Source organism: Saccopteryx leptura, chromosome 1, assembly GCF_036850995.1.
Source record: "Saccopteryx leptura isolate mSacLep1 chromosome 1, mSacLep1_pri_phased_curated, whole genome shotgun sequence".
NCBI lineage: Eukaryota > Metazoa > Chordata > Mammalia > Chiroptera > Emballonuridae > Saccopteryx > Saccopteryx leptura.
In genome coordinates, this window is record NC_089503.1 from 371,069,444 (window position 1) to 371,206,768 (window position 137,325).

Here is a 137,325-nt window from a genome sequence, read left to right on the forward strand (position 1 = left end):
TTCTTAGTCTGTCTAAATGTACCAGGGTAATATCAGATGATAACATCATAGGACACAGAAACTAGATACAAAGCATATGGAAATTCTCTGTACTATCTTAGCAACATTCTGTAAATCTAAGGACTACAAAATAAAAAATGCATTAAAAAAAAAACAAGAAAATCTATTTTTTGGGGTAGTGGGTGGGTCCATGACTCTTATACTTGTTCTTTAGATTATCCGGTTATTCTTTCTCAGACTGTCCTGCTTCTCCAGTGTGAATTCCTCTATTCTACTGCTAAATGGTTGATTTTGTCTTTTTCAGGAGCTTTCATATGACACCAATGTTTGTATTATCAAATAAAACTCACATGCTTAGCCGGTGTCAAGTGTCACTAAGCATTTCAAGGAGATGAGTCATGAGGCCAAAGCAAAGCAGGGACAGGTCCAAGTCTACCAATGCAGCTCCGAAATGTTATTTTTGCAGCATCTTTCTTAATCTCTAAAGTGAAAGATTTCCTAATTAGTCTATTTTCAAAACTTTTCCATAGACCTCTCAAGTCTGACGATAAAATTACACTCAAATTGATAGGGAAACTAAATCATCTTTTCTATAATTTCTTATCTGATCTCACTTCATTGCACTCTCCCTTATTTCTTATCCTTTTAATTCAATGATCTTATCACATTCTCTCACAAGTTTCTCGAGATTTTTTTTTTCTACATTTTTTTTTATTTTTTTTATTTTTTATTTTTTATTTATTTTTAATGGGGTGACATCAGTAAATCAAGATACATATATTCAAAGACAACATGTCCAGGTTATCTTAAAGTTCAATTATGTTGCATACTCATCACCCAAAGTCAGATTGACCTGTCACCCTCTATCTAGTTCTCTCTGTGCCCCTCCCCCTCCCCCTTCCCTCTCCCTCTCCTCCCTCCCCCCCGTAACCACCACACTCTTATCAATGTCTCTTGGTTTCACTTTTATGTCCCATCTATGTATGGAAAAATGCAGTTCCTGTTTTTTTCTGATTTACTTATTTCACTCCGTATAATGTTGTCAAGGTCCCACCATTTTGCTATAAATGATCCGATGTCATCATTTCTTATGGCTGAGTAGTATTCCATGGTGTATATGTGCCACATCTTCTTTATCCAGTCATCAATTGATGGGCTTTTTGGTTGTTTCCATGTCCTGGCCACTGTGAACAATGCTGCAATGAACATGGGGCTGCATGTGTCTTTACAAGTCAATGTTTCTGAGTTTTTGGGGTATATACCCAGTAGAGGGATTGCTGGGTCATAAGGTAGTTCTATTTTCAGTTTTTTGAGGAACCACCATACTTTCTTCCATAATGGTTGTACTACTTTACATTAACTCAAAATGGATCAAAGATCTAAACATAAGACCTGAAACAATAAAGTACATAGAAGAAGACATAGGTACCAAACTCATGGACCTGGGCTTTAAAGAGCATTTTATGAATTTGACTCCACAGGCAAGAGAAGTGAAAGCAAAAATTAATGAATGGGACTACATCAGACTAAGAAGTTTTTGTTCAGCAAGAGAAATTGATAACAAGATAAACAGACAGCCAACTAATTGGGAAATGATATTTTTAAGCACCTGCTCAGATAAGGGCCTAATATCCAAAATATACAAAGAACTCATAAAACTCAATGACAAACAAACAAACAATCCAATAAAAAAATGGGAAGAGGATATGAACAGACACTTCTCCCAGGAAGAAATACAAATGGCCAACAGATATATGAAAAGATGCTCATCTTCTTTAGTTATTAGAGAAATGCAAATCAAAACTGCAATGAGATACCACCTCACACCTGTTAGATTAGCTATTATTAACAAGACAGGTAATAGCAAATGTTGGAGAGGTTGTGGAGAAAAAGAGATTTTTCTTAACTCAGGGCATTTGTGTTTGCATTTGTGTTTGCTATTAGTTCTGTCTGGAAGAGTCGTCACTTAATTTTTTGCTACATTAGCTCCTTCACATTAAATGTCATTTTGTCCAAGATATTACTTTGTCTAAATAATCTGAAGAACGTCTCCTCACCATTCTCTCTTACAGCTCCGTATACGTCTTTTCATAATAATCATCACAATGTGTAATAATTCACCCCTTCATTCAACATGTTTATTTGAAACAATTATGGCTCAGGTATTTAATTAGGTCCTTTGAAAATAGTGACAAAAATAGTGAAAATAGTGATTAACAACTGCCCAAGTTCTAAACTTCATGAAGTTTATACTCCATTAGGTCAGAGAGAAAGAAAACTATATATTTGCAAATAAATCATAATATAGAAAATGATAAGTTCTGTAAACAAAAATGAGCAAGAGAATGGAGGATGAGAATGGTCTGGTTGGGGGAAAAGTTAGTATAAATAAGCTAGGTAAGTGCTCTCTGAGGTTATGACATTAAATTAGAGACACAATAGAAGTGAGAAAACAACTAATAACAATGAATAATCAAGAAAATTTTAGGCAAAGAGAATAGTTAATACAAAACTGTTTAGGTAAGAATAAACTTGGTATATTTAAGGAAAGGTGAGAAGTGCCTGACTGGTGGTGGCATAGTGGATAGAACATCAACCTGAACACTGAGGTTCCTGGTTCGAAACCCTGAGGTCTCTGGCTCGATTGAGCACGGGATCATCAACCTGAGCCCAAAAGTCACTGGCTTAAAGCCTAAGGTCACTGGCTTGAGCAAAAATTCACTGTTCAGCTTGAGCCCTCCCCGTCAAGACACATATGAGAGTAATCAATGAACAACTAAAGTGAAGCAGCTACGAGGTAATGCTTCTCATCTCTCTCCCTTCCTGTCTGTCTGTCTCTCTCTAAAGAAAGAAAGAAAAGAAAAGAAAAGAAAAGAAAAGAAAAGAAAAGAAAAGAAAAGAAAAGAAAAGAAAAGAAAAGAAAAGAAAAAGAAAGACAAGAAGCCCAGAATGGCTGGGGTACACTAAGCAAGGCAAAGATTATTTAAGCCTGACCAGGCAGTGGCGCAGTGGATAGAGTATCGAACTGGGACACGGAGAAACCAGGTTCGAAATCCCAAGGTCGCCGGCTTGAGCATGGGCTCATCTGGTTTGAGCAAGGCTCACCAGTTTGAGGCCAAGGTTGCCAAGATTGCTGGCTTGAGTAAGGGGTCACTTGGTCTGTTGTAGTCCCCTGGTCAAGGCACATGTGAGAAAGCAATCAATGAACAACTAAGGTGCTGCAACGAAGAACTGATGCTTCTCATCTCTCTCCCTTCCTATCTGTCTGTCCCTATCTATCGTTCTCTCTGTCTCTGTCACACACAAAAAAAAATTATTTAAAAAAATGGTCACAGACTTAGGCAGAAAACTAGTCACATGGTGTCCTCTAGGGCAAGTAAAAAATTGTGACATTATTATAAATAAGAAACAAGATATAATTTATAAGTGGTCAAAACAAAGCAAAAAAGTTAGTTAAGAGACTCTTGACTAAAAGAGAGATTAAGTTAAGCTACGCTACATTACAAATGTGTGTATATACATATAGATATATATAAAGTATAGCCTATAATTAATTTCAAGATCCTTTTCTTTATATCATGACAAAAAAGAAAATAACTATTTCCCAACTCAGGCTAGTATTACCTTATGTCAAAACCAAAGACGTCACAAAAAAGAAAACTACAGGCTATTATTCCTCATGAATATAGATGCAACATATAAAAAATATTATACACCATGACAAAATAATGTTTCTTTCTGAAATAAAAGGTTGTTTCAACATTCAAATTTAATTTATGTGATATACCATATTAATAAAATAAAGACATAATAATAAAAAAATATGCAAAAAACCTGACCAAGCGGTGGCGCAATGGATAGAGAATCAGACTGGGATGTGGAGGACCCAGGTTTGAGACCCCGAGGTTGCCAGCTTGAGCATGGTCTCAACTGGAGTGAGCAAAGCTCACCAGCTTGGACCCAAGATCGCTGGCTTGAGCAAGAGGTTACTAGGTCTGTTGTAGCCCTACGGTCAAGGCACAGATGAGAAAAAATATGCAATAAATTCACTTGACAAAAATGTAGCACCTTTCATGAAAACAATTTTCAGAACTAGAAATAGAAGGTAACTTCCTCATAACAATAAGGAACATCTAACAAAATCCCCCAGCTAACATTACAGTTAGTGGTTGATTGAATGCTCTCTTTATAATACTTATCAGTGACTATATCAATGTAGTATTTTTTCAATCTAGATGACACTATCAAGAATACAGAGAGGATGTCAATTTGTAGTACTTTGTTCACAATTTAAGTTTACAGCAATAAAATAAAGAAAAATAAATTAAAGGCATATAGATTAACAAGACAGAAACTGTCTTTACTTGCAGATTAAAATCACCTGCCTTTTTAATATTATTATTATTAAGTGAGAGACAGGGAGGCAGAGACAGACTCCTGCATGCACCCCCACCAGGATCCACTCAGAAAACCCCCTACCAGGTGATGCTATGCCCCTCTGGGCCACTGCTCCACTGTTCAGCAACCAAACTATTTTAGCACCTGAGGCAAGGCCATGGAGCCATTCTCAGTGCCCAGAACCACTTGAGCCATGGCTGTGGGAGGAGCAGGAGAAGGGAGAACGGAGGGTGGATAAGCAGATGATCACTTCTTCTGTGTGCCCTGACCAGGAATCGAACCTAGGACTCCCACACACCAGGTGGCCGCTCTATCACTGAGCCAACCAGCCAGGGCCAAAATCACCTGTCTTGTAGAAAATAGAAATGAATCTATAAAAAATGTACTAGAACTAATATGCAAGTTTAACAGGGTCATAAGATTACATGGCAGAATGTGGAGCATCTTACAAATATAGCAAAAGGACAAGAACTACAGTGGACTTCTCATCAGAATCCACACAAGAACCCAGTTCTTCCAACTCTCAAGCATCAAGAACACTGCTCTTTTAAGCTCAGCACACTGCCAACCTCAGATTTTGCATGTGTATTTAGAGGTACCGGCACCATTCCCACCAATAATGAAGATATGCTTTCCATGTGCTTTCCAACACGTGTAAACGCTAAAACTACGAGCTTTCCTTTATTCTGGTTTAGCCTTTCATACCGAATTAATCAACACTGCTTCTTCTTTTGGTTTTGTTTTTTAATCTATTCACATCCCTTCCTTTTGTCCATTTTCTACTACTCTTAAGATTAATATAAGAAATTGTCAACACAGTCTTATTTTTCTTGTCACCAATTTCTCAGCTTGGCAAATCACCCTGCACAGTGCTATCAGGTACCTGTTCTGTGATTTCCCTAAACATTAGTGAAATTACTTCCCCATGTCATACAAGGAAGCAAATTTCCTTAGGCTTCTATGCCATGTTTCTCCCATATTTTCTATAGCCTGTCATTCTGACTTAACTACCTTTTAATGGATACACTGATTTGTTTGTTCCAGCTCTTCCAACCAAGTATACAAAATGTTTCTTTCCCTTTCTGATCAAATCATATACATTTTTAAAAAGAGATTCAAATATCATCTTACCATTGCACTTTTATCCAGATAACAACTCACAGAACTTCCCACGTCTATAAATATCTGTGTATATTTCCTGTTTCAACTATTTAGCACTAAACTGCACTACCTGGTAATGTTCATATGTATATATTTATCTTTCCCACTGGACTATTCATTTTATAAGAAAGAGATTATATGTTCTTTTCTCTGCATGCCCTAAGAATTTAAGCCAGACCAATATTTATTCACTGAACTAATATTTACAAACTGCTACCTATAAAACTAGTACTGTGCTAAACTTTGGAACTATAACAATAGTCTCAAATAAGGAGGGTGAGCAAAAGTATACTTACATTTGTGAGTATGCAAAAACAGTTTATTTTTGTGTAATTATTTATTAATCATTGTATTATTTTCCATACAAAGAACTGTAGGGTTACTTTTGTCCACTCCTGTGCATGTTCATTGATAATATCTATCACTAAAATACGCAAGTTACTCTCACTCTGACATTGTCCATTGGAATAAGTAATAATCTTGGAGGTATGGTGCCTCCAAGAATGAAAGATAGGATATCCACAGTCAACTATAGAAAATTAAAGGATAACAACCAATTGTTTTGTTCTAGGAAGAGAACAAATGTACCATACAATTTTATGCCTGAAAGGTGAGCAACTTTGTGAATATAAGTATTTGAAATGTTAAAATAATAATCTAAGCAAGACACGGCGAAAACAGAAATACAGAAGTGAGAAAGAGATCTGGAGATGCAGTTTATTTTTGTGTTATCTTGTGTTATAAACATTTAGAAAAGCCAACTGTCAGGAGTGAACTTCGATTTAACGTAACCAAAAGAGTAAAGCAATATAAGATGACTTCTAAATTCCAAGGTCGTCCCTGGCCAGTTGGCTCAGCGGTAGAGCATTAGCCAGGCATGTGGAAGTCATGAGTTTGATTTCCAGACCCGGCACACAGGAAAAGTGACCATCTGCTTCTTCACGTTTCCCCCTCCTCTTTCTTTACGTCTCCCCCTCCTCTTTCTTTCCCCCTTTCTGCAGCTATGCCTGAAATGGTTTCAGCAAGTTGGCCCCAGCACCGAAGATGGCTCCCTGGACTCACCTCAAGTGCTAAAATAGCTTGGTTGCTGGGCAATGTAGCAGTGGCCCAGGTGGGAAGAGCATCAGCCCCAGACGGCGTTGCCAGGTAAATCCTCTCACCCCTGGGGCATGCGGGAGTCTGTTTCTCTGCCTCCTTGCCTCTCATTTTTAAAATAAACGAATAAACTAATAAACCCAAGGTCTTTTTTGGTCAGTTGTAACTGAATTGAAATAGTAGAGGCTAAGTAAAATGTCTGTGCATCTGTCACTTGGAATTTTAACCTTGCAAAGGGAAAATGGCCATAACACAGCGGAAACAAGGCAGTGATGGTTACAGTTGTGCCTTTGTTCGTTTCAAAGGGTTGAAAAGAAATGTCAAGCCTCTTTTCACTGGGTACAGAGAACTAGAGTGTGACACATGTTAATCGTTGCTTTAACATCTTTGGACTCAACCCTATGCACTAAGTAATAAATGAACTCATTCCTTTAGATCTTGACAAGAACTGAGCAGAGAATAAAATGCATCCATTATTCATCTTCTTTCCGTGAAGAGAGGTAACGCGCCTTCAACTAACACCGGATACATGTGCTGAACTTGAAGCCAGCAGCCATGGATCAGGAATTCTGGGCTTTTTTCCTAAGAAAATGGTTCCTGTTATTCTCCTAGAATTTCCGGACCACAAAACGGTTGTGGAAAAAAACAAAGCGAGGCAAGGGTACAAAGTGCTTAAGAGCAAACCTGCGAAATGCCAACTTTATGTGGGAAACCCTGAGCTCACTGTTTGCACTACGCTGGTATTGCGCTGAAAATTTCAGTTTCTCTATACCTTTCCAATGTGCTCTTTAAATTCTGACCCGCGTTTACTAGGAGATATTGTCTGTGAAGGGACACCACCATTTCAGCCACCTGCTGGGCATTTCACAGGCTGATATAGCTCCATCCTCCTCGTACTGGTCAGGAGTGTGAGCAGACATCTACTGTCCTCAAAAAGTGATGGTAAGGAGAGAAAAGCAGCTCTTATTCTCACGAAGGACAAGGCTAGGATTTACTCCCATGCGGCCCTAGAGGGGGCTGGGGAACCTGAGGGGAGAAGGTTAGCTGTTGACGTTGCTGACGTCACAAAGGGCCATGACATCACGTGCACGTGGCTGGCTAGGGGTTTCTGAGTGTTGTAGGAGGGGCCAGCTTCAGTTGGTCTCTGGCTCCAGCCCCGAAGCAGGAAGACGGGGCTCGGGAAGCAGGGTAAGAAGTAGAGCAGGCTGGGCAACTGGAAATGACCAGGGCCGGGGAGGCGGGGTTAAGAGGGGAGAGAAAGAGCGGTGAGGTGAGGGGTCTTCTGACCCTACGTGTTCCTGGTGGTGCGCTGGTGTGCAACATTCATTGTCCGCGCTGGGTAGACTGTTACCCTGTGTTGCTAACTGCTCACCTACCAACGACTCCCAGCATGCCTCTGTTTACCCTACTGAAACTTTTCACTTATCTTAAAAGAGAAATCGTTCTGTTCATACGAAAAGCTCTGAGTCGTAGCAGAACCCTGAAGTCGTTTCTACATCTGACCTTTCATGAGGTCAAATTGAGAACGTTAGCTTCTTATATTTTGAATGCGGTTGTTTGAAACTGTCTATTATTGCAAACAATTAGAGTTGTGGCTGTTGAATCTTCTGGACTTTATGTCATCTACTGGCTTTCAGGAAATGTTAAAAAGAGAAATTCAGGTGCAACCCAAGTCTATGTTGTTAATGCTTACTCTGTAGGTGACTACTTACAGAATTTATTTTCTAAAGACCAAATAGGTTAGAGGCCTACTTAAAGAGTTAGGAGTCTTTAAAACATGTGATATTCCAAGGAAGTCAACTAACCCAATTCTTTGATGGTATTTGAATGAAATGGTGAGACTAGATTAATAAAATATTAGAGAAAAATACTAAACAGTTGTGTCAAGTTTTGAGTTTGTGACAGAGATTACTGATTCTACCTATCTATTCTTCACATCTTTATTTTAAATATCTTCTTTTTCCCTGTTCCAGCATTATGGAACCACACACCAGGCTCTTCCTGTAGACACCCCAGCAAAACCATGCCATCCTGGTTTTAAAACATTTGCAACCAAAGGGACAGTACTTTTCAATTAGTAAGTAATGAGGGGAAAAATATGGCAGCCAACATTTCAACTATGTATGAGTGTGGGTTTAAAGAAATTAAATACAACTCTTTTTTTTTTTTTTTTTTTTTGGTAAATGCCCTTTCACTGAAAATGTTATTGCTTTCACTGATGCAACAAAGATGATTATAAGTAGGGTGACTTGAGTGCGGGAGAGTGTCAGGAGGGGTATGTGGCATTCTGATCTATTGAATTATGACATCAAGGGCTTCTAATGCAAACCTGTTGAATGATTAAGTTAAAAAAAATCTTCAGGCTCATGTGTATGTCAGTCAATGAGCTGATGAGGACAAGGCAGCCAGGTGTATGATCATTTCCCCAAAGTTAGGCAGTTAACTAAGAGGGCTCCACTACAACTTAGCCTTATACATTAGAACCTTTGATTATATTGATTTTTTTCTACGACACCTGAAGTTATAAATAGAGCTCTTATAGACACTTCTAAAATTAACATTTTAGTCAAACAACACATATTTATAGATCTTATAAGCTCAAAAACTACCGCACATAAGCTGAAAAAACTATAACACATTGTAAGTAATTTCCATTGACTGAGTATTCTATGCCAGGCACTGTATTAGGTGTTTTATGTATAGTATTCCTTTCAGTCTCCAGGGCAAACCTAAGATAAGATAATCTACATTTTACAGAAGAGGAAACTGAGTCTCCAAGAAGGTTTCCCAGCACTGATGTTCTTAAAAACTATGTTTTTAGCCAATAAGCTATAGAAAGTTGTTAACTAAGAAGTAAATGTTACAGAAAGCTGAGCCATAGAAATTCAGCTTTAAGGTAGAATCCTGGTTACTTTTGCAATGATTAAAATGTCCAGAATTATTATTATAAAAATACTGGGCCAAAAAGACAGTGTCTGAATTTTAGTGTGTCTAAGAAAAGACTGTTAGGGTGTGCTTTACTCAGATTAAAAGCTATGTGGTAACCAATGTCAGAAAACTGGCAATAAAATTTGAAGCTATTGGTGTAAAAAAATTTTTTTTTCAAAAATTTATTGACTTAGATTCAGTTGCACAATCAGAATTTACTACAGTAGAAACAGATGTAATATTTGTTGTGCTGTAACCTTCTTTATCTGGCAGATAAAGCAGATACTTTATCCTGCTGTGAGAACCAACAGTAAGTGATCACTCATTTATTTTAATGTGAACATTTTTAAATCACTTTTATTTTGCCCATGGTAAAATGATATATTTAATTCATCCGTGATCTTCAAAACTTTATGGTTAAATGTTTATTGAAAGATTGATATCCAATAAATTTTACCCACTATATCAAACTGAAACTTGAATGGATTCTTTATATTTCATTCTAAATGTGTTCTAAATAAATAATTTCCATGCTTAGGACTTTGAAGCAATGGAACTAGAACTATATTTCATAGAAAAATGTGAAAGTATGGGAATTTATACGCATTATATCTACTTCAAGGGCATCAGCCAGGCTCTGTAGTTTTTATATTTTATTGTCCCTATCAGAGACAAAGTTGGTTCCACTCTGATTCTGCTGGCACTGTATGACAGTCTTGTCGTCTTACATTATGGGTTTGGGAGTCACACTTGCTTTGGGATGACTGTGGTCATTACAGTGGTTTTCTCCTCCTACCCCACGTACCACATGTTTCAATGCAGACCTTTGCTTTCTTTGGCTTCCTCCCCAGCGATGGCTTTACTCCCAGTGGTGCTGTTTCTGGCTGCTGTGCTGTTGCCACCTTTACCTGCAGAAGGAAAGGTAATGGTAGACGGGAAGATCCTTCCAGAGCTAGCCAGGCAACTATGTGGCAGTGGAAAGGTCAAGGGTGTCTGGTACATCGCAGAGTACTAACTGGTCCCTCAGGGCACCTGACGCAATTATCTAGATGACAGTCTAAGGCTGTGCCATCCAGTATAGTAGCCACTAGTCACATGTGGCCACTAAATACTTGAAATATGGCTGGTCCAAAATAAGATGAATTTTAAGTATAAAATACATACCAGCTTTCAAAGACTGAGTACAATAAAATAAAGGGAAATGTTGCATTAATGGTTTTTTATATTGAATATGTAATGAAATATGTATAATATTTTAGATCATTGTAAATTTAGGCCATTAAATTGTGTAGATTTATGAAACAATTCACACACCTTATACTACAATCGGACTTAGACCCTAACACTCCCACACACAAAGATAAACCAAAAATATCGGCATCTGCTTTGCTACCTTGATTATATTTCTGTTATTAAAGAAAAAAGTTGAGTGCCTGACCTGTGGTGGCGCAGTGGAAAAGCATCGACCTGGAAATGCTGAGGTCGCTGGTTCGAAACCCTGGGCTTTCCTGGTCAAGGCACATATGGGAGTTGATGCTTCCAGCTCCTCCCCCCTTCTCTCTCTCTGTCTCTCTCTCCTCTCTCTCCCTCTCTGTCTCTCTCCTCTCTAAAAACAAAAAAAAAAAATGAATAAATAAAATTTAAAAAATATATTAAAGAAAAAAGTTGACAATAGTTCATTGATTGGATGGCTTTGCTCCTTCCAAACTACCTTGGACATTTGTTTAATACTGCAAATAAATTGTCTTTTGAGTGACTTCATAACCACAATAGGTAGAATGAATTTTCTAGAATTTTGAATGTCCTTTGACTAAGCCTAAACGCCTTTTCCCTGTTATGTTCTAAATACATTCTGTCTGTAAACACAGACATTGTACCATGACTGGTCACAGTTTTCTCAAAGTCTAGGATGAACCCTGAACCCCCCACCCTTATTCCCCCTGCTGCAGCATGATCAAACGTGAATGATTATGTCTTAATGTTCCTATTGTGCACCTTTGTGGTTAGAAGATAGTATCATTCACATGCCAGATTAAGAGTTGCCTGGAAGCTAGAAATAAGCATTTGTGGCCTTAAGTGATTTTTAAATTTGTCATCCCATGTACTACGTTTTCATTCTCAAAGCTTCAAATGACTTCTTTCCAGTTTGTCATAGCTTTGGCTGAGTTTCCTCGGTGATGCTTAACAACTAATATTGGCTTGAACTAAACACTCTTTAAAGTTATCTTTCCTTCCTTGAATAAACTTAGTCACTTTTATATGTTAAAAAAGAAATTCAAAAATGTTAAAAGAAAAAAAACAAAACAAAATTTCTAATTCTGTTTCTCTTTAGGATCCAGCCTTTACTGCTTTGTTAACCTCTCAAACAAAAGTCCAAAACGATATTGTAAATAAACACAATGAACTAAGGAAATCAGTCTCTCCACCTGCCAGTAACATGCTAAAGATGGTAAGAGGAAGTAATATAAGGAAAGTGGTGGGACCAAGCAGTGGGGAGAGCAGGCAGTCAGTAACTGGAATCCATTAAGAACTTTATGGCTTATAACGTTCTGCCTCCATTTTGTTGTTTCATTTGAGCTGTGTTATGGGCAAAAAAGAAATTCTGGATTTTACTTTATAATGGTTAAATAGCTTGTCAAGATTATAGAGCTACCGCCCTGGCTGGTTGGCTCAGTGGTAGAGCGTCAGCCTGGTGTGCAGGAGTCCGGGTTCGATTCCCAGCCAGGACACACAGGAGAAGCACCCATCTGCTTCTCCACACCTTCCCCTCTCCTTCCTCTCTGTCTCTCTCTTCCCCTTCCGCAGCCAAGGCTCTATTGGAGCAAAGTTGGCCTGGGCGCTGAGGATGGCTCCATGGCCTCTGCCTCAGGCACTAGAATGGCTCTGGTCTCAACAGAGCAATGCCCCAGATGGGCAGAGCATCACCCCCCTGGTGGACATGACGGGTGGATCCTGGTCAGGCGTATGCAGGAGTCTGTCTGACTGCCTCCCTGTTTCCAGCTTCAAAAAAATACAAAAAAAAAAAAAAATGATTATAGGGCTATAAAGTTGGGAAGGCAGAATCAGAGTTCAAATCTTCAGACATCACATGTAAAGTTGTTACATTTTTTTCTTCACTAACTCTCCTAGTCTAAAATAAATTTCTTTTCTTTCAGGTTGAGTGCCATTTTGGGTAAATAGCTCACTGTCCAGGGCATAGTTCCTGAAAGCTAGATATCTCCGCATGAACACAATGGGCTAATAAAATAGAATTGGGAATAATCTAGGCTAGCTTTTTACTATTGAAATATAGTTAAGATATGTCACATGTTGATCAGTATTTAGAATAGCACTAAATTACTGAAAATCTCAGGTGTAGCTGCTGTGTGATCATAACTAGTCAGATATTGTTGTATTAGACATTTTTCTCCGTAGACACATCACATGTGAACTGTTTTTGTGGAAAACCAGCACTGTAGTAGGTAATGACATATCAAACAAAAGATAGAAGACTTTTTTTAAAAAAAATTATGTATTGATTTTAGAAAGAGAGGAAGGGAGAAAGTGAAAGAGAGAGAAAGAAAAACATTAACCTAAATTTTCACTTACCCATGCCTTCACTGGTTGACTCCTGTATGTGTCCTAACTGGGGACTGAGCCTACAACCTTGGTGTTTTGGAACGATGCTCCAACAACTGATCTACCCAGCAGTTTCAAAAGATTTTTATAAGACCAGTGACAAATAGATAATATATCCACAGAAGTTTTGAGGTAGTGCAAATTAATCTATCAATCAGATTATAATGCATATGCCTTGTTGGAGTTGAACTTTTAAGAGTATTTTTTCTTTTATGACATTTAGGAATGGAGCAAAGAGGCCATGGAAAACGCCCAAAAATGGGCAGACAAGTGCACTCTAGAACATAGTAATGCAGAGGACCGAAAGACCAGTATGTAAATTAGTAAATATTTGTTGAGTAAATAAAGAAATAAAGTAAAAGTAGACAAATCAAATAGAATGGACCATTCTAGGCTGTTGTATCAAGATTGTGACTTAATGTTGCTTACACTTGTCTTTTTGAAATCAATTATACAGAGATAAGTATGACAAGTACCATTTTGTGCTTGTTGATTGTATATGTTATGCAAATTATTTCTCAAGCAGTATTTCATTTATTTCTCTCAATCAGCTCATGAGTAAAGGTCAGGTATCACCGTTTTCTAAATTTTAAAGATTTGGAAACTAGGATGTGGAAGGAATGACTTACCCAAGAACACACCTAAAGTACTGTCGTATATTGAAATATATGTATATAATCAGGCTTTCTGGTTTCTAATCCACTGCCTTTTTGTGATATTGTGTTGTATTGCTGTTTTGAAATCTATTTTGTGTTCATAAAATATATTTAAATATGTGGAATTGTTTCTGATTTTTTTCTTTAAAAATACTAAACTATTTTTAGTCAGGATGAATATTTTGGGTATGTAGAATCATTTAAAGAATGCTTGATAACAGTCAAGTATATTATATGTACTGTGTGCCCTATAATCCATAGAATAATATTAAATTAAAAAAACATACGGGACATATTTTATCAAGGATCAAAAAAACTATGAAAAGAAAAACACTTGTATGCATAAACTTTAAATACAATATTTATATACATTATCAAGCATGATATACACATAGGCAAGACCAGTTTGAACCTAATGAATAATTTACCTGTCATTTCAGTAGGACTATTATTGTTTATACTGTTGATACTAATATTATAATGCAATTATGAAGAGAGATGACCACTCAGTAGAAGATTGAAACAAATAATTTTAAAGTTCCAAGTCTACTATTATAGTCTTAGTTTCTCTCCTTTCTTATTAAAGGGGATATCCTAAATACTTTATACTCTAAGCCACCAAAATGTAAATATTAAGTGAGAGCTTAAAAAAGTAGGGTTAATTTTATGGGTTACAAGGTAATTTTGTTTAAATTATTTGTATTATTTAAGAACAATTAATGTGTGATCCACCGCTTAAAAAGTTCTAAGTAGTACACTGTTATTGACTACAGGTACGATATTGTACAGAAGACCTCTAGAACTTGCTCATCATGCCTTTCAAACTTTATGCCCTTTACTTAGAACTCCCCATTTTCCCTTCCTACCAGTCCTGGAAACCACCTTTTCACTCTTTGAGTCTGTAAATTTGAGTATTTTAAACACTTCATTTAAGTGGAGACATTCAGTAGCCATCTTTCTGCGACTGGCTTATTTAACTTGGCAAAATGTCCTCAAGCTTCATCCATGTTGTCACATGTTGTCAAATGTCTTCTTTTTTAAAGGATGAATAGTAGTCCATTGTGTATGAGTGTATACATAAAAACCACATTTTCTTTTCCATTCATCTATCCATAGACATTTAGTTGCTTCCACATCTTGACTGTTGTAAATAGTATTGTAATAAACATCAGAATGCTAATGTCTCTTTAAGATCTTTCTTTCAATTCCTTTGGATAACTATTCAGAAGCAAAATTACTGGATCATTTAGTAGCTCTACTTTTAATATTTTGAGGAGCCTCAATACTATTTTCCATGATAGCTACACCATTTTGCATTCTAATAGTGGAAAAGAATTTCACTTTCTCTACATCCTCACGGTTATTTTTTTATTTCAATAACACATTCTGATAGATGTAAGGCAATATCTCATTGTGGTTTGATTTGCATTTCTCTGATGATTAGTGGTGCTGAGCACCTTTCCATATCCCTGTTTGGCCATTTTTATATCATCTTTGAGGAAATGTCTATTCTAGTCCATTATAGTCAGAAAAGACCCTTAGTTTCTTAAGCAGCACCCAGAAATATTGAAATCTTTGGACTATTTTTTCCCTCCCCAGGGAGAGGCTAAGAACTAAGATTTTTTTTTTGGCTCACTTTGTCCTGGACCAAAAAGGGAAACAGTGGCAACTGCCAGTCGAAATCCTTGTCTCTGTTTTCATTAGCACCAGGTCTAGTGATAAGTCTTGTTAGCTTCTCAAACGGGCAAATCAGAAGCCAGTCTTTGGGCAGCCCCTGGAAATTTGAGGCATTGGATGCCCAGAACACCTTTCTTCCTCCCCAGAAAGAAGCAAGCAGCTGTGATTTTTGTCTGCTTGATCTCTGCTAAACTAGGAAGCAGATCTATGGAATCTACCAAACCAAATTGTCTTCTCTCTTCTTTGCCAGAGGGCAAGACTATGCCAAACTTATCACAGCTCCAAGACTGACAAGAAAGAGGCCAGTTCTTTGGGTAACCCTGGCAAAAGTGGAACAGTAAATGCATTGATCAGCTGAACCAAGGGGACACAGTAGCAGTTTCTACTGCCCAATCCCTCATATCCATTCCCATTCAGGTAGCTGGCCTGACACTCAGAGCTGCTAGACCAGAAAAACAGAAATCAGCCCTCTGGAGAGCCCCTTTGGAAAACTTGGGATGCTGGACACCCAAACCAAATCATTGCCTCCCATGGGAGAAACTGGAGGGTGGGAGGGCCTCTTGCTGATCACATGGCACTATGCCAAGAGTAAGGCTCCCAGCAAGTGTTTCAGTCTCCCCACAGGCTCCAGTGAGCCTGGTTTCATATTCTGCCAGGATATAAGAGCCTTTCAGTTAGCTTTCAGACTTCTGACAGGGGCGATCTGTTCAAGAACTATTGTTGGATCAGTGGGTTTGTTGAGGGCAGAAAAGTCCAGGCTTCCTACTCCACCATCTTGCTGTTGTCACTCCCTTCTAGGTCCTTCTTGCCTTAGTCTCTGGGGAGGACGTGGTCTAGTGACAACCTGATTTATTAAAGGAAGATCGAAGTTTTGAAAATTGTCATTCTTCTTGTTTCTTGTTTGGAGCTCTTAAGACTACCTATAGTGCTTTCTTTTTTTCTTTCTCAAAAATTTACATAAAATCACATTCATAAACACTTCACATAAATCCTACATTTGAAATATATCTGGTAAGGTGGGCAAGAATAGGAGAGACATGAATAAAAGTTGATCAACGCCCCTTGCAACCTTACAGTACAAAGTTGAGAGAACACGAGACATTACACACCAGAAGAATTTAGCATGAAAAAGAATCCATCTTTGTCAATGTAGAAGGAGGAAGAATTTTAAAGAATAAGGTCTTCTCAGCTTATTCAAGCTTTACCTGGTGAGGCCAGCCTCACTGTGCTAGGCAGACCTCTCTTCTCTATAGCTTTCAAGTTGATAAGGAATGGAACCACCTTCTTTATGTGCTAATCAACAGTTAGCAAGTATAGGCACCGTGAAAGGCAAGAGCCTGGTGTTTGTCTAGTTGATTCCTTTTGCCATTGCAGTTTTTTAGCTTTCTTCATGCTCCAATCTTTCATAGGTACAAGATGTGGTGAGAATCTCTACATGTCAAGTGACCCTACTGCATGGTCAGATGCAATCGAAAGCTGGTATAATGAGAGACATAATTTTATCTATGGTGTAGGACCAAAGACTTCCAGTGCAATGGTTGGACATTATACCCAGGTAAAGGGAACAAGTGAAAATACTTCTTCACATAACTTTATTATAGAAAGCATCTCCAAATTGTGAGCAACTCCAGTGTTTAATTTAGGGGAGAGAGCCTGACTAGGTACAATACAGTCCTAGCATGGGCTAGTACTTCACCTAGAGGTGTCATTTTTATTTGATGGGCTGTAAAATTCTTGGTTAGGAAGTGCATTTGGTCTCTTTTCCAACATTATAAATGAATAAAATAGTGAATGTATGTAAAAATTTAATATGTTTATAGTTTGTGACTTTGTTTCAATAATTTAAGTGTTTTCATAAAATATTGATATATGTCTACAAACTATAGTAGTAACATTTTTTTCAAGACTTCCTTTGATATTTGTTCTTCAATATTTCCCCTTTTCTTTCCGTACTCTTTATGTATTACCTTATGGCTTTGTAGGCTGTTTGGTACTCATCACACCTCGTTGGGTGTGGGATCGCCTACTGTCCCCATCAGGAGAGTCTGAAGTACTTCTACGTCTGCCACTACTGCCCTGTGTGAGTGTGCACTTCAGAGTGTAATGCCAGTAATCCCATCAGCAATTTAACGTTTTTAAATGATCATATAGGAAATGAATCCGCATATAAATATATGTGGCCCTGGCCGGTTGGCTCAGCGGTAGAGCGTCGGCCTGGCGTGCGGGGGACCCGGGTTCGATTCCCAGCCAGGGCACACAGGAGAAGCGCCCATTTGCTTCTCCACCCCTCCCCCTCTCCTTCCTCTCTGTCTCTCTCTTCCCCTCCCGCAGCCGAGGCTCCATTGGAGCAAAGATGGCCCGGGCGCTGGGGATGGCTCCTTGGCTTCTGCCCCAGGCGCTAGAGTGGCTCTGGTCGCGGCAGAGCGACGCCCCGGAGGGGCAGAGCATCACCCCCTGGTGGGCAGAGTGTCGCCCCTGGTGGGCGTGCCGGGCGGATCCCGGTCAGGCGCATGCGGGAGTCTGTCTGACTATCTCTCCCCATTTCCAGCTTCAGAAAAATACAAAAATAAATAAATAAATATATGTCAGTAAAGGAGAGGAATAAATCTTTGGAATTGATTTTTAAAGTGAGATACATTTAACTGATCAGAGAAGAGACCAAGTTCTCAGGTCCAAGTATAAAATCTGAAGCTCTCTTTCTTCAATTATATTATAAAATGATGTCTTTGCTCTCAGTTGCCTTTCCTTAAAGTGCAAGGTTATTCCATGAGCATGTGAAGTGTGCATGTCTCTGGACTTGTTATCATCAATTCCCACTAATTTCACACTCTGGGAGGGTGGAAGTTTGATGATTAAGCAAAAGGTGGTAGTGCAGTGGCAAATTGGGGATCCAAAATTGTGATGTCTGCCTTTTCTGCAAAAAAATTTCATACCTGTTTATCAAAAAGACACATTGTTACCTTTAAAAATGATTTGTTCTCTTGAATTTCAAAGGCTTTTTAAGAGATCTTGAATATAATTCAGAGTTCAGAAAAAGTTAACATCTTTGTTTCTTAGCAGTTTTCACCAAACAAACAAAAAATATAAAACAAAACAAAATGAAGAAACTCGGTAATGAACCATCCCATGCTGTCTTGATTTATAGCAGGAAACATACTATTTCATCAAGCAATTTGTTTGAAGTCATCTCAAATCAATCCTATGAATATATTAAAGATCTAATTTCATCATATGTGTTAGCTTTAATTTCTTTTTTTTTTTTTTTTTTTTTTTAATTTTTCTGAAGCTGGAAACAGGGAGAGACAGTGCTTTAATTTCTTTTAATACTTGAAATTCCCTATGACTAGAGGCAGGGGGGACCCTTGAAAACCAACTCTCCCACAGGATTTATGTCGAGATTGTAGAAAACCTGGAGATATTGATCTTCCATTTGAGAAATGTGGCCTCCAAAGTCCTGTGACCACAAGCACCTATTAAGGCTTACTAGAAAGAAATGAAAAGTTTTAGGAGAATTGATTCAAGCCCACTGCCTGCCTGGAGCGGGGAGGTTTCAGGAGCTAGGCATCTGAGGTGAGGGGTGAAGTGAGTAATAAGGGAAAGCAGAGGGGAGAGAACTTCCAGATCACTTTTATGTCTGTTGAATAATTTTTCCAAAGGCTCACACATGAATAGCTCTATTCTGTGTGGGCAGGCTGAGATTTACATGCCTTACCTTGGAACCTTAGCCCAGTTGGACTCCCATGTATTTTCAAATGAAATAAATGGCCAATAGGATAATAATCATCAGTGAGTTGCAAGTTAACCCCTGTAAGGTAATTACACCCTGGATATTGATGTTTATCAAAACTTTTTAAAACAAATGTTTCTTGTTTTGGTAAACAGAAAAATCTCTCACATACCTCTAGAAATTCACAAATTTTCCACAACTCTTCCTGCTCCACAAACACACACACCACTAACTACTTCAATGTTATTACCCCTGTCTAGAAGTAAAAAAGTTATACATACTAGAGCTTTACTCTCCCTTTTACATACCAGAGAAATTACGGTATTTTATCATCTTCTAAATGTAAATGATACTGTAACATCAAGTATTGTTTTTCATACTGCAACTGCTGCCCCCATAAGAGTTTCTCCTCTCTGTCTAGGCAATAATGTTCTACCCCTAGCCAGCACATTGGAGTGCACGGCCTTACCAACTGGACCAAGTGTACTGCGAGATAGAGTGTTGACATATACTCTGAAACTTTAAATTGTAGTTAACCCAGTTTAGTTGTTCAACCTGCAAAATTACTATTATTATTTTTTAATTCAGTGAGAGGAGGGGAGGCAGAGAAATAGACTCCTGCATGCACTCTAACTAGGATCCAACAGATAAGCCCACTGGGGGGGGGCGATACTTTGTCCATCTGGGGCATTGCTCCATTGCTCAGCAAACTCTTCTTAGCACCTGAGCTGGAGGCCATGGAGCCATCCTTAATGCCTGGGGTGAATTTGCTCCAATCAAGCTATGGCTCCAGGATGGGGGTAGAAAGAGAGAAAGAGAGAGAGAGAGAGAGAGAGAAATAAGAGGGGAGGGGTGGAGAAGCAAATGGACACTTCTCCTGTGTGCCCTGACTGGAATTGAATCCAGGACATCCACATTCTGGGCCAATGTTCTACCACTGAGCCAACTGACCAGGGCCTCAACCTGCCAAATTATAGTCAAGGAGATGGGTCAATGTGTGAAGTATTTTCTTAATTTGGAAGCTATCTTAATTACACATTGGGAATTACATTTTTTTTTCATTTTTGTTAACATATAATAACAATGTATATTTGATGACTGGTGATACCCTTGCAGTGTAAGCTAAAGAGCAGAGTGAAAAATATTTGACATTATGTATTTTAAATTTCAGTGGGAATAATCTAAGTAAAAAGAATACACCTTACCAAGAAGGAACACCCTGTGCCAGTTGCCCTGGTAACTGTGATAATGGACTATGCAGTAAGTTTGAAGTGATTATTTTGCTATTATAATAAAGAGTTGATATTTTACTATTTTTATAAATTAATCTCCTAAAGTTACCAATTTAAATAATGTCTTGATGAGAAAAAAACAGAAGTATTCCTCAACAGAATGTGTTTAAGTAAACACTTTTTACCTTTAGTAGCCTACATAATTTTTGTAATGAAAAGAATGTTACCATACCTAACATAATGAAACATCAATGGCTTTGTGACTATGCAGAGCTCATTAATATTACCGACGCATACTTCATTTCATCAAACATCACTACACAAAAGATAGTACCTTCATTTTGAAAGAATGAAAATGTGTAAATCTGTGATGTGAGATGACATAATGGCTCAGTCTAGACAGGTAAACCAAACATTAAATTTCTTTTGAGCTAATGTACTCATCATGCTGATCACCATACTTTTAGAGTATAATTGTAGTTATAGTGTTTGACTTAAGAAATGATCACCTACCTTATAATTTGATAGTAGTGTTGGGCACTTTTTAAAGACAATCCAGTCTGTATACAATTTTGAATCAGATCTCACAAACATATTGTTGCAAAAAGAGAGACTAAAATCAATGCCATATACATCATTTCTAAAGCTGTTATAGAGAGGAGTAAACATAGCTGGTGGCCTTTTATAATTGGGATACTTTTATTAAAATTATGAACAATGGTGTTGATCCATTCATTGAGATTTTTACCTTTCAAATACATTCACCTTTAGTTAGCATTCTCTCTGACTGAATTATAAAGCTATAATTCAGAATATTGATGATACCATAGCTATAAATCAACTAAAGAAGAAAAACAGTTAAAGATTTATACCTCTGCTGAACGCTCTTTGTTAAGGAGCTTGGAATTATCCTATTAGTTATAAACACTCACCTGAAAGATTTTAAACAAAAGAGTGACACGATCAGAATACTGTTTCATAAAAAACTTTCTAGCAATAGTATGGAGAAACAATTAGATGGAAGCCAGCTCGAAAAAAGTTGAAAAACGTAAGATGTAAAAAATGGGTGTCTTTACAGCATTACTGGCAAAATGAATGAAGGCAAATAGAGTTGAGAGGCAAGGAATAGAATAGCCAGTGTTTGTTACCTGTGCTGGTTGAATGTTGGTCAGAAGTAGAGGGGAGTTCAGACTGATTCAGTCCCTGGCCTAAATTACTGAGTAGTCAGAGAACCATTTCACTGAGCTTATGGAAGGGATGTAGGAAGACAAACCCCAAGAATTGTCAATGATGAGTTTAGTTTGAGGTTTGTTGACCTCTGAGGCGCATCCAAGAAGAAATATCAGAAGGAAAGGGGGCATATTATCATTGTTTTTACCTCTTAATCTTTCCATAGAAATCACTTTCTCCAGAAAGAAAAACTGTAGTCAAAGCAGTGCTGTCCAAGAGTATAAAACAATGGCAATGTTTCTTATTAGCATATGTCTTAAGTTCTCTAGTCACAAATAGCTAGTGTCTCCCACATTAGACTCTGTGGGTGTGTACAGAGATTTATTTATATTGATTTTACTCTCTTGTTAAGGGAGGAAAATAGGTCCGTTCACTTTAGAAATGTCACCAAGTTAAAAAGGCAGAGACAGACTTTCGCATGAGCCCCAATTGAGATCTACCCTACACACCCACTAAGGGGTGATGCTCTGCCCATCTGGGGCTCTTGCTCCATTGCAACTGGAGCAATCTTTTTATTATTTTTATTTTATTTTATTTTATTTTATTTTATTTTATTTTAGCGCCTGAGGCAGAGGCCATGGAGCCATCCTCAGAGCCCAGGGTCAACTTGCTCCAATTGAGCAATGGCTGCAGGAAGGAAGGAGAAGAGAGAGAGCCATGGCTGCAAGAGGGGAGAGGAAGAGAGAGAGAAGAGAGATGGGGAAGAATAGGGAAGCAGATGGGTGCTTCTCCTGTGTGCCCTGGCCGATAATCGAACCCAAGACGTCCACATGCCAGGCCAATGTTCTACCACTGAGTCAACCAGCCAAGGTCAAGTTCAAAATTTAAAAAGTGATGGTTTAGCCTGATGGCTGAGTGGTAGAGTATCGACCCAGTGTGTGGAAGTCTCAGGTTCAATTCCCAGCCAGAGCACACAGTAGAAACACCCATCTGCTTCTCCATCCCTCCCCCTCTCTTTTCTCTCTGTCTCTCTCTTCCCCTCTTGCAGCTAAGGCTCCATTGGAGCAAAGCTGGCCCAGGCACTGAGGATGGCTCCATGGACTCTGCCTCAGGCAATAGAATGGCTCAGGTGGCAATGGAGCCACGCCCCAGATGGGCAGAGCATTGCCCCCTAGTAGGCATTACAGGTGGATCCTGGTCAGGCGCATGTGGTAGTCTGTCTTCCGCTCCCTGCTTCTCATTTCAGAAAAATACAAAAAAAAAAAAATGATAGTTTAAACAATGAGCTCAACAAAGGCAACTTACATGTCCTTCAAGAAATGAAAGGCCCATCATAATGTAAGAGAGCTGACTAGTTTGTCTAATGCTACTACCCTATGCATTTTGATAAATTGTTTTGCAGCTAAGGAAAATAATAATAATGTAATTAATCTGTTTTTGCTCCAGCCAATAGTTGCCAGTATGAAGATCTCCTTAGTAACTGTGATTCCTTGAAGAAAAAAGCTGGCTGTGAACATGAATTGCTCAAGGAAAAATGCAAGGCTACTTGCCTATGTGAAAACAAAATTTACTGAAATACTCAGCATGCAATGCACAAGACTAAGTGGAGAAGGACTGTACCATTTAATCGACACATCTCAAAGGGGAAACTGTCAGCATGTTAGTTAAAGTCAAGCTAGGAATTTTTAAAGATGTATCGCCACAGGGTTTAGGTCACTAGGCTTTCAGATTGAAATGAAGAATTACATGTTCCCTGAAACAAACTTGAAAAAAAAAATGTAACATCATTGTCATTCTGACTCCATTACTTTTAACATATATAAACAATGAATTCAAAAATGAACATCGACCTTTATCTTATGGTCTTCTTTATAAACAGAAGTAATTGGCTTTTAGAATAAAGACCTTATCTAAGCAACCATATAGATGTGATTCTTATGCAGTATTTTGTAGAATTCATAACTACTCCTGTTAGAGTCAGTGTAAATAAATTAAATGATTACGTAGAACAAAATTTCTAAAATATTTGCCTAAAAAATGTGGTTATGTCTTTGGAATTAGATATAGTTTAGAAAACAATAAGAACAGAAATAGACATAGTATCTGAAAAATTTAAAAGCAAACCTACACATCATACACTTAAAGAAGCAAAACTACATTAATGAATCCACAAAGTATTCAGGAAATGTTGCTGAAAATGCATCATGTGAAGCCCCCAGTGATGTAAACAGAATCAGAAACAGGCAGATTTAGAGCCCTGGCTGGGTAGTTCAACTAGTTAGAGCATTGTCCTAATACACCAAGGTTGCGAGTTCCATGGGACATATAAGAAGCAATGTAGCCTGGCTGGTTGGCTCAGTGGTAGAGCGTCAGCCTGGCATGCAGGAGTCCCGGGTTCAATTCCCGGCCAGGGCACAGAGGAGAAGCGCCCATCTGCTTCTCCATCCCTGTTTCCGACTTCAGAAAAATACAAAAAAAATAATAATAATAATCAACCAATGTGGTCCTGACCAGTTAGCTCAGTCTGTTAAAAGCATTGTTTGGAAACAACAGGGTTGAAGGTTTGATCCCCAGTCAGTGGAACAGATGGATGCTTCCCTTTCCCCTCCCTTCTCTCTCCCTTTCTCTCTTAGTCTCTGTAAAAACCAAAAGAAATAAGCCCTGGCCAGATAGCCCAGTTGGTTGTAGTGTCGTCCTGGAGCACGAAGGTTTCCAGTTCTATTCCCGGGGCAGGACACATACAGGAGCAGCTTGTCTATCTCTCTCCCTGCCTTTCTCAAAAAGAAAAAAAAAAAAAAGAATAAACTAATGTATGCATAAATAAGTGAAACAACAAATTGATATTTCTATCTCTCTTTCTAAAATCAATAAATAAAATTTAAAAAAGAAAGATTACATCACCTCTGTCAGAATACAACAGAAGAAAAAAATAGTAGCATCACAATGGTTCATGGTTTTTCAATGTTTTATTGCACATGAGCTATTCATTACATTGATTTAACATATTCAATATTTTATGCATTATATTTTTATTAAATATTAATATAAAGTAAAAGTTTTAGATTTATAGTCAGTCTAGACAGTTGTATTTATAAATGAAATCAACGTCTTGATATTTTAATTTTGAAAATGGAGAGATGTTGGCAAAATGAAATGATTTCTTATGAAATTAGATACAGAATGGAGAAAGAGAAAAGTAGAATGAGCTGTCCTGGCCAGTTAGTTCCATCAATTAAGGGTATTATCCTGAAATAACAAGGTTGCATGTTCAATGCCCAGTCAGGGCACACATGGGAAGCAGCCAATGAATTCATGACTGAATGGAAGAGCAAATGAATGCTTCCCTTACCCCTCCCTTCTTTCTCCCTTCCTTTCTTTGTCTCTCTGAAAATAAAAAAGAAAGTAAGCCCTGGCTGGATAGCTTGGTGGGATGAGAGTCCTCCTGGAGCCAAAGGTTGCCTGTTGGGTTCCCTAGTCAGGGAACATAGAGGAGCAGCTCAACATTCCTGTCCCTCCTCCCCTGTCCTCCTCCCAAAAAGTAGAATAAACTCATTTATTGTAGTATAGTCAGTAAGTGAGAACTCAAGAATTCTTTATTTTTTTAAATGTTTATTTTATTGGTTTTAGAGACAGAAAGAGAGAGAGACAGAGAGACAGAGAGACAGGAACATCAATCTGTTTCTATATGTGCCTTGACTGGGGATTGAACAGCAATCTCTGTGCTTCGGGATGATGCTCTAACCAATCAAGGTATCTGAACAGGGCAAAAGAGTTTAAAGATTTTATTAAAAGCTGATAAATCCCCTAGAGAAACAGCAAATAATACAGAATTAAAGACACTATAAAAACTTAAGTACAAAAGTAACTTAAAATAAAAAGTAAAAACCTTCATATGCCATAACGTTATTTTAAAGAGCAAAGAAAATGCGTTATGAAAATGAAGCAAATATGTAATGCACATAATAATTTTAATGTAAAATAATATAATATGATATGGTTGAAAAAACATATCAGTTGCTGTGAACTAGCACAACTTGTAATTGTCAGGTCCTGAGTGAGAATGGTGCGGAATGAAGAAATAAACTCAGAGAGAAAAAGGATGGGATCATCTCTGCAAGCTGATATTAAGCCAGAGCAAAAGCAAAGCCCCTAGTCTGCTTTATTATATAGTGCAGAACCATATGCAAATAAGGAAGTCTCTGATACAAAGTCACACATCTGAGACATAAACGGGAATCCTCCTAAGAGTGCACCACTCCCCACCATGCAACGGTCAAAGGTGTGGGAAAATCTTAGTATTAGAAAGGTGTAGGGAAGATCTTAGTCTTAAAAGAGTGTGGGGAAGAGCTTAGTCTTAAACTAACTAAGCCTTAGCCTATAAAAGCTTTGTCAGTTTACAGCCTGTCTCCCACAATCAGTCATATCAATAGATATGAATGGGCTTAAATCAATTACTTTAAAATTTTCAATTTGGCACAAAATAAAACCAAGCTATATATCTTATGAAAGAGTCATTTAAAAAGACTAAAAGTAAAAGAATTAGCAAAGGTATGTCATGGAAATATAAAACATAAGAAAACAGGGACAATGACTGTGATATCAAACTAGAAAGAATTCAAGCCAAAATACATAAAGTATGAAACTCTTTGTAGTGCCTGAAGATGCAACTCACCATATGAAAGTTATAAACACCTGTGCACAAAATAACATTAAAGCTATCTTATGAAAACTGTAGGTGATGCACAGAGACATAAACAGAACAATAATATAGGAGACTAACATGCAACTCTCAAGAAAGATCAAGTGGATAAAAAGTCAGAATATAGAAGACATAAAAATTTGCTTACACAGTGTAAAGCCAGTAGCCACGGCCACCATCATAGCCGCTTGGCCCGTGCAGGTTCGCATTTGATTCAGACAGACAGTAATGAAACAATGGAGCCAAGAACTAGAGGGCCATTAGCTTTAATCCGAGCTTGCACCTGGCGGGCAAGAAATATACACAGGGGGAAAACACTTCCCTTTCCATTGAGGGCTCCCAAAGCCACTGACTTATCTGAGTTTCCTGGAATCAAAGGTTTCTGCCACACCAGCCTTATTTACCTCTGTTCCCCATCTCCTTCTCTCTGCACAAACTGTCTTCTCCTTCAGCAGTTCACCATCTTGGTTGCTTCTCCTCTCCTGCAGGTGGCCTTTCTCTGCTCTCCTCCAGCATGGGTTCCTCTGACCCATTTTATAGTGTAGAAATCAAAACCTTTAATCCAATATACAAATAAGGAAGCCTCTGATACAAAGTCACTTATCTGAGGGATAAATGGGATTTCTCATGAGAGTGCACCACCCCACATCATGCAACAGTCAAGAGTGTGGGGAAAAGCTTAGTCTTAAAACTGTAAGCCTTAGGTTATAAAGATCTTGCCTGTTTACAGGCACACCCTACACCCAATGCAAACTATAAGTGAGCAAACATATACATCATATTTGCAAACTTATTTGACCAACAGACAGTAATAATCTTACACTTTCTTCTCAAGTACATAAAACGTTTTTTAAAATTGATCAATTATTAGATCACAGATATGTTTCATAAAATAGAAATATAAAATATATTTATCATTTATTGAAACCATACATTATAAACAAAATTAAAACTGAAAAAAGCCTTTCTACCTGGAAATTTAAAAATTCTTTATTAAACAAGTCTTGGATAACAGAAGAAATACAAATACAAGACAAGATTGCTATAAAAAAATGACAAAATATCTACTTAATGTGTAGAACACTCTTAGGTAGTGATAAAAAATCATTGGCTTAAAAATTTTTATCAAAATATTAAAATAAGTTAATTAAATCTTCAATTCAAAAATATGGAAAAAGGACAGTAGAATAGCTCTAAAGAAGAAAAAAATAGTCATAAACAAATTAATGAGGTAGAGATAAGAATATCAATAGATATAATAAATAAATAAAAATTCTGTTTTATAATTAACAAAATAGACAAATGACTAGATAGCTTAATAAAGGGAAAAAATAATAAAACCAAAAATTTTACATAATAAGATGACAAGGAAGAAACAGCTATTAAAATAGAAGAAATAAGAAGAAAGAGAGAGAGGTGGTAGGAACTATTAAAACCTCCATGCAAATATATTTGGACACCTAAATTAAAAAATATCTTTTTAGGAAAATAGAAATGCAAAATTGACTCTATTGGAGAGAGATTAAACTGTCCATTGTCTATATAGAAAAAACTATAAAAGAACAATCACCTCTCCAGAAAAGAAAAAAAAAATGTGTGTGTGTATGTTTATGTAATACTGTATAATAAATAGGCTAAGAACATGAATAAATAATTCACAAAAATATATTAAAATGGTCACTAAACATATTTTTTACTTTACTCATAATAAAATTGTTCAGTTTACAGCATATTAAAAGTGGAGGTATGGAGTGGTAGTTGAATTTCTAAAATAAAAATTTGGGAATCATTATTGCATAGAATGGATGATACTTAAAGTCATGATACTATGTCAAATTCTTAGAGGGTGAGTAAAGTAATATGTTAAATCCCAGAACATGTTGAAGCTTGTGAATATAAGATGCAAAAAGCCACCAAAAATGTCAAAAGTTACTCTTAATTTAATTTTATATATTTATTTTTTTATATTTTTCAGAAGTGAGAAGCGAGGAAGTGGAGAGACAGACTCCAGCATGCGCCTGAGCAGGATCCACCTGGCATGCCCACCAGGGGGTGATGCTCTGCCCATCTGGGGTGTTGCTCCATTGCAACTGAAGCCACTGCCCAGGCCAACTTTGCACCAATGGAGCCTTGGCTGCGGGAGGTGAAGAGAAAGATAGAAAGGAGAGGGGGGAGGGGAGATAAGCAGATGGGTGCTTCTCCTGTGTGCCTGGCCGGGAATCGAATCTGGGACCTCCACACGCCAGGCCGATGCTCTACCACTGAGTCAATCAGCCAGGGCAAAAGTTACTCTTACTTTTAATTTTTTTTCTAACAAAGAGATGAATGTCTCTGCAGCTTAGCAGTATTATCGCAAAGAAGAAAATAATTTAATCTGTGACAAAATAGTTACAAATCATCTACATGCCTGGAAAATATTGAAAAATGTTTCAAGTCATCATGGAATAACTGTCAATTAACTTGAAAAATAATGTAGGAGAGCAATGTATAGTGACTAACATGTAACAAATGGAAGAGTCAAAGATGTCTTTAAAGTTTGATATTAATCTGTAGGAAATATCTATAATTTAAAATATTTTATTTATTAGCATTCTTGAACCATAGCTTCATATGTAAAACAGAGTAATACATACCCACACTTCAAAAAGGAGTAATAAACTAAAAGTGTTTCTCTTTTTGATTGTATATTTATATAAATAAAGATTGATACCATTTTACAAAACAACATATGTGTGTGCCCATAATTCATCTAGACATTCAGCAGAATTTTACTAAATTCTTACTAAAACATGGGAGCTATTGGCAAATATAACACATACTTGAAACAGGTTGAAAAAATCTGACTAGAGGGAAAATGGCAATCTATAGTTCTCTGTGCTATGATAAATTTGCTCAGCACAAGATTCGGATCTGTTTTTTTGTTTTGTTTTGTTTTGTTTTTTACAAAGACAGAGAGTCAGAGAGAGGGAAAGATAGGGACAGACAGAGAGAGATGCGAAGCATCAATCATTAGTTTTTCGTTGCGACACCTTAGTTGTTCATTGATTGCTATCTCATATATGCCTTGACCGCGGGCCTTCAGCAGACCAAGTAACCCCTTGCTCAAGCCAGTGATCTTGGGTCCAAGCTGGTGAGCTTTCCTCAAACCAGATGAGCCCACGCTCAAGCTGGAGACCTTTGGGTCTTGAACCTGTGTCCTCCGCATCCCAGTCTGATGCTCTATCCACTGCACCACTGCCTGGTTAGGCAAGATTCTGATCTTGACTGGATGCTATTAATACAACCAATAATTTCTATATTAGCAAGCAATTAGGCTGTGCATTGGGTCAGCAGTGAGCAACCTCTCAGAAACTTGTAAATAAACTTTAATTTCTTAGTTAAACCAAGTGATGGTATCTACTTTTTTATTGACTTTATTGGGGTGATATCAGTTCATAAAACCATAGAGGTTTCAAGCACACAACTCAACAAAACATCAGCTTCACATCACATCATGTGCTCATTGCCCAAAGTCTTTTTCCATCCCTATTTACCCCCCTATCCCCACCGCCACCCCCCCATCCCCCTCTTTCTCTGGCTGTCACCATACTGTTGTCTGTATCTATGTGTTATATATATAAAATCCATATATATATATATATATATATATATGAATTCTTTTTGCTTAATCTCCTACCTTCTTTTATTCAGTTCCCCAAAACTCATCCCCTCTGACAGCTGTTTTTTTTACGTTTATTTTGTTCATTACATTCCACTTATAAGTGAGAGAATATGTTGTCTTTCTCTGACTGATTTATTTCACTTAGCATAATAATCTCCAGGTTCATCTATGGTGTCACAAATGGTAAGATTTTCTTCCTTTTTTACAGTCTAGTAATATTCCATTGTAAAAATAAACTACAGATTGTTTATCCACTCACCTACTGGTGGGCACTTGGTGGTTTCCTAATCTTGGCTATTGTAATTAAGCTGCAATGGACATAAGGCTGCATATACTCTTTTGAAGTAGTGTTTCAGGTTTATTAGGATATATTTCCAGAAGTGAGATCACTGGGTCAAAAGGTAGTTCCATTTTTAAGTTTTTAAAGAAACTTCATACAGTTTTTCACAGTGGCTATAGCAGCCTGAATTTCCAGAAATAGTGCACAATGTTTTTCTTTTCTCCACATCCTTGCCAGAAGTTGTTGTTTGTTGGTTATTAATGATAGCTCTAGATTCAGGTTAGATGCAAGAGCCAGCTCAGCAGGGCAGAGCCACTGGGGTCAGGACAGATCAAAAGAGTCTCCCATTGAGGGTGTTGCCAGTTGAGCCTGCAAGAGGGGAGGCAAGCACTTTCTCTTGGTCTCACACAATAGCTTCTGAGGGAGATGCACTCTGAATGTCCCAGCTCTGAGCAGCACTAGCCCTCCCCAACAAAGCTGAACTCAGCAGGGAAGGACCACAGGGGTTAGGGAGGACAGATAAAAATAGTCTTCCTTTGGGGTTGGAACCAATAAGCCTGTATGAGACAGCAGTCACTTCTGACCCTTCCTGGACAAGAGCTTCTGAGGGTGATGTGCCCCAAAGGTCCCAGCTCTGAGCGGCTCTCTGATAACCCCATGGAGCTGAGCACAGCAGAGTAAGGCCTCAAGATGCCCAAAAGGCAGGTTAAATGAGTCTCCCATTGGGGGTATAGCTTTGGCTGAGCTCATAAAGGTGAACCCCCTCCCCCCATGGTGTAGCCACACAACCCAGCATCCACCCATCAGATTCCTGAACAAAACCATCTCTGGGAGACACACTCCAAAAGTCCCAGCTCCAGGCAGCACTCTGATCCCCCTGTTGGACTGAACTCAGCTGGGCAGGGCCACAAGGAGTGGAAAGGCAGGCCAAGTGATTTAATAAGTGTGTGTGGGAGGGTGTTGGTTGTACATGAAAGGTCCCTGCTGGCTGCAGCCAACAGACCCCTCTGCAGGACCCAAGCACAGCAGAATGGTATCACCAGTAGTTGAAGGACTGGGCAGTGCACTCTTCAGGCTGGTGCCATAACAATAGGACTGGTTGACCTTGGGAGGATGGCATCTGGTTCTCTAGCAAACTCCCTTCTCTCCCAGGCATCCTGAATCCCCACTGATTTTCACCCCCAGATGCTATGCAGTCTCCTCTTCCTGTCTCTGCTGTTCTGGGGCAGGAGGAATCCCTGCATGGGGTTGAGAGCTGACGCTTCTGGGGCAGGGAGTCTTGCAGCTGAGATATCCCTCTGGCTTTTCAGCCATGCCTGTGGGTGTGGCAGCCCTTTCTGTGTCTCTGCCCTTCTTAATCGGTCCCTATGTGGCTTCTTCTGTAAATCCTTGGTTATCATATTTCAATTGAGATAGCCTTCCGTTTGTTATTCAGGTTTATTGCTCTATAATTTAGATGCAAATCTGGTTTGATGCTGGGAACAGATAAATGTTGCTTATACCTACTCTCCAGCCATCTTGGAATCATTATAAACTTCCAATGAAATATTTAGAAAGCCCAAAATTCCCGGCAAGCTAACCTAGATTTACTCTGCTAGAGATAAGATTGGAATGTGATTGCAATTTATTGAACAAAAACTTAATATGAAAATACTATTAGACAGGGCAGGTCACTATAAGGCAGTGGCCCTTAAAGAGTCATTCCTCATCCAGTAGCATCAACATCACCTGGCAACTTGTTAAAATACACTGAATCAGAAACTGGGGTGAGACCCAGAAATCTGCGTTTTAACATGTCCCCCGCTCAAGTGCTCCAAAGTTCCCAACCAACTGTCCAATGGGGTGGACAGGGAAGGCAGAAAATACGTCTGGCAGACTTCAGTGTAGTCATTAGGGGACAGGGTTTCACATGAGGCCAGTCTCTTTTATTAGCCCCATCACGACTTGAATGAAATGCTTCCCCAAATTCTTTCCCTTTGCTCTCATTTTATGTGCCAAAGCAACATTTTTATTGCATGTTTTGCCTTCTAATTACCCTGTCACTGCAAGGAAGGAAACTTTAAAGGGGAACATAACCATGCTAAACTTGGACAAATAGTTAATACTGTACTCTAAGTGACAAAATGTGTAATATAGCAGTAACTAAGGTAGAATTTAGGTTCAAAAATCAACTATGGAAGAACAAGTTGAACAATACTTGGCACATGAGTATCTTGTTTGAAAACGATGTAAACTCCCCTACTGTCTGTCTGTCTGTCTCTCTTGTGAAAAAGAAAAAAAGAAAAAGAAAAAGACGTCAAGCTTTTCATTAATTACAAATGTGACGTGAAAATAGTATGACAGCACTACTAATATGTTGACACAGCCCTAGAGTGCATGTGTAAGAAAATGTTCACTCAAGACAAACAAAGGGCCTATTTACTGTGCACTGTGGAGAATACAATCAAAATATTAGAACATTATATTCATTTCTGATGTCAACTTTTAACAGCATATTTGAATTGGTGTCCAAAGGACAGTGAAAAGGAGGTGAGGAGTACTAAAAGCATATCATCCTTCAGGACACCCCCCAGAGCATTGGAACACCAATCCCACAGCATCCCACATCCAGGAGTTAAAGAGTTAGGTTGAACTGCAGCTGACACGAATAACAAACTCAATGTCAAAGAGAAAGTGATTAATGGGGAAAAGCCAACCCATCTAGGGGAAAAAAACAAACAAATGAAAAACGAAGAATAAAGAAAGAAAGAAAAAGCAGACCAAAGGGCTTTGATTCTGGTGTACATTTTGGTCACTGAGTCAAGGTGATAAAAAGGTAGCTTGGAAATTTAATTAATTCAGTCTCCCTCTGTGGAAAATGGTAGGTGTTAGCCCTGTCTGCCTGTTTTCAAGCCATGTGGAGAACTGAAAAGCCAAGAATCTCCAGAGAATGATGATCTTCACCTGCTCTCATTTTCAATTCACACATGATACAATTACTTAACCGTCCGAGCTGTTCTTTTTCTAAGCTTCAAAATAAAAATTCTTGCCCCATGATTTCATCTTGTGTTATTTCAGCATGACATTGCTGAACATTTCATTACAGGAAAGCATTATACATACATAGATATTGTTATTATTATTCTCAGACTACATGAGTATTATTTTCTAATGTATGGTTCTATATAGGAAAGTTCAGTAAGGGATGATTAAAGGGAAAGTACCCGAAAACTTTAGCTTATTATAAATTCTTGAAGCAACAAAGAAAAAAAAACTGTCAAGCTACAATAGGGTAGAATTAAACTCCATTCCTGAACTATTAATTACTAGTGTCCTAATTTATCAAATCCAATCCATTATGTCCACTGCCACCAAACTATACCTCCTAGAACACACTATGTGTTTCCTTTCTGCTTCAAAACCTAACAGCAAATTCTTTCTTTCTATAAATAAAAGAATTTTATTTGAAATGTTATTATTCTTTGTAAATTGGCTATAAACTCTTAGCCTAACCTTTTTCTTTTCCCAAGTAGGAAAATGCAACTATCAAGGAGAGGAGTCCCTAGAAGATAGCATAATAAGAGTAAGTATAACTTTCTCAACTGTTCTCCATCTTTGAAAGGATGTGATGTATTAGTTTCTTCTTTATGGCACCAATGTCATCAGCATGTAAAAAATAATTTGCACTTAATACAAAGGCAAGATATGTAGTAAAAATCCCAGAGTTGAGTAAACAATGCGGAAAATAGTGGAAAATGGATCAGAGAATGAAAAGGTGGGAGGAAAATCATGTAGGTTCTTGTGGAGCATTGCAAGGGCTTTGGTTTATTTTCAGTGAGATAGAAACTGTTGAAGGAACTATTGGAGAAGCCATTGGAGAGTTTAGCAGAGGAATGACATCATTTGATTGATGTTTTAACAAGGTTATTCTAGTGTTGTGAGATTGTACTAAATATGGGCAAGTGCTGAAATATAGAAGTTAGGAAGCTGTTGCAAATATTACAGACAAGAGATGAAGATAGCTAAGACAAGGTGGTTGCTGTGCATTAATGAGAACGTATAAGATTCTGGATAAATCTTGAAGGGAAGGCTTATGAAATTTGCTGATGGATCTCATGTGGGATGTAAGAGAAAGTGGAATTAAGTAAGAGTGAGTGTAAATAAAAGAGAAAAGGTCTAAACATGGCCATGGAGTGCTACAGCATAAACAGTTTGGGAAGAAAACCAAAGAGCTTCTTTGAAGTATGAGTTAATTTTACTTGACTGGAAACCATGTGGGAAAACAAAATGTTTTAAGGATGAAGGGTAAGCTGTCAATACATAAAAAAAAGAAGAGGAGAACTAAGAACTGTGGTCACTGATATCCTTGAGTAAGTTAGTTATTATGGAGTCATGGGGGCAAAGTTTTCATTAATGACAGTTCAAAGAACAATTGAAGAGTGTGAATATAACAATGTCAACTATGACCATAAATATTCCAGCTACACATCCAGATTACACAACATCCAAGGAGAGAAAAGTGGTATCTATTGATATATACTAGCATGTAAACATATATTTTAAAATTCATTTGAACTGCACTTGCTTACATCACATACTTGTATCACTCATCATGGAATGAGATGGCTTGAATAGTGGCCTGATTACCTTAAGTCATGTGTTCTTCCCGCCCTTGTCAGGATTTAGGTGTGGCATCATCTTCCCGGAACCCCAGATAGAAATGCAGAATGTTGAAAAGAAGGAAGGCTAACATGATGTTGACAGATAATCAAAAATTGTTCACAAAAATGGTGTTTCATAAATCTTAGTAATAATAATATGAGTATAACACAAAACTGGACCAGAATATCTACAACAAAAATGTTTGCTGATTATTGATTTAAACATCTGCAAAAGAATTTGTTCCTTTTGTTCAGTCAAATGAAATTCATGAACACAATTACATTTTCTGCATGAACTATCTTATAGATAAATATATACAGAGGGTTATAATTACACTAAATTATTGAATTGCTTCTGGATATAAATATTAGAAGTATAGAATAACAGAGCATTCATCTCTAATTAAAATCTAGAGTATTAAATAATTCATATCCTAAAATATAAAAAGATAACTTATATTTCCATCACCCATATCTTATTAATATGTAATTGTGCTATCTAATATATAATGTGTAATGTGCTATCTACTAATGCTTTTTTCTTTAAAATATCTCATGAGTAGATTGAGTCTAAATCATAGTAAGCAAGTAATCTGATTAAGTGTATTGATTTAATTTGATAAGGTGTCATTAGAACGTAAGTCTTATAACTTTTAAATAAAAAAAATCATGAATACAAACCAGTTTCTAAATTTATTTTCTTCTTTCCTTTTTCCAACACAAACACAAATTTTCTCCAAGTCACTAAGAAAATGTGAGTACTGTATACCTGTTGGTTTATTTTGCAGAAAAGTTAAAACCTCATTGCCTTTCTCTTTCCCATGCATGTGATCCAGGACATGCCTGACCATGAATAAAGAGGTGGAAAACAAATGATGGCAATAGAGGAGGAAGAGAAGAAAAAGAAAAAGCAGCCACTGTTGTCATATACTGGAACCTGGACATTTACATTAAAGAAACAACAGAAACTCTGAAATTGCAGCTGCAGTATTTTCCTTATCAAATGGGAAAATATTCCCAAAGTGACACTCGGGGCTTAAACCTGAGCAAGGACCAGTAGCTAGTGGCTTTATTTTTTTATTTTTTTGTATTTTTCTGAAGCTGGAAACAGGGAGAGACAGTCAGACAGATCCCGCGTGCGCCCGACCGGGATCCACCAGGCACGCCACCAGGGGCAACGCTCTGCCCACCAGGGGGCAATGCTCTGCCCCTCCAGGGCATTGCTCTGCCGCGACCAGAGCCACTCTAGCGCCTGGGGCAGAAGCCAAGGAGCCATCCCCAGCGCCCGGGCCATCCTTGCTCCAGTGGAGCCTTGGCTGCGGGAGGGGAAGAGAGACAGAGAGGAAGGAGGGGGTGGGGGTGGAGAAGCAAATAGGCGCTTCTCCTATGTGCCCTGGCCCTGAATCGAACCCGGGTCCCCCGCACGCCAGGCCGACGCTCTACCGCTGAACCAACCGGCCAGGGCTGGTGGCTTTATTTTTTAATAATAGTCTTGCTAAGAGATTGCATGTATTTGTTTGTACAAGTTAAAAGACTAAACCAGTGTATAGTTCTTTTATTATTGAATTTACACTTTGAAATATTTATTTTAAAAAAGGAAATAGGATTCATAAACCAGTGAATAAAAACAAGTTAGGTGTTAATAGCTAATTATTCTTCTCCTGGTGAAAAGTTCACTATTCCAGATTTTGCACTTCCATATGGATCTTCAAATTTTCTCCAATTAAAAAAAAAGATAAGACTTCATCCAGCAAGTATTGTTTGATCTGCTCCAAATTCACCACAATTAATTCATTATACTTGTGCTCTAGCACAGCATTTTGGGTTACCATTATTTAAACATTTGTCACATTATATGTTTAAGGTAAAGCATATTTGATATTTTATCTACGAAAGGTTTTTTTAAAGACATAGGGATTTTAAAATATATATTTGAAAGAATAAAATGCTCAAAAACTAAAACCCTTCTATGGGGACACAGAACATCCTTAGGAATGAAGTTATGAGATGACTAGCAGGTTTCCAGTATGATTGTTCTATCAATGTTGATATTACTTGGGAGAAGTCCATAAAGTTGGAGGTTAGTGGTGATCTCTTACAGCTCTTGGTTGAAACTCTAAGGGTAAAGAAAAATTCTTGGGTTCAGAAAATGTTCTTACCAAGAGTGCCTAACGTGTAATTAAAAATTTTAAGAAAGTCCATGGAAAGAAAAGGGTGTAGAAGTAGGCTGAATGGTGAAAAGGGTCAAGTTCAAAACCCAACTGATTTCTGAAGCCCCAAGGCATCAACTACCTTATGTGATTAATTGTTAAATCAACTGCATATTTTCTCTATAGAAATACAGTACAGATTAACCTATATGGCTATTCCGTGAGTACATGCCTTCCTCACATTGTGCACTGCAAATTGTACAGTGACAATGCCCATACACTGTTTTTATTGAACTTAGCAAAATAATACGCATGATGAGCTTTACTACATGTTTTATTGAATAAATGAGATATCAAAAGCATGAGTAAAAACCTGACCAGAGGCATCAAAAAGGAAGCAAACCAGTTGAAAACTACTCTGTATCAGGTAGTTTCATGTAAATTATCTTATTTTAGCTTCCCCAGCAAATTGGTAGATAGGTCATCTTTTAGCATATCAGAAAATTGAAAGTTAGAAAATTTTATTACCAGGATTGGTTTCATGTACCTTTTATGATGGATCTGACATTTGATCCAAAATTTTTTGATTGTTTTATTTACTTTGATTATTTTATAGGTGTGCTGTTTCTCAAATCAGGAGGAAACTATATTAGGAGTAGTAATTGCTAAGGTGTTTTTTTTCCTGTATCCCATGTCTGATTATAACAGTATGTTGCTAAAATAAACAATGCAGAATGCCTTGTGTTTATTTCTAAAAGTTCCATTTATTATTATTACAAATATGTTTCATTTACTGATCATATCATCCGATAAAGGTTAGTTTCCTAATTCCTACATTGTTTTGTCTAATGAAGCAACTGAGTATATGAATTCTAAAGCAGCTTGTTTTTATTCTCTCTTAGCTGATAATTCATATGTTCAGTAGTAATATTACTAATAAATTAGATACCAAATAAAATTGCTTAAGTTTTAATTGCAAGTTCTTAAGGAGATTTTTAAAAATTGTCAAATGTTTCTCTCTCTCTCTCTCTCTCTCTCTCTCTCTCTTTTCAGAATAAGTTCTAGCACTAAAGGAGACTATGGTTTAGTAAAAACCATCAGACAGTTAATGTTAACGAACAGGGAGAAAACAAGTGCCTTGGGTCAAGTTTCCTGGAAGGGAAGCCCAAGAAGGGAATTCTGAATCAGAAGCATTCGGATTAGTGAGGGGTGCTCTCCAAAGTCAAGTAAAGAAAACAGGATGCAGGAGGGTTAAGCAAGAACTTGTCTCTACCGGAGACTAGTTTCATTGTGATCCTATGAGAGCATGAATTGTACAGCAAAATCAATCCCACCTTGAAATAAGGCAACTGGTCTTTTTATGGTGGTATCATTGTCCCCTGAGTGCCCCTAAATGTTGAAGGGTGCCTAACATCCTTGGGCAAAGAAGGCGAGGGCCTTTGGGTGGAGAAAAGGTCAGCTGAGCAATTACCCAAATACACACATAAGCCAACATTCACGGCAGAAGGGGGAAGGGTGCACCAGTGGGTGAAGAGGATCTGGACACCAACAGTATCCATTCTTCAAATAAGACCTCCACAAAAGAGGCTCTTTTCAATCATTTCCTGTACAAAAGGACATATGGGAAGATTCTATTACTTCAGCACCAGTTCGTTAATGATGGCAACTGAGGAAACAGCAACAATGACACTTTTATTTTTTAATGAGGTCAGGGGAAATTTACACCACAAGGAATTAAACACAGAGTTCACTGAGGAAGAATAAGATGAGACTGTCAACCAATAGTTAAAAGACCATCTTCACTTGAAGGAGAAAAAACACACTGTTTCTAACATAATAAAGACTCTGATAGCAACAAGAGTCACTGAGATTTATCTTTTTTTTAAAAGATGTCTTCTTGTGATATCTGTGTGTAGGTAATTTACATCTATAAATAAACCTTTTTTTAATTACTGTGGCTGAAACTGAACAACATGCATTGTCATAGCTTCTTTGTCATAAATCATCACAGTATTACAAAGTGTTACTATAAAACTTCTGGGCTCTACATTTCCTTTCATTTACAAATTAAACACAAGAAGGAAAATAATGTTCATTACTTTTTCATGTAGTTATTTTCACTCTTCTTTTTAACTTTGGCACTTATCTACCAAACACAAAAAAATATTTTTCCCATATTGATATGTGCCCACTATATCATCATTCCTTTATTAGCCTGTACCCAGGAGCCTGTCTTGTAATTATGATTACTAGGTCATCTCCCCGTTTCACTGTGTAAATATTTACAGACTTGTTCAAAAGTTCTGACTAATATGCAGTCTCTCTGAAATATGAGAGCTGAAAGTTATTTAATACATTTATATTTATATATTCTATAAAACTTAAATTGTGGGTTACATCATCAAACCAGTAAGTGAGAACAATACAAACATCTTCAGTATTTTCCAAAAAGTTGGGTAAGGACACCGTCTTTCAAAGGAGGTATTAAGCAACCTTGCCCTGAATAGTTAACAATGTTAAGGTGATTGTGGATCAAATAAGTGTGCAAATATGATATATATGTTTGCTCGTTTATAGTTTGCACTGGGTGTGGGGGACAGGCTGTAAGCAGGCAGGGTCCTTATAGCCTAAGGCTTAGTTTTAAGACTAAGCCTTTCCCACCCTTTTGAGAAATCCCATTATGCCTCAGATAAGTGACTTTGTATCAGAGACTTCTTTGTTTTTATATTGGATTAAAGGTTTTGATTTCTACACTATAAAATGGGGCAGAGGAGCCCATGCTAGAGGAGAGCAGAGAAAGACCATGTAGAGGAGAGGAGAAGCAGCCAAGATGGTGGAGTGCTGAAGGAGAAGCCAGATTGTGCAGAGTTTGTGTAGAGAGAAGGAGTTGGGGAACAGAGGTAAATAAGGCTGCTGAGGTAGCAACCTTTGATTCTAGGAAACTCAGTTAAGTCAGTGGCTTTGGGAGCCCTGAATGTAAAGGGAAGTGTTTTCCCACTGTGTGTGTTTCTTGCCCACCAGGTGCAAGCTAGGATTAAAGATGATGGCCCACCAGTTCTTGGCTCCATTGTTTCGTTACTGTCTGTCCTAATGAAACCTGAACCTACACAGGCCAGGCGGCTGTGATTATGGCCATGGCTACTGGCTTTACAATGATGCATTTTAATTGCCTTGTTTGTGGGACTCATCAATCAAGAATTTGATAAAACTGCTTCTATTGTAGTGATTCTATCATTCCATCTCAATAGTCTAACATAGGGTGAGATGCACTTATGTGTTTGCCTGTTTCTTGGTAACATCCATTTAAGTTATTAAATATGTATGGTTTGTAAAGCCAGTAGCCATGGCCACCATCACAGCAGCCTGGCTCATGTAGGTTCGCATTGTATTCAGACAGACGGTAATGAAACAACAGAGCCACAAACTGGTGGGACATTATCTTTAATCCTAGCTTGTAGCCAGCAGGCAAGTAAAAACACACACTGGGCTCCAAACCCACTCATTCAGTGCTCACAAAGCTACTGACTTATCCAAGTTTTCTAGAATCAAAGGTTTCTAGCTCACCAGACTTATTCACCTCTGTTCTCCATCTTCTCTCTGCACAATCTGGCTTCTCCTTTAGCAATCCACCATCTTGGCTTCCTCTCCTTGCCTCCACGTGGCCTTTATCTGCTCTCCTCTCTAATGCTAATCTTAGGAACAGAGAGAGAGCAAGCACCTGGTCTGCCCCACTGTATAGTGTAGAAATCAAAACCTTTAATCCAATATACAAACAAGAAAGTCTCTGATACAGTCACTTATCAGATGGAATAATGGAATTACTCATGAGAGTGCACCACCCCACATCAAAAAGTGTGGGAAAAGCTTAGTCTTAAAACCAAGCCCCAGGCAACAAGGATCCTGTCTGCCCACAGTCCACGCCCAACACACTTAATATAATCATGCCCATCCCAAGCAAGAAGGGCAATTAATATTATCACCTGGGCGACAGGCTTCCACGTGGGCAGCACCATCTTTAACAAAGTGAGCATAATATATTTTATCTGCCCAACACACGGCCACCATCACAGCCGCCTGGCCCATGCAGATTCAGGTTTGATTCGGACAGACAGTAATGAAACAATGGAGCCAAGAACTGGTGGGCCATTAGCTTTAATTCTAGCTTGCACCCAGCAAGCAAGAAACACACACAGTGGGGAAACACTTCCCTTTCCATTCAGGGCTCCCAAAGCCTCTGACTTATCTGAGTTTCCTAGAATCAAAAGTTTCTACCTCACCAGCCTTATTCACCTCTGTTCCCCATCTCCTTCTCTCTCCACAAACACTGAACAAATTGGCTTCTCCTTCAGCACTCCACCATCTTGGCTGTTTCTCCTCTCCTCCACGTGGCCTTTCTCTGCTCTCCTCTCTAATGCTAATCTCCGGAACCGAGAGAGAGCAAGCTCCCAGTCTGCCCCATTTTATAGTGTAGAAATCAAAACCTTTAATCCAATATACAAACAAGGAAGTCTCTGATACAAAGTCACTTAGGACCATGAGAAAGGCTTAGTCTTATAGCCTTAAGCCAGGGGTACCCAAACTACGGCCCGTGGGCTGCATGCGGCCCCCTCTAGCCATTTATCCGGCCCCTGCCGCACTTCCGGAAAAGGCATCTCTTTCATTGGTGGTCAGTGAGAGGAGCATAGTTCCCATTGAAATACTGGTCAGTTTATTGATTGAAATTTACTTGTTCTTTATTTTAAATATTGTATTTGTTCCCGTTTTGGTTTTTTACTTTAAAATAAGATATGTGCAGTGTGCATAGGGATTTGTTCATAGTTTTTTTTATAGTCCGGCCCTCCAACGGTCTGAGGGACAGTGAACTGGCCCCTTGTGTAAAAAGTTTGGGGACCCCTGCCTTAAGCTATAATGACCCTGCCTGCTTACAGCCTGTACCCCACCCCCAATGCAAACTATAAGTGAGCAAACATATATATCATATTTACAAACTTACTTGACCAACATGGTTCTAGAGGTTTATATTTATGTTCAATAACATAAACATTTTATTATAAAATACTTGTTCAAAATTAGTCAAGCTATTTTAAAAAGAATCAAAGACATCTATCTCCCTTGTTCTTTACCCTATCTCTAGGTTTCCTTTCTTCAAAGGAAACTTAGTTATCATCCTAGCTCTTGTCTCATTAGTCATGATTTGTTCTTAGCCTGCAGGTGCCTTTTCCAGAACTGTTTGCTGAGTTATCTTTGAAATATTTCCCCGTATGACTAACACTTCCTGTTATTTCTCTTGGTGAAACACAATATTTTTCATCTAATAAATTCCTTCCCAAATTTAAAAGGCCATGCCTCTTTCATATGTGTGTATGTTTTGGAGCAAGTAGAAGAAGAATGCTCTCATTGCCTATTCATTTATATCACGGAGCTACTTGTTTCATATTTCATTCTTCATTGTTTTTGTTACTCAAGTCTTAGCTCTCGAACTAAATTGTAAGTAATAGTTTTGGAAGGAAGAGACTTATTGTTAATTTTCTACATCAGGTAACTTACCTGCTGATCTTCACACTTAGCCCTGAAGGGACAAATTCTGTCCCCCTCTAAGAAATGCAATCTGAGTTGACTGGTGGTCTAGGCAGTTTATTGTGCTCTATGTCTCTTGACATTTGTTGTCACATCTGCAAATATAGCCAAAGAATAATGACAACAATACAATAACAGCAAAACCATAAATTATATAAAAACTATAGGTATCTCCTCATGAACTTGTAATATAGTACTTCAAACTTTTAAGTCTTTCCTTGTATGAGAAGTTTTTAATCTCAGAGCCTGAAGCAGTGTTAACCATAAAGCAGCTACTGAGGATTTAAATGTTTCTCAAAGAAGGTCACCTCTATGTGAATTATTTCCTCCTAAGAACGAAGTCTTCCCTTTTATACGGAGAGAAAGATCACTCAACTACAAATCATTATTTGTATGAGACATGAAATTCTTAGTCTTTTCATTTAAGCAAAGCTGTTTTATTTTTATTTTATCTCTATTACTTTATGCCAATCTATAAAGTATAAAATGTAACATTATTTCAATTTACTCTTGTGTATTCATATAGTGAAAATAATATTAGACAGGATCATTAGAGATCCCATGTCAAGAAATAGTTCCATATTATTGAACCAAGTAATTTTATTTTTCTATATTCACTTTCTAAGTTCTCAAATAATCTTGGGGAGAGAGGTAAAACTGAACATCTCAATGGTCTCCTCTATGATTATTAAGACATATAGAAAAAAATATCTAATTGGAATCTCTTTAGAACTCAGGGACAAGCTGTATTTCCCTGCATGTAACAGTAATGACAATAGATGGAGGAGATAAAGGAGGAGGAAGACTATAATGGCAGATACTATTGAGTCCTTACTTTGTGCTCTATCCTAAGTGTTTTATATAGTTTACATCATTTCATTTTAGCAATCTCCCCTCATAGGCAAATATCATGATTATCCTGCTTAAAAATGAGAGAAACATAGTACAGAATGTTTCTCAAATCAGCTGCTAAGTAATGCAGTGTCCCCATTGATAATAAGTTACATAATCAGTAAAGGGCTCAAATGACACAGTATATTTCTGTGTGAGATGGCTCCACCAACTATTTTTATGGCTATGTTAACTTGAAATTCTGTATGGGAGATGGAATTATACAATTGTAGAGTGACAAATTCTTTTTTGGCACTTAGGTTGAATTAGGTTACCATGTTTCTCAACTATTTCTCTTATACTTACACAGACAGGTGATTAGAATGAAAATAAGTTTCTTTTAACAGTATTTTGAAGTATTTAACATAAATACCTTTATATTTGTATACACACTTTAGCCTCAAATCATCTCATGGTTTAACTATGTCAGACAGGTTTGGTAAGAACTAGTAACTGCATGCAAACATCTTGAAATATTAAAGATCTAAGAAAAGATATCTAGGCAAAATATATCATATTTTCAGGTAGATATATACAATATAATTTGATTCAATAAGCTTTACTGATATAGAATATAGGAAAAATAAAAATGGACTAAGATTTCTGTTTATCTAAAACTATCACACTTAAGGCATATAAGTACATAATTTGTCTTCTTAATAAAGTATAATTTTATTATATGTACCAATTCACATATTCTTTTTAAGAACATTCTTCCTTTAAAAATTACATTTTTTTTCTTAATTAACTCCTTTTTTAAAAGTATTTTCCATTGATTTGAGAGAGAGAAAGAAAGAGAGAGAGAGAGGGAGGAAGAAAGAGAAATACAGAAGCATTAACTCATTTCACTTAGTTGTTTGTTGTGCACTCATTGATTTCTTCTATGTACCTTCACCGGGGTTGATACCACAATCTCTGGCATGCCAGGTGAATACTTTATCAGGTGAGCCACCTAGCTAGGGGCAATTAGTTTTTCTTAATTGAGATATAAATGTCATAGAGTATTGAGTAAGTTTAAGGTGTACAACAAAATTATTTGATACATTTATATTGCAATATGATCATCATTATAGTTAGCTAACACCTCTGTTGAGTCACATAATTACTTCTTACAGTAAACAATTATGATCCTGTCTCATTAGCTTAGTAATGTTTATAATATAGTTTTGTTGTCTGCAGTTACTGCATTGTGCATTAGCTTATTTATCTACTATTTGGAAGTAGGTACCCTTAAACAACATCTCTCCCATTTCCCTGTCCTCAGCCCCTGATAACCACCATCCCACTCTTTGTTTTTTCAGGATCACTTTTTTTAGATTTCATATATATCAAACATTATTTGTCTTTCTCTGTCTGACTTATCTCACTTAGCATAATGCCTTCAAGCTCCATCCATGTTGTTACAATTGCAGGATTTTCTCTCTTTTTTTTTTCCTTTTTTTTTTTAAGTGAGAGGAGGGGAGAAAGAGATAGACTCCCACCTGTGCCCCAACTGGGAACCACCTGGCAACCCCTGTCTGGGGCTAATGCTTAGACTAACTGAGCTATCCTCAGTGCCTGGTGCTGACACTTGAACCAGTTGAGCCACTGGGTGCAGGAGGGAAAAAGGGAGGGAAGGGGGAGAGGGAGAAGGAGAGAAGCAGACGGTCACTTCTCCTGTGTGCTCTGACCTGGGATCTAACCTGGGACGTCCATATGTCAGACCTATGCCCTATCCACTGAGCAAATCAGCCAGGGCCCAAGATTTTCTTTTTACTTATAACTGAGTAGTACTCTACTGGATATATATACTGTGTCTTTTTTACCCACTCATCCATTTATGAACATATCCTGGCTGTTGTGAATAATGCTGCGATAAACATGGGAGTGCATATATCTCTTCTATGCTCTGTTTTCATTTCCTTTGGATATATACTCAGAAGTGGGCTTGCTGGTTTGTGTGGTAATTCTATTTTTGATTATTTGAGTAACTGCCTTACTGGTCTCAATAGTGGCTGAACCAGTTTGCAATGCCACTAACAGTGCATAAGCATTCCCTTTTCTCCACATCTTCACCAACACTTTTTATTTGTTATCTTCTTGTTATATTCTAACAGGTGTGAGGTGAGATATCTCACTGTGGTTTTGATCTTATTTTCCTGGCAATTGTGAAATTGAGCCCCTTTTTATGTACCTGTTGACCATTTGAATATCTTCTTTGGAAAATTGTTGATCTTTCTTCCTCAGCTCATTTTTAATTGGATTATTTGGGGGTTTTTGTTGTTATTGGATTGTATGAGTTCTTTATCGATTTTAGTTATTAACCTCTTCTGAAATATATGGTCTGCAAATATTTTCTTCAATTCCATAGGTTGCATTTTCATTTTGTTGACTGCTTCTTTTGCAAGGCAAAAGCTTTCTAGTTTAATGTAGTCATGCCTGACCAGGCAATGGTACAGTAGATAGAGTTTTGGGCTGGAACACAGAGGTTCCAGGTTCGAAACCCTGAGGTCACCAGCTTGAGCGTGGGCTCACCAGCTTGAGTGTGGGGTCGCTAGCTTGAGTATATAATCATGGACATGACCCCATGGTCACACGCTTGAAGTCTAAAGTCACTGGCTCAAGCCTAAGGTTGCTGGCTTGAGCAAGAGGTCACTTGCTCTGCTGTAGCCCTCTGGTCAAGGCACATATGAGAAAGCAAATAGTGAACAAATAAGGTGCCGCAATGAAGAACTCATGTTTCTTTTCTTTCCCTTTTTGTCTGTTTGTCCCTCTCTCTGACTCTCTGTCTGTCAAAAAAAAAAAAAAGAAGTTTAATGTAAACACACTTGTTGAATTTCTCTTTTGTTGTTTGTGCTTTTGATTTTATATTCAAAAATGTTTCCCAACACCAATGATGAGAAGCTTTTTCCTGTTATGTCCTAGGAGTTTTATGATTTCAAGTCTTATATTTAAGTCTTTGATCCATTTTGAGTTAATTTGTGTGAGTGGTGGAAGATAGGGTTTCAATTTTATTTTTCTGCATGTCCTTATCCACTTTCCCCAACACCATTTGTTGCAGAAACTATGCTTTCTATGTTGGTTCCCTTGCTCCCTTATTGAATATTAGTTGAGTGTATATTAATTTTGGGCTCTCTATTCTGTTCCATTGGTCTGACCATCTGTTTTTAAGCCAGTACCATGCTGTTTTAATTACAATAGCTTTTTAGTATAATTTGAAATTGGAAGTGTGATGTCTCTGGTTGTGTTTGTCTATCTCATGATTGCTTTAGCTATTCAAGGTCTTTGTGGTTCCACACAAATTTTAGAATTGTTTTTTTTTTCTATTTCTGTGAAAAAAAGTCATTAGGATTTTGATAGGAATTGCATTGAACCTATAGATGGCTTTGGGTAGCATAAACATTTATTTGTGTCTTCAATTTCTTTCAGAAAAATCTTGTAATTTTTTAAAAATTTTAAATTAATGTTTAGAGAGAGAGAAAGAGAGCATGCGTGATAGAGAAACAGAAAGAAAGAAAGAAAGAAAGAAAGAAAGAAAGAAAGAAAGAAAGAAAGAAAGAAAGAAAGAAAGAAGAAAGAAACATTGAATTGTTGTTTCTCTCATTTATGTATTTATTGGTTGATTCTTGTATGTACCATGACTAGGGATTGAACCCAAAACCTTGGCATGATGGGACAACACTCTAACCAACTAAGCTACCAGACCAGGGGTAAGTCTTGTAGTTTTTAATGTACAGATCTTCTGCATACTTGGTTTAATTTATTTCTAGGTATTTTATTGCATTTGATGTTATTTTAAGTGGGATAGTTACTTTTTATGTTTCTCAGATGTTGCATGTTAGTGCATAGAAATGCAACTGATTTTTTGCAGGATATTGATTTTATATCCTGCAACTTTACTGAATTTCATTAATTAGATCCAACAATTTTTTTGTGTTTTTTTTTTTACTTGAATCTTTGGGATTTTCACCCACAGATGAGTCTATATGCATCAGTAACTCTGAAGGGCATTGCTTAGAGAAGTATACATTGAGTTTTCTTTCTTATTCATCTAGTCATATATATCTTTTGATTTGCAAATTCAATCCATTTACAGTTAGAATAATTATTTATATCTAGTCTATGGGCTTACTAATGCCAACTTATTAATTGCTTTCTGATTGTTTTTTGTTTCTTTGTGATTTGGTTATTTTCTAGGATGATATGCTTTTTCTTTTCTTTGTCTTTCTTGGATCTATTCTTTTTGTGTGTGTGGTAACCTTGAGATTTGCATAAAATGTCTAAAAAATAAAGTTTCTTTCAGACTGATAACTTTTCTTTGATTGCCTATAAAGGTGTCAGCCTTTTATTCCTTCCTTTTGTAATAGTGAGGTCACAATTGACCTATTTTTATGTTGTGTATTTGTTAACAATTTAGAGTAACTATAGTTTTTTATACTATTTTTTAACTTTTATTCTATGAGTGCTTAAAAAACTATCCTAATATACAGTTACATTTTGTAGTGTGAGTGTATATATATATTTTTATTTTAATAGTGAATGTATGCATATTTTATATGCTTTCATGTCACTGATTAGCATCTTTTTATTTCAGCTTGAAAAACTATTTTTAGCATTTTTTGTAGGCAGGTCTAGTGATGGCGAATGCTTTCAGCTTTTCATTGTCTGGGAGAGCTTTCATTTCTCTTTCAAAACTGAAGAATAACTTTTCCAGAGAAAGTACTTTTTCTAGCTGACAATTTTTATTTTTCAACATTTTGAATATTTCATTCCACTCTCTTCTGGCCTGTAGAATTTCTGCTGAGAAATCTACTCATAATCTAATGGGGGATCCTTTGTAATTTAGTGTTTATTTACCCTGACTGCCTTTAAGATTCTTTATCATTAATTTTTGACAGTTTCATTATAATGTATCCTGGAGAAAGAACATTTGCATTGAAATAATAGGTTGTTCTATTAGTTTCATGGGCTTGTATGTCCGAGTATTCCCCCAGGTTTTAGATGTTCTCAACTATTATTTCTTTAAATATACTCTCTACACCCTTCTCTCTCACTTCTTCTAAAATCCCAAATATTCTAAAATGTAACTTTCTGATTAACTTTCAATAGCTCTGGTGAGCTTTCTTCCCTCTTTTTTATCTTAGTTTTCTTTTCTCTTCTGTGTTATTTCAAAATTCCTATCTATTTTTTTTTTTAATTTTACTAGGGTGACATCAATAAATCAGGGTACATATGTTCAAAGAAAACATGTCCAGGTTATCTTGTCAATCAATTATGTTGCATACCCATCACCCAAAGTCAGATTGTCCTCCGTCACCTTCTATCTAGTTTTCTTTGTGCCCCTCCCCTTCCCCCTTTTCCTCTCCCTCCCTCCCCTCCACCCCGCTCACCCCTAACAATCACACTCTTATCAATGTCTTAGTTTTTATGTTCCACCTATGTATGGAATAATGCAGTTCTTGTTTTTTTCTGATTTACTTATTTCACTTCCAATAATGTTATCAAGATCCCACCATTTTGTTGTAAATGATTCCATGTCATCATTTCTAATGGCTGAGTAGTATTCCATAGTGTATATGTGTCACATCTTCTTTATCCAGTCTTCTATTGAAGGGCTTTTTGGTTGTTTCCATGTCTTGGCCACTGTGAATAATGCTGCAATGAACATGGGGCTGAATGTGTCTTTACGTATCAATGTTTCTGAGTTTTGGGGGTATATACCCAGTAGAGGGATTGCTGGGTCATAAGGTAGTTCTATTTTCAGTTTTTTCAGGAACCACCATACTTTCTTCCATAATGGTTGTACTACTTTACATTCCCATCAACAGTGAATGAGGGTTCCTTTTTCTCCACAGCCTCTCCAACATTTGCTATTACCTGTCTTGTTTATAATAGCTAATCTAACAGGTATGAGGTGGTATCTCATTGCAGTTTTGATTTGCATTTCTCTAATAACTAATGAAGATGAGCATCTTTTCATATATCTGTTGGCCATTTGTATTTCTTCCTGAGAGAATTGTCTGTTCATGTCCTCTTCTCATTTTTTTATTGGATTGTTTTTTTGTTTGTTGTTGAGTTTTATGAGTTCTTTGTGTATTTTGGATATTAGGCCCTTATCTGAGCTGTTGTTTGAAAATATCATTTCCCATTTAGTTGGTTGTCTGTTTATTTTGTTGTCAGTTTCTCTTGTTGAGCAAAACTTCTTAGTCTGATGTAGTCCCATTCATTAATTTTTGCCTTCACTTCCCTTGCCTTTGGAGTCAAATTCATAAAATGCTCTTTAAGACCAAGGGCCATGAGTTTAGAACCTATGTCTTCTTCTATGTACTTTATTGTTTCAGGTCTTATATTTAGGTCTTTGATCCATTTTGAATTAATTTTTGTACAAGGGGACAAACTGTGGTTGAGTTTCATTCTTTTGCATGTGGCTTTCCAGTTTTCCCAGCACCATTTGTTGAAGAGGCTTTCTTTTGTCTATTGTGTGTTGTTGGCCCTTTTATCAAAAATTATTTGACCATATATATGTGGTTTTATTTCTGGATTTTCTATTCTGTTCCATTGCTCTGAGTGTCTATTTTTCTGCCAATACCATGTTGTTTTGATTGTCGTGGCTCTATAATACAGTTTGAAGTCAGGTATTGTAATGCCCCCAGCTTCGTTCTTTTTCTTTAGGATTGCTTTGGCTATTCGGGGTTTTTTATAGTTCCATATAAATCTGATGATTTTTTTGTTCCATTTCTTTAAAAAATATCACTGGAATTTTGATGGGAATTGCATTAAATTTGTATATTGCTTTGGGTAATATGGCCATCTTGATTATATTTATTCTTCCTATCCAAGAGCAAGGAATATTCTTTTATCTCATTGCATCTTCTTCGATTTCCCTTAACAATGGTTTATAGTTTTTATTATATAAGCCCTTTACATTCTTTGTTATGTTTATTCCTAGGTATTTTTTGTTGTTGTTGCAATCATAAAGGGGATTATTTTTTTGAGTTCGTTCTCAAATGTTTCATTGTTGACATATAGAAAGGCTATGGACTTTTGTATATTAATTTTGTATCTTGCGACCTTACTGTATTGGCTTATTGTTTCTAGTAATCTTTCTGTGGAGTCTTTGGTATTCTCGATGTATAGAATCATATCATCTGCAAAAAGTGATACCTTTACTTCTTTTTCGATGTGGATGCCTTTCATTTCTTTGTCTTGTCTGATTGCTCTGGCTAGAACCTCTAGCACCACATTAAATAAGAGTGGAGAGAGTGGACAACCCTGTCTTGTTCCTGATTTAAGGGGGAAAGCCTTCAGTTTTGTGCCATTTTATATGATGTTAGCTGATGGTTTATCATATATGGCCTTTATCATGTTGAGATATTTTCCTTCTATACGCATTTTGTTGAGTGTCTTAAACATAAAATTGTGTTGTATTTTATCAAATGCCTTTTCTGCGTCTATTGATAAGATCATGTGGTTTTTGTTCTTTGCTTTGTTGATATGGTGTATTATGTTAACTGTTTTACATATGTTGAACCATCCTTGAGATTCTGGATGAATCCCACTTGATCGTAATGTATTATTTTTTTAATATGTTGTTGTATTCAATTTGCTAGTATTTTGTTTAGTATTTTAGCATCTGTATTATCTGTATTCATTAGAGATATTGGTCTGTAGTTTTCTTTTTTTGTGCTATCCTTGCCCAGTTTTGGTATGAGGGTTATGTTGACCTCATAAAATGTGTTTGGAAGTATTGCTTCTTCTTCAATTTTTTGGAAGACTTTGAGTAGAATAGGAACCAAGTCTTCTTTGAATGTTTGATAAAATTCGCTAGTATAACTATCTGGGCCTGGACTTTTATTTTTGGGGAGGTTTTTAATAGTTTTTTCTATTTCTTCCCTACTAATTGGTCTGTTTAGGCTTTCTGCTTCTTTTTGACTCAGTCTAGGAAGGTTGTATTGTTCTAGGAATTTATCCATTTCTTCTAGATTGTTGAATTTAGTGGCATAAAGTTTTTCATAGTATTCTACAATAATTCTTTGTATATCTATGATGTCCATGGTAATCAATTCTCCTTTCATTTTGGATTTTGTTTATATGAGTTCTTTCTCTTTTTTCCTTGGTAAGTCTTGCCAAGGGTTTGTCAATTTTGTTGATCTTTTCAAAGAACCAGCTCCTTGTTCTATTAATTTTTTCTATAGTTTTTCTGTCCTTTATTTTATCTATTTCTGCTCTGATTTTTATTATTTCCTTTCTTTGGCTGGTTTTGGGTTGTCTTTGTTCTTCTTTTTCCAATTCCTTAAGGTGTGAAGTTAAGTGGTTCACTAGGGATCTTTCTTGTTTTTTCATATAGGCCTGAAGTGATATGAATTTCCCTCTTATCACTGCTTTTGCTGCATCCCATAGATTCTGATATGTCATATTGTTATTTTCATTTGTCTGTATATATCTTTTGATCTCTGCGCTTATTTCTTCTTTGACCCATTCATTTTTTAAAAGTATGTTGTTTAGCTTCCACATTTTTAAAAATATTTTATTTATTGATTTTTTAGAGAGAGAGGAGTGAGAGAGAGAGACAGAGAGAGGGAGAAGGGGGAGAAGCAGGAAGCATCAACTCCCATATGTGCCTTGACCAGGCAAGCCCAAGGTTTCGAACTGGCGACCTCAGTGTTCCAGGTCCACGCTTTATCCCACTGCACCACCACAGGTCAGGCCAGCTTCCACATTTTTGTGGGGGTTTTTTCCTCTTTTTTACAGTTGAATTCTAGTTTCAAGGTTTTGTGATCAGAAAATATGCTTGGTACAAATTTGATTTTTCTGAATTTGCTGATGTTGTTTTTGTGGCCCAACATATGGTCAATTCTTGAGAATGATCCATGTACACTGGAGAAAAATGTATACTCTGTCACTTTGGGATTAAATGTCCTATAGATGTCTATCATATCCAGGTGCTCTAGTGTTTTGTTTAAGGCCAATATATCTTTATTGATTCTCTGTTTGGATGACCGATCTAGAGTCATCAGCGGTGTATTGAGGTCTCCAAGTATGGTTGTATTTTTGTCAGAATTCCTATCTTCTAAGTCATTATTCTTTTTTCCATGTGGCCTGCCCTGCTGCAGATGCTCCCTATTGCTCCTTTATTTCATTCACAGATTTTTTTCACCTTTAAAATTTGTTTGGTTCTTTTTTATATTTAATTTTTTCTTTTTTGGGTAAAGAGCTCATTTTATTTATATAATTTATGCCTAATTTCATTGTCTTTTTGAGTTTTGTGGTGAGTCTTAAAGTTTTTTTTATAATGACTATTTTGAATTTTTAATCAGATCATAATGTCTCAAAATGTTTGCTTTCCTCTTAGCTTTGCAAATAGTTATTTGCAGTACAATGCTCCTTTAATCTAATCCAAAAGTGACTTTTCCCTGTTTTAATATTCTGAAAGTTTGAGTCATGAGATTGGCAAGGCAGTTGACCTGGGATGACAGCTCTGACTCCATTTTCAAGTGGCTTTATTTATATTATTTTTATAGCTCATACCAAGGTTTGTCTGTATCTTACCAGCTGTACTACTGGGTGAAATTTCTCACAAGGCTTTTAGAGTAAGATACTAGACCCCAAAACACCCACAAAGATTTTTTTTCATGTATGGATGTCTAACCCACTGAATTAAAAGGGAATAAAAAGCAGGAATGTCTCCTGCTTCCTTGTTGCTATCACGCCTTTCACATTCACTTCTCTATCTTCCCCAAAGTATCTTGCTTTGTCCATTGTTACTAACAAATTAATTAATTAAAATTAGGAAAATATAATAACAAGCATTAATTGCTTATATTAAAATCACAGATATATTAAATGGATTAAATTACTTAATAATAATTCCAACATTTCATTGTTATTAATATTACCCTTTTAAAAAATGAGGAAATTGAGGCATAAATAAGATGTATCACTTGCCTGAGTTTTCTCAGTTAGTGAGTGGTAAAATGAGGTTATGAACAAGGGTGACTAGCTCCAAAGCCCACCCTCTGAAACACTGTGTGGATGTGGCTACTTTCTCAATCTACACTAAGTGCAATCATTGAAAAAAATTAGTTTTTAATGAAAAAATGAGACAGTAACAGTAACAATCATGGATATGACCCCATGGTCACATGCTTGAAGACTAAGATCACTGGCTCAAGCCTAAGGTTGCTGGCTTGAGCAAGAGGTCACTTGCTCTGCTGTAGCCCCCTGGTCAAGGCACATATGAGAAAGCAATTAGTGAACAACTAAGGTGCCGCAATGAAGAACTCATGTTTCTTTTCTTTCCCTTTTTGTCTGTGTGTCCCTCTCTCTGACTCTCTGTCTGTCTAAAAAAAAATGTTTCATGTAAACACACTTGTTGAATTTCTCTTTTGTTGTTTGTGCTTTTGATTTTATATTCAAAAATGTTTCCCAACACCAATGTTGAAGAGTTTTTTCCTGTTATGTCCTAGGAGTGTTATGATTTCAAGTCTTATATTTAAGTCTTTGATCCATTTTGAGTTAATTTGTGTGAGTGGTGGAAGTGGTGAGTGGCTTTATTATAACAAATTTATTACATATGTAAAGCTCATTTTTTCCCATTTTAAAAATATGAATGTTATTTTGGGAGGTTTTTTTTTCATTGAGTTATGATATTATTTTTCTAAAGACTTATTTAAACATTTCATTTTGATATTGTGGCATTTGATAATGAAAATAAGGTAATAATTAATTATCTATATTTATTAAATCTCCTATTAGATTGTATAATTACTTTTAATAATGAAACAGAATTTTAAATTTTGTCATATGTCTTACATAATTCTTAGACTGCATAAAGGCAATTTACCAAAAGCTAATTAGTGATTCCATGGAAGGCTATTAAGAAAAAAAATACATAAATCACAACCTAAGTAGCATTACACTCTCTAGACCTTGGTAGTAAAGCTTAGGACTTACCTAACCCATCATTACTAAATTACTAAACCTAATTATAGGAGAAGAACAATTATTAACTAACTTCCTCATTAGAATTAAATTAATGGCTTATTTAATACTAAAGCAGGTGATAAAATCTTTTAGGACTTTTTCACCATAGCATATTGCTACCAGTTTACATAATTCAGGGTAACCAAACAGGAAAGAGAAGTGGTTTGCATACATATATATATACTGCTCTTCTGAAGATCATAATATATTCTTTTCCCTTTGGACATGGGAGCATCTTATCTTTCCCACCTGCTTATTTCAGGTAAAACATTTCCTGTATTATTTAGTGATAAAAGGTATCCATGGAGGGAGAAAACTTTACAGCTTTTAACTTTATTCTCAATTTTACTACTAGTAAATGGGAGTGTATTAATTTATTTCAATTACTTTTCTAGCTTTGCCTTAGTCTAGCATTTCAAGTAAACCAAAAGATAGATCATGCATGAAATATTATGTTTATGGTTGTCATAATCCTTTTTAATGAGGTTATGGATAAATGGAATACATTCAAGAAAAGCCACTAGGTTACTCAGGATACTCAAATGCACATCGTACATAGATTGAAGGGAGACAGACTGTCCAATTTTTCAGACGGGAACCCTAATGGAACAGTGATAGACAACTTTAGTACTTACTGGTCATAAAGAAGAATTAGATCAAAATTTAGTAGAAACAAAAGATAGTTCAAAAAAGTTTTAAAATAAAAGAGGAAATTACACTAAAAATAACATAACAATTATTTAATAATAATAACAGTAGAGAAGTATAAAACTAAAAGTAAAATTGTAATGGAATTAAAAATTCATCATTTTTAGAAGTATCCACTTGGTGTCTAACCTTACACATCTGTGACTTAATTTTCTCAGTTGTAGGTGAAAGATTATCATGACTCAGAGGGAAACTTTTAAAAACAGGGTTGCTCATTGGTGATGTGAATTATTACAAACAAAATATTTGCTTTTCTTCTTTGATTAGGTCTCAAATTCTTGTCTTTATAAAGTATTAAGAAAGTTTGTTGTTATATTCCTGGGTTCTAATCTAGGATTGAATAACACAATAATAAAGCCTATAGGTAGGTAAAGAATGAGACTGACTTTTACTAAGAATAACTGTCCATCTGACCAAGAAAAGTTATTTTTATAGAAAGTTCAACCCACAAAAAATCTATATGGATACATTTCTTAAAATTATAATCATTTTTTATAAAGCTATTTTATATACTCATAAATCTCATAAATGCTTCATTTTTTTTCAGAGACAATGATGTTGGTGGGCATGTGCTTCATGGTACTCTTGCAACAAGCTGCAGGCATGGTAAGCATTTCACTTAAGATAGATTTTAAGCTCTACTAAAAGGGCTAACTTACCCATAGCCCATGATGAATGTGACATCGACAAAGATGATGGTTGCAAATATCCTGGGATGGGGAGAAAATGAACTGTTCTCTCATCACATAATGTATGTTCGTTCTCACTAATGTATATTATTACAATAATCAGGAACTATTTTACTCATTTACACTACTGATCAATAAGATAGTGGGTTAGAATTGAGCATCATATGAAAAGCATAGCATGAATCTGAATGTAAAATTAACTCACTACTTGCCTTATAGGAATTCATTTTTATCACAAGTAGCTTGTTCAGTTGAAGGATTTAACATATGGTTGGCTATCTAGTTTCTAGACTCATGAAAGTATATATGTAATATTACAAAGTCCTCAACAATCACGGTTCAAAAATAAAACTATAAGTTTGGCTTCCAAGGTGTAGCTCAACATATTTCAATGTCATTCAATTCAACAACCACTTATTCAGTGTCTACTATCCCAGACATAGTGCTAGATGCTAAGGATAGTGCAATCAATAAGATTAACATAGTACTTGCCCACATAACACTTCAGAATAGGAGAGGACTTACGAATCAACAGGTAACTTAAAAAGGAAAAGTATGATACATTCATTGTGAAGATAAGTATGGTGTTCTAAGAAATGTTATTCCTGAACCTTTGCTATTTAAAAAAAAATCTAAGCATTTTGCCACTTTATCTCATTTTGTTCTCATGATAATATAATTAGTAAAATTTAGACTAGTAAAGAAAGAAGGTAGAGGTGGAGAAGGGAAAATTTTTGAGGAAAAGGTTACATCATGTTTGAAGTGTAACAGATAAGAGACCAGGGGAGTTTGAGCATAAGCCAGTTTAGACTAGGAAGAGGTAAGGAACAGTCATGTTTGGTGGGGTCAGAAGAACTGCACTACGGGATGAGGCTGGAGGAGTAAGAGCAGGACCTGGTCCCATGGGCCTCATAAACAATGGTAAGTTCAATCATGGAGCATCTGATTTAGAGGGTAATAGTGAGATCTGCATTTCAGAAAGATCATTCTATCATACCGCAGGGGGCAAGTATGGGGCCTGGAGGACTAGTTGGAAACTTTTTCACTAATGTGAGTGATGCACTATGATAGTGGCCTCTACCTGTTTTGGGGAATGAACATCTAATTCCAAAGTAGAAGCTACAGAAATTAGAGATCAGTTAGAGGTGGGTTGTGAGGAGACAGTGGCAACATCAAGTTTGTATCGCTGGATGATGGCATTCACTGGAATGGGGAGCACCTGATGATGATCAGACTCTGAGAGGACCCAAGGATGACATTATCTGGGGCAGGTGAGTTTCAGGTGAGGCATGCCTAGGATCTGAGCTAGAGACAGAGGTTTGGGGATCATTGGCGTAAAAGTGGCATTGAAACTACGAAAGTGGAAAATGTGTAATGTGAAAAGGGAAAAGGCCTAGGAAAGAATTGTGAATACCCAGATGTAATGGTGAGCCCCAGAAAGGGAATCTGAAAAAGAAGGAGACTAAGAAAAAAGAGAAGAAGAAACACCATGAACACCACAAAGCCAGGGGAGAAAGCTATTCAAGAAGGGTGTATACAACAAGTCCCTAGACAAGTAAGATAAGGAATGAGAGGCCTCCATTATATTTACCACCAATGAGGTTGTGATGGTCTTGCGATCGCCCTTTCAGTGGGAGTGTGGGGACAGAAGACAGTGCAACAGGCTGAGCAGCAAGTGAAAAGGGAGCAAGAGAAAGACATGAACTTTGAAAGTAGAAAGGAAGACATTTTCCTCTCCTTGGGAAGAGGGGAAAGGTAATCAAGAAGTGCAAGATGCAGCTTATAAGTTGTTACTTTGGCCCTGGCCGGTTGGCTCAGTGGTAGAGCGTCAGCCTGGTGTGCAGGAGTCCGGTTTCGATTCCCAGCCAGGGCACACAGAAGCGCCCATCTGCTTCTCCACCCCTCCCCCTCTCCTTCCTCTCTGTCTCTCTCTTCCCCTCCCACAGCCAAGGCTCCATTGGAGCAAAGTTGGCCCAGGTGCTGAGGATGGATCCGTGGCCTCTGCCTCAGGCGCTAGAGTGGCTCTGGTTGCAACAGAGCAATGCCCCAGATGGGCAGAGCATCGCCCCCTGGTGGGCATGCCGGGTGGATCCTGGTCGGGCGGATCCTGGTCGGGCGCATGCAGGAGTCTGTCTGAGTGCCTCCCCGTTTCCAACTTCAGAAAATACAAAAAAAAAAAAAAGTTGTTACTTTGGTCTTTGGGAAAAAAGCCTTGGAATCTTGACTGTAAGATCGAATAGGAAAAATGAAGGTAGTTTTATACCTTTGAAGCTGAGTGATTATTATTTGACTTCTATATTTATTTAAAGGGATAGTGTTTTACTTCAAAAAAAACTTAATTTTTTTTTTACAAACTAGAAAGTTATTTGAGGAAACCAAAAAGAATAATGCAACTTTCATATTTCTCCAAAGAAGAAAAGTAAAAAGTTTTCTTGAGTTAGACATGACAAAGCTTTCTTAGTATCTTTGCTAACAGTGTGGTAGATTAGGATCTACCCATGGGAAAAAGTTTAAAGTTTCAAAGTGCTATTTCCCTAGTGCTAGTATTGCATTCCAGGTGCCAGTATACTGACTTAGAAAGAACTTAAGATTTATTTACTGTCAATGCATTCAAGTTCTGGCATTTTTTCTGTACTAATTTTATCATTTTAGGTAGAAAATTTTGAACATGTTTAATTTCCACGGTCCTATTTTGTAAAATGGATATCAAGTTTCAGTCAATGTAGCCATTTATTCAGAACAATGCGTGGTAAGAAGTGATTCATCTGGTCTGGAACATCTCTGAACCTTGTTTTTTCTTCAATTTCCAGGGGGGAATAATAATTCTTACCACAATGTGTTGCTTTGAGAACTAAATTATATAATAGTACTCTCATAAAATGTCAAACTTAAAATTATTTTACAAATTAAAATATATAGAAAAAGAAAATGTAACAATATTATGAGCATCACCCAGGTTGATTGTAATGGATCAGCCTGGGCTTCCAGGAAACCCACTGCACCCTCCAAGATTGTCAGTTGTTATTTACTTTGGCTTCTTTTCTTAATGACAGGAGCTCTATATTTAAACATATTTTTAACAGTCAACTCTTGTTATCTACACAGCGCTTGATGACATAAATCACTGGGTTTTTTTGCAGCTGCATATTTCAGAATGGTGTAATTGGAGAGGCAATGCTAGTGTACATGAGAAGGTGAATGAGAAGTGATGTCTAAGTTAAAGGTTGCAGTAGGCAAAGAAATTAGATACCAGTTCGGTTATTTAAACAACTTTGCTCAACTATAATGAAGAACTTAATATACACAAATGCTGATGAATCCTCTGAACTTATATATTTTAAAGTCTTTAATTTATTTTCTTTCAGTTTAAATGCTTAAATGGTTTTGACCAGTGAATCAAAAAAGATAAATCAATCCAAAGAATAAGAAAGACACGTGATTGTACTAATACCAAAATGCTTAAAGTGCTAAGCTATTTCCTAAAGAAACAATGGTAGCTTCCATATGTTGCCCTCATTAAAATAGAGTCTATAATCACAAGGGATATGTTATCTGTTTATCAATTTGTACTTCCAAATTTAAAGTAATTAGTTTTTGGGTATAATGGAAAAAAAGTTCCTTACAAAACTCAGTTGACCTTTCTGAATTTATTATTTATTTTAATGAATAAAAATAAAGGAGTTTTTTCACTCACAGTCTAGACAAAAAATTCAACAAAGATGTTTTGTTTTGTTCCAGCTTTATTGAGATATTATTGACAATAGCATTAAGTTTAGAGTGTACAAGTATTGATTTGATACACTTACATATTACAAAATGATGAGCACCATAGCTTTAGCTAATGCCTCCATCATATCACATAATTACCATTTCTTTCTTCAACACAGATGTTTTGAATGAATGAGTTATAATGAAGCAATGTTTACAGAGGAAGGATCAGGGTTAAAGGAACAAAACAGTGCTTGCAGCCATAGAAAGCCTTTCAACTGCTAGACCTATGGGATTAAAAGAAGAAATAACAGTGGGATCAGAATGGAGCTATCTCCTTCCAGAGATGGAGTGTGGAAGTAGGGACGAAGTGGTCCAGAAATGCCATGACCTCTACTCTCTCCTACCCTCCATTTTACCAGTGCCTTCTTTTGGCTCAGTGAAACCAGAAAGACAGGGGAGCCCAGGTGGTGGAGCCCAGAACATTAGGCAGGGGCAGGAAGACAAGAGTGAACAGTGCATAGGTCCATTGGTTTAGCAAACAAAGAAGAAACAGCATAGCATTTATAAAATGACTTCTGGGGCTTTTTTCAGCCTATTTTTTTTTTATGAATCATTTTCACCTAAAAGATATATACTGCCTTCTAATTATGCTGTTATTAAGACAAAAGGTAATTTTTGAGGTTGGCATAAATATAAGTATGCACACAATTCATAACCTTTATAAAATAGTAAATAAATTTGGCCAGACACACTGCATATTTTTAATCTAAATAATATCTGAAAATTCTGTAGTCACATATATAGATATATATAGATGTAGATATAGATATAGACATGTCACCTGAAATTTTCTATAGTTTAAGTAAATATTTTTGCTAGACATCATATAACTCAAATTTTGTTTTTGCAGAATTCCAGGTACTATTTTTTTGTTCTATTGGAACTTTCTTATACTAATTAGGCTTCTGATGAGAGTTTAAATTCTTTCATGTTATCAGATAAGGCTTTATAGATCAAATTAATCTATTGTATTAAAGGCAAAAAAAAAAAACAAAAAAAAAACGATGTTGATATTCAAAAGGGCACACCCAAGATCCTCTACAACAATTCTACAACTTAGACTACTGATTCACAAAGCAGGGTTCCTGAGAACTTGTTGGAAATATAAATTCTCTTGGCCCACATCATCTTCCTGAATCAAAAACTAGGGGGTGGAGCCCAGCAATCCATATGTTAACAAGCCCTCTGGATGAGTTCCATGCTAAAGTTGAAGAACATCAAACTAAACGTTTTATATCAGCTTCAATATTGAAATAAATCAGTTGTTTTGCTACTTTGACTTTCAATATTTTAATATTGTTCTTATTTTTTGCTTCATTTTAAAGTCAAATATCTCACTTTCCACTCTATTGACCCGACATCCATTAGCCCAAATGGAGATTCTTAATAAGCACAATGAACTTAGAAGGATGGCAAGTCCCAGTGCCAGTAACATGCTTAAAATGGTAAGTTGTGTCTTACTGATAGATCATTATCAATTAACATCTAACCATTTAACAAATAGACATTAAACTAGAATCTGTATATATAAAATACTCTAATCTTTATTTCACTAAAAAAGTTGCCATATTGGCTGGCAGTTTAAGATAATACATTTGAATTGGAAAACATATTGACTCTCTCAATGGGATGAAGGTATAATTAAGGGCAGTGGAAAAAACCTTGTAAATTATATTCCTTGAAAAATTATATGCTAAACAACAAATGAAAACTTAAACTATATAATATAATATGGTATATAGGTCTAAAAAATTAGAGTCCCACTCTTTAGTTATAGTCAGATCATATGTTACAGAATGTGCATGGGTTCGGACAATACATTAGTAAAAGAGTATCAGAAGATGTTGATTGGCATAGTGGGTTGTCTGGAAACCAAAAAACAATGAAATAGGAGATAGTTAGACTAAATACCATCCCAGAGAATAGAATATGGCCTTTAAGTCCCGGCTAATTACTTAATCTGGAAGAACTTCAGTTTTCTTGACTATTAGTGAAAATGATAATCAAACTTTGTTACATCTTTGGGGGGATTAGTAAAAAAATACTAATATAAATAAAATAAAAGAAACATGAGATGTTCACTAAAAATTGGTTACTGTCTCTCTTCCCAATTCAAGTATTTAAAGTGTTATCATATGTCAAATGAATTAAATTTGTCCTGAATTTTTGCAAAGAGCTGAGCTAGAACCAATAAATCATAGGTATTTAGAAGTTATACTGCACCTCAAGAAATAAAAGAAAAAATCTATTTAGCAATTAGCTGTCTTAAAATCCATTGAACTTATACTTTAATTACAGGCAAAATGTCTATTTTTTGGAGGAGATTCCTATAATAAATGAGAAATAGAATCTGTTGTATTACTGACTCGTTCCATTTCCGAGACTCTGAACTTGTTGCTTTAATCTCGGTTATAGGGAAGCATCTCTCTACTGATGCCTATGTTTATCTTCATTTCTGAGGAAGTGTTTTGTGCCAGATGTTGTTGCTTTAATCTCGGTTATAGGGAAGCATCTCTCTACTGATCCCTATGTTTATCTTCATTTCTGAGGAAGTGTTTTGTGCCAGATGTACCAGACAAATAACTCATGACCACAATAAGTAATTGTCATGGACTTCTCAAAGATGCAAGCTGTCTAATCTACTCTGAACTTCTCTTCCCATGTTAGATCAGAACTTGTTTTTTCTTTCTGGCAAGTAACATCTAGCATCTTGATTTAATTTGTCTGAATTATGATAATACTAAATTCCTATTTGCATTGATTTTCTTGTATCTTTCTTGCTTTTGCCTATGATATAAGGGTGGCATTTATTTTTCCATATGTTTTGTCCTTCACTTTATTACATTTTATTTGGTCTAAGACTAACTTACCAATGCTGGCTATCTCAACTGGCAGTATATTTATTTATGAAGACTGCTGCAAATACAATAGACGTTTTGAGAGAAAACAGCACATAGTTAGTTCTTATTTGTGACTAAATAGCTGTATCCCCAAGCTGTGATTATCCATTTAAAAAAGCATGGCTTACCTGACCAGGCGGTGGTACAGTGGATAGAGCGTCGGACTGGGATGAGGAGGACCCAGGTTCAAAACCCTGAGGTCACTGGTTTGAGCGGGGGCTAATCTGGTTTGAGCACAGCTCACCAGCTTGAGCACAGGGTCACTGGCTTGATCGTGGGATCATAGACATGACTCCATAGTCGCTGGCTGGAGCCCAAAGGTAACTGGCTTGAAACCCAAGGTCGCTGGCTTGAGCAAGGCATCACTTGCTCTGCTGTAGCGCCCCCCCCCCCAACCTCCTATCAAGGCACATATGAGAAAGCAACCAATGAACAATTAAGGAGCTGCAACAAAGACTTGATGCTTCTCCCTTCCTGAATGTCTGTCTGTCCCTATCTGACTCTCTCTCTCTGTCTCTCACAAAATAAAATGAAATGAAATGAAACAAACAAATAAAAAAGCATGGCTTAGTTTTGAAATGTTTGTTTCACAGCTGAGGAGTTAAATGGCTATTTTTATCCCCTAAAACATTTAATCAGTTAGCCCATATAGGAAGATACTTCCTGGTAATTAACTCACTTAGGAAATCAAGAAATGTGGCTAGAAATTGGTAGAACAATGGAAAAATAAAAAATACTAAAAAACAATGTATCAAATAAGAATTTGTTTTCAATGTAATCACGTACATCATGATTATCTCATGAAAGCATCACAATTCTCATTTCCAAATGTTTGTCATTTATTCCAAGACGTGGAATGACCAAGTCGCAAAGAATGCTGAAAACTGGGCCAACGAGTGTACCCTGCATCACAGTCCTCCAACTAAACGGAAAATTAGCTGTAAGTCAGTCTTCCCCAATGAATAGTGCAGAATTGCCTAAAAACCAAAAATTAAGTAAAAAATCACTGACATGGCGAGCGAGATATGGCAGCTTGGGAACGGGGCCTAGATTCTGTCGGTTGGTGTGGACTTTCGGACCTCTCCCCACAGGCACATCCCATGCATCCTTTCTCGTATTCCTTTGTTTTCCTTTTTTAAAAACTCTTACCCTAAAATCTCATTACTCCTGCTACTCCAAGCAAAAAAGTGTCAGATGAGTCTGAGTTTGTGGTCCAAGGCAAAAGCTATGAGGGAGCAAAATAACAACAAAAAATTGTTTGAAATATTTTTTCTGACCTTCAGTTCATTTAGCTACTCATCATCCTTATTTAAACACATGCCGAGTTTATTCTTGAAATCTAATTAAAAAAAAAATCCTACCTATTACATTATAGATCAAGTTACCAGCCCCCAAGTTCCAGGTGAAAATAACTACTTATTTTAATGTTAAGCATCTATTTTAACTTATGCAATCTGCATGTGAGTATGAAAGTTACCCTACCTAACAGGTATGCAATTACCTGTTTATATACATCAGCATCAACCCATTATGTCTTGGATACCTGCAAACACTCATCTGATTATCATGATCTTGATTCACCGTAATGGATTTTTCAAATGACAGTTCTGGCAATAAATTGATAGAATGATCTTAATGCTAAAGTGAAGAATAATAAAAAATATTAACTCCCCAGGACTATGTGTATCTTCTGCTGATGAAGAATTAGGTCTACCTTGTTCTCAAGGGTAGCAGGTTGCTTTATGCTGCACATCCACTGTGCTCCAACCCATCTGACACTTTTTTGCTAAAATGTGGTCGACCTATTTATTACTGCTCTTGGGTCTGTGACTTTGATTTCATTTTCCATTGCACGCTTCACCCGATGTCTGATCTGTTTGCTGCCTCCTTCCCATGTGCTCCTCTTATTTCACTGGCTGAAGAACTCAAGGTCAAAATCACGTCTGTAACTTTTTTTAAAAAATATCCGCTATATGCATGCACACTATGAAGACATAGCAGATAATGAATACTTTCTTATTGATAGTTAATCAGTTGACTAGTGTTGCCAAAATGATGACTCTGACCATGTTAAGCCACAAAATTAGTTTGAAAATGAATTATGGTTACATTTTAAAAAGAGCTATTCATATGTAGGGGGTGAGAGTGATTCCAATTCACAGAGCAGAGCTTTGGAAATTGAAGTTAGATTTCTCCAACAGTCAGTCAGTGAAAGATTTGGGAGGTGATATTGATCACAAACACTAAAATACAATATTCTAATAGTTTTTTGTAAGAATTCTTTGCAACTGCTAATGTAACTATTGGTTCATTGTCTTTTCTCATTTTTAGTCACTGACTGTGGAGAGAATTTGTTCATGTCCAGTAATCCCAGATCATGGTCAGATGCAATCCAAAACCTTTATGATGAAGTTAAAGATTTCAAATATGGATTTGGAAGTACTCGAGCAAATGCTAAAATTGGCCATTACACCCAGGTAAAAATGAAATGACAAAAGTTTAATGTTTTTTGCCCACGACCATCCCAGAATTAATTTTTTGCCTCAGTTTATCCTGGAGAGTTAAGCATACATTTTAACTTATGCAATCTGCATGTGAGTATGAAAATTACCCTACCTAACAGGTATGCAACTACCTGTTTATATACATCAGCATCAACCCATTATGTCTTGGATACCTGCAAACACTCATCTGATTATTGTGATCTTGATTCACCGCAATGGATTTCTCAAATGACAGTTCTGGCAATAAATTGATAGAATGATCTTAATGCTAGAGTGAAGAATAATAAAAAATATTAACTCCTATGTGCAAATTACTTTTTTAATTATTGAATAAGCATTTTTATATCATATAGAAACTAAAGAAAAGTTATATTGGAACCTCTAAGATTATCAGCACACAACACACACACCAAGAATGTTTCTTCTTTTTCCCTCCAGAAAAACAAATAGCCTTTAGGTGACTATCCCCTTATTGCCCAATACCCCATCAACCACATATTTATTAATTTTCAGAGGATGCACTGTTATAAGAAAAAGTGTCATGAATATATAAAGGTTGTTTGCTGTTAAATAAAACCCCATAGCTGGAAGAGATATTAAAAAAGAATAATTATCAAATTTAGAAATTCAAAAAATCTGGTTAATATTTTCCAGTTTTTAAGATTTCCTCCATTGATAATTTCTAATAAGTAAAAGTCAAGGAACCAATAAGCTATACAGTATAAACATCATAAATTTAATTTAAATGATTTTATTTTAAACTTCTCATTTACAGCTTGTTTGGGCCACCTCCCACCAACTTGGCTGTGCATTAGCGCACTGTCCTAATGCGAAATTACAGTATTACTATGTTTGCCAGTATTGCCCCAGGTAAGTATAGTCCAAGGCATAGGTTTTGGTATATGGTAGGCCAAGTGGCCTGCAGCTTGAGCTATGATCAAACCCCTTTCATCAATCTGAGCTTATAAGTTAGCTTCATGGAGAGCTTTGAGGGGGGTTTTAAAGAAAGGAGAAAATTGCAAAAGAGTGGAAAAGACAAGCGGTACATTCTAAAGGACGATAAAGCCGCGAGGATATTGATAGCACGGTGTATAGAAAACGGGCTCTGTGGTCCACCAGGTTCAAGTACACACATTGGCTCTATCACTTACTAATTGTGTGGCCTTCAGTTCACTAGGAACTTAACAACTTGGAGTTCCCTTTTCCTTACCTATAAAGAGGTAATAGCAATACATTCCCTGCAGGGTTTTTCAGAGGATTAAACATAATAAGCTATCTTAAGTGTCTAGCACAGTTCACGGCACAAAATAGATTTTCAATGAAAACAAATTCATCCAATAAAGAGGTAAGAAATACTCTGTGAGATGCCAATCCCCCATAGTTTTAAAAACCTTGCTACAAACCTGTTTTCTGGCTGCATGCCCTTGGTCTACTATCAAGACAGTGGAACCCTATCTCCGCTTTATCTGCATATATTTAAATCCCACCAATTCATTTTGGAATTGTCTCTGTCAATCCAACCGTCAGGAATCTCTCCTTTCTCTGATCTGGGACCCTTGCAGTGTATTCGCCTCCTACGGCACAATCCCATATTTCTGAGTGTTGCCACTAACTGCCCTTCCAATATCCCATTGCCAGTGGAAACTTGAACACCTTGATGAAGACCCCATACAAAACTGGGAAACCTTGTCAAGACTGCCCTCACAGCTGTGACAATGGGCTTTGCAGTAAGTAAGATTCATTCGGCATCTTCATGTGGTGGTGTCTCCATGGGCAGTGGCCTTGCCGAGTGTGTGACTATCTCCGATTCTGTGCTGGTATACATGTGACATTCTGCTTTTTGGGCCCTCTCTTTTCTGGAGAGTGGTGATGGCTAAAATAAGATAGACACTGAGGTCGTTGTGCAGAGCAAAGGTAAATCAAGCCAAAGTGGGGATGACATTGCCCTTTAAGTCCTCTGGACAGTTCACTCCTACTTTTTCTCACTGAGGGAGGGGAAGGAAAGGATAGTAACTGACTATATAATTTGGATAGACTCAGGTTTGATTTGCTTTTAGCCCTAAATAAAGCCAAGTAATAAAATAAATGGAAACTTGATGTTTTTCTCCTCAGCATGGCTACCCCTACACACATACTCATAGACACATACACACACACACACTCACACACACACACACACACTCACCCACTCTGCCAAATATATCCCTTGTTTCCTTCCTAACAGCTGCATTAATGGGAATCGGGCACCTGATAAAGAACTTTGGGCTATTTTAAGCTCACATGCTGAATGTTCCTGCCGGTCTCCTATTAATCCCCAAACACTTCATACATTCATGATTACATGCACCAGAGCCGCTGCGAGTACAGGATGCTGTTTCTCTGAGTGGCTTGTTATGGTGTGAGAGGGATCCGTGCTTCATCTGCTGCCCCTGCCCCTTTGCACCATCTACTCATGGCAAGGGCAGATCAGGCAGCATTCTTACACACTGCGCTAAATAAGTGCACCTGGAATACTTTGGGAATTAAGTTCATTTCTGTTACTGTGCACCTTGTTGGAACACAGTAGGGAAATTTATTTGATTTCATGAAGTTCTGGGTTGTGTGAACTCTGCAGCTGCTGCGTCAGGTATGTTTATCAAGCAGTTTATGACTATTACATTTTATGTGTGTGGTGAGCTTTGAGTAACAGAATATATAAAGAAAAATAGATTTCCCCTGAGATAATATAGTTTTGTATCACTAATGTTTTAATCCAACAAGCAGCATTTTATTTGCCTTTTATTTCATTTTAGCCAATTCTTGCATGCACGTGGATAAGATATCGAATTGTGCCAGTTTGGTCGGCAAACGAACGTGTGACGACAAAGTCATGAGAAAACTATGCCGGGCTACCTGCAAGTGTACTACTAAAATCAAATAAAATGTGCTTGCACGACGAGGCTTCTTCTCAAGGGCAAAGTGACTCATTCCGCTTAGAGACAAAACTGCAGAAACGTCATCGTCTAAACGGTTAAGAGAGATTTGAAAGAGTCTTCTATTGAGTACATTTTCTTTCATTAATTAAAGTTGATACTATTTGAATGAAGAAAACCAGGTAACAAAAAAAAGTAAATTCAAAGCTCATAGACGCAGCAGCACAGTGATTACAAGAAGGAAAGGGGGTGAGGGAAGTAGAAGGGAGTGAATCAGGACAAATGGGGACAGAGGGAGACTGATGGGGGCATGAACCCATGGTGCAATGTAGAGATGATGGATCATGGAATGGTGCACCTGACACTATGCCACTTTATTAACCAATTTCATCCATATACATTCAATTAAAAAAATAGTAAATAAAAAAATAAGAAAACAATGAATTTAATCACTGTAAACTCTAGATAAAAAAGTGTAGTGCTGAATCTAATAAATCCTTTAGTCATCATCATTGGTACCATATGCTGAAAGTTTTTGTGTAACTTATGAATAGATGTATTCAAAGCTTGGAAAACAGAGTGCTTATCAATTCTTTCCTTCACTGAATTGTTAAAAAGAAATCCATTCATCAGCGTACGCACTTGCATCCTTGAAGAGCTCTGGTTTGGCTGGTTTCTATAAGCCAAAGATGACAGGAGAAGATGTGGATCCCAGTGATAATTAAAACTATGAACACATCTAAGTTTGTTGGCAGAAACATGAAAATGTTGCTATAGTGATAATTCGTAAACACCCAGTTACTAGACCTAAATTAACTCAGATATGGGGCCTCTCCAGTTGAGAAGGAGGTCATGTCCCTAGGTAAAGGACCCAGCAATGCCATCATAATGTATAGTATGAACCTTTTGTCAACATTACCTTCAAGGGAACCCAAGCCATTTATAAAGGTAACTGACACGGGTAAAAAAAAAAAAACTTAATTGTGGTTTAGTAAATACTGACTTAAAACTAATGCTAGATAAAAGTTAAGTGGTTGTGGGGGAGAGAGCAGAATGAGGTGAGGAGAAGGGTGTAAAGAGGGACAAATACAAGGTGACAAAAATTGATTTGAATTTGGGTGATGGGTACACAACGTAATCAACAGTTCAAATGCTATAGAAATGTTTACCTGAAACCTATGTACTCTTATTGATCAATGTCACCTTGTTCAAGTTAATTTTCTAAATAAAAACAACAACAACTATTGCTGATCTCCAGAGACCTGAAATACCTCCATAGCACATGGGTCAGAATACGACTTAAAAAGGTCAAGACACTAAAGTCCTTACTCAAGTGCCTCTCAAATCAGCTTCAAGTGGGACAGCAGACTGATTGTATGGGTGATTCTCCAGTTCCAAATGATAGAGTAAAAAATCGGTTCACTGGAAACTCTCAAAATCCCTGCATTGGTTCTCTGACCCAAAGATGAAGAGCTATAAGGGTAGCAGGGGCCAAGTGGAAGCCCCTGAAACTACCCATGCACAATTAGCAAGATGCTAAACCAAAAATAAGTTTAAGTGATTTGAGTACGACCGAACTTTGTGTTACAATAAAGACAGAATTCAAGGGTAGTAATTGTGACCCTATCCTTATTTAACTTGCCTATTCACCTGGTAAAAAGACAAGATGTCTTATGGATAATAACTGTAGATCAGTGATTTTCAATCTTTTTTTTTTTATCTCATGGCACACGTAAACTAATAACTAAAATTTTGCAACACACCAAAAAATTTATTTTTTGCTAATCTGAAAAAAAAATGGGTATACTTTTGACTTATTCACACTGGATGACTATTGTTGTATTGTCTGTTGTCATTTTTTAACTTGACAATCTAAGGGAAAAGAGGTCACTGCCCTCGACTCAATAGTCAGGTATTACATACTTTAAAAATTCTTGTGGCACATTCATTGAAAGTCACTGCTATAGACTATCTCAAACTTATCACGTGGTGGCACCACTCAAAACTGTGATTCTACACAAAAGATCTTTATTAAATAAAATAAAATAAATATTTTTTTAAATCAACAGATTCCTTGGCACCAAGAATATATTTATAGTCTTACATCTGCTCCTATTCTATTAAAACCAGCAAAGATAACCACATCCAGTTTCCCGTTATATGACAAGGCATACAGTCCACATACCTTTGCTATCCAGTCTACTCTCCCTATAGTGCTTCTGTTAGCTCCATTTGTCACAAATTCACACAATAGCTCTTTTATTGGCATTGGCAAACAACTATGCTGTTGTTTTAATATCTGTGGCAAAAGATTAGGTTTTGTGAATGTGGGTTTTATGAAATATTTCAGACATGGTACAGAGATTGATATAATAAACACCCACATATTCACCTGCCAGTTTATGAAATAAAATACCGTCGAGTTGAAACTCCCTTGCTACATCTATTGCTATATCTGTCTAGAATTTCATGCTTATCATGCCCATGAACTGATCACTACATAGTTCTTCTGTATGTGTATTCCTAGATGTATTTAGGATAGTTTTTCATATTTTCAAATTTTATGTAAATACTAGCACACTGCATATACCATCTACAGCTAGTATTTTTATTTCAAAAGTATCTTGTGGAGGTTTATTTTTTCTGATGCTATTAAGCTTTTCACATTTATTTTCACTTTTGTCTAAATATTTCATTGTATTCTTCAACACTATATATTCATCTTCCTATTTATGGACATTTAGATTGTCTCCAGTTTTTTTTTACCTTACAAACAGGGTTATAGCAAACATTTTATACATGTTCTCATAAACATGTTCCAGCAGTTTCTGGGACTGAAATTACTGGGTCAAAGATAATTTGCATTTTCCTCTTTACTGGACCTTGCCTGATTATTTTCCAAATTATCAGGAACCAGTTTAATCTCTCAACAGCCAAAAGTAAGATTTCTACTTTCTCTATATTCTTAAAACACTTGGTTTAACTGTGCTTTTTAAATTTTCAAATATGATACCCTATAATGGTTTAAATGTTTATTTCTTTAACTTGTTAATAAGATTACAACTATTTTTATGTAACCCAGCCTGTTCTCATAGTACTAATATTTTAGTCCCCACAGAGCTGAGATTAAGAAATAGTCATATAAGGCTATTTCACCTGAGTAATGTTGAGAAGTTGGGTGTGAAGTGGGTCAGAAGGAAACAGTCTTATAGACTGATGGTATTGCATCGGACAGAAGCCGTTGTAAAAAGATAGACTGCTCTATGCTGAATAATCTAATGTCCAATTAATAGGGAGTTTCCATGTAAACTCATACAGAAATTGCCAAGTTATTACACCAGATAAAACCTGTTGATATGGTTTTTCCACAAAGTGGCTTTATTAGATTTTCAGATGCCAGCCAGTCTAGATTCAAGGTCTGATAAACTAAGTACCAGTCTACACTACATGCCTCCAAACGATTCCCAAAATCTCCTTTCCCATCTTGTCATAATGCCAAAAATTTCAGAACACAGGGTTTATCTTTTGGATTGTAATCCTCTAATAAGAATCTTTAGTGATCCTTTATTAAAACAGAAAAACCTATAATTCATCTATAGTATAAAACATTTTACCATCTTAAAAAATCAGGAGGTAAAACTGAGATAGCCCAAGACATATGGTTAAATAGTAATTGAAAAATAAAAATTATTTCAAGTCAAATAAATGAGTAAATATAACATGTGGTTAAGTTTTTAATAAAAGGGTACTATGATATAATGTTATTGATATAAAAATACTAAAGGATATATATATCTATAAGGACATATTTATATATAAATATATTAGGGAGACCAGAAAGATGAACAATAAACTGATACAGGAATGGGAGTGAATGGATAGAAAATTCTATATCATGTGGGTCATTTAAAAAGAACAAATCTGTGCCTTGGGCAGTGACTCAGTGGAGAGAGCATTGGCCCAACATATGCATGTCATGGGTTTGATTCCTGGTTAGGGCATACAGTAGAAGCAACCATCTGCTTCTCCACCTTCTCCCTCTTCCCCTTCTTTCCCTCTTCTCCTCCCACAGCTAGTGGCTTGATTGGTCTAAGTGTTGGCTTCCAGAAGATAACTTCACTGGGCCAAGCACTTAGATCTCAGGCACTAAAAATAGCTCATTATTTGAGCATCAGCCTCAGACAGGGTTGCCAGGTAGATCCCTGTCACAGTGCATGTTGGAGTCTGCCTCACTATCTCACCTTTCACCTAAAATAAATAAATAAATAAATAAATAAATAAATAAATAAATAAATAAATAAATAAATGGACAAATTTGTTTATAGCTATACATACATATGTACATATTGTTGCTATTCCTATGCAGGGCAGTACTGTTTCTAGAATGGGGTAGTACCTGAACAACTTAGTAGAAAAGCATCAAAACCAGTAAGTCAAATAAAAAGAACAACAGATCAAGAGTCAGACAGACCTGCATTTTACTTTGGGTCCTGCAATTTTCTTTTTCTTTTTTTTTCTTTTTGTATTCTTCTGAAGCTGGAAACGGGGAGGCAGTTAGACAGACTCCGGCATGCACCCAACCAGGATCCACCCAGCACGCCCACCAGGGGGCGATGCTCTGCCCATCTGGGGCATCGCTCTGTCGTGACCAGAGCCAGTCTAGCGCCTGAGGCAGAGGGCATGGAGCCATTCCCAGTGCCCGGGCCATCTTTGCTCCAATGGAGCTTTGGCTGCGGGAGGAGAAGAGAGAGATAGAGAGGAAAGAGAGGGGGAGGGGTGGAGAAGCAGATGGGCGCTTCTACTGTGTGCCTTGGCCGGGAATCAAACCCAGGACTTCTGCACACCAGGCCGACACTCTACCACTGAGCCAACCAGTCAGGGCCTCCTGCAGTTTTCTAAATGGTATTAAAGTTTGGAAGTTATTCAGTTTCCTGGTTTTCTCATTTGTAAAATGACAGTAAAAAATGAAACTCCCTTGTGGACTGTTTTGAGGATTATAATTAGCATGTGTAAAAAGCCTGGGAGACATCAGGTGCCAGGGGATGTTCAGAAGGCCACCCGAGGCTTACTCCAAAGACACACTGGTGCCCGAGGCTCAGCCAGCTGAGGCACACTGATAAAACACGGGGGGGAAGGAGACCAAGTTCTGGAAAGAAAAAAAAACCATGAAAGTCTGTCATATTCTCTGGGAGGCCCTAGGTGCCAAGCTTATCTCTGAAAAGCAGCTTGCTCAAGACTATGCCTGGCTGATGGGACTTCCCTTTCACTTATACTCTAGACTCCGTTGGGTGCAACGGTCCTGGGACTTCCCTTTCGCTTATACTCTAGACTCCGTTGGGTGCAACGGTCCTGGCCACAGCTCTGATCGGGCGGGCGGGATCTCTCTGGACCTGAGATGCAAATTTCTGTGCCCTGTCCTCCTCCTCTGCCATCCGCTCATTCTCTTTTGTTCTTTATTTTAATTACGGGCAGTGGGATAGCAGCTACTGCATATATGTTTATTACTTGTGAATCAAGGGAAATGTATTTGGGACATAGCCTTTCCTGGAAAGACTACATAGAGTGATTTTTTTTCTTTGAGTTACAGTTTACATTCATTTTTCTATTAGTTTCAGGTGTACAGCTTAATGATTAGGTAACTATATAATTTACAAAATGATACCCCAGTAAGTCTAGTACCCACTTGGCTCCATACATAATAATTACAATATAATTGACTATATTGCCTATGCTCTACTTTATATCCCCATGACTATTTTGTAACTACCAGTCTATACTTCTTAATCTCTTTGACTTTTCTACCCAGCACCCCAATCCCTTCCCATCAGTTGGTTCCCTATAACAATCAGTCTGTTTTGTTTATTCTTTTATTCTATTCTGTGTGTGTGTGTGTGTGTGTGTGTGTGTGTGTGTGTGTGTGTGTGTGTTACAGATACAGAAAGACAGAGAGAGGGACAGTCAGACAGGAAGAGAGAGAGATGAGAAACATTAATTCTTCATTGTGGTTCCTTAGTTGTTCATTGATTGCTTTTCTCATATGTGCCTTGACCGGAGCTACAGCAGAGCGAGGTACCCCTTGCTCAAGCCAACGATCTTGGGCTCAAGGTAGTGAGCCTTCCTCAAACCAGATCAGCCCATGTTTAAGCTGGCGACCCCGGGGTTTCAAATCTGGGTCTCCACATCCCAGTCTGATGTTCTATCCACTGCGCCACCGCATGGTAAGGCCATTTATTCTGTTCTTTACATTCCACATATAAGTGAAATCATATTGTATTTGTCTCTCTCTCTGTCTGACTTATTTCACTTAGCATAATATAGTCTGGGTCCGTTGTAAATGCTAAGGTTTCATCCTTTTTTTTTATGGCTGAGTAACTTTCCATTGTATATATTTACCACTTCTTCTTTCATTCAATCGTCTATTGATGGACATTTAGACATTTAGACATTGTTTCCATATCTAAGCTATTGTAAATAATGCTGCAATGAACATAAGGGTGTATATATTCCTTTGAATTAGTGTTTTGGATTTTTTCAGGTATGTACCCAGAAATGGAATCATTGGGTCATAAAGCAGTTCTGTTTTTAATTTTTTGAGAGACCTAAATACTGTGTTCCACAGTGGCTGCTGTAACTGGCATTTCTACCACAGTGCACGAGGGTTCCCTTAGAGAGAGAGAGACGCACAGTGGCTGCTGTAACTGGCATTCCCACCACAGTGCACGAGGGTTCCCTTAGAGAGAGAGAGATGATTTAAAAGCAGTAGTGGTCTTATTTTGATTTTGATCAATCATGGCTCATGAAATAAGCAACTCCAATAAAACTGCCTAAGAATAACTGTTCTCCAATTTTGCATATATTCAGATATTAAAATTAAAATAAATTATGACACTTTCCTAAAGCCACAGAGCAAGTAAAGGATCAAAGTAAGATGAGAAGATGGCTTACCCATTCATGGTAATTTTAGATTTACGTCGACAACTGGAAGTCTAGAAAGGCATGAGAAGACAGATGTCTCTAACCATTGATGTCTTAGAATTCCCCTGCCTTCCAGCCTATTCCTTGTGTGATTAAGAACTGTCAGGAGAGAGGTTTCTTAAAAGACTCTTAGAACTTTCAAGATCACACTAATGTTTGCCACAAGCTATGGTTCTTCCAAGCTTCATAATTTGAGCAAGATCCTCAGTTTTTCTCAAGCCACAGAGATTCTGATGATAAGCCTTCACTGACTGAAACAACGAGACTGTGAAACGTAACATTTAAGTCCCTGTTGGGATTCTTCTATGTTTTTGTATAATTCAAATGCAGTTTATTAGAGTCAGGCTGTCTGTATTTCCCTTCATCACACCATTGGAACTTTTTCTGAGTTTTCATTTCTCTTAAAATTTCCCTTAATTTCAATTGACTCAAATAGTATTTATCAATTGTCCACTCTGTGCTAGGCACAGCACAGACGCCAGATGACAAATGACATGTGAGTGAAAAAGGTGAAGGGATTGAGAAGTATGAATTGGTCGTTAGAAAATAGTCAGGGAGATGTGAAACACAGCATAAGGGACATAGTCAATAATATTGGAATAACTGTGTATGGTGCATGGTGGGTGCAAAATTTACTAGGGGGACCCCTTTATAAGTTATATAAATGTCTACCCACTCTGATGCACAACCGAAATTAATACAATATTGAATGTCAACTGTAATTGGGGGAAAAATGAATTATGTTCAAAAGAGAAACAGCTCTGACGCCAGAGAGCAACAGACTACTGAGAAAAACAAAATGTCATATAACAAACATCATATCAACACACACACAAACAACTATGGGAAGTACAATGGATGGAAAGGTCATTTTTTATTCAATGAGAGGGAATGGTGAGAGGCTGGGTTAAAATGGGAGACCAAGGGAAGGCTTTGCTGAGTGAGAAACCTTTTACCTGAGAAATGAAGGATGATGTGTGTGGGAGTATGGGGAAAGAATGTAGGAAGAGTGCTTTACTTAAAGAGAGCAGCTGTTCCTGGCTGGTTTGCTCAGTGGTAGAGTGTTGACCTGGCATGTGGAAGTCCCAGGTTTGATTCCCAGTGAGGGCACACAGGAGAGGCAACCATCTTCTTCTCTCCACCCCCTCCTTCTGTCTTCCCCTCCCTCAGCCATGGCTTGATTTATTCAAACATGTCAGCCCCAGGCATTGAGGATGGCTCTGTGGAGACTCTGCCTCAGGTGCTAAAAATAACTCTGTTGTGAGCATGGCCCCAGATGAGCAGAACATCGACCCCAGTAGGTTGCCAGGTATATCCTGGTTGGGGTGCATATAGGAGTCTATCTCCCCTCCTCTCACTTAAAAAAAAAGAAAGGAAAAAAATAAAGAGCTTGACTGGGCAGTGGTGCAGTGAATAGCGCATTGGACTGGAACGCGAAGGACCCAGTTTCAAAACCTCAAGGTCGTCAGCTTGAGCATGGGCTCATCCAGCTTGACCATGAGCTCACCAGCTTGAGTGAGTGGTCACTGGCTTGAGCATGGGATCATAGACATAACCCCATGGTTGCTAGCTTGTACCCAAAGGTTGCTAGCTTGAAGCGTAAGGTCAATACCTTGAGCCCAAGGTTGCTGGCTTGAGCAAAGGGTCACTCGCTCTACTGTAGCCCCCTAGTCAAGGCACATATGAGAAAGTAATCACTGAAAACTAAGGAGCTGCAACAAAGAATTGATGTTTCTCATCTCCCTTCCTGTCTGTCTGTCCCTATCTGTCCCTCTCTCTGACTGTCTCTGTAAAAAAAAAAAGAAAAGAAAGAAAGAAAGAAAAAAAAGAAATAAAGAAAGCAGATTGAAAAAAGAGCTAAAAGAGAGAAATAATTATTTTCCCAGATTGTACGTCTCAGTTTGTTTCAATAGGGTCTATGCTCAGAAGAAGGGCAACAAATCTGAACTACTCAACAAGTCTCATACTGCAATACATAAAATATACTTTATCATGTTATTAAATAGTTTAAACTACATTTATTTCTGATATTGTTTAGAACTCCTTGCAATGTATAATTTGTTACTTGTAATTTTTACAACCTTGGTGTATAGTTTTTAACATAAATACTTGATGTTTATGACTTGTTGGAGTTCTCAAGAGCACTAAGACCAGATAGCGAAGTGTTAACATACATGTGTATTCCCAAAATTAAGCCTGGAAACCCACCCCTGTTGGACCATCCTGTAAGGAACAATGGAATAGCCATTCCCAATATATGTGAATTGTAAATTTATAAAATGTTAGAAATCATTTAGTCCTAATGTCTATGTTCCCTTGTGGAAAAATATAACGGAAAGACAAAACAAACTCTGCTTTCTCTTATAAACATTTGTTATGACATAGAATTCAGGCAAGCAGTCATTGCACTTTCTCCCTCCTTATATCCTCAGTGGAATCTTTTGAAAATGGAGTTTAGACGTAAGAATGTTACAACTGCTAGCCACAGTTTCTCAAACATAGGTCTACTCTGCTATGAGAACAACTCCAGGGTGGAGGCAAAAATTGTCATGGTGGTTTTGAATCACTTAGCATCTTATTTACACATGATTATTTGTCAAGAAAGCATTAGCTATGTTCATATTCAAATTCATTCTCTTGGTCTGAGGAGTGGTGGCACAGTGAACGGAGCATCCACCTGGGCTACAGAGGACCCAGGTTTGAAATCCTGAGTTCATTGGCTTGAGTATAAGCTCACCAGCTTGAGTGCAGGGTCCCTGGTTTGAGCATGGAATTATAGACATGACTCCATGGTCCCTGGATTGAGCTCAAAAGTCACTGGCTTGAAGCCCAAGGTCACTGGCTTGAAGCCCAAGGTCACTGGCTTGAAGCCTATGGTTGCTGGCTCCAGCAAGGGGTTGCTGTCTTGGCTGGTGCCCCTCAGTCAAAGCATATATGAGAATCAATCAATGAACAACTAAAAGTGACATGACTACGAATTGATGCTTCTCATCTCTCTTCCTTCTTGTCTGTTTTTCTGTCCCTGTCCCTTTCAAATAAATAAATAAATAAATAAATAAATAAATAAATAAATAAATAAATAAATTCACTCTCTTGATTTTTAAGACTAATATATATATATCTATATATATATATACACACACACACACACACACACTCCTATATTTTCATTTGTATAAAGCAGTGTAAGATTCAAGAAAAAAAAAGCATTACCTTAAATGAACAAACTCATTTCTTATAATGCTTTAAACTCTCTCATTGCTCATAAGCAAATATGTGTGACACCAGCATTCTTAATATTGAATGAAAAGCCCTTGACAAACCAGCCCAATCATGATTATAGCTTTCTTCCCCATCTCTCTTGTAATACAACTCTATTTAACTCATTTACTATTCCTCAAACATGCCATGTCCTACTAAGCCTTATGCTGTCCCCTCTCTGTGAATTAGTGGTAAAGCCTGTTTTCTAATGCCTCATCGCTTATCATTTTATATGTTAGTGTCCTTGGCCCTAGGCAAAATAAACTGCTCTTTTATTTATGTTCTTTAATACTTATAGGACTACTATTATATTACTTACCTGTTTTGTACAATCATTTGTTATATTTTTGTCTTCCCATCTAGATTAACTTCCACAAGAAAGTCAATTATAGACATGTTCTATTTTTTCATTAGTTTTGTGTTTCCTGTAGAGCCTAACTCAGTGCTGGTCATGCAAGAAGTACCCAAGAAGTGTCTGTTAAATAACTAACGGACATATGAAAAGATGTTTATTGTCACAAATTGTCTGAGAAAGACAAATGAGAGCCACAATGAGATGGGACCTCACCCACATCAGAATAGCTGTGATCAATAAATTCACAAATGACAAGTGTTGACAAAGACGTGGAGAAAATGGAACCCTTGCTCACATTGGTGGGACGGCAGATGGAAGTAGCTACTATGGAAAACAAATGGAGGCTCCTTAAAATACTAAGAATAGAATTGCCTTATGACCCAGTGATTTTACTTCTGGGTATTTATCTAAAGAAACACAAAACAATAATTTGAAAGAATTTATGAATGCCTGTGGTTCATTGCAGTATTATTTACAATAGCCACGCTATGGAAGTGATCCAAGTGTCCATTAGTAGGTGAGTGGATTAAAAAATTGTGGTACATTTATATAACAGAATAATACTCAGCCATAAAAAACAATGAAATATTACCATTTGTGACAGTATAGACAGACCCAAATGGTATTATGCTCAGTGAAATAAGTCAGTCAGAGAAAGACAAATGCCATATGATTTCACTTATATGTGGAATTTAAAGAATCTATTCTGTCATTTATTCTAATAAGTGAACAAACAAAATTGAAACAGCCTCATAGACACACAGAGAGAACGGCAGCTGCCAGAATGGGGGGTGGTTGGGACCTGGATGGAAGAGGTGATAGAATTAAGAAGCACAAATAGGTAATTACAAAATAGTCATAGGAAATGTAAAGTAGAGCACAGGGGAAATACCCAATAATATTGTAATATCAATGTATGGTGCCAAGTGGATACAAGAAATATTAGGGGAAATGTTTTATAAAGTATATGATTGTCTAAACACTGTGCTGTACAACTGAAACTAATATAAAATTATATCAAAAATAAACTATAATTGAAAAATTAAAATAAAAAAAGTGTCCAATTAAATTGAGTTTCATAGAATTCTGGGTACTTTTGTGCAGTAGATCATTTCTATGACCTGACTTCTTCCTCTCTAACCTCCTTTCAAACAGGTCTTTAGAATGATTTGATTACAAAGCATAATTCTCCCCAAAGGGTGGAACATTTTAACCAGTTCTGCCCATTCTTCCTCCTGCAATGTCATTGGAGTGCCTTTCACACGCAGTCTCACTACACACCTAGCAGTCCCTCTGCCTTTCACACGCAGTCTAACTACACACCGAGCAGGCCCGCTGCCTTTCACACGCAGTCTAACTACACACCGAGCAGGCCCTCTGCCTTTCACACGCAGTCTAACTACAGACCTAGCAGTCCCTCTGCCTTTCACACGCAGTCTAACTACACACCGAGCAGGCCCTCTGCCTTTCACACGCAGTCTAACTACACACCGAGCAGGCCCTCTGCCTTTCACACGCAGTCTAACTACACACCGAGCAGGCCCTCTGCCTTTCACACGCAGTCTAACTACACACCGAGCAGGCCCTCTGCCTTTCACACGCAGTCTAACTACACACCGAGCAGGCCCTCTGCCGTTATCTGCCTCCCACAGCCTGTGAAGCCCTCAGTGTGCCTCTGTCCTTTGCCACAAACATGAGGTTCACATTCCCTCTCATGGCTCTTAGCCTGGAGATTTCCATGATTGTTTTATTTGGATTATTTGTTCGGTATGAAGAGGATCAGAGCCATCAACAGCAGCCCAACAGCACCAAGTCAAAGGATACGGACAGATTCCTTGCATTATACCCTTGTGAGTAGGCAATTTGCTTTCTGTACATTGTAGGTTCTTCAGGTTCTCAGAATGGAAAATCTTTGGTTACTGTAACCACTTGAGCTCCACACTGGAGCTTCTTATAGAATTATGTGATGGTTATGAGTACTAAGAATATTATAAGTTTATGCTGTGGCATCTGGTCCCTGTAATTACTGTATTTGAATAGAATATGTATATATTAAAATTTCAGAAGAAGCCAAAAATTAAAATAATTGATCAATTTTTGTATTGCATACCTGCTGCTAAATGACCTTACTTTTCCCTTGAATTATCCATTAGTTCTGCAAGGTTAAAAAATATCACTTCCTACAAAAAAAAAAGAAAGGAAGGAAGGAAGAAAGAAAGAAAGGAAGGAAGAAAGGAAGGAAGGAAGGAAGGAAGGAAGGAAGGAAGGAAGGAAGGAAGGAAGGAAGGAAAGAAGGAAGGAAAAAAGGGAGAAAGGGAGGGAGGGAGGGAGGAAAGGAGGGAGGGAGGGAGAAAGGAAGGAAGGAAGGAAGGAAGGAAGGAAGGAAGGAAGGAAGGAAGGAAGGAAGGAAGGAAGGAAGGAAGGAAGGAAGGAGAAAGAAAGAAAGAAAGAAAGAAAGAAAGAAAGAAAGAAAGAAAGAAAGAAAGAAAGAAAGAAAGAAAGAGAGAGAAAGAAAAAAAGAAAGAAAAAGAGAGAGAAAGAAAGAGAGAGAGAAAGAAAGAAGAAAGAAAGAAAGAAAGAAAGAAGAAAGAAAGAAAGAAAGAAAGAAAGAAAGAAAGAAAGAAAGAAAGAAAGAAAGAAAGAAAGAAAGAAAAAGGAAGAAAGAGAGAAAGAAAGAACAGAATCAAAAGTAACTTTGGTGGATACAGAGTAAAAACAAATGGAGTATTTAGAAGAGGAGCCAGGATTTCATGTGGGGGACCTTAAGATATAAGAAGGACTATTGAGGGTCATACTGGATGTAGATAAAGTTTTAATTAGAAAGAATGTGCTTGTGGTTTTATAATATTCTGAAAGAAAGGTAGTTTGTCCTTTTGAGATGAGAAGTGTGAGCACCTAACATTTTAAAAGTTAAATCTTTCCCTGGGAACAGTGACAGAAGAAAGAAGAAATTTCCTTGCAAGTTTGGAAGAGCAAGCTATGATATAGTTAATATAATAATTACTACCATACATACACTGATTGCCTATGATGAAGCAGGCACGTATGTTACCCATAGAGGGAAGTGGTTATATATCTCTACTATACAGCTTATATTTAAAATAAGGCTCAGATAATTTTAAACACTTAAACTTATTTAAAGTGGTGGCAATACTGATTATAGTTTTATAAAATTTGTGTAAGTTTTAAAAAAACAATTTGACATTTTGTTTCTCATTTCTATCTGAGGGAGTTTATAAAGCGGGAAGTACTCTCATATAGAATGACTCAGCCAAAATGCACAATTGCAAGTTAGGAGTTAGAAGTATGAGAGTCGGACTTCAATTCTATCTAGTTCTCTTTACACTACATAGATGCTCAAGACATTTCTTCCTCTTTTTTATTTTTTAAATTTTTCCATGGATAAGAGGAAAGGAGGGGGGAGAGAGGAAGGAGGAGAGAAAGAATTCATTCTTTTTTTGCTTAGTTGTTCCATTTAGTTGTGTTCTCATTGATTGCTTCTCGTAAGTGCCTTAAGCTAGATTCAAACCTGTCACCTCCAGTGTGCCAGGTTGACAACTTTATCCACTGAGCTACCAGACTAGGGCTCAAGAAAGTTCTTGATTAAATAATTTTATAATCTTGAAGCTGGAGAAAATCAACACCGAACAGAATTCTGTTCAACTCTATATGCTTTTCTACTTTTCATTTATTCATCTAATAAATACTTTTATTCTGTATAAATCATGTGCTACAGCAAATGTATTTAAAGATAAAACAAATATGATTTCTCTATTCTAAGACTTTGCTGTCTGATCCACATGTAAACAAAGAGCTACAGTGCCGCATAAGAAACAAAATGCAGGCCTGTCCTGTGGTGGCTCAGTGGATAAAGTGTTGACCCGGAATGCTGAGGTCGCCAGTTCGAAACCCTGGGCTTGCCTGGTCAAGGACCCTATGGAAGTTGATGCTTCCTGCTCCTCCCCCCATTCTCTCTCTCTCTCTCTCTCTCTCTCTCTCTCTGTCTCTCCTCTCTAAAATGAATTAATAAATAAATAAAAATAAAATAAAACCAAAATGCCAAAGTATGATCTAAGATGAATGTTGTTGAAATAAAGTTATTTTAAGAACTTCAAAATTTGTAAAATTCAAGCTGAATTTTCTAAATTCCAGCCTCAAATTTTCTAGGTAAAACTTCAATTCATAATTTGAGGGGGGGGGGGGAAGAAGTTGGAGAGAAGAATTACTAAACATGGCCATTTTTTCAGGTGCCTAGCAATCATATCACCCTTATACTCTGATATTCATTAATTTTATGATTCATTAAGAAAATATTTATTAAACTCTAAATTCTTGTAAAACAATCTTCAGAGGTTTAGGCTCCAGGCAGTGAATAAAACAAAACAGACAAAGCAGGCAAAGTCCTCTCATAGATAGATAGATAAATAGATAGATAGATAGATAGATAGATAGATAGATGATAGATAGATGGATGATAGATAGATGCAGATATAAATTTATAATATTTATACTTTTAGATAATATATATTTTATAATATATAAATTATATCATATATAATATAACTTAATATATAATTTAATATTTCTATTTATAAAAGTATTTAATTTATATATGTATGTCCACATACACTCACATTTAGATAGCAATAAATGACACAACATTATTATCAAGGAAATGGATACATTGGACAAAGAAGATCTTTTCAGCCTTCTGAAACCAAGATAATGTGAAAAAATTAAGTCTTAATAGCCCAAGGTATCCATTGCATGCCATTAATTAATTTTTATTCTATGTCTCTAGAGTGATACTGATCGTGTACTATTTTTGAGAAAATTATGAAATAGTCGCTTAAATTGTGTTATCAGTCTGTGGTTTAAATGAGAAATCTGTTTGACATAGGCAGTTAATGTAGTCTACATAGTTCTTCCTAATACGAAGTGACAGTGAACAGAACTAAGAGAAGCCAGAGAGTGAACTGAATGGACATTGGGACAAAAACATTTTATGAGGAAGAAATAGCAAGTGCAAAGGCTCTGAGGTATATAATATGAGTAGTGAGCAAGTAGAAAGAATAAAGTTGGAGGAGTGAGAGCCTGAGTGCTGCAGAACTTTGTAGACTGTTGTGAGCATGTTGTTGTATCTGAATATGTTGACAAGCCACTGGACGCCTTTCAGCAGGGGAATTGATGTGACTTAGATTTTTAAAAGCATTTTTGGAGGCCCTGGCCAGTTTGCTAAGTGCTACAGTGTCGGCCCAGCATGTGGAAGTCTTGGGTTCAATTCCTGGCCAAGGTACACAGGAGAAGCACCCATCTGCTTCTCCACCATTCCCCTTCCCTTTTCTCTCTCTCTCTCTCTTCCCCTCCTGCAGCCAAGGATCTACTGAAGCAAAGTTGGCCCAGGCACTGAGGATGGCTCAATGGCCTCTGCCTCAGGTGCTAGAATGGTTCCAGTTGCAGAAGAGCAACACCCTAGATGGGCAAAGCATCGCCCCCTGATGGTCATGCTGGGTGGATCCTACTTGGGCACATTCAGGAGTCTGTCTCTCTGCCTCCCTGCTTCTCACTTCAGAAAAAAAAAAAAAAAGCATTTTTTGGGCTGTTACGTAGAGAACAGACCGTAGGGGGAAAGGGGTAAATAGAAAGACAGACTAGGAAGACAATCCAGTCATTCAGCAGAGAGTGATGGCAGGCTGCACTAAGGTAGTAGTGGAGGAAGTTCTGAGAAATGATCAGATGCTGGTTCTTTTTCACTTTTTAAAGGAAACATCAAATTACAATTGCCAATAATACTGATGATTACTAGTCAATGTGTTTTGCAAATGAAACAACAAAAGTTCCACATTTACAAACAACAAAATAAGACACACACACACACACACAAACACTCTCACACACCGTTGTGACTTCTTCCACACCTATAAGGACAAGAGGCCAGGACCTGGGTGGTGGGTAGGGGAAGGGAGGGATGCCACTGGGGACCCAGAAGAGCATTAAACAGAGCACAAAATAAAATTTTACATGCAAGGCAGTCTTCACTCATTCAAAATGCTGTCCATAACCTAGTTTATACACAATAAAAAATTCTCTCTTCTGTGAGATGGCTCTCAAGACTTAAATAAAATTCTTACTAATACTAATCTTCCTGGTCAGCTGTGTGAACTTTGTTAAAATGTTTTGTAGAATAACCCTAGAAACCACATTTTTATAATTTCTTACATTTCCAACAATGACATTAAATCCAATAGTCTACCTTGTACCTTGAGTGGATCTTTTACCCACGGTAATCTTACAATACTGTATGTTGTTCATATGAAAAATACAAATCCAAGGCTATGCAGATATTCTAAACATTGTCATATTTCATCATATAATCTTTTTTTAAAAAAAAGAAAAGATATTTGTTAATATCACCAACAATTTCACCAGAAAACCCTTGCGAAGCATTAGGAAGCTGATTAGCTTGTAGAGGCAGATACAAACTTCCCAAAATCTTAAGTTTTCCAAAACTCAAAATATATTTCTGATAACAAATACTATCAGTTCTTTTAATTGACATGAGAGCCTTACTTTAGCAATTTTTCAGGAAATGTCAACACCTACCTGGAAAACCATAGTTTATGTCAGTATTTGTTCCAAATAAAAATGGCATTCCAGGAAAAAGATTGGTCATTTAGTTTGCAACTCCAACAATAAAAAAGTGCTTTTTTCCAAGAAAACTGGCGTGTTTCAGTAGTGCTTTCTTTGCAAGAGCATTTCACCATACTGAATCAAAGATTATGTTAGAGAGACATGTCAAAGAAAGTCAATAATTAAAATCAACAATTTTTACTGTTTCATTATGGAATTTTTAAGAAAAGCTGGATTTTTTTCCCCTGCAAGTGTATAATGGTGAAAATCCCATGATTACTGGTACAGTTTAGTGTCACTTTTTTAGTTCATGCTAAAATGCTAGTAGTTTTACATTTCATTATTTTTCTCATTCTTTTATACTATCAGCACACTCAACAAGGCAAATGATATCTCAGAATTACCATGATAATAATTTTAATTTCTTGGACTACATAAAAGTGTTTCCAAAACCCTTATACAGTGTATCTGCAAATTACATTTTGAGAATCACTTTATATATAGGTAAACTGGCAAAGGATGTACATAGCTGTAGATATTACTTTATGAATTTTAATATTAGTAATGGATTAAGTGCATTGGTTTAGTTTTTAAATCTAAATTTAAAAATTTGTCCCTATGTTTATTCAGATATCATCCAGTTCATTTGTTACCAAAAGATTTAGCAAACTAGATATATGCTACAGGCAAAGGGTAACTCATTTATACAGGAGTTACTTGTATAACTGCTTCCATTCTAAGTGTTAACTAGAATTGTTACAATGCCTGCATTAACATACTGTCTATGGTTCGTTCATGACCTTACAATAGGATACCAGCCTCCAGTAGAACCCTATATGTTGCTTTTACGTTGAATAGTTTTATCTACTCAAATAAAAAAAAAGTGGAAGCAATTGGCACAAATGGAACCCAAATCTTGGTTTCTAAACTCCATTCCCCCCTCAGGGGTTCACTGGAGAAATTTCTGGTTCCAGGTCAGGGTAAAGAAGCACGGGGTAAGCCAAGTGCATAAAGGCTAATGGGATGGGAATATGTCCAAAGAACACAGGATCCTGCTTGAAGAAGTATCAACTATAGAAATCCAGAATGAATAGTGCATTAACAATAATGATGTCATGGTAAGGATTATGACACATTGAAATAAAAAAAAAAAAAAAACAACGATTCAATTCAAAATAAAGTATTCCTTAAAGGGACCTACAGGGAGAAGGAGGAAGCTATTGTTTACAGAAGAATGCCAAGTAATTAACATAAAAGAAGTAATGGATATAGAAAATTATCATTTTGAAATTAAAAATGTAATAATTGATTCCAGCACAGTTTATCAATGAGTGCTAAAACCATTAGGTGAAAAGTTATTGGAAAATACAGGGTCTGACCAGGGACAATGTCCAGAGATCTGTTGTTTCCATTCTCACCCTCCTCATACTGTTTCTCTAGGGAGGAGGCTCTGAGGAACCATGGAATGGCCCAACTCTCACTGCACGGTTAGGGTCAAAAGAGTGAATGACACTCAGGCATGCCTGGATCATGAGAGCTTGGTCTGGCTTTCTCTTTCTCTCTATGTCTACATTTGCTGCACTTGTACAAAAGTTAGACTGACTGCAAGACAGCCAAAGGACCTTAGCAACTTAGTCAATGAAGGCTGTTCTGTTATTCTTTGGAAAGGAATACTTTACACTGAGTTCCCGGGCCTCCAAGGGGCCCTTTTCAATGTTGGGAGCCTTTGGAAAGTCAAGCTGTTTATTCACATCTGGGTGTGATCAATGCCATGGATTAGTTTACCAGATTTAGCTGGCAAGGTTGCAAATAAACTTGGTATGTAAGTTGTGTCAGGAGAAAGTCAGGAAAGTACTGGGGGCAGGGTGAGGGGTGGCGGTGGAGGGAGACCTTGGGGAAGACACTACGGGTTGGGTTTCTCAAGAAATAAACTCAAAGACAGACATTAGCCTGAAAGAGGATCCACACCTGGAGCTGAAGGATTTGGACAGAGAGAGGCAACTTCCTCTGACCCCATGGCACACTCTGAGACTCGGCGGTCTTTTCCGGAGGCAGGGGATACTCATGTGAACTAGTCATTGGGCACAAAGCTACCCTTGGGAGGGCCTGTAACATTGACAAGACAAGAGCATTTCCCAAGAAAATTAAAGAGCTGTGGCTGTCATCTAACAGAACTCTCTACAGCCAGGCGAAGAGGCAGGAATAAATCCTTCAGTTCTGAATGGAGTTCTGGGCAGTGCATTAGAGACTCCCCTGCAAGAGACAAACCCAAATGGCATTGTCTCCCATCTTAAGTTCGCTGTAAGCTGAACCTGATGGTAGAACGTAGGTAGAGAGAGCCAGAGGTAGTAGTCTATGTCGGAGTGCCAGGGAGGCCAACACTCTGCCGTGTTATCCTCACAGCCCTGCTGTGCTCAGGGCATGAGGCAGTTGGTGGCATCAGGTCTGAATTCAAGTTTTGACTTCACCCTTTAAATAAATTAATTGGATTCTAACATCAGTTCCCTCTGAGATACATCTTCTAGGCATGACCTCCTTCATGCTTATTTCTACTTAAACATCTGGCCACAGTGGTTAGTACTACTTCAACATGTACTTGTTTTATCATTTTTATTTCTGGTTTTACTTTTATTCCCAGTTTGGTCTCAATTTGCTTTGCGTATCAATTAGGTTGAGCCATAAAAAGTGGCTCATAATCGAACCGTTTTCATTGGCAATTTCAATGCAAAAAATGTCAGTTTCATATGGTTCTACCAGCTAAGCTATACCTTTCTTGAGGGAAATGCCTATGTTCTCACAGGCTCACATTGGTCATATGTTCTATTTATATAGTGCATTACTCATTCTCTCTCCCCCTCAGAGCCAATCTGTGAAATAGGGTCTTTTCAGTACTCCGGATAAGAACACCAAAGCTTACAGAAAATGAGTGACTTTAAGGTCACCAATTATGTGATAGAATTGGGGGGACTACGACATAGTCTACGACTATGTTTGCAGACACTAACTCAAGTTTTGCTCCCCAAAATAATACAGCCTTGGGCCCTGGCCGGTTGACTCAGTGGTAGAGCGTCGGCCTGGCGTGCAGAAGTCCCGGGTTTGATTCCCGGCCAGGGCACACAGGAGAAGCGCCCATTTGCTTCTCCACCCCTCCCCCTCTCCTTTCTCTCTGTCTCTCTCTTCCCCTCCTGCAGCGAAGGCTCCATTGGAGTAAAGATGGCCCGGGCGCTGGGGATGGCTCCTTGGCCTCTGCCCCAGGCGCTGGAGTGGCTCTGGTCGCTGCAGAGCGATGCCCCGGAGGGGCAGAGCATCGCCCCCTGGTGGGCAGAGCATCACCCCCTGGTGGGCGTGCCGGGTGGATCCCAGTCGGGCACATGCGGGAGTCTGTTGGACTGTCTCTCCCGGTTTCCAGCTTCAGAAAAATACAAATAATAATAATAATAATAATAATACAGCCTTCCTTATGTTGGTTTAGAAATTGCTAACAAGCACATTATCCCGTTTGACTTGAATAATGACTTGGTAACATTTCTGGGGCCGGTCCTATTATTTATACACATTTGATAAATGGAGGATTTATCATTTAATCATTATTGTCTTTTTTCCTATATGCAAGCTTTTATGCCAAAGTCTGGGAAGCAGTAGATGAGTATGTCCTAATCTCTTCAACAAGGAAATGCACTATCTAATGCAGAAGAAGGACGCCTCGTAGACTATTACAACGTGGTGCATACTAAATAAATGCCAGTACAATGTGACAGGTGCTACAGCTGAGAAATGTAGAGAAAGCTGTGTGAAAGGCCAGAGGAAATCTTAAATTTCCCTGGGAGTATCATGAAATCTACGAGAGGAGGTGGTGTCCATACTGTACTTTGTAACAAATTCCTCAGGTGGAAAGTAAAGGGAAACTCTTCAGGGAGTGGATGAAAGACAGACACACTGCTATGATGCTACACAGTGTCCAAGCAAAGGCTCAAACATTGCATAACTCACCCCATCATCTCATGGCTGGTGGGTAGCCAGGCTGGCATCAGAACCCAGTCTGTGGCTGCCCCTTTATTGCTCGTCCTTTGCAGTGTCTCATGCATTTACTAAACGTGAGATCCCACAATATATCAGTATAACACTTTCACAGCGCTCCCTTAACTCGGATGTCTCCCTACCCCCTTGCTCTTTTGCAGTGTTCCAAGATGTGCATGTTATGATATTTGTTGGCTTTGGCTTCCTGATGACCTTTCTGAAGAAGTATGGCTTCACCAGTGTGGGCATCAATTTACTGATTGCTGCTCTGGGCCTCCAGTGGGCCACTCTTGCACAAGGGTTCCTGCACACCCATGGAGAGACAATTCACGTGGGAATCAAAACGTGAGCATCCCCAGCTTGAGCGTGGGCTCATCTGGTTTGAGCAAGGCTCATCAGCTTGGACCCAAGGTCGCTGGCTCAAGCAAGGGGTTACTTGGTCTGTCAAGGCACATATGAGAGAGCAATCAATGAACAACTAAAAAGCAGCCACAATGAAGAATTGATGTTTCTCATCTCTCTCCCTTCCTGCCTTCCTGTCTGTCTGTCCCTATCTGTCCCTCTCTCTGACTCTCTGTCTCTGCCACAAAAAAAAAAAAAAAAAAAAGCAAACAAACAAAAAAAACAACAACAACAAAAACGTGAGCATCCCTCAGTTCCCACCCATTGTGTTTTCCGAGCAATTGTTTCTCTGTTTGGTCTCTTGTCAGTCAGTCCCTGAACCAGCTGGCAAACTGTCTCCTTTAGGCAATAAAAGACTGTTGGCCCCGGAGGATGGAAATCCATACCTTGCTCTGCTGAGTGTCTGTATCTTCTCCAATCTGACATTAAGGCTGTTAAGAAATCCCTTTGCATAAAATTATTATTCTTTTCATCTCAGCTACAGGGAACACAAAGCCACCATTAGGCATTTTCCTAAGATTAGTTTTGAAATGTAAACACTCTGAAAAATAAGGTAATTATCAGATTAATAACAAAAATAAAGTAAAACCCTAAATGAGGTGAAAAAAAAACCCAAGAAGATTAAAATGAAGGAAATGTTAGAGCAACTAAAGAGTGTATGTTAATGGCAGAGCAGAGAGGTGAGGAAGAGGGAAAGGACAAATGCAGGCAGGGGACAGGTGACTGACGGGGCTGGACAAGGAGAGGGGCCACGCACTCTGGGTAAGGAACTGGAACCTAGAGTTGACTCCAGCTCACAGTTATATTTGGGGTTTGCGTTATTTTTTAATGTATTCTTTCTTTTCCCCTAAGCATGATAAATGCAGACTTCAGTACAGCCACAGTTCTGATTTCCTTTGGAGCTGTCCTGGGGAAAATAAGTCCACTCCAAATGCTGATCATGACAATCATAGAAATTACTGTCTTTGCTGCCAATGAGCACCTGGTTGCTGAGATGTTTAAGGTAAGTGTTCGTGAATGTATGCTTACCTAACTTGGACATCAGGTGAGGTCATGACACATAATGGATGCCCACTCTGCGCAGGGAGAAACCCTGGCAAGAGTGATACCCCTGCAAATAGTAGTAAAAGTCCCTGGTTGTTGTTTTGTTGTTGTTGTTTTAATTTTTCATGATTTGGGAGAGAGAGAGAAGAAAGAGAAAGAGAGAGAGAAGCATCTACTCGTTGTTCCGCTTACTTGTTTCATTTAGTTGTGTACTCTGGTTGTTTCTCATTACGTGTCCTGGCTTGAGATGGAACCCACTACCCAGTGGGCTGGAGGGACACTCTATTCACCGAGCCACCTAGGCAGGGCCTGTAGCCAGTTTTCTACACAGTCTCTCATTTCATCATCACAACAGCATTGTCGAGTAGGTGTTGTTGTTGTTACTATTTATACCAAAAAAATCTGATGATCACAGATGCTTAATGACTTGCTGGAATCTGAATTCAAACCTAGATTCTTCTAACTCAAAAACTCTTTTTATTACGTTATATTTCTTTTTAATGCTCAACTCCTAGTTCTATTTCAACTACTGACAAAGGCGAAGGAATTAAGCAAAAGCAAAAAACAAAAAAGCTTACAGACACAGACAACAGGGTGGGTATTGTTGGAGGAAGGGGGGTGGAGGAGGTTAGGAGGTTAGATGGGAGATAGGTGGCGATTGAGAGTTGACTTGTGTGGTGAACATACAATACAATATACAGATGATGTATATAAAATTATACACCTGAAACCTGTATAAATTTATTAACCAATGTCACCCCAATAAATTCCATTATTTTTTTAAAAAGGAATTGCCCTTTCTATGACATTTGTTAAGACATAGGTTGAATTTCTTCTCTTTCATGGGAATCTCATTGAGTCCCTCAAGAATTATAAATAGAACATTTCTTAGCATGCTCCAACAGGCTGTGTGTGCTTCTACTGAACATTTAATCCAACAGGAAGTATTTTGACAACTTTCTAGGTGTCACATGTTACTGATTCAGTGAGAAAAACAATTGTTAAGGTTTATATCATTACAGAATGGATAAGCTAGAGGGGGAGACATCAAACAAATAATCATAGACATGTGCACACACCCAAATATTACTATAATTTATAATACGTACTATGAAAAATAAGTCAAGGAGGCTACAAGGGAGTGCAATCTAATTTAGACTGTGGAAACAAGGAAGGGCTTTCTGAGGACATGACAGTTAAGCTAGACCTGCAGAGGACATAGAGATTTCTCAAGTACGAACATCTTAAATAAATTAATAAAGTTGTATAAGTTTCTCACCTTAATAAGAACAGAGCATTGCCTCAGGGTTGGCACTCTGAAGTTTCCCTCTAGAGGCAGGAAACATAGCAAACTGGATCAAATCCATACAGTATCCTGTATGGATAGAGGGAACTCAACTATGTTTCTTCAAATGACTCATGGACTTCAGCCTAGTTTCCATGTCATCATACAACAGAGTGAAATAATTGGGGAAAGGCCCAGCCCTTTTAAAGCTATGCTTCCTTGAGCTTGCAATTAAGTTAATTTTATCTGTAATATCAAGTAAATGGAAAAAAAGTCTTTTTTTTTTTCATATCAAGTGCCAGCATGTTTCCCAGAAAATGTCCATAACCTGGAGATGCAACCTAAGTAAAATTAGCACCGAACGCCCACTAGGACCAAGCTCTTTGTAACCATGATCTTCTTTATGTTAGCTGGGTAATATTTATAGAACCCGAGGTTTATAGAAGTATAGCGATTTGTCTCAAGTCCCATGACAAGGAAGGACCTGATTTAGGATTAAAAGTCACCTTTGTAGGGCCCTATAAGGCCAGGGGCCGCCGCCACGGTGGCCATTCCACGCAGGTTCTCACTGGATTCGCGCAGACAGTAAAGAAACTGTGGAGTCGGAGGATGGTGGGCCATTCCGTTTATTGGTGTCTCATCAAGACAGGCAAGCCACAAGAAAAACCAAGGGAAAAGCAGAGAACCTGCTTTTTGGACCCACTTTTTTTACCAGACTTATTTGACCCACAGGCCCCAAAGCTTATGTTTTTTTCTATTTCATTTTTGTTTTATCCTCCCTCTTTTGACACATTCTTTCTCCCTTGATCGACTTCTCATTGACTTTCCTCTTGTTGTGAGATATGGTTTCATCCCCTTTACACAAGCTTTTGCCCTTCCAGGCCTCTGATATTGGTGCCTCCATGACAATTCATGCCTTTGGGGCCTACTTTGGCTTGGCTGTAGCAGGCATCTTATATCGAGCAGGCCTGAGAAAGGGACATGACAACGAGGAGTCCGTGTACCACTCGGACTTGTTTGCAATGATTGGTGAGTAAGGCTGAACTTCTTGTCCAGTTGGTCAGGCACCAGGGGAGGTTAACTCTGACATAGCTGTGAAGATCTTCAAGAAGAAACATCCTCTGAATACCACTCTGTGTGTGCTGGCTTTCCCCCCAAACTCTTAGATAACTGAGCCTGAAAGTAGAGACATTCTCAGTGCCCTGGGTAACCTGCTTCTGCTGGACTATCTTTCATATTAAGAATTAATACCCCTGCCTGACCTGTGGTGGTGCAGTGGATCAAGCATCGACCTGGAATGCTGAGGTTGCCGGTTTAAAACCCTGGGCATGCCTGGTCAAGGCACATATGGGAGTTGATGCTTCCTGCTCCTCCTCCCTTCTCTTTCTATCTCTCTCTCTATATATCTCTCTTCTCTAAAATGAATAAATAAATAAAAATAATTTTAAAAAAAGAATTAACACCCCTTTCTATGGCGCGCTGCAGGGACTCTTTTCTTATGGATATTCTGGCCCAGCTTTAATTCGGCCATCGCTGAAACTGAAGAAAAACAATACAGGGCCATTGTGAACACCTATTTCTCTCTTGCTGCCTGCGTGCTCACAGCCTACGCGTTCTCCAGCCTCGTTGAGCACCGAGGCAAGCTCGACATGGTAAGTGCCATGGTAACCCCTATGGAGGAGGGGAAACATTTTCTTATTCTTCCCTCCTCTTTCTCCTGGTTGGCCTAAAAATTAAACTGACCTGAGAGAGATTAGCAAGAGAAAAGAACTAAATTTAATTACGGATGTACATACGGGGATCGATAAGACTATGGAACCTGAGAATGAAGGAGGCAGTTGAGGCTTCTGTGTCATTTTGAACAAAGGGAAAAAGGAGGTAGTAGTTTGGACTTCAAAGGGGGAGAGAGCAATTCATGTGGAGACAGAGAAGCAAATATTTGGTGAAAACAAATGTTTGCCGGGCCATTTTTAACAATAGGATACAGAAAGGATTCGACCAAAGGGGCTTTGCTGGGTTTCTCCCTCGCACACCTGGTTCATATTCCACCGCGGTTGTGTATGATCCTAGTTTCCTTCCTGGAGCGGAGGCAATGCCTAAACTCTTCAGGTAGTTAAAGGGAAAGTTAAAGGTTCTTTCTGAGCCTTTCCTTTCTTAAACTGAGTCAACTAATATAATAAAAATTCCCCCAGAAAGCAAACCTTGAGGTAGCTAACTGCTCCTTCTCACACCCGTGGAAGTTTTGCTCAGTGACACTAATAGTTACTCAGATGAGTGGGTCATTTCTGTATCTCTGCTGAGTGGCCAGAACAACTCACAATACTGCAGTTCTTGAAGAACATTTTGGAGATAACATTATTCATCCCTTTCTTCACCTAATTTGTACTCTGGCAAATTAAATGGTATTATTAAGAAATTTACAGTCTAGTAGGGAATACAATCATGCAAAAACATCAATGATCTGAGGTATTTTTTTTTAAAAAATAATAAAGCTGTCTCCAAGTTCTTAGAAAATCTGAAACAGATTTTCAAGATGACAAGAGTTGAAAAAGAGAGTGGAGAATGAGCGTTGATTCAATTTTCCTCACTGCAGATATTCCTCTCAAAGAAAGACCAATTCAATGCAATGTGGGATGACAGATAAAATTCCAGTAAAGGTCAAGGACATCAGAGGTGTTGGGCAAATAAGTTTGCAAAATTTGTGTTATTTGATTTTGCTCACTTTTACTGTGAAAAATGGCCACTGCCCAGGTGAAACTGCTAAAACTGCTAATTACCTTCCTGCTTGGGAAGGGCCATTGTTATGCTAATTTTTGCTGGAGGAGGGGTTTTCACGCCAAGAAAAGTTTGTGAAGAAGCAGGAGGAAAAAAGGAGGCCATATTTTTTTGCAGAGAAGGCAGCGAAGATGGCAGGGTGCTGAAGGAGAAGCCAGTTTGTGCGGAGTTGGTGCAGAGAGAAGGAGATGGGGAACCAGAGGGGACTGAGGCTGGTGGGGCCTTTGATTCTAGGAAAAACTGGAAAAGACTCTCCTGGTTGTGGAACTGAAGAAGGTGTGAGTGGGTTTTGGAACCCTCTGTGTGTTTGTGTTTACTTGCCCTCTGGTCGCGAGGTTAGAATAAAGGTATGGCCCACCAGTTTTTGCCATCGCAGTTTCTTTACCATCTAACCAAATCTAATGGAAACCTGCACGTGCCTGGCTGTGATGGTGGCGACTCCAGGCCGTACAAGAGGGAAAACTAGTGAAATTCAAATACGGTTGTTAAGAGTATGATATCATTGCTAATTTGCTAGTGCTATGATTACATAAGATGTTAATATTGAGGGAAACTTGGTGAAGGATATATGAAAACTCTCTTCAGTATTTTTTGCTTTTTTATATAGTCTAAAATTATTTCAAAATAAAACATAATTTTAAAAAGGCTCCACATGGTCCTTTCAGTCTCTACCCAAAAGCTAGAGAAATGGCGGCGAAGGAGCGCTCTTCCAGCCCAAGGAGAGAAAGCATCTTGTCACTTGATCAAGCAGAGCAAAGAATCTGTACTGTATTTCCATTTCCTACAAATTGTTACATGAGGGAGAATTTAAAAAAATGTACAAAGGGGAAAAGGAAAACAAACAAAAAAAAACAAACCAAATCACTTACAATTCAGTGATTCTCTTTTAAAACACGGATAACTTTTTCTTCCTCTGCCAGAGCAGCTAGAATAAGAGTTTTCTGAGAAGTTCTGGCAAACAAAAATGAATGATTCTCCTCCATTCTCAGATGGTCTCAATAGAGTGACACTTGTGACAGCTGTTGTCTTTCGTGTGCAATGCATGGGTGTCACTGTCTCTACGTTCCCTCTTTGAGTATTGGAGTATCATAGAGTCCACAAAGCACACAGCAGCCATAGGCTTCTGTTGGCTCAGGACAACCGCAAATGTGTTCCCAAGCAAAACGCTGCTAGGATAACTGCACTACCCACCCCCAGCCTTCCGCTACTACTTTTTTTATATCTTTATATTAGCCACCCCCGCCCAATAGTCTCACTATCTGATTGCTCATACACTACCAGAAACTCTGGCATGAAAGATATTGTATATCAACTGCTTGGAAGAAAGGCTCTCTGTGATTACAAATAACACTCTTTTTAAAAGTAATGAGCAGTCTTTTCAACTGAAGAATGTGTCATTGTGTCCAAGAATCCTGGATCCTTTCAGTCCTTTGGAACTCTGCCTGTTCAGCTCATGTCACTCATGTTTCTGTGCCCCACCCAGGTTCACATTCAGAATGCAACTCTTGCTGGAGGGGTCGCCATGGGCACCTGCGCGGACATGGCAATCCCGCCGTACATTTCCTTGATCATTGGGAGCGTTGCAGGAATGGTCTCGGTACTTGGATACAAGTTCCTGACCGTAAGTACGACAGATGCTGAGTCCACCTTTGAATCTGCACTATCACCTTCTCACATCCCCTGAGCAGGGAGAAGCTGTGAAAATTCCTTTCCTAAGCACCTCTCTTTGTTTGGGGTCATCTGCCCTGGCAAACGTACTATCCCTCCGCAATGTGCGTGCAACGTTTCTGCTCTTTCCTGACTTCTTTTAGGAGCAGGAAAGATTCCAATATCAGTTATTTATAACGTAGTATGATTGAATGTTAAATACTGTGTTCTTTGCAGCGAGGCATTTCCACTAAAGTTTTTGTTGTTGGTAATGTTTTTTTGTTTCTCATAATTAAAAAACTCTGTGCCCTTTTAAGGGGATTGAGGATAACATTAGTAGTTAACAAGGAGAAACATTTGAAATCACATATCTTCAAATCCATCTTTGAAATACTGAAAGAAACAGTTTCGCCACCAATGCATTCAGATTCTTTGACTTCAGTGAGTATTAGATGTGGATGGAGATGTGGACTGCGGATGAACCGCTCCTGGCATGCTCTTTTACTTCAATGATACAGTCTTGTATATCTAACAAAATAACAGACCTTCCTCTTTTTACAATTTTAGCCTCTTTTGGCTACTAAACTGAGAATCCAAGATACATGCGGCGTCCATAACCTGCATGGCTTACCTGGTGTGCTAGGAGGCCTCGCAGGCATTGGGGCAGTGGCCTTGGGAACATCTGACATGTGAGTGAACGAATGAGTTGTCCTGCCTCCCCTCCCCCAACCATCCAGTAATGTCTCCCCTCACGTGGTGAAATCCAGGGATGAGAGAGATTTTTCTCTAGCAGTCCAGGCCAAAGCGTGTAAGTATTGTCCTTATTGAAGAGAATAGAATTGATTGAAAGATGTATCTTAACCAGTATTATTGTCTTGTTTTTGAATAGTAACAGTGTGAGTTCATTTTCTCTACCGTAGGCAACTGTCTCCTAGCAGATAAGGTAATTTGATAATCACAATTAGATTACAGTAGGCCTACTCTTTTACTTGACCCTCACAAAATAAGGCATGTTGGGCAAATGCAATAAGCTGAGCGGTCACTTTCATCCAATTCACGCAAAGAAAAATGAGTTAGCATAACATGGAAAGCAGTTGGATCTGGAGAATCAGGGAGGCTGGCATATGGCTCCAACTTGCCTACTAACTAGTTAATACTAACTAGTTAATATTAACTAGTTATGTGGCCTCTGACAAGTTATTCAACCTCTTTGGTTCCGTTTCCTCTTCTGTAAGATGAGAGAAGTGTACCATTTTTTATTCCTTAAAATTCCTCACAGAGTATATAATTTTATATAGTAGAAAAGAGTTAAACCCTTCAAATAAAGAGAAAAAAGAAATCTGACTTTAGTGTATCCTTTCCCTTGAATGATGAGATGGAAACATCACCACACTCATCTTCCGATTGTTTGCTTTCTTGTAATTACTCCTTCAATCTTTCCACACTGTTTATTAATTGCCTGTTAAGAGTGAGGCATTGTACAAGGGAGACTCCTACATTCCCAGTGCATTCATCACTCATGTAACACCCTTAGGCATTTCAATGGCTTATTGTTACATTCTTCCAATCCCAAAATTGAAGAATTCTTGACTCATTTAATTTTAAGGTAACTATTTCTATGATGACATATAGAGATATACTTTACTATACAAAGTGAATGACAATAAGTTGTCGCTACTAAATACTAAAATGAGCTTTTCTGTCATTATTAATTTTGTATTTCATTATAATTTCTCCTCTTGGGATGGGGTGAGGAGAGACAGAAGCCTGTTCTTGTCTTGTATATGTTACTCTCTCCTGGGTGACTAGAAGAGAACCTAGCACCGGTTCGTGCTCAATACATGTTTGTTGAATGAATCAGATCACAGATCAAAACTGCATTTTTAGAAACATACCAAATTTTTTAAGGAAAATCTTTTTTATAAATATGAAGAAAAGGATGGTTCAATTTTAAGTGCTTATAAGAATATTTTTTTACATTGTTCAAGAGTGTCAAAGAAAATGAATGTATGAAATATAAGAAAAAGTGTGACAAATGTGTTTGATGGTTTGTAATGCTGCTCTCTGGCCTGTAGATGGCAGGCATCCATGCCCGGAGGAGAGATCACTCAGCTGGCGTCAGCAGCAAAAACAAGATTCTTTTCTTTTGTCTTCCTAGCTCCACCCCGGCAATGCAAGCAGCTGCTCTGGGTTCTTCCATCGGAACAGCAGTTGTTGGAGGACTGATTACAGGTCAGCATACAGTCCCTCATATGCTCTCAGCACAACAGGTTATTAATAAGCATATTGATTGGTAAATTTGAAAATGGGCTAAAAGTATGACACTAATCATGTATGCTCAAGGGGATGATTTTATATCAGTAATTACTTTAAAGTATTTTTATTTAATTACTCTACAAGTAAGTTTTCCTCTTCAGCATCATAACGTGACTTATTTTTCTCCCCACCTTCACAGGTTTAATTCTAAAGGTACCTTTCTTGGACCAGCCATCTGACGAGAACTGCTATGATGATTCTGTATATTGGGAGGTACTGTGCTCTGTTTTAAATAAGGATGTGAATGATGACTCCACTAGTGAAAGTGTTGCTCTCATCCAACCTAGATGTGTGTGTGTGTGTGTGTGTGTGTGTGTGTGTGCATCCGCATGATGAAATCCCTATTTATAGAGAGAAATTAAGACAATGTGTCCAGACAGATAAAATCAGAAGTTATGGTATATTTCCAAAACATATATTAGATGAAGAAAATATTTGAAGTAAGTGCCCTTTTAGTCCTCTGGGAGTAACTTTTAAAGAATCTACTCATAAAAATAATAAGAATCCTAGGCATGAAGAAAAATAGGCAAAAGCTGGTGGAACATGGAGGTTGAAGAATCTCAATGAATACACAAGAGGCTCTGTGAATAGCAGAATATCAGCCTCTGTCTATCCTCCAGATTCTACCTCTTTAGTTCATTGACACTTTCTCCCAAATTATTAAGAGAGAGAGATGCTTGGGTGTGATCAACAAGATCTTCAGGGAGAACAGGTTTGGGAGAAGGGAATGTAGCCAGTGTGGGTCCAGTAAGTATTTTTGTTCTTTTCTTTTTTCCTAAACTCAAACAATTTTTATACCAGTTCTTTCTAAGCGTGGATAATAATGAAGAAAACACCTTTGTTTCAGTACTAATTTCTGACAGGCCCAATGAAAGAAACTACTTAAAGTGACCGACCAAATCTTGTTTTCTTCCAAGGTTCCGAAGTGGAGAGAACATGACTATCATCTCTATGAACATGACATCCCCAACCAGTTGAAAGCAGAAATGTAAATACCATTCCTCTGCCTCAGTTTCCTTCCCCTTTTATCAAGACTCAAGCTTAAATAAAAGAAAAGCATCCAATGAGAATATGGACCAGAATGGAAGATGCAGAGCCCCAAATGTTTCCATGTAAAACGTCTTGACATAATCAAGTGGTGTGTCTTGATATTCACTCTTAGTTTAGGTGAGGGAATATGACTCATAAAAACAGGTGGTCAAGACTACGTTTGACCTTTGAGTAGGTACAGGGTGAACATTCAATGTATGTATTTTCATTAATTTTTTTCCCCCATGGAGGTGGATTTGCATAGGATCAACACTTTCTAATCATATCAGTTTCTTAAATGTAGTTGTTATATTTTCATTCCCAAAGATTATAAGACTAAATCAAATGACACAATAATGTATATAAGAAATATGTGGCCCTGGCCTGTTAGCTCAGTCAGTCAAGAACATCCTCCTGAAACAACGAAGTTGCAGGTTCGATCCCCACTCAGGGCATACATGGGAAGCTACCAAAAAATGCACAACTGAATGGAATAGCAAATGCTTTCCTTCCCCTCCCCTCTCTCTCTCTTTCTCTCTCCATCTTTCTGAAAATCGATAAAAATTAACTCCTGGCCAGATAGCTCAGTTGGTTTGAATGTCGTCCTAGAGCTCAGAGGTTGCCAGTTTGATATCTGGGTCAGGGCACATACAGGAGCAGCTGACTGTTCCAGTCTCTCTCTCTCTCTCCCCCTGCCTCTCAAAAAAAAAAAAAAAAAAAAAAAAAAAACATGTATTAAGAGCTTAACCTTAGTTGCCAATGTTTTTATCTCATCAAGAAACGACAGGAAAAAATTACCTATTATCATGATTTCATCTTTTAAAATAGAATAAGCTGGACATCACATAAATGGGAAGAACATAGATTCAGAATAGAAGACAATCATTTAAATTAAATAAAAGTTAGCCTTCGTAAAAATAAAATAAAATAAAACTAATAATATATCAACACTTTTACTTAAAATAAAAGACTACTACTTTACTTTCTGAGTTGAGATCTACATACCTACCTAATTCTCTCTCAGGCCTTAGGCCTTTTCTTCCTCAAATCTTCAGAGAAACATGTCCATACACACAAACACATGCAAAGTATTGATCATTGTGCCTATACGTAGTACAGGGTAAAATAAATATATGAAAAATGTATGTATGTAAAGCAGTAATATGATTGTTTTTGGTAATGTTTTCTTGATTTTAAAAATGGTCAAGTTAGTCATGTTATGTCTTTGATTAAGTATTCTTATAGTTAATTTCTTTTGTATGTTTACTATTTGCAAAAAGAGCTCAAATGCTGTCTGACCATATTCTGTTTTGTATAAAATTTCAATGAATTAAATATTATTACAAAGTAAAACATTAGTCTTTGGCTCTCCTTTCTTCAGTGGTTGAAATTCATTTTAATACCAACCACACATACACTCCTCACATTTAGTTCATACTTAATCAAAATAAATTGTTACATCATTATATATTCACTGTAAAAATTAAGTTAATGTTGCATAAGTTCTAAAGAACTGAGTTATAGAAAAGGTAACTGACATAGTCATATAAAACCATTTCTAGGATAAAGCGTCAACCTGGAAACGCTGAGGTTGCCGGTTCAAAACCCTGGGCTTGCCTGGTCAAGGCACATATGGGAGTTGATGCTTCTAGCTCCTCCCCCCCTTCTCTCTCTCTCTGTCTCTCTCTCTCTCTCTCCCCTCTCTATAATGAATAAATAAATAAATAAATAAATAAATAAATAAATAAATAAATAAAAAACAAAAACCATTTCTAGGGAAATCAAATAAATTTTTCTTCTTTCTGAAAGCTTTTAATATTAGTCTTCTATTTCTGGCACCCTGAAATTGTCCCAGCATGTGCCTGAGTATCAATAAGGAAAACAGCCCTGCCATAATTAACAGAACTTCAATTCCTGAATGCTAGAAATTCAAAAACTGCTATAGTGGATTACTAAATATTTTATTCCTCTGGACAAGTTATTTATAGATCCCAAATATTTTATTAGACAAATATATGACATTTTCAAGTATACCTTGTTTCTCTTTCCTATGGGCTTTTTAAAGTGTGCTCACACTAATAGAATGCCCACTGTTCCCCCCCTTTGCTGAGCGTCACAAAGGATCATCTCTGCTGCCAGGACATACCAAGACCCTCTCCTTTTGTGCTAATGATAATGTAAACCTCAGAGGGTCTTGAGTTTATTCAGGTATTTTTTAAAAGCCTATGGATTTTAATGTGCTAAGGAACTAGGTTGTGAGGATCATCCGCTCTGACTTGAGAACACTCTTTCCAGCCTTTCTGCAATGCAATTCTTATAAAGAATAAAGTTTTATTTTTTTAAACTCTGACTTAGTGGTCATAATAGTACACATCCTTTTCTTTTTTTATCTTTCTTGGCTGGAATTTAGTGAAGCATTTTGATCTGAAGATTCATGTGTTTCTGCACAGATAAACTTTCTTCTACTAGTTAATAACTTTCTCTTCTTCATCTCTTCACTTTTCTTCCTTTAGCACCCAAGTTACTCACATAGGAGGTCAACTGGATCTGTTATCCCAGTCTGTCATCTTTCCCATCTTTATTTCATTGGCTTTACCAGAGATTCTCTGTTTCTTTTATTCATTTATTGATATTTTCTTTTTCGAATTATGGTCCATTTTTATAGGTCCAGTAAAGCTTTATCCTTTTTTTTCCTTTCTGTCTGTGTATGTGCATGCACTCATGTGTGCTATGCTTGAATCTCCTTAATTGCTTTTTTGATTTTGTATATTGAGGAGCAGGGTGTTCTTCCTGTTCAAGATTAAAATCTAACCAAGCTCTGTCAACACTTAAATAATGTTATTTATACTTTATCTGTTCAAAAAGAATCATTTAAGGTGTCAAATAATACTCTTTATAGTAATTGGTTAATTTTGAAAATCTAATTAGAAGATTAATTTTAGGAAGTATTTGTTATTTTTTGTTCTATTTGAAATCTGTAAGATTGGCCTATAATTATTAGAGCAATTTCATATGGTTTGGAAAAAGCTGAGATATTTTCAGGCTCCCTTTGCTCTTGTTTCCGTAACTGTTTATTGAATAAGGATCTGCGTTGTTCTGGAAAAAGACTTCACCAACAGATCTATCTTGTTTAAAGCCTTTTATTTTGTGTATTCTCTTGATTCTCTTCACTCTGGGTGCTGGAATCCCTTAGGTGGGTTGTCAACTTATTTGTTTATTTACTGGTAGTAGTGGTGGAGGGGCGCTAGGTTTCACATACTGTGGTGCCTGAGGAGGCAACGATTTTAAGAATGAAAGGAGGCAGAGCAGCCTCTGAATGAATGGGTCAAATATTTGCCAGATGTTAAAATATGATTTTACTAGCTTGGTGCTTGAACAAAGTCTCTCTATTTAGTCTTTATCTTTCTTATTTTTTTTTATTTTTGGTATTTTCTTGAAGTGAGAAACAGGTAGGCAGAGGAACAGACTCCAACATGCACCTGATCAGGAACCACCCAGCATGCCCACTAGGAGGTGATTGATGCTCTGCCCATCTCTGGGCCATTGCTCCATTTGCAACCGGAGCCATTCTAGTGCCTGAGGCAGAGGCCATGGAGCTGTCCTCAGTGCCCAGGCCTAATTTGCTCCAATAAACCCTTGGCTATGGGAGGAGAAGAGAGAGACAGAGAGAAAGGAGAGGGGAAGGGATGGAGAAGCAGATGGGCGCTTCTGCTGTGTGCCCTGGCTGGGAATCAAACCTAAGACTTCCACTAGCCAGGCCGATGCTCTACCACTGAGCCAACCATCCAGTGCTGTTTAATCTTTTAAGCAGGTAAAGCTTGGTGTTATTCTAGAATCAGGGAAAGGAAGAACTCAATGCATCTGCTCAGCACTTCTGATGTTCCTGGGAAGCAAGAGAGACCCATTGGCATTCCAGGAATACTCAACTGAGAAGATATGTCACCATTCCCTGGGAATTCAGAAATCTCTGTAAACCAGTAATACTCAGAGCCTTACCCTCTGGGTCTCTGTCAACTGTCTCCAAGCTTTCCCCAATACAGAGGAGGGAAGGTCTTTATCAGCTTTTTCCTCCACACACAGCATTGAAAGTTCTTACATCCTTCAAGCCTGGTCACTGTTCAGCTCAGGAGAGTTCTTAAAGTTTGTTTAGAGTTGTGGGATGAAGTCAGATGAGACATATTTAAGTTCCATCTACCCCATTTAAATAAAGTATAAAGAGGTCATTCCTTGTACTTTACAACTTGATATGTTATCTTTTCCCTTCTGAAGATGAAAAAGTAAATTTCTTAAGAGCCGAGACTTCCCATTTTTCTTTGTAACTCTCTCATCTTGAATAAAGCACATACTTAGGGACGTTTGTTCAGTGAGTGAATGGCTAACTAATGTCATGAATGAACAAACAAAAATCGTCAAAGAAGAAAATAAATTTTATTATTTATTTAATTATGTGTTGATTCAATAACGATTCATTGTGCACTGATATCTGCTAGAGTCCGTAAATACAAAGCTGCATAAAACAAAGGTCTTGACCTCAAATACAGACGACAGTGTGAAGAGGGCTAGAGTGGTACATACACAGAGTGTTACAGATAAGAGGAGAGGAGGACCTAAATAAAATTCAGCCATTCAAGGAAAATTTGCCAGAAAAGAAAGAAAAAATGACATAAAGAAAGCATACAACTAGACAGAGACTGAGTTAGGACTCAACTCTTGTGAAAATAAAGCCCAAACTCTTTCACCGAGAGACATGAAATAAAAGAGTGGAAGTCTGTTCAATCAACTCTTCTTCTTTCTGAAGGAAAAGTTACTTATGTGTGATGGTTTCTACATCTGTAGGTGGTGGGATAGGTCAGTTAGGGACAGTAACAAGTGGAAGGGTTGGTTCACAAACCTACAGCTGTCTGATCTGTCCACTCTGTACTTTGTTCCCTAAAATCATTCACCTCTACACATGTCCACCCCTAGACCTCGGTTCTGTCCTTTTTGGTTTTGGGAAGTATAAAATCCAGTTTTTTTCCAACAAATAACCCAATCTTTTATTCTGGCCTTATTTTGATGGGTGTTTCATTGCAAATCTCTCAAAACAGTAGCTATCCCAGGTTTATCCAACCTAAATGACAGCAACTAGGGTAGCTTCCAACCAGCACCCCCTGGCCTTGGTCACCAGACATAGACACTTCCTAGACTGAATTTGACACTAAGTAAGTGTACACCCCAAAGGTCTCCCTTTGGACAAAGGACCTCTTCCTTCTTTGGGTGCACATTGATGTGCCAAGTCTTAAATGTAATTCCTGCTTAGGCTTTTACTATTTATGTCTTTAAAGGAAATGCTTTATCTCTCCGAGTCTCTTTATTCACCCCTGAAAGGAGATCATACCTACTTTGTGGAGTTATTATTTTAGACACGTGGGGTCCCTTAAATGTTAGAAAACTGTTAAATTCTCTTAAATTCAAAATTTTAAAGTGTTTACATTAATTAGGATATTTCCATAAATTATCCAATTTGATTGTTGTGGTGGCCTGTGAGTTAGATATTATCACCAAAGAAGCTGCGCTTCTGATTAAAGAAATTGTACTAATTTAAAGGGTTATTGAATGACAGACGTAGAATTCAAACATAGAACTTTTGACTTCAAATTTAGTTTTATAATGAAAAACTCCAAATTTTTTTTCTAAAAATTAAGCCATAAAAGCACAGAAAAATAAATCTCTATGGGTATATTTTCAGGTATTTGTGAAAGGATTGTGAAAGAGAGACCTCGGGGCTACGTAACCAGCAGCCTACTCCAGCCTCTGATGAATTTTTTCAGACCGAAGGGAAAGGTCTTAGACTTGAGCATTCTGTCACTACTGACTGAGTCATGAGTTTTGTGGGGATATTTTAATGAGTACATTATACAATTCAAACGTAATGTATGAGCTGTGTCACAGAGTTAATGGCTTTGTTTCGTTACAGCAATAAAATGACTAAGTGCAATGACTTGTCTTAATAAAATCATCTTTTATAAGTTGCTGCTACGAATAGTTTTAGCCAGAATATTTTACCCTTGTTTTTGCCTAACTTGCTTTCAGTAACTATTATGAAATGCAGTTCATGTTGTGGTATGCTAACATTCCAGGGTGGATGGGAAGAATATAAACATCAGAAACTCAGAACTCACTGACTTATTTACAGGTGCTATAAAAAAGCATGCTTCTCCTTCAACAACAAAAATTTATAATAAAAAATGCAATTGTCACTATTGCCAGTCCTCTCAGTCTCCACGAGTTATTTTTATTAACTTTAGCATATGCTTATTGCAAAGTACACTGAAAATTGTTTTATATTACTATTGGTTTTCAAAATAAAAAGTGTAAATAGCAAAATGAAAGCAATAGTAGTTACTAAACATTTGAAAGTCTGAACTTTTCATTTTGAACTGTGAGATAATACTTTCTACACCACAGGATGATTGGGGAGAATTTACAATGAATTATATAAAATATCTATAGGGAGCTTGACATGGAGTAGATTGGTTTTTTAAAATCAAGCTGATCTTTTTCTCTTCTCAAAAGCATTTTACAGTGATGGATATGACTAAAAGAAAGAAGGCCTAATACTTCCTTTCTCTGGGGGAGAACCCGCTTTTATTTGTATTATATTCACAATGGAGCCACCTAGTGACTGGCAGAAGGGAGAGTATCTTAAAGATGAGATTTTAAAGTTTTGAAACACAAAGAGCTACTCTCAGTATGGGAGCTCTCCACAGTTCTATTCTTCTATCATCTGGAAAAAGCTGATTTGAAAGAACAAACTTAATAAAGTGTAAAGAGATAAAAGCAATCCATAGGATTTGAAAACTGATTACACATCAGTCCTGAGCCCCAGCTACCCATCCATTGCTTGGTTCCTTAAGCATAAACACACTCATAATTTCTTGGGTTTCTGAACTTAAAACTGGAAGTCCCAGTAAATACAAAAAAACCCAAGAGAGTCAGGAAGACATCAAGGTCTATGTACTCATTGAAAATATTCTACAGGCACTGACCAGTTGGCTCAGTGGTAGAGCAGCACCCTGAGTTTGATTCCCAGTCAGGGCACACAGGAAAATTGACCATCTACTTCTTTACCCCTTCCTCTCCCTTCTCTTTCTCTCTCCCTCTTTTCATCTCCTGCAGCTGTGGCTACATTGATTTGAGGGAGTTGGCCCCAGTGTTGAGGATGGCTTCCTGGAGCCTCTCCCTCAGGTATCAAAAATAGCTCAGTTGTGGAGTAACAACCCTAGATGGATAGAGCATGGCCAGTAGGGGGCTTGCTGGGTGGACCCTGGTGGAAGTTCATGTGGGAGTCTGTCTCTCTGTCTCCCCTCCACTCACTTAAAAAATAAATAAAGAAAATAAATAGAATGCTCTACATACATGACTCCAATCTTTTTAGAAATCCACTATAAGACCTGAATCACAGAAGAGGAGTAAGAGACCACTGTGATGCTCTCCAACATTGTTGTAATACAGTTCATGTCAGTGTGTGTGTGTGTGGGGGGGGGGGGAAATCAAGTTCCACTGATTGAACGAGCTGGAAGGGATGCTGGTGAGATAGCATTGGGGGCGCCCGTAGGTGGCACCTGTTTCCTCTTCTATTGCCAGCCTGTGCCAGAGTGCCTCTACCTGTGGTATTTGCTGCCAGTTACCTTTTGGAAGTACTTCATGTCCCTGAAGGTGCACTTCAGCATCTGGACAGAGCCCGTGTCCTACACACACTGTCAAGGCACCCTGTGCATCTGGGAGGTCCTCCTGTCCCAAATCGTCATGAAAGAGAAGCAGACACCAAGGTGTACTTGTCACTCACAGGCCTCAGCAGCAGCTTCCTGCTGGCCACCATCTCTGGGCTGCAGTTTAACATGTGGGGGCTCCTTAAACTCTGCAGCCATGCTGTGCTTCTCGCTTCAGAATATTTTCTCCATAAAGCTATTAGGAGAGTTGCGGATCCACCATCTCTCGCCACTGAACATCTTGGGCTGCCATGCCATCTTCTTTAGGATGGACCTCCCAGCTTTCCTGGTCAGCAGTGACCTGACCTATGTGTCCCAGGAGCCTCGGACAATCTTGCTCCTGGCTGGCAGCACCTCCTCCCCATCAGGACAGAGACATGAGCAGTAAGGAGCACCATCAGAGCCTCAGAGCCCCTTGGAAAAGCCTCCCACAGCATCCTCTTCCCTCAGCAGGGGGACTATCCAACTGGCCATAACGTCTTAACAGACCCCTTCCAGTATAGTCCCAAAACTCACACAATGTGAACCACTCTGACTTCTGGAGTCTAGAGAATAAGGTGGGCCATCCAGAGACTCCTTCCCCTGCAGCAGGAGCAGAAACTTCTGACAATGAATGACTGTGAGCCCAGTCTAGGAGTCAGTGCGCAACCATCAGAGGACCCTGGAGTTCCTTGCCCCAGGCAGCAGGAGGCGCCCCTGCAGTGAGCACCCCCCCACCCCCCACCCCTGCCCTGGAGCTCCCGTATTTCCTGTCCTTTCTTCCTGAGGTCTGTCATCTGAGGGCGGTGGCTCTTGGAGAACTTGGTCAGGTTTTACCCTTCTGTGAGGACTTATTCCCCAAGTACGCATTTCAGAGTTCTGGTTCTGCTTCCTAAATCTCATTTCCAGATAAGTCTTTGGAAAGGCAGGATTACTAAGGTTACAGACCTCAGATTGAGCAAAAAATGGACTCAGTTTCCCCATCAGCCTCACAGCCATTTGCAGTTTCTGGCAAGTGCTCTCGGGTGGAGAGCTTTTGCATTCTTGGAGGCTGAACCCATGACCTGCAGTCCAGAGTCCTGTGTGTCAGGATCAAGTGGGCAGGGCAGAGTTGGCCAATGCTCCCCTGTGGACACCGTGGAGGAGGCAGCTGCAGGGTGGGAGACGGATCATTCAGAAATCACGTTCAGTGTTTCAAGCTCTATTTCTGTCTTGGCTTAGCAGGATGCTGGGGAGTTGTTGATTTTATGAGGACCTCTCATTTTTCTAGGGAATATGTTGGGTTTGGATGTATTTATTTATTTATGCCTTGGTCCCCAGAAGGGGATGCATGAGGAATGGCTTATAGATTAAAATCCCTTTTGTTTTAAGTGTTTCAAAACAAGAAAAGTTCTGATTGGCGATGCCTGTCCTGACACATTCAGGATTGGGTAAGAAGCAGTGGGGTGCTGAGAAGCACCTCCTCAATGACCAGCATCGCTGAAAGCAGGGTGAGTCAGGGTATCCTCTCTATGGTTTGTGTGACAGACAGGGGCACAGTGCTCTGATCCCACGGCATCGCTGAAAGCAGGGTGAGTCAGGGTACCCTCTCTATGGTTTGTGTGACGGACAGGGGCACAGTGCTTTGATCCCACGGCATCGCTGAAAGCAGGGTGAGTCAGGGTATCCTCTCTATGGTTTGTGTGACAGACAGGGGCACAGTGCTCTGATCCCACGGCATCGCTGAAAGCAGGGTGAGTCAGGGTATCCTCTCTATGGTTTGTGGGACAGACAGGGGCACAGTGCTTTGATCCCACGGCATCGCTGAAAGCAGGGTGAGTCAGGGTATCCTCTCTATGGTTTGTGTGACGGACAGGGGCACAGTGCTTTGATCCCACGGCATCGCTGAAAGCAGGGTGAGTCAGGGTATCCTCTCTATGGTTTGTGTGACGGACAGGGGCACAGTGCTTTGATCCCACGGCCTGTTCTTGTGGTGTTTATCCACCTTGATGAAGAAGAGAAGGGAAAAGCACCAAGCTAGGATCTGGTCAGGATACGAAACCAGCAGGTACCCTTGCCTGCTGTGAGATCCAGGTCAGGGTCTCTGTCATTCCCACCACAGAGAGCTCTGTTGTCCCTCCCAGAGGAGGCCACTGGCTGGGCTGGAGGCGTCCATGGTGATGGCTGCCTTCTTCCTTTAGCACCGTCCTTAACAGATGGATGGAATCACCAGTTACCTCCTGGTGAGTGAGACATTACCCTGTCCAGAGAAAAAGTGACATCGCTTATACTGGATTTCTAATTGGTTTGTTTTTGATCATTGAAGTGGTTCCATTTTGTCCGTGTTCGTGCATGTTCCGCCCCTGAGAGGTCTCAGATGCCCTCTGGCCAGTCAACTCATGAACCTTCAGCCTTGGGACTCCCATTGGTTCCCATTGGTTCGGTGTCCGCTGTTCTTTTGCTTTATGATTACCGTATTTCCCCATGTATGAGATGCACCTTAATTTGGGGGCCCAAAATTTGAAAAAAAAATGTATTACACAAAGTTATTGAACTAGTTTTATTCATCATAAAATTCATACAAGTCCTCATCACTGTCAAAATCCCCATCCATCAGCTTGTCCTCATCTGTCTGATGATGAATCACTGTCTTCAACAATGAGCTCAAAAATAAGCGTGAAAAAGCAGGAAATGCAAGTTTAAAAATCTGCAACCACTGTATAAGATGCACCCAGTTTTTAGACCCCAAATTTTTCGAAAAAGGATGCGTCTTATACGTGGGGAAATACGGTACTTTGGCCCCACCTTCCAACAGTTGCCTTGAAAACCCTGAAAAGGCAATCCTGGAGGGCGGCCTTGGTGACAAGATCACAGACAGCTGAGTTTACAGTGAATTTTTTCCACAGATGAATAACAAACAGGAATAATGCTGTACTGCAAAAGATATTATGGCGGTTGTCTTTATGGTTAGAGTAACTGACTCCTTGAACATATAATTGAACTTCAGAATGAATTATGCTTCCATTTGGCTTCAATGAAATTTCCGATGTGGCTGAAAGTTGTACATTAGTTTGCTTTCCTTTTCTAACGCAAGATCTGCAGACAAAGAGAAATGACTGGTTAAAGTCACGGCTTTGCCCAGACCCACGCTCACCAAGGGGAAGGCCATGTTCAGTCCAGCGCCAACATCTTGAGGACCAAGGGCGAGAAGCCGGCTCAGTCGAGCCGGCATCTCCCAAGCTCTGAGCAAGTTCCCGACGAACTCGGACCGCAAGGCCCAGCCACGGGAGCTGAACATCGTGACAGCCAAGGAAATTGAAGTTGGAGGCAGTCGGAAACTATTGCCATCTTTGTTCCGGTTCCTCAACTGAAATTTTTCCAGAAAATCCCGGTCTGGCGATGGCACAAGTGGGAGAAAAAGTTCGGTGGGAAGCACGGTGTCTTTAGCACTTGGAGGAGAATTCTACTTAAACCAACTTGAAAAAGCTGTGCAAAGAGTAAGCAAAAGCGTCCCAGGGGTCGCACTCTGCTGGCGGCGGTGCACGACCCAATCCGGGGACGGCTTGGTTTTTCCAAGTGAAACTGTGGGCAAGAGAATCGGCCTGAAACTGGATGGCAGGCGACTCAGGAAGGTGCGTTCCCGTACAGCCCAGCAGAACGCCTGGAGCACAGGGCTGCCACCTTTCCTGGCGCCTGTAAGAATTTCCAGAGTTTTAACTGTAAACAAATATGACTGAATTAAATATCATTTTCGGTGTTCAAAGACATTAATAAATGTGCTATTTAATTCTATAAAAAATAAAATCAAGATCTATGCGTTTAAGATTCTCTTAATTAAGGATATTTATTATTGGAGGTAGTAAACAAATGCCTTTCCATCTGCAGCACTCTATATCACGTAGATACTGACTTGAGAGCTGGGCGGGCTCTGTTGAATTTCATATTTAGCGTGCTTACCAAAAAGGAAGCGATACTGATCGCGAACGTTCCACAAAGAACATTTTGATATTCATAATATATCGTGCCAGTTTGAACCTAAAGATAATCTTGACCTCTTAAGAAGTAGTAAACAATATTCTTCATTTGCACCCACACCTGAAACAAAACCAAATGTTAAACAGTCAATAACATAAAATCAATCAGTATGTATGTACAAGACTTTTCCTACTTATTAAGGATATTAATATTTTTTCATTTTGCAAAATTGTATTTTGACAATTGCCAGTTGAATAGTTGATATGCATAATAATGAGGTTCTATTATGCAGAGATTTAGAAGATGAACAGAAAGGATTGGCTCAAAAAGAGAAAGTGATTCCACAGAAAGAGTATATGGAAAAAATGAGAGAAAGCATAGCATATTCAGGAAATGGCTACAGGACCCTAGGAGGAGTTTTGAGAAACTAAGCAAAAAAGGTAGCTTGTTACAGTTGTTTTCAGTCCTGGTGGCATATTAGAATTGCCTGAGTGTCCAAAAATTATATTGATGCCCAGTCTCACTTCCAGGTAGGACTCAAGTGTAAATATTTATAAAGCCTTCCACATGATTCTAATCTGAAGACACAATTGAGAACTACTTGTGTAGTTCATGAAAAACCTTTCAATGGTACAGGGAAGAGTGTATATTTAACCATTCATTCATGTTTCCTTGCTCCAGAAAGTATTTAAAGTACTGATAAGAGTTTTAGAATTTACACTCCAGAAATAGAGTGTATGCATATGTGTTTCCTATGAATATGTATATGTCATATACAACACATCAACTTAATGTGCTTGAAAGTTTCCTAGTGCAATTGTGGAAAAAATCCAGCTTACAGTATTTTCTTCTCGAAAGCAGATGTTCTTGATTACGTTAGCCTCAGCTTAGCCTTGCAGGTTTTGAGTGATCTGGCTTCTGTTGATTTTTCTGATATGTCTCATTCTTCTCTTCTCTTTCCTTGCTCCCTGTATGCCAGGGGTCCCCAAACTTTTTACACAGGGGGCCAGTTCACTGTCCCTCAAGACTGTTGGAGGGCCAGACTATAAAAAAAACAAACAACTATGAACAAATCCCTATGAACACTGCATATATCTTATTTTAAAGTAAAAAAACAAAACGGGGACAAATACAATATTTAAAATAAAGAACAAGTAAATTTAAATCAACAAACTGATCAGTATTTCAATGGAAACTATGGGCCTGCTTTTGGCTAATGAGATGGTCAATGTCCGGTTCCATATTTGTCACTGCTAGCCCTAACAAGTGATATGACGCGCTTCCGGAGCCGTGAAGCGTGCATCCTGCGTCACCGGAAGTAGTACTGTACGTGAGCGACGCTGCTACATACAGTACTCCAGGAGCACAGGATATGGATGCTGACCACCAGTGAAAGAGGTGCCCTTTCCAGAAGTGTGGCGGGGGCCGGATAAATGACCTCAGGGGGCCGCATGTGGCCCGCGGGCCGTAGTTTGGGGACCCCTGCGTATGCAGTGCAGAACTCCACTATATCAGGTTCGTAGAATATCCGTCTTACCTGGCCAGATAGCTCGGTTGGTTGGGCATCATCCTGAAGCTCAGAGGATGCCAGTTTGATCCCTGGTTAAGGCACATACAGGAACAGATTGATGTTCCTCTCTCTCTTTTCTCTAAAATTAATAAAATAAACATTAAAAAAATACCAATTTTTCTTCTTCATAGTCATATGCTATAGCATCCTTCCCTTGAATTCTATCTCTCTGGTACTTCTTTCAGAAACTTTTAATGGCTAATTCCTTTTCATTTTTTAGGTTTCAATTATAATATACAGCTCCATGTCATCTCCTTGAATTAGTTTTTTAAAATTATGCTATCTAAATGTAGATATTGCACGGTACTGTATGTCACACACTAGTTTAGTTTTTGTGTTTTTCTCACGTGTGTGTATATGAATCTTCCTTAACACTGGTTCTGTTGTCCTGGCACAGTAGGTATATAATGTATATACTGCATGGGGATACTCCGTACAATATTTACTATGTAATGTAAACACTGATATGATGTGTTCAGATTTGATTTTCTGACACTTTGTTCTCATGCTGTTTTGGTAGATGTAGTGGTGATGTGGATAAAAGAAATTTGGGATGTTTTAAGAGCAAGGAACACAGAATCCTTCAAAGTGACCTAACCAATGGGGAAACAGTCTGACATGATTGCAAGGCAAGACACAGGAGTCACATAACTCCCTACAACCCCCCGCCCAATAATTTAATTTCAGACCTGGATTATATCTGTCTCTCCATTCTGCAATACTTGATGTCTACTTTATCTTAACATTGCTTCCTCTTGTGGTAACAACAGTGTTGACAGTGACGATCAGGGCCACTTGAATTTTTTGTCTGTTTGAATGAAAAAAGAGGAAAACCTGTCCACTACCATGGAATGTCAGTCTTTTTCAGTTTTTTTGACCAAATTTTGGCACATGTCAGCACCCAGACCTTGTAAAAAAAAATGCTTTGAGTGGTTTCATGTAATCATGTAAAAACAAGATAGACCTGAGTGACTCAAGTACATTATCTGTCAAGATATTGACACTTATTAGACTTCCCCGTAAGGGAAGTGGTTTAGGTTCTGCATTGGCTCATCTTGTTGACTGATTGAAAACCAAGAGTGTGAGGATAAGGAAATGAGATGGGTGTGAAACAGACGCAGTTACTGGGGGGAAATGTGCATGAGTTCAGCTTTGGACAGGGAATTTGATATGAATATAGGAAATAGAAGATGAACCTTTGCTAAGAGTCTGTATTAATCATTTATGTAAAAAGTGCTATCTTGAAAGTCATCTATTAAATTTATGGATATGGGTCAGGTTGTCCAAGAACATTGTCAAGAGTAAGAACAGGAAAGGAGCTTAGCATAGAGTCTTAAGAATATGAATACTTAAGAAGATGGTCAATAAACTGGAACTCTTGCAGAAGACCGGTGGGGAGTGAGGGTGGGCATAGCATCAGGCAGAGAATGAGCAGAGAGTGGTGTCATAAAAGGAAGGCAATGAATATAAGTAAAAGTTGAAGCAAAAGATTCACTGGTCATGACAAATGAGAACCAAATCTATTGTTGAGAACAATTAGAAAGGGTGTGTGAAATAGCTACAGATGCCCCTTGATTTCACTGGGAACAAAATTTTTGTTGCATCCACAAAAACACTTGTTCTTACTTAATTCAAGTGTGCTGATCTCAAATCTAATATTAGTTTTTCTCTGTAAGCTACAGGTTTTTTGCAACTCAAGAGTTTGCGTTTTCATCTTATTGTAAAATTTTCAACACTTAATTTAACATAATGAAGTAGAATGTCTTCTTGGGCATCAACTTTGTGAAAATATAATAATTTATATAATGCAGTAAATACACTAAAAGATATGATTGCATAAGAATTTGCTACAATTTTAAAATAGAACATATTAAAACACTTATTTTAATCATAAAATTTGTGCAAAACTTATTTAAATTCTATTCAGGCAAAGATTTGCGTTTGTAGCTCCTCTTGTGTTTGTGTACTTGTCGAGGACAATCTCGTTTGATGCTCCAGCAGTAGTCTGATGATCATTAACAGCTCCAAGATTTTTGGGAAACTTATGAAGGTGATTGTTCAGAAAGTGAATCTTAATGCTAATGTTACATCCAATGTCATGGAAAGCCAACAGCATCCTTTGTCCCAGAAGTTCATAATTTTCTGCTTTTTTGTTGCCAAGGAATTTCTTTGTAACTGCCACAAAAGACTGCCATGCTGCTTTCTCCTCCTTATTCATCTTCCTAACAAATTCTTTGTCATGTATAAGGGTTTGAATTTGAGGTCCATCAAATACACCTGCTTTTATCTTCTCGAAAGACAAGGCAGGAAAAATAGAAATAATATGTTGAAAGCATTCACTTTCTCTATTCAAAGCCTGAACAAACTGCTTCATTAAGCCAAGTTTGATGGGAAGTGGGGGAAAAATGATCCTGTCTCAATTAACTACAGGTTCATTCACAATATTTTGCATCCCTACTTCCAGAGCTTCACGTTTTGACCACTCCTTCTGTGTCCAGTGTTTCTCCTGAGCTCAGCTGTCCCACAAACACAGAAGGCAAGGATACTTTATGAAATCTCTCTGTTATCCTAGCAGGAAATTTGCCATTTTAAGATCCACACAAATGATCCAGTTATGCTCATCATACTTCAGAAGGTCGAGGAGAATTTTTATGTCATTCTTATTAAGTCATTCAATTTGGGTTGGCTAAACTGCTGAGGGGTTAATGGCTGCTTGGCATCAGAAGAAGACCCTTCAGATTCTACAACCATTTCCTCATGCATCTTATCAAAATACACTTGATTACCATGTTCACTTTCTTCATCCTTAGAAGAAATAAAACCATTGAAAACTGGAACCGGGAGTGTCTCAGAGTGTGGGATAGGTCATATTGCTGAAGGAATATTAGGATATGCGATCATGTGCCGTTTTTTCTTGCTGATGCCCTTTGTATGCATCAAACAGAAATAACAGTCACTGCTATGGTCCTTAGGTTCATGCCAAACCATGGGAATACCAAAAGGCATTTCTTTGCATTTTTCTTTTGTCCAGTCACGAAGCATTTCCTCACAATTATGACACACAATATGAGGAGCCCAATTCTTGTCTTAATCGCCAAGGGGAACTTGAAAATAGGCAATATATGCATGTGTCACAAATGATAAAATATTGCACCTTTGATGTTGAAGTGTGTAACAGCCACATATATAACAGAAGGTGTCAGGACTATTCTTACATTTACACCTACTCGAAGAAGCCATGATTCAATCTTAAAACAAAATAAGAGGGTGTTTTTATCAGATAATAATTTTTTACATTTAAAAACAACTACAATTATGTAAAAGTGATGTTTGTAAAACATTAATTGCCTTGTGGTTATGTTCAATCCAAGAGTCGTTGCCCTTTAACTCCAGTTTAAAAACCAATGCATGCCATTAACTGTAACCAAAATAGAATAAAGTTGCATAAAAACTAGAGCATGCACCAAAAAACGGATTTCAGATTTGGAATCAGTGATGCAGAAATATATAGAAACAGTTCTAAAACCTCATGCAACAGAAAATGAAAAAAAAAGATTGTTCCCCAGTGTAATATATCAGAAAGAAGGAACCTAGAATGGGACATATTTTTAAACTTAGTTCTTTTTTTTATTCTTGTAAACTTTTATACTATCCCCGGGTTTCAAAATTTTTCATTGACAAGGGAGTTTGACTAAATAATCTACAAAGTTCTTTTTAGTAATTTCAGAGTCTGTTTATATTTCTCTTTGTGATATAATTGTACATGCAGGAAGATATTTTAAAATGTTTTTTTGTTTCTTTGTGTATATCTATTTGAAAACAAATGATTTTCATGGATTGTCAGCCAAGACCTGAGAAGCAAAAAACCCTATTTAGCGTCCATAAAGAAAATGACCACTAGATGGCAGTCAAATAAAGCACGGCTTCTGTTGTGTGTTAGGTAAATCCCAGCTACATGAACAAATTGCAAATAAAATCATAGAGGGTTTCAACTCGTTGAATTCACTCAGAAGAAAGACGCAACTACTACACTGCCATAGCCAAGCCGCCTCCCACCTAATGTCCGTATAGTAGAGTGAAAGACCTGAGGCTTGGAACTCTGTTTTGGCTTTGAAAATTGTCTTTAATAATTAGTATTTTGAGAACTTGGCAAATCTCTCTTATCTTGTGAATTTATCTATAACAAACATATATATATATATGTAGTGCTACAATTAAAGGCCTTCCCTCTTCTCATATACTCAGCTTCGAGAGAGAAGAGAGGCCTGAGTGCTCCATATTTGTTTTTCCCCTGGGGGAACAGTTAGGTCACAACAGCAGCAATGAAATCTACTTGCTCTTTCCTGACCAGGCAGTAGTGCCGTGGATGGAATGTTGAACTTGGGTGCAGAGGACCCAGGTTTGAAACCCCAAATTGCCAGCTTGAGCGCGGGCTCATCTGGCTTTAACATGGGTTTACCCGGTTGAGTGAGAGGCCACTAGCTTGACAGTGGGATCGTAGACATGACCCCATAATCGCTGGCTTCAGGTCTCTGGCTTGAAGCCCAAAGTCCCTGGCTTGAGCTCAAGGTCACTGGTTTGAACAAGGGGTCACTCACTCTGCTTTAGCCCCCTTGGTCAAGGCACATATGAAAAAATAATCAATGAACAACTAAGGTGCCGCAATGAAGAATTGATGCTTCTATCTATCTCCCTCCCTTCCTGTTTGTCCCTATCTGTCCCTCTCTCTGTCTCTCTCTTTGTCTCTGTCACAGAAAAAAGAAGAAGAAGCCAACTTGCTCCTGTCTGTCATTCCTGTTGGAGGTTGATGCCACGAAGCCTCCTTTGACCCAGGTCCCTGGATCTTCTACCCGTCCTCACCCATGTGACTTGCCATTTCCTGTCCTTTCCCTGGGAATGGCTCCTGTTTCTCCATTTGTCCTGCTTGTTTTCATTCCTAGAGCAACCAGGGCCAAAAGTCCCTCCATGGTCATTTCTGTGACAAGCTCACTATTTGGGAAATTCTTACAGAAATTCTGGTGGAACACGTCCCATTTTGCAACTTCTGTCTTCTCCCCAAGGGCCCAGGATGATTCCCTGAGAGTTAAAGTCCGGCACGACAGCCCAGAGGGGTGGTCAGTGGAGAGTCCATGGTGCCATGAACATGCCTGGAAAAGCAAAGCCGTGTTCAGCTCAAATTCCAAGCTGACAATGACATTTCTCTCCCAAAGGGAGTGGAAATGTTCATCTCATGGTGGTGACATGAATATAGGGTCAGAGAAGCCAAGAACAATTCTACCCGAGAAAGGACACAGTCATATGCATGATTTCAGACACGGCACAGGCAATGGAGGATGACAGAGGGAGACAGCAGCACACAGCTCTTCCCACTAACCAGTGAGATCCCAGCCAGCCACCCGCAGGGCCCTCTGGGCAGAAGGAGGTCCTCCCATGGATATCGGTTGGTAAGGTTCAGGGCTCAGACAGTCATTTTGAGCAAGTGATGAAACTAATGATTATCTGTGTCTCTTAATGGTGATAAAGGTCCTGGAGTATGAGAAAAACATCAGGGGACGCAGAAAAGTGTTTAGATGTAAAAAGGAACCATTTCCTTGCTTATCACCTGTCCCACAGGGAGAGGAAAGGAAATGGAGAATGAAATAATAATGTGTATTCACCTTAGTCCACTGCTTATAAATGTAGTTGTACTGAAAAATGCTTTGTGCCTATTGATTTTATCTTGACTTAAAGCTCTTATTCCCACTGATGGCAAGAAAAAAAAGACAAAATTTCTTATTTAAAATTTGGCAATAATCTCCTCTGGTGTAAATTATTATTAGGTATATAGCAATTAACAAAACAAACTGCTCTCTAACTGTCTCGCACTCAAACACCTTTGTTGTGCATGTGCACCTGTGGTGGGGAATTGAATACATCCTCTCAGCAGGAAAAGGTGAGCATTCCTTCAGGTCTGCACGCTGTCCCTTCAGCCTTCCCTGGCCCCAGGGCAGTATCTTCACTGATCAGCTCCCAGCCTCCTGTCCTGTGTCCACTGAGGTGCTCCCGGTCCTGAGTCATCCTCCATGCTATCCTACTCAGAATTCACTTGGTTCCTCACAAAATATCCAATAAGGTGTCTCTGAATGCAGTGCCCCCTCATCCCATCCCAATTCTTCCTGCTGGTCCTAAAGATTCTCTAACTAAGGCATCAAGAGATGTGTGGTCCTGTTATGACTAGCCAGGATCAGAGAGATTGTGATTTAATCATTTTTAATTTCACTCTTTCTTTTACTTGGTCAACATTAAACAACATGTTGGCTCCTCATGAGTTCATTCCAAGAAGTGTAAAATCCCGCATGACCTGTCCGGGGAAATGGAGCATTAGCTTCTTGTTCTTGGATTTCCTCTGCCATGGAGGTGTGTTTGTCGGCCCTTGTTCTCTCCACCTTTTCTCTCCCCTGGTGACCATCCACCTGAGAAGACACTTGTCTCTCTTCTCTTGTCCCGGCCTTGCTCTTGCTCTCTCTGCCAGCCCTCCTGTCCCAGAACCAGAAGGGCCCCATACTAGTTTGCTATTGCTGCTGTAATCACCACTCTCTGAGTGGCAGAAAACAATAGAAATGTATTATCTCACATGCTGGACACAGAAGTCTGCTATGGGCCTCACTGCATTAAATCAAGGAATTGGCAGGATGGTTCCTTTCTGGAGGCTCCAGGAATGAATTTATTTTCTTGCTTTTTCCAATTTCTAGAGGCTGCCCACATATCTTGGTTCAAGGCTCCCTTTCTCCAAATCAATAACACAATTTGGGCAAGTACTCTCCCTTCTGCCAATCACTGCTGGCTGGCCCGGAAGATAGAATCTGTAAGACAGTAGCAGCTCCATTGTGGATATAAAACACATAAAAGGGTGTCTCCCCCAAAGCAAGGAGGTACTAAACCTCCACTTTCTTAATCATATCCATCACTGTAACATGCTTTTGAGAGGAAGGAGAGAGAAAATTCCATCATAGAAACTCTATTCCGTGCCAGGTACTCTACAAAGTACTTTATATAATTTCTAATTCTTCCACTAATCCTGTGATGTAGAAAATATCTCACAGTTCCAGATGAAAGAACAGACTCACAAATGTATAGTATCATCACATAAGCCTAGAAGTTTTAATGTTTTCATTTCACCAATTTCATTGGTTCTTTTATTTAGAAAACTGATAGAAATAAAAAATAACTTTTTTCTTTTTGTGTGTGTGGGGGGGTTTTTTTTGCTGAAATTAGAAGTGGGGAGGCAGTCAGACAGGTTCCCGCATGTGCCAGACCGGGATCCACCCAGCATGCCCACCAGGGGTGATGCTCTGCCCCTCTGGGGCGTTGCTCTGTTGCGACCAGAGCCATTCTAGTGCCTGAGGCAGAGGCCATGAAGCCATCCTCAGCACCCAGACCAACTTTGCTCTAATGGAGCCTTGGCTGCAGGAGGGGAAGAGATAGAGAGAAAGGAAGGAGAGAGGGAAGGGTGGAGAAGCAGATGGACGTTTCTCCTGTGTGCCCTGATCGGGAACCGAACCCGAGACTTCCACACGCTAGGCTGAAGCTCTACCGCTGAGCCAACAGGTCAGGGCCAAAATATAAAATAAATATTATTGTACTCTGCAATAAGCATATACTAAAGTGAATAAATAAATAACCAATAGAGATTCACATTACTGGCAATAGTTTTGTTGTTTTTTTTTATTAAGTGAGAGGTGGGAGGCAGAGAGACAGACTCCTGCATGTGGCCCAACAGGGATCGACCAGGCAAGCCCCCTATGGTGTGATGCTCTGCCTGGGGCTGCTGCTCCATTGCTCAGCAACAGAGCTACTTTAGCCCCTTCGGGAAGAGGCCGTGGAACCATCCTCAAAACCCGGGGCCAACTCGCTCAAACCATTCAAGTCATGGCTGCGGGAGTGGAAGAGAGAGAGAGAGAAGGAGAAGAGGTGGAGAATCAGATGGTCATGCTGCTGTGTGCTCTGACCAGCTGACACTCTACCACTGAGCCAACCCTTCAGGGCCAATAGTATTCCTTATTATTAATTTTTCTTGTAGGAGAAACATGCTTTTTTATAGCACCTATAAATAAGTCCATGAGTTTTGAGTTTGAGTTTATATATATTGATATATACCTGCCCTCCCCCCCGGAATGGCAAGTCAGGCAAAAACAAGACCGTGCCAGAGTGTAAGTAGCAGAAGCTGCAGTCAGCGACCCAGCCAGGAAGCTGTGGATCCAACCTGGATATAATACATCCAGGAAGAACTGTTGAAAGTGCAACAAACACTATCTGATGCTGAAAATAAAATAATGAGACGGAGCAGCTTAAACCAAGATAACAAGCTCGTTCACGACAATCGAAGTTCGGAGAGGGAATCAGCTCCAGTTCAGCTCAGCGCAGGGCAGCACGGCCATGTCAGGGATACTCTTTTAGGTCAGCGTGAGCTTATTTCCCAACAGCGCTGCGCCGGATCAATGACCTCGGAATGCACAGTCTCTCTGAAGGCCATTAAATCTGACGAACTCAGCGAGTCTTCTAAATGGCTCCAAGAAAAACTCCGAGAGCTGAGAAAATCAATGCAGGAACAAGAAGCAACAATTAGAACCCTCGACTAAGATCACCAGATTGTCAGATTCAATTGCAGCCACCTCTGAACCAGAAAGAAAGCAACACGAACAAACTGATTCGGAAATTAAGCAGCTAGAGGAGAAACAGGATATTTTACAGAACATTCTTAAGAGAAAGAGCTCTCAGTCGAAGCAAAAAGTGTTGAATTTCTTTCTTTAAGTGAAAGTATCACTAATAAAGTGAGTGAAAATAAACTTTTGAACTAAGCAATAACCAAACTGAAGGCGAGGCTTGAATTTTGAAGTCAACATGTGGAAAATCAAACAGGAAAATGGGGGAAAAATAAACACTTCTTGGAAAATGGCAATGAAAAATCAAGCACTGCAAGAGACAAATGTCTAACTTCCTGTGATCAGGAAAGAGAATTGGAATATGTTGCAGTGATGAAGAAGGCTCTTGCTTTGCAACAACTATTGAAAGAAAAAGAACCAGGCAAGACAGGGAGAATTAAATCAGCTTTAAAGGCAATTACATTGCTCCAAGAAACAGTTAGGTTCAACAGGAGAGAAATTAAGTCACGCTGGCACCGAAACAGACACAAATGGAACACTGCCTCAGAGAAGGAGGTTTGATATTTACGAGACAGAGAATTATGTTTATATCAGGAACTGAAGAGACCCCTTAACCATGCTTTAGGACCATAAGATGCTCCACTGCCAGAGCTTGGGCTGCAGAAGATAGAGCAACTACTCTAAGAAGGAAAGTCACAGCAATGGAGAGAAAGCTAGGTTTATCTTCTAATGTAACAAAAAAGGAAAGCCATGGAGCCAGTCTGCAGCTAGAGTCATTGCAGAAGCAACTGAATGGTGTCATCAAAGAGAGAGCTCAAAGTACATGATAGCTGTCTGTCTCTCGGGAACAAGAAAACAGTCCACTCATGCACTAACTAACTTGAAACTGGTACTAACTGAATGGATGGAGAAGGCAGAATATCTACACGGAAAACTGGGTGTGTTCCAAGGGTGTCTGGATAAAGCAAATGCTGACTTGGAGCAGAAGGAAGAACAAATTAAAGAATTTAATAAACAAAATGAGGTCCAGCTGGAAGTTCTGGACAACATACAAAAGAAATTAATGGTCTTACTATGTAACATAGAAGGAAAAGTCAACAGAGTCCAAAGGAGAAATCTCTTTAGAATATATTTTTTGCCTGACCAGGTGGTGGCGCAGTGGATAGAGCATCAGCCTGGGACACTGTGGACCCAGATTTGAAACCCTGAGGTCACCACTGACTTGAGCGCGGGCTCATCTGGCTTGAGCGCAAGGTCACTGGCTTGAGCTTGGGATCATAGGCATGACTCTGGTCCCTGGCTTGAGCGCAAAGGTCCCTGGCTGGAAGCCCAGGGTCACTTGCTTGAGGCCAAAGTCACTGGTTTGAGCAAGGGTTCACTGGCTTGGCTGGAGCCCCCTGGTCAAGGCACTTATGAGAAAGCAACAAGGGAGCCGCAACAAAGAATTGATGCTTCTTATCTCTTTCCCTTCTTGTCTGTCTGTGCCCCCCACCCTGCTAAATATGTGTGTGTGTGTGTGTGTGTGTGTATTCCAAACACCAAAACATGAATGTCACACAGTAGTACAATCAATGAGAAGCTCTCTGGGTATCAAAAGCGAAGAAATGGAGCAATTGTTCAGTGAAGATCAAGGTGGTGTTACCAGGTAGACAGCCAGGTGGATTGGATCAAAAGTGTCCCCAATTCAGCAGTCTGTGCATAGGAGTTCTTGTTCACTACTTTTATTAACTATCTAGAAGCAGAATCTGATTCATTCCTTCCAGCAGCAAACACTGCTTATGACATGAAGCCTCAGGATTCACCAGGAAAGACAAAACGAGCTCAAAACATGCCACCAAGTGTTCAAATTTCCCAAGGATCCACAGCCACATACAGATGTGAATCTCTGTTTCACAGCCGTGTCCCTTATGAACCCATCCATGAAGGTGACACAGGGGTCGATGGTACAAGGCCAGCTCCAGAGGTTCCCGAGTGGCTGACTGCAGCTTCTGTAACTCACTCTTCAGCTCGGCCGGCCTTTCAGAAGGTTGACTTCTAAGTCTCTCTGCTGTAGTCCCTGTCGGAGGCGGCAGTGAGCTGCTCCTTTTTTTAAAATTCATTTCAGAGAGGAGACAGAGAGAGAGAGAGAGAGAGAGAGAGAGAGAGAGAGATGGGGAGAAGCAGGAAGCTTCAGCTCCCATATGTGCCTTAGACCAGACAAGTGCAGGGTTTTGAACTGGCGACCTCAGCATTCCAGGTCGATGCTTTATCCACGGCGCCACCACAGGTCAGGCTCTGAGCTGCTCCTTTTGAGGCTCTGACGTTTCTACTGTTCTCGATCACTACAAAGGGCTTCCAGTCCCTCATTCTCCGCTGTGAAAACTGCCTGAGTGGCTTCAGCCTGCTTCCTCTTAGAGTCCCGTGCCTCTTCCTCTTTTTCCTATTCTTTCATCAACACCTCTTCCCTGAGGTCAGCGAGGAGTGCAGTGAAGGGAGCCACACTCCGCCCATCGCCCCAGAGACTAGCCTTGCCAGGGCCAAGGCCACCAGACCAGGAGGTGATCGCAGGGGTCATAGGACTGACCTGGTCAGCTCTGCCAACTGTCCAGGAATTGCTGCATGGGCGGGGCTAGTGATCCAACTGTCAGACAGTTGCTGGGCAACGCCTGAGTGAAGGGGTGGCGGCGTGGGGTGGGGGGGATGCTTCTCGGTAGAGGCACCTGGGACGGAGGAGGTCTGGCCTGGGCGCACAAGGGGCCCTTCTCCAGTGACAGGTCCCTTCTAGGCCTCCTCTGTTTCCTCTGTCTTGGAAAATACACAGCACCTTTGACTTTCTTGTGTTGCAGTTCATGTTGTCCTGAAGCTTGTGATTTCCACACCACCATTTATTTTACATTTGAGGTCGAATTCACCCGGTGGCACGCGTCCATCTTAAGAGCACAAGGCACACATTTGGGCAGATGTCCACGCCTGTGCCTGACGCCCGCACTAGTAATCTTTCAACTGTCTCTTATAATGCCTACTGCTCTGGGGTTGTCATTAGTGAGAGTTGTCTCAGGGTCATCCTACGTGATGGCTCTGTGAAGCTTGCCTTGAACCCTGATCTGGGGATTGCTAACCCTGATCTGGGGATTGCTAAGGTAGGGAATACATTTGCTATGCTTGCAGGCGATGCCAGATTGGAAGATATAGTGGTTAGAATTGGGAGAAATTAAAGTGAATATCTTAAAAGTGAAACAGACCACACAGTGACAGGTCAGTTAGCATTATGTTAAGATTCTTAACTGACCATAGAAAATCATCTACTATAGTTATAGGTATAGGTAATGCCATTTTCTAAATGTTTCCATCTAAGAGCAGCAGTAAGGTATCAAGACTTTCTTTTCTCTCTTATTGTAAGGAAGTTAAGTGATATTGTTTAAGAGTTTACTTTCAGGAGTGTTATATATATTTTCTAGATTTGAATCTGGGTTCTGCTCCTAAATTGCTATTATCCTGGGCAGGTATAGAACTGTTTCTAATCTGTAAACGAGTAAATGATAGTGCCTACCTTATTCAGGCTATTCTGCAGGCTAAGTTAAGAACGTCAAGTTCTTAGCTCAAGTATTGCTCCATAGTAAGTTTAAAATACTATTATTATTTATTTTATAGGTTCTAAAATGATAGTACAGTAATGCCTCGGTTTTCGTCAGTTTTGATTTCGCTGATTGTTTCCAAATGGATTATTGATGAAAACCGAGGTATCACGGTACTGAATCATGAGTATCAGAATATATTTTATTCTTTAATTAGAGAGTTTTACAAGTTGGAAGTTCTGAGCTATCATTTCAGTAGCTTTTGAGATCTTTCTCTTTTTCATACCAGTCCTAACCTGGCTCTAAGGACCATTAGGGAAAGCTAGATAACTGTAAAAGGAAATTCTGTTTGATGGCATTATCTTTATTCTAACTTAAAATAGTTGACCTCATCCCTCTCTGTTCTAGCCCTTAATCATACAGTCACCAGGAGCCAGAGCTCAGAACACAGAGATAGCAAAACAGACACTGAAGGTAAAATTAAAGGTAAGTGTTTGAATAAAAATTTTATACTAAGAATGTGACATGCTCAAATATATTAACTTTGTTGAAGACATTTGTCAACACTGTATTACTGGATCAGAGTATTAAATCCTGCCTGATATATGCGCTGTGAGGTCGAGCATTTATTACACTTTGTTCAGTGATGTTCTACATACACACACCCCAGTTAGAATTGTGCCTAAAGCATAGTAGGAACTTCGTAAGTAGTTCAGTGAATGATAATGAAATTGTTATTTAATTCCATATATACTATTGGCTGAAATTATTAATTCTTGAAAGGTTTGTTCATTTTTTTTTAATAATGAATATCCTTCCTGCCATCGTGGTTTCAGCTGTGCATTTGCTTACTAACCCCAAAGCAAGGAAAACCACAAGATAAAAGTAATTTTTATAGAACATGGTGTTGAATGCTTTTTAGCTACTAGTTTGATGCGGCTTTTAAGCTTAATTAAAATTACATAAGAGAGCGTTTTTGGCATTGGACAATGCCCCAAGCTGAGCTGAAATTGTGCTACTTTCTTCTTAAGTTTTTAACTCTGGAAAGCTCCTTTTTATTTTTTTTAAACATGTTCTTTCTGCTGGATGTTTAAATTATATTTTTGTGACCGATTTAGCAGTTCTTCTAAACCTTCTGTTTTATCCTCAAGCTCCTGCTTGGTTAAATACAAATCATTAATAGTCAACACACTTCGAATTAACTTTGCTTTCTACATGTCTGATTCTCCAATGATTCATATTTTATAATCTTCAAGTCGATGAACTCTCTTATTTTTCATCATCTAGAGCTTGTTTGAGTTTATTGATGATGCCATTTCCATTTTATTGTTTTGATAGCTAACTTTCCTATAAAACCATGTGTTTTGCAGATTCTTGTTTCTGTTGGGCCACCTTTCTTAACTCAGCTACTGTCTGATTGAGTTTTTGGTCCTTGGCTTCCAAGTCACCTCTTAAATGATTTCCTTCTGCTCTGCATGCATGTCTCTTATAGTTGTACTTTGCACTCATTCATGTCTATTGTTCAATTTTAAAGCTGAGAGTTGAAGTTCTTCCTTCTCTTGACTTAATAATAAATTTTCATTTCTAAAACTTGAACTAATTTTTTTTTTTTTTCCTGAAGCTGGAAATGGGGAGAGACAGTCAGACAGACTCCCGCATGCGCCCAACCAGGACCCACCCAGCACGCCCACCAGGGGCAACGCTCTGCCCACCAGGGGGCGATGCTCTGCCCCTCTGGAGTGTCTCTTTGCCGCAACCAGAGCCACTCCAGCGCCTGGGGCAGAGGCCAAGGAGCCATCCCCAGGGCCCGGGCCATCTTCGCTCCAATGGAGCCTTGGCTGCAGGAGGGGAAGAGAGAGACAGAGAGGAAGGGGGGGTGGAGAAGCAAATGGGCGCCTCTCCTATGTGCCCTGGCCGGGAATCGAACCCGGGTCCCCCCCACGCCAGGCCGACACTCTACCACTGAGCCAACCGGCCAGGGCCTCATTTTTCTTTATTTTTAAAATTTATTGATTGATTTTAGAAAGAGAGGAAGAAGGAAGAGAGAGAGAGCGCGTGCAACATTGATTTGTTGTTCCACTTATTTATGCACTCATTGGTTGATTCTTGTGTGTGCCCTGTCAGGGGATTGAATCCACAATCTTGGCATATTGGAACAATTCTCTAAACAACTGAGGTCCCTGTTATGGCTTGAACTCTTCCTTTTTGAATATATATATTTTAATTTTTTATTGATTTGAGAGAGAAAGGAAGGGGGAGGGAGAAAGAGAAAGAGAAGCATAAACTCATTGTTTCACTTAGTTGTTCAATTTAGTTGTATACTCATTGCTGCTTCTCATATGTGCCTTGACAGATGGAGGCTGGGTTCGGGGGGTTGAAACAAGACTGCTCCTGGGATGGCTCTTTATCCACTGAACCACCCTGCCAGGGAGAACTCATTCTTTAAGGTTTAGGTTGTCATCAATGAGATTGTTATTCTGGCTTAAGCTACTCCATCTCATTATTTCCTTTTCAGCATCAGACAGCACTTGCTGCCCTCTGAACACGTCTTCTATGAGTGTCCTTGTGGCATAACTCTGTCCTTTCAACAGTTTCACTTGGATTTTTTTTTTTAACATAGGCAGGAAGAGAGAGACAGGAACATCAAGCTGCTCTTGTATGTGCCCTGACTGGGGATAGAACTGCAGACCTTGCCACTTTGGGATGGTCCTCTCAACTGACTGAGCTAACTGGCCAGGACCTCATTTTTCTTTTTAACATAAGGCTTCAATTTGCATTTTTCAATTTTTTCTTGCTTTTTTTCATTTATTTGACCTTTTTTTTTTTTCTTTTTAAACCTTTCATATTTTCTGCAGGAGATAATTTTTTTATTAATAAATTTAATTCTAACCTCAAGTTCTTCGATCTTCTTGGTAGACCTTCTTTTTCAGTCTGTAGAACTTAAATCGGTTTGTGTTTATCGTGGGTGTTTGAGCTCTCAGTTACTCAGATTCCTGGGCCACCTTGCTGTAAGAGAGTTTCCAGTTCTTTAATTCTTTCTTCATAGGCACTATTTTTTCTTGATGCCTGTGACTTATTTCTGCCAGTTTCTGTTGATGGACCATCTGCGATAATGCCATTATAAGTTGATAGTAGTCTTTTTTTTATTATTATTTTGATTCTCTTGAAGCTTCTTCATGGTATCCTGCAGCTTTTAGATTTCTTGGTGATAAAAGCTGTTTGCTCCTCATGCTGTGGAAATCTGAGCAAAGTACCTTGATTCAGGGGCATATACCTCAGTTCTACTCGCTATTGTACGACCCACCAGTGCAAATGTCATTATTAAAACTAAAAAATAACACCCTAGTATTATTATGAAAGAAATTTTGACCTCAAAGACCACATTTTCAAACGGTTGACCTAAAGTAACCTTGTATTGGCCCTAAGATAATGTAGACAACCAGTAAGTGTTAAGTGGATGAAAAATCAATCAGTGAAATAAAAAGCTGTGGTATCCTTGTTCTGTACCCTTTGTCTGTACCCTCTCCTGTTTTTCCTTTCTACTCCATTCAAAGATTTAAGATGAAATAGCTTTCAAGGCTAACCATTATTATGCCATTGTTATAAACCAGCCATGCCTCCAGGGAGTCTGCATTAGGGTTTTAAAATGGATTTAACACATTTGCTATACTGGGTTTTCAGTAGTGAGTGTAATTACCCTCTAAGGTTTATGGTAAACTTTATTTTACTCTAAAAATATGCACCACGTCAAATACTAACAGCTAATACTTGTATGGTGCCTACTATATACTAACTGTTGCAAGTAATCTCTATTTATCTATCTATCATTTATCTATCTATCTATCTATCTATTTACTAGTTATCTGAATTTTTTGTGACTGGTACTATTTTCTTTCACATAGGAATAAACAAGCTAAGAGTGTTTAAGCAACTTGGCTGGGGTCACCAAGCTAATAAGGGATAAAGCTAATCTCAGACAAGCTGGTGTTGAAGCCTGTGTTCTTGAGCATATGTTGTCTCCTCATAGATCGTGTATAAGAGAGAAGAAACCTGAATGGGAAAGTTTTTAAAAACTTTGTTGTTTTATTCTTATAAATCTTTATATTATCTCTGGGTGCCATTTTTTTTCCATTGGTAAAAAAGGTTAAATAACTTGTGAAGTCCTTTTCCATTATCTCATAGTCTGTTTAGATATTTCTGTGTAACATAATTGTACATACATCAAGATTTTAGAAAACATTCTTTGTTTCTTAGTGTATATCTATTTGCAAACAAATGATTTTCACCAGTCTATAAACAAAAACCCTACTTAGCGTCCATAAAGAAAATGACCACTAGGTGGCAGTCAAACAAAGCTGGACTCTGTGTGTCTTGGGTACACCCCAAATACACAGAGAAGCTGCAAATAAAATCCTAGAGGGCTCCAAATTACTAACTTCACCAGAACTGGGACACAGTGACTGCCCTCTCCTTGCCCAGCCACTTGCCTGCTGACCTCTGTATAGTAAAGTGAAAGACCTGAGGCCTTGCAATCTAATTGATTTGGTTTTGAAAACTGTCTCTAAAAATAGTAGCTATGTAATAGGCAAACCACCATAATCTTGTCACCGTAACTACAAGAGATCTAAAAAAACAAAAATGGTGCTACAGTTAAAAGTCTTTCCCTCTTCTCATCTACTCAGCACAGAGAAAGAAGGGAGGCCTGACTGCTTCATATTTGTTTTGCCCCTATGGTAACAATTACGGTAGGTCACAACAGCAGCAGCAAAAGCAACTTGCTCCTGTCTGTCATTCCTGTTGGAGGTCGATGCCACGAAGGCTCCTTTGACCCAGGTCCCTGGATCTTCCACCCATCCTCACCCATGTGACTTGCCATTTCCTGTCCTTCCCCTGGGAATGGCTCCTGTTTCTCCATTTGTCCTGCTTGTGTTCGTCCCTAGAGCAACCAGGGCAAAAACCCCTCCATGGTCATTTATGTGACAAGCTCACTATTTGGGGAATTCTTACAGAAATTCTGGTGGAACCTGCCCCATTTTGCAACTTCTGTCTTCTCCCCAAGGGCCCAGGATGATTCACTGAGAGTTGAAGTCTGGCACGACAGCCCAGAGGGGTGGTCAGTGGAGAGTCCACGGTGTCATGAACATGCCTGGAAAAGCAAAGCCATGTTCAGCTCAGATTCCAAGCTGACAATAACGTTTCTCTCCCAAAAGGAGTGGAAATGTTCATCTCATGGTGATGACATGAATATAGGGTCAGAGAAGCCGAGAACAATTCTACCCGAGAAAGGACACAGTCATATGCATGATTTCAGACACGGCACAGGCAATGGAGGATGACAGAGGGAGACAGCAGCACACAGCTCTTCCCACTAACCAGTGAGATCCCAGCCAGCCACCCGCAGAGCCCTCTGGGCAGAAGGAGGTCCTCCCATGGATATCGGTTGGTAAGGTTCAGGGCTCAGACAGTCATTTTGAGCAAGTGATGAAACTAATGATTATCTGTGTCTCTTAATGGTGATAAAGGTCCTGGAGTATGAGAAAAACATCAGGGGATGCTGAAAAGTATTTAGATGTAAAAAGGACCATTTCCTTGCTTATCACCTGTCCCACAGGGAGAGGGAAGGAAATGCAGAATGAAATAATAATGTATATTCACTTTAGTCTATTGCTTATAATGTAGTTGTACTGCAAAATGCTTTGTGCTATTGATTTCATCTTGACCTAAAGCTCTTGTTCCCACTGATGGCAAGAAAAAAATACAAAATTTCTTATTTGGCAATAATCTCCTCTGGTGTAAATTATTATTACGTATATAGCAATTAACAAAACAAACTGTCTCCGCACTCAAACACCTTTGTTGTGCATGTGCACCTGTGGTGGGGAATTGGATACATCCTCTCAGCAGGAAAAGGTGAGCATTCCTTCAGGTCTGCACGCTGTCCCTTCAGCCTTCCCTGGCCCCAGGGCAGTATCTTCACTGATCAGCTCCCAGCCTCCTGTCCTGTGTCCACTGAGGTGCTCCCGGTCCTGAGTCATCCTCCATGCCATCACGCTCAGAATTCACTTGGTTCCTTACAAAATATCCAATAAGGTGTCTCTGAATGCAGTGCCCCCTCATCCCATCCCAATTCTTCCTGCTGGTCCTAAAGATTCTCTAACTAAGGCATCAAGAGATGTGTGGTCCTGTTATGACCAGCCAGGATCAGAGAGATTGTGATTTAATCATTTTTAATTTCACTCTTTCTTTTACTTGGTCAATATTAAACAACATGTTGGCTTCTCATGAGTTCATTCCAAGAAGTGTAAAATCCCGCATGACCTGTCCCGGGAAATGGAGCATTAGCTTCTTGTTCTTGGATTTCCTCTGCCATGGAGGTGTGTTTGTCAGCCCTTGTTCTCTCCACCTTTTCTCTCCCCTGGTGACCATCCACCTGAGAAGACACTTGTCTCTCTTCTCTTGTCCCCTTGCTCTTGCTCTCTCTGCCAGCCCTCCTGTCCCAGAACCAGAAGGGCCCCATACTAGTTTGCTATTGCTGCTGTAATCACCACTCTCTGAGTGGCAGAAAACAACAGAAATGTATTACCTCACATGCTGGACACAGAAGTCTGCTATGGGTCTCACTGCATTAAATCAAGAAATTATCAGGCCTGACCAGGTGATGGCGCAGTGGATAGAGCGTCGGACTGGGATGCTGAGGACCCAGGTTCGAGACCCCGAGGTCGCCAGCTTGAACGCGGGCTCATCTGGTTTGAGCAAAAGCTCACCAGCTTGGACCCAAGGTCACTGGCTCCAGCAAGGGGTTACTCGGTCTGCTGAAGGCCCGCGGTCAAGGCACATATGAGAAAGCAATCAATGAACAACTAAGGTGTTGCAACGTGCAATGAAAAACTAATAATTGATGCTTCTCATCTCTCTCTGTTCCTGTCTGTCTGTCCCTGTCTATCCCTCTCTCTGACTCACACTCTGTCTCTGTAAAAAATAAATAAATAAAAATTAAAAAAAAATTTATCAGGATGGGTTCCTTTCTGGAGGCTCCAGGAATGAATTTGTTTTCTTGCTTTTTCCAATTTCTGGAGGCTGCCCACAGTTCTTGGCTCAAGGCTCCCTTTCTCTATCTTCAAACCAGAAATGGTGGTTTGAGTCCTTGTCACATTGCATCATCCTCCACTCTCTGACTCTGACATTTCTTCTGCCTCTTTATTCATTTTATGAGTCTCACAGAACATACAGGCCTGGACAAATCCCTTGTAATCTTCATAACGCACAGGGGTGAAAAGAGAACAGAACAAAACAAAACCCTTCACATCGTGTTTCCTGTGCAGTAAGTAGCTGGACGGTCCAGACGCAACCTTCCTAGAGATCCTTAGTAGTCCCCAGTATGACGCTGAGACTGCGCCCCAGAGGGGGAGATGTAGGCCAACAGAGACTTTCATAGATTATTATCTCTGAAATTGCACTGTCTACGTAGCGTTACCACCACTGCAGCTGTGGGTAAACGGAGGGATGGACCACAGACATAGAGGTGACAGCAGCGGTCAGGGACCCTGGGACACCTATCCATACCAGCTGGGCTGGGGCAGCAGCTTCAAGAGAAACGATTGCTTCACAATGGTCCTTTGTCTCCCTCCGCGGCAGCTGCGTCTTCTTAAACCCTTAGCTTTCCTCCCGCCCCTTTCCTCCCTGAGGTGTCCTGACGGTCGGCACGGCTTCCTGTCGGTTCCGTGATTTCTAGCGAGCTCCTGGCGGCCACCTGTGTGGAGCTGCAGGCTGAGATTTTTGGTAGTAATCTCCTGTTGCTTCCCAGCCCTTCCCTCTGATGTGCAAGCCCTTAATCCCCGGATTGAAACCCTTCCTACTAGGAATACAGAGTGACTTCTCCTTTCTGAACTGCATCCGACTGAGGAAGATTCTTGTTTTGTTTTGCAGGGGTTTTTTTATTTAAAAAATAGATTCACTGTAAAAACTTGGAAACTTTCAGAGTATAAAAATTTCCAACAAGCCCAGTAACCAGAGATTACTGCTACAAATTTTTTAATTTTGCTTTTAAAGTTTTTGTCCAAGTTACATGTGTATATATTAGATATTTCATTACTTGACATTTTGTTATTTTTTTCATAGAGTTAAAAAAAATCCTCAAAACATAAATTTACATGCTGTCTAATATTCCATTGCATGGTTATACTATAATATATTGAGCCAATTTTATTATTGTTTGCTTGTTGGCCACTTCCAAGAATTTCAGATTTTTAATATTTTTGCATTCTTTCACATGAATATCTGGGTACATCTGCTATTCTTAAGATAAAGACCTAGAAGTGGCTGAGTTAAGGGCATAAAGATGTTTAATGCTTTTGAGACATTTGGCCTTGACAGAAGTTGTAGTGATCTGTTAACCTCTCACCTCTCCTAACCAGACTTACACCAGTCCGCATGGGGCTGCTGTGCTGACCCTACATCCCAGGTGACTGAACAGTGGGTTTACCCTGGATGCTAAATTCTGTGGGAACTCTAGCTACAGATGGCACTGATTAAGAGCCATGGTTAGACAGAGAGGAGAAGGTGAGACCAAGGCCACTTTCCTAAACTAATTCCCTCCTCTGCTCAAAAATCGCTTTGGACTCTGCTGCATTGCCTCTGATTAAACGTGTCCATCTCCTCCAATTTTGTCCCATTAGGATTTGTCCTTCATGAGGCCCTGGGTTCCTAGAGATAATAGTCTGCTAGAAATCATACCTCATTGGTCTTAAGACAGTTAGGATCACAAGCCGCTGATGCCTAATGTGTAAAGCACATCTCAGTGTAGTCCATACCTACTTTTCCAGTTCTTTTTTTTTTCATTCTCTCATCCCCATCTCCCACAAAGAACCCAAGCTCCTCGCATGTCTACCTGTGCGTACCCCCACTCCTTTAAAGGCAGTGGGGCCGGTACGCCTAGGCCTTTGCCTGAGACCAAGAGCTACAGGGCTCAGGACAGAATAGCAGCATCCACACTGACTAAAGAAGGGCGCTGGGCGGTGCCTCTGGGAGTCCAATCCAGTTGGAGTGGTCAGTAAATATTACACAACACAGGGAATCAGCTGAAAGGACAAGTCCTTTAGAAAAGAAATCAGGGAGGGGGCTTGAGGTGAATTGATGAATACCATAAAAAAAAAAAAAAAGCATCTCACTTCTGGTAATAACTCACCCTCACAGTCCCTTTGAACACTGGACCAATTTTGTGGTAGGTAATATCACTCACACTAAGAGGAAGACAATAAAATCCTCGGTGGATCCTGTTTGAGCCTAAAAGAGGTTATTGACTTCTTAAACAGTGGAATCAAGGAAACGTGAGCGTTGTTGGGCAAAGAAGAGGGAATGGCAGTGAAAATTGTGAGGGTGAGCTATAGAACTTGACAAAGAAGTTTTCCCAGTGGCTGAGAATGAAGCCCTGGTAAAACAGTATAGGAACGGAGTGTCCCTTTCTGTCCCAATGTGACATTAGACAAAAGCTAAATGCAAGCTTGGGTACTCGCTCTCCAGGAAACACTGAGTCCTGGGAGATAAGCCCCGAACCATAGGAAGCAGCTCATTACCAAGAGTAACAGCTTGCTCATCAAGACTTCTGAAGAACTTTGTGGTGTTGTGGTCGCCTACCCAAGACATCACGCCAGAAACTCTGCCCAGTCCCAACCAGTTTTCCAATTTCTGAGGCCTGAAAACCCTATAAGCATCACCCACCCCTGCCTCGATTACCCTCCTCTGAAATTTACTAAGACTATCAAGGTGTAGGTCTAATATACCTGGCTTTGCTTGATCAATAGATTTCTCTGTTTTGTTTTCTGTTTTTTGGGGGGGGCAGTTGACATGTCACAAGTGAAGTGTTGCTCTTATATATGAAACAAAAGCTTTATTCTATTTTGTCAGAAATGAGGTCACTGCATCTTATCAAACTGCCTTTACATTTTGAATATTGGATTAAATGTCAAGATTTCTTTGCCCCCTTCGAAGAATCTGGAATCTAGTAATCCCTGAAATTTTTTCACCCTTGGGATTGAAAAGCTTCTAAATACTTTGTTTCCCACATGAGTCCTGCAGCATCCCTTACTCTCCTACATTTCCCCCTCCCACTCTCAGAAAGTAGAAGAAGGTAACCAAAAACTGATAGAATCTGAAGCCATGTTCTTTCCAGAACAGGTGAAGGAACTGTGGTTGTTAAATGCATTTAAACCCAAACATTTATTGTGTGTGTCCAGCTCTGGTGTTCCTGGGGCTGCAGGAATAAACAGAAAGCCTCCAAATCAATAAATATGTAGATAAATATAAGTTGGAATAGATGAACTGAGAGAAACAAAGAAGGTGAGTAATCTGGAATTATGGGGTGGGTGGGGAGAACGATGGGGGAACAATTTAGAAACAGTGGACAAAAAAAACAGCTCCTGAGAGGGATGTTGGAGCTACGAACCAAGACAGAAACCAAGCAGGACTAGGAGGAGCAGGAGGGAGCCCAGGACATAAAATTTAAAGATACTCATTCTCCGGGTCATGTAAGTGTTGGTTTGGGATTTTCTTTTTTCCTTGACTCTGACAGTAAGGGTTTCCTGAGTTTGCTTCCAGGTTCGTCTCTTTCCTCATAGTCTTCTTGGCATGTTGAAGATGAGAAATAGCCAGTCCTACAGTGTGTGTGTGTGTGTGTGTGTGTGTGTGTGTGTGTGTGTGTGTGTGTGTGTGTGTGTGTTTAAAGACAGTGGAGCGAGAGACAGAGGAGAAGGCAGCATGGCGCAGTGATCCTATGTCGAAGAAACAGGATACCCAACGCTCAGAGGTGAAAAAGAACTTGGTATGTTTCCAGAGGTCTGCATCTGAGTGGACAGAGGACGAGAGGCCCAAAGTGAGGCTGAAGAGGCAGGAAGGCCCCCAGTTAGCTGGGCCTTATAAGCCATATGAGGCATGTAGACCTTATTCTAAACGCAATGATAATAGGTTTTACTTTGGGAAATGATACAATGGAATATATTATATGTTTGAGCTTTCTGAAAAACAGATTGGAAGGGCGGGCACGTGTGAAATCACGAAGACAATAAGAAAGTGTCTGTGTCAGCGCAGGTAAGAGACGATGACAATCTAGATTAGATAGATGGGCATAGAAAGAAAGGGGCAGGTCTGACATAGGTTTTGAGGAAGAAATCATAGGACTTAATGAGATGTGAATGTGGAGCTTAGAGAAATGCGGCCTGGAGATCTAAGCCCTGCATGTGGATGAGCTACTCCTGGGAGGGGGGGGGGAGGATGAGAAGAGAAGACAGTGAAGCAGAGAGGTAAGGAGAGAGCCTGGGCAACTCCACACACGGCAGTCTACCAGAGAAGCCACCAGGGAGGAAATCAGAGCCTGAGGAACAGGGAGGAAATCAGAGCCTGAGGAACACGTGCATTCAGAAAGGAAGCGGTTGAGACACGCCCATGTCCACTAACATGTGAATAGACAAGCGCGATATATACACACAAAGGAATATTATTCAGCTCTGAGAGGGAAGAAAATCCCATCATGCCACATAAATCACAGGGAAATTTTGCTGAGTGAAATTAGCCAGTCACAAAAAGACAAGTACTGTACGGTTCCAATTCTATGTGTTATCTAAAGAAATCAAACTTGTAGAAACAGAAAGTGGAGTGGTTGTTAGCAGTATTTGGTAGGGTTAATGGAGCATTAGCAATGTTTGGGTAGAGAGTTCCAGTTTTGCCGGAAGAAAAAAACGGTAAAAATCTAGTGCTGAAAAATGTGAATGTACTTAACAATACTGAATGTTAAAAATGATGAAGACTGCAAAAGTTATGTTCGTCATCACAAGTAAAAAAAATAAAAATAATAATTAAAAAAAGTTTTTTCTTAAAAGGAGAAGTGGCCAGCAATGAAAGTGAGTGCTGCTAAGGGACCAAGCAAGAAGAAACAGAAAGTTAATATACAAATTTATTTTTAATTTTATTTATTTTTTAGGTGACAGGAGGGGAGATAGACTCCCATATGTGCCCCAACTGGGATCCACTCAGCAGCCTCTTTCTTGGGCCAATGTTCAAATCTAATGAGCTATTTTTAGCACCTGAGGCCAATGCTTGGACCAGTTGAGCTATCCTCAGTGCCCAGGGAAATGCTTGAACC

At 38.8% G+C, this 137,325-nt stretch overlaps 4 protein-coding genes and 1 pseudogene across 4 annotated transcripts in view; all 5 read left to right on the plus strand.

Annotated features, from left to right (window-relative positions):
* Positions 1-167, plus strand: part of LOC136389553 (cysteine-rich secretory protein 3-like) — a 23,105-nt gene extending 22,938 nt beyond the window's left edge. The window contains exon 8 of the mRNA XM_066361392.1: positions 1-167. This exon is cut by the window's left edge and continues 1,093 nt beyond it. The gene's annotated coding sequence lies outside the window, so the exon portion shown is untranslated.
* Positions 168-10,433: 10,266 nt separating this feature from the next.
* LOC136389554 (cysteine-rich secretory protein 2-like) lies at positions 10,434-23,236 on the plus strand. Its single transcript, XM_066361393.1, has 7 exons — positions 10,434-10,504; positions 11,915-12,031; positions 13,424-13,511; positions 16,943-17,088; positions 17,516-17,613; positions 20,432-20,520; positions 23,109-23,236. The coding sequence occupies exons 1-7, from the start codon at positions 10,436-10,438 to the stop codon at positions 23,234-23,236; spliced, it is 735 nt and encodes a 244-aa protein (XP_066217490.1). The 5' UTR covers positions 10,434-10,435.
* Positions 23,237-54,753: 31,517 nt separating this feature from the next.
* On the plus strand, positions 54,754-68,195 carry LOC136389555 (cysteine-rich secretory protein 2-like). The gene is made up of 8 exons (XM_066361394.1): positions 54,754-54,784; positions 55,778-55,836; positions 61,016-61,135; positions 63,440-63,530; positions 64,922-65,067; positions 65,870-65,964; positions 66,733-66,821; positions 67,887-68,195. The coding sequence occupies exons 2-8, from the start codon at positions 55,783-55,785 to the stop codon at positions 68,012-68,014; spliced, it is 723 nt and encodes a 240-aa protein (XP_066217491.1). The 5' UTR covers positions 54,754-54,784; positions 55,778-55,782; the 3' UTR covers positions 68,015-68,195.
* Positions 68,196-80,290: 12,095 nt separating this feature from the next.
* Positions 80,291-100,919, plus strand: RHAG (Rh associated glycoprotein). Its single transcript, XM_066361395.1, has 10 exons — positions 80,291-80,447; positions 89,406-89,589; positions 90,499-90,649; positions 92,857-93,004; positions 93,461-93,627; positions 96,234-96,371; positions 96,965-97,086; positions 98,556-98,629; positions 98,853-98,926; positions 99,631-100,919. Exons 1-10 carry the CDS (start codon positions 80,291-80,293, stop codon positions 99,703-99,705), a joined length of 1,290 nt encoding a protein of 429 aa, XP_066217492.1. The 3' UTR covers positions 99,706-100,919.
* Positions 100,920-110,215: 9,296 nt separating this feature from the next.
* On the plus strand, positions 110,216-111,184 carry LOC136388472 (small ribosomal subunit protein eS7-like; annotated as a pseudogene).
* The last annotated feature ends 26,141 nt before the right edge of the window (positions 111,185-137,325 follow it).

What these genes read in the sequence shown, in the direction of transcription:
- LOC136389554 (XM_066361393.1), top strand. Translation starts at nt 10,436, where the DNA reads ATGGCTTTACTCCCAGTGGTGCTGTTTCTGGCTGCTGTGCTGTTGCCA. An exon ending in CCAGTAACATGCTAAAGATG is followed by an intron (nt 12,032 to 13,423) that starts GTAAGAGGAAGT and finishes TATGACATTTAG; the next exon opens with GAATGGAGCAAAGAGGCCAT. An exon ending in GTCTGCCACTACTGCCCTGT is followed by an intron (nt 17,614 to 20,431) that starts GTGAGTGTGCAC and finishes TTTAAATTTCAG; the next exon opens with TGGGAATAATCTAAGTAAAA.
- LOC136389555 (XM_066361394.1), top strand. Translation starts at nt 55,783, where the DNA reads ATGATGTTGGTGGGCATGTGCTTCATGGTACTCTTGCAACAAGCTGCA. An exon ending in CCAGTAACATGCTTAAAATG is followed by an intron (nt 61,136 to 63,439) that starts GTAAGTTGTGTC and finishes ATTTATTCCAAG; the next exon opens with ACGTGGAATGACCAAGTCGC. An exon ending in AACTAAACGGAAAATTAGCT is followed by an intron (nt 63,531 to 64,921) that starts GTAAGTCAGTCT and finishes TCTCATTTTTAG; the next exon opens with TCACTGACTGTGGAGAGAAT.
- RHAG (XM_066361395.1), top strand. Translation starts at nt 80,291, where the DNA reads ATGAGGTTCACATTCCCTCTCATGGCTCTTAGCCTGGAGATTTCCATG. An exon ending in ACCGAGGCAAGCTCGACATG is followed by an intron (nt 93,628 to 96,233) that starts GTAAGTGCCATG and finishes TGCCCCACCCAG; the next exon opens with GTTCACATTCAGAATGCAAC. An exon ending in ATGATTCTGTATATTGGGAG is followed by an intron (nt 98,927 to 99,630) that starts GTACTGTGCTCT and finishes TTTTCTTCCAAG; the next exon opens with GTTCCGAAGTGGAGAGAACA.